This window comes from Quercus robur, chromosome 1 (assembly GCF_932294415.1).
Source record: "Quercus robur chromosome 1, dhQueRobu3.1, whole genome shotgun sequence".
Taxonomy (NCBI): Eukaryota; Viridiplantae; Streptophyta; class Magnoliopsida; order Fagales; family Fagaceae; genus Quercus; species Quercus robur.
The window spans coordinates 49,394,573-49,505,768 of record NC_065534.1 but is presented as its reverse complement, the minus strand read 5'-3'; the positions used below and the strand labels follow the sequence as shown (position 1 = coordinate 49,505,768).

Here is a 111,196-nt window from a genome sequence, read left to right as displayed (position 1 = left end):
TTGCGGCCCCTACCCAAGCCCATTTGGGAGGTACGTCCTGCTGGGATAACAAACCACCTAAAAGAGGTAAGTTTGAGGGGGGAGCCATTGGGTGCATGCCTTGAGGGAAAGTGAGAGAAAGCATTAATACCGTGGCAGGAAAGAAGTGCTACGGTAGACTGAGGAACGAAACAAACCTGCCTTTGTCTAGCAAGGGTGAATGTCGCACAGACTTGGTGGTCGGCAAGTACGCCTGACTAGACAAAGGCGGTTAAGGGGCAAAGTGGTAAAACATTGGTCACTGCAGGCACTATAAAAGGGCCCTTGCCGTGCCCTGAAAAGGGGACCGAAAAATAGAGCATTCACGAAGTAAAAAAGAAAAATAGAGTAAAAAGAAAAGAAAAAAGATAAGAAAGAAAACAGAGAAGAAAAGAGAGGAAATTGAGGAAAAAAAAGAGATAGTTCAGTGGGCATGCACCAGTAGGTCAGTTTCCCTCTCTCCTCCTTCAAATCCTGCTCTCTTTCCAAAACGTAACAAGGACTCCTTTTTGAGCAATAACTATTCAGGTCCGACTCCCTCAAAGCCATTAATCCCCACGGCAGGATCTTTTCCTGGGAGATTATTTGCATTGAGAAGAGGCGTTCTCCCCTCTTTGACTTTGCTTCAGCATACTAAATTTAAAACTTGATTTATGCCCATTCTTGATTAGTTCATATTATTTTCTTTCTCCTTTACTTTCTCTGTGAATGACATTATCACAACTGTAATCATGCTTTATTAGTAGGGATTACATAGCCATTTATTTAAATAGTCAGAATACTCTGTTTTGGTTATTATTATTATTATATCTGCCTGTTGTAACTCATCTGAAACAGTTCTGCTTGCCATAAGCCTACTCCTGGCAGACAAGGCATAAATTTGTGCACAAACCAGCCCAAGTTGAGTTACAATTGGACCGGCCCCAACTCCCTTACTCAGAAAACATTCAGGCCCATTACCGTAGGAGGCAGCCCAGCCCAATACGCACAAAAGGCCCCTACAAGGACTAAGCTTCTTAATCCATGCCGAAACCTCTAAAGGAGTGAATTATGCCTTGTGAGGACCTTGCAGGGTGTTTCCTAGGTTTAGAATACAATTTGTGAAGGTTTGGAGGCCTCTTATAGCTATATTATACTAAGGAGAGTCAACTAGGGTTTCTCTGCTTGCTAGCATGTGTGCGCATGGTTAAAGGTGCACACGCATGGTCAAAATCTATGTGCATATGCGCACACAAGCAAGAATACAGATTTGAATCCCTTTTCCTATTTGGAGTGTGGTTCCTCCACCAAGGCTTCCCTCATGATTCCTACAACCTAAAGGATTTACTCAAGGCATGCTCAAGCTCAGATTTTCAAGCATCAATAAAAAGGGAAAAGCAAGACAAAATAAAAAATTCCAACAAGTTGTAAAATAAGTACATGTCCTAAATAAAAGCAGAAATGTAAAGATGTTCTTAAAATACTAGCTCAGATTCGAATCCCTTTTCCTATTTGGAGTGTGGTTCCTCCACCAAGGCTTCCCTCATGATTCCTACGACCTAAAGGATTTACTCAAGGCATACACAAGCTCAGATTTTCAAGCATCAATAAAAAGGGAAAAGCAAGACAAAATAAAAAATTCCAACGAGTTGTAAAATAAGTACATGTCCTAAATAAAAGCAAAAATGTAAAGATGTTCTTAAAATACTACCCAGTGTCTTAAAAAAAAATCGAAAGTGCAAAGATACATGCTAATAAAAAGGAAATAAAACAGAAAATATGTTGTGTGTCTGTGTTCATCGATTATGCCTCTTCCTTGGCCGATAGCTCAAAGTTGTCTCAGGGTCATCACCATCATCATCATTATCACCCCTCAGGTGGGCAAACCCTCTAGGACCATAGATTTGCTTGGAATAGTCGGTCACTTCCAACTTGAGGTTCCTAGTAAGCTAAGCAAGCTCCTTATGATCCTCCATAGTGGGCTAGATTACAAAATGTTAGAACAAGTTTTGAGAGATGCAAGAAAAGAAAATACAAGACAAGGATGAAAGAGAGCTCACTGCTCGTGTACCCTCTAGAAAGGGATAACCCATGACATTCAGGTTACATCCCATGGGAAGCTCTCGAGTAAAGCCATCAGGGCCATTAGCATAGACCGACCAAGGTAAACGAGGAGGGGCAACATGACCACTAGTAGCAGGACTAGCTATATCATGACATAATCATCACAATTGAGTATCACCATGTGCAAGAAAATGCAAGAAGAGAAGGAAAGTGAAAACGAAAGAATACATACTTTTACAAAGAGGGAAGGCATGAGATGAGTCTCGCTGAACTCAGCGTAGTCCAGATCATCCATAAGTCGCTCAGCATAGGGAATACTGCTCCTCTACAACTGGTACTTAGCATCGGTCATGGAAAGTGGGGCAAGCATGAACTATGGAGGATCCATTGGAACCCACAGTGCATCTGGGCCCACTAGTTGGCAACAAACCCTCTTAGCCAGGTAGAGGACCCTTAAATCAGCACCCTTTAAAAGCTGGGTGATCCTAAAAGCAATGATGGTAGCCTCTTCCAAATTATTGTCCATAATAGGAGGAACACTTGCCCAAGGGCTCCATATAACCTATGACAACACATAGGGTTAAAAGGAGAACCCTAGTAAACATGAAAAAGAAAGTAATGAGAAAAAGTAGGATCTCTACTCACCTCTTCAAAAGAAAGCTCATTGAAATAAGCCCTGATTGAAGAAAAGCTCCTCAAGTCCACCCCTGCTTCACGAGTATAAAGACTGAATTTCACGGCCCAACGCTGAAAAGAGAAGGCACAATTTGTAAGATGACAATTTGCAAGAAAGTAGATGACAATTTGCAAGATAGACAAGGTATAACTTTCAAGATGATAGTTTGCAAGATACATATACAATGGTAAGATTGTTTGTAAGATAAAGATATGGACACAGCTTGCAAAAGTATGAGATGCAGTTTTGTAAACCTAGATGACATATGGATGAACATTAGTTTGCAAAGGTACGAAGTACATGTTTGTAAGAAGCTATAAAAGAAAATGAGGAGAGAACTGACCTTAAGGAGCTTCCAAGGCCCCACCAACTGGTGGAGAGTCCCTCGGCTAAGTGTGTCCAAGGATGAGTACAAGTAAACAAGACAAGCCTGGCCCCAATTAGCCTCCCAAGCTTTTCCAAAGTCGCAAAAGAGAGCCAGCCACCTCAAGAACACTGTTTGCCCACCGCTGGTGAAGAGGTATGCCCCTAGTATATACAGTAAAAATGCCCTAGCCATCCAGGCATAATCCTCAAGCAAATCCTGAGGAAGAGGTCTGTGTTCCATCACAAGATCGAAGTAACGAACTGTCTATCATGTGCCTCCACCCCAGTAGCTCTATGCTCAACTCAGTACCTGACTCACCCTTCAAATTAATGATAGGACTGTCGAACCTAAGACCGGTCATTAGGTGAAAGTCATAGGGAAACATTGTCATCCCCCTCTCAGCAATGTGAAAGATGTGGGTAGTGTCCCACCACCTTTCAGCTAGTGTCTGCTCTAGGACGGCATTGGCGGAACTCTCTAGAAGTAGACGGACGATGGGCTCAAAGTCGACTGCATGCACCAAGGCCTTTATGTCATCGGTCAAGGCCATGTACCATGAAGAGACGTGGCTAGTACTACCCCTACATTAGAAAGGGGGCAAGACCTATAAAAAGATGAAAGGAGAATATGAGAAATGCAGTTGGATAAAAAAAAAAGGTGAAAAGGAGTCAAAATAATGAAAATTGAGGTTTTTGCGTACTAGTATGTGCATGCAAGCCCACATATGCGTGCGTAGGGTCTCTGCATGCGTACGCATGTTCGATCATGCGTCTATATGGACTGATGAACACGGACACGTATGAATGAATGTAGCATGTGCACACCTAAATGTAGGCTACGCAAACATGCTTGATGCATGCACACGCATGAACACAGATAGAGAAAGCCTCTTAATATTCCGGCCATTTTTTTATTATCAAAACTCATCCTAAACATTTTCCTACCCTTCCTAAGGCATCAGGTTTTCATCTAAACCCATCCCACAACAAAACCCAAGTGTTTACAAGTCTAAAAATGGATTAAAATTGAAGATCAAAGCAAAACTTGAAAATGAGAAAAGTTTGAAAAACTTACTAACCCGGCCCTTGCACCCTCTGAGAGATGATTTTGTGGCTTGTATGTTAATGGGGGAGACTCAGTTAGCCTTGTAGCCCCATTCCAATGTGTGAGATTGAAGATGTCACCGGAAATCAAGTAGGAGGTTTTCTTGGTTTTGGACTTGGGTGCCATCGGAGAGGATGAGAGAGTTTGAAGGAGAAAAAGATGATCAGATTGTGAGAGATAAAGAAATGAGAGAGAGGCAGAAGGTTTTTGTAGAGTGAAGATGGAAGTTAGAGAGTTAGAGAGAATATGAAGAGTTGAAAAAGATGAAGAAGAATAAAAAGAAAAAGAAATGGTTGGTAACCATTGGAGAAAAATGAAGAGGCAGGGGAAGGTCTGATGACTAAACTACATGTAGTTTAGGCCTCCCACTAAACTACATGTGACACCATCGAAAAATTCAAGAATGCAACCGAAGATGACAAAAACACCCTCAATTGGGTGGAAGACACAAGGGCTCTCAAAGCATCTCCAATGGTGTGAAAGGATCAAGAACATCCCTCCGAGGACTGAAAATCACTACGGAAACTCCCTTGTGAGTTAAGACCATCAACCAAATCCCCAGTAAGTTACAAAATAAACAATTTTTTCCAAGTATCATGGAAGACTCCCCCACGGGTCCAAGGCACAAGGACAACTCCCTCAAGGGTTGTGAAGAAAAGAATTCCCCCAAAGAGTTAAGGAAACTCCCTCGTGAGTAGAATCAACACAAGTTCCCCAGTGAGTTATGAAGGAGAAGAAACAAGTTCTCCCCAGTGGACTACACATCATCAAAGACTTCCTCGTAGGTCAAAATTACCAAAAAGGCTCCCTTATGGGCCACCAACACACTCCTTAACGAGTTATTCTCCCCAGTGGATCTTACACCAAGGACTTCCTTGTAAATCAAAACTATGAAGGCCACTTATGCAAATATCCTGCGGGAATTGAATATGCAAGCACAAGTAATGGTGTTCACCAAAACGCCAAAACCATATAAACCATACCAAAACCACCCGTAAAATGGCATAACCACACCGCACCACATGTAACAATGCACTGCACCATACCGCATTGCAAGGTGCAGTGCAGTTTGTGGTTTTATAATAAGAAAACCACATAAACCACACCGCACCGCACCCTCTATATATATTAATATATTTGTTTTTTTAATATTAAATATATTATTAATAGTTTAATATCCCTAGTTTTCAAAAAATAAAAAAGTTTAATAATCCTAGCAAGTGTTGATTAGGAAATCCAACTTAAAATAAAGAAAAACTAGCTCAATAGTTTAAAACTTGACCCAAAACAAAAGGAAAATCAGTTTTTGGCTAAACAGGAAAAGCCCAAAATTTGAAAAATATACTGGTTTCAAACCGTTCAAATTGCATCTTATACACTGCACCGCACAAGTGACCAAAAAAATAAGGTACAGTGCGGTTATGGTTTTTCCTAAACTCTAAATCGCACCACACATGTGATCGCAAAAATGAGGTGCGGTGTGATTATGGTTTTGGCTAAACCACACCACAAAGTGCGGTGCTAAAAATGTCCCAAAATCACACCGCATCACACCACGAACACCCCTAAACACAAGCCCTATACAAGTCAGAAAAGAAGAGTACAAACTTGTGCACATATCTCGAGGGAATTGAATATGCGGACACAATAAAAGAGATAAAGATAGAGAAAAAAGATGGGATTTCAAATATATGAATCCCACAAAACTCTGCAAAGCTACGCCTCGCCGAATGTATGCGTGCTATTTGTAGTATGCGTAGGTTGGGCTTAAGCCATACTTCGAAAAAAAATGTTTTGTCTCTTATTCTTTTGAAACTGTTAGCAGAGCTCACAAATCAAAAGAGGGGCATCTATAGACATTGCATTTTGTGTCCCATACAACTCAGGCCCCCGTTCCCTAATGATGTTGGAATTCTAAGGCCCAAGGTTGGTTTAGGACCCAACCAGATTGAAATTGACTTGAGGAAAGTGTTTTCAAAAAATATAACTCTTTTATGAATCTAAATAAGCTATTTTTGGAAAAGAAATGCCATAGAAACCCTAGGGCATGCGTATGCATACACACGTATACGCACGCATGCTTAAGCTCTACGTGCGCATGCTATTTGCATGCGTACGCATACACTGGCATACGTGCACATGCTAGGGTTCCAGAAACTATGAAAGGAAAATTTTCTGCATTTAAAACTTGGTTTGGAACGAAAATCCCACATTGTTTGGGAGCCATTCCAAACCCCAATTTTCTGACTATAAAAAGTTGTACATGGTTTTCAAAAGACAGAAAATTCGAAGGGAGATTTTCACAGAACATCCTCAAGTTAATATTTTTCTGATTGAGACCTTTTCTAATCTTAATCTTTGAGTTTTAAGGTTTAACTAACTTATTTTAGTTTGGTTATGACTAAATTGACTGAGGGGAACGGTCAAAATCAAGCCAAGGAGCCTTTGTTTTGGAGGTAAAGGTTCTAGCTCTTCTTGCGTCCCTTTCTTTGATTAAATTTATTTTTCTCTTGTTTCTTTCGTTTTATATATGTTTAACATGTTTGTTTAGCATAGGTCTGCTTTGTCTTGTTGTTTTAAGCATGTTAGGTTGCTAGATTTAGTTTATGTGCCGCTATGTTCTTATTTTCTGGATTAGGGTTTAGAGTGTGTATGTGCACGCATGCTTTCTACATGCACACGCATACTCAAAGTATGCATACACATACAACTAGGCTGTGTACGCAGGCCCTATGTATGTGCACGCATACTCGTGCCTAGAAACCCTAATTCGAATCCTTTTGGCTCCCGTTTCTTTGTTTTATTTGTTTAATATGTCTCTATTTTGTCCTAGTTTTCTGTATGAATATGTCTCTGCCTCCATGTTTTGTTTGTTGTTTGTGCTTTACATGCTAGATTAGGTTTTATCTTTAATCTTGTTGATATGCCATGAACATGCATATAACATGATTATGCATTGATGCATAGGTGATGTGTTGCAATGAGAGGTATGTTATGTATTCATATGAACATGCATTTGTTTAGGACATGATTTTGTCTAGGGTTGATGAACATGAATATGTTAGTTTGGATGCCATGCCTTTGATATCTAAAATGCAATAACATGTTTGTTTGATTCTGCTATAATTTGTTTCTGCCCTTGGATATGATACGATGCTATGTGTGATAGATGTATGTTAGGGTTTAGGATGAAAAATGTCATGTTGATTGCTTAGATGCTAGCATGTGTGTGAGTCTAGAATGATAAATGTTGAATATAACTTTAATGAGATTAAGATGTAAGACACAATGAATGGAAGCTGACCCATGGTTTGGGTGGGGTTGGGTGCCTAACACCTTCCCATCCCTATACCTAAACTCCAGACACATGCTTTGGTAGTAGATCAGTCCTTCCATGAAGGACGTTATATTTATGGCTCCTAGACCTAATCTAAGTGACGACTCCATTTTCTTCTCCGCTGCGGTCCACTTGGCCGAGGCGTACTCCCCCTCATTGCACCCACAGACCCAGTGACACCATCAAGCACGGCCAAGCTGATGGTGACACCATCGAGCACAGCCAAACCCATGAATCTAACCACCACAAAGTTTAAACCCATACCAAAACCAACAAAAACCCATAAATCCTGCGTTGATGCCCAAAAATCCAAGACATTGCTAAAAGCTAAGTACAACGTTGTTTCAAGAACCCAGCAACCACCTTAGAGCAAAAAAAGAACCTAGCAACCATCGGAGGAAAATGAAACGTTGTTTTGAGAAAAATGAAAATTTCAAGGTCCACAACCACAAGAACCTAGCAACCAGCCTCAATCACTGGAGGAAAAAAAAAAAACCCCGCAATCAACCAACCACAACCAAACCAAAACCCACCCACAAGATCAACTTAGCTAGCCCAACCAACACCCAGCCACAACCCACCCATGAGATTAACGCACCAAAACCCATACAGGCGGCCCAACCGCCAATGAGGGACGAATGCCGGTGGAGTAGTGGCGGTGGGGAAGTCACTAGGGAAGAGAAGAAAGATTAGAGTTTTGGAGAGAGTTATGAGAAAGAGGCCCATGAGAGAGAGATAGAAGAGAGAACTGAGAGATGAGAGAGAAGAGACTTGAGCAAGAGGCATGTGATAGAGAGAGAGAAAATTAATAAAAAAAAGGTAAAAATTTGCTACGGTGTGTTGTTACTAGTAACAACTTACTGTAGCAAGTTGCTAAAAAAATTTAAGTTTGGCACCTTTAATGTAGGGGCTTTTTTAGTGTTTGTGTTGCTAAAATAGCTTTGAAGCTATTTTAACAACCTTATTGTGAATGCTCTTATTCACTAAAATCTTATCTCTTTCCAACAAACAGTAGTAAATAACAGTTATCTTTTTAGTCTTTTACTCTTTTAGTTTGACCGAATAACAAATGGAGATCCAAGAGTCTTCTTTCCCTTCTATACTTTATTCTAATTTGCTAATGCATCAATTATGAAGGTATGTTTAGATTCAAATCTACTTTCAAACGACCTTTTCATATTAGATTCGAGTATTTCCAACAAATCCCAAAAATCCATTCTGGTCTGGAACATGTATTTCAGTTGGAATGTCGAAATTTTGGCTAGAACATTGGTTCAGGCTGGTACATAGAGAAAAAGTTGTGTCTATAATCAACATATTTCTCAAATTTTTTTTTTTAAAAAAAAAGAAGGGAAAAACACTTTTTTGGTCCCTATATTTTAATCATATTTTCAATTTCATCCATAAGTTTTCATTTTAATTCTAATATTTTTAAAACTGCTATGATTTTGGTCATTGTGATCATTTCACTTACGAAAATGCCTATGTGGTTAAATAATATATAAATTTTTATTAGATGTTATTTTGTAAGTAGGATGACAATATGGATCAAAATAGCAACAAATATGAAAATATAGACTAAAATGAAAGTTGTGAATACTTGAGAATCAAATTGAAAATATGAATGAAATAAAGAAACAAAAAAAGTGTGTATTCTAAGTAGTAAAGTCTTTTATCGGTAAATAAGAGATTAGAGTATTTATATTAAAAAATCAATTGGTATCTTGACATGACGTTAAAAGAACGATAATTGGACATATAGATTGAAATTCTTGTATTTAGAGCAATAAATGAAACGAAATTGGGCCGCACCTAAAACTAAACCTGACGAAGTCCACCGAGCTCTTTCATAAACCCAAACCCATCAAATCAAACCCCTATAGACCAAAACACACGGATACGGATACGGCACACACGGGGTCTCTCTCTCTCTATATGCCCATACTATATATATCTGTAATCCATTGATTCTCTACCAATCTCTCTATCTCTACCCCCAATCCCAAATCAAAAACCTAGGGTTTCATATCTCTCTCTCTCTCTCTCTCTCTCTTAAACCATGACAGGAAAAGCGAAGCCAAAGAAGCACACAGCGAAGGAGATCGCAGCAAAAGTTGACGCCGCAACCACAAACAGAGGAGGAGGAAAAGCTGGTCGGGCTGATAGGTCAGGATCTGAGAAAGGCGGCCATGCGAAGCTTGAGTGTCCTCACTGCAAGATCACAGCTCCGGATCTCAAGTCCATGCAGATCCACCATGATGCTAAGCACCCTAAGCTTCCTTTTGACGATTCCAAGCTCGTCAATCTCCACGCTTCCCATGTTGTTGAGTCCAGTAAACCACGCCCTGGCGTCCGTGGCAGCCACAAGAAGTAAAAATTCCTAAACGAGGAGTCCTAGACTCTCTTTTTCTTCTTGGGTTTGGAGTGTGTGTATATTAATTGTTATTGTTATTCTCTATTTCTATCGTGATGATGATGATGCCACTGTTGATGTTTCATGTTTTAATGTTAAGTTATCTGCTTTTTGCTAGTAGTTGGGTTGTGTTTTTATGGGTATTTGATAAATCAATAATGGGATTTGAACCTCCCTGGATGTCTCAGTTGGAAATACCAGGAAGTGCCTGTTGAGCTACAAGGCTCTTGGTTGGTTTGTGGGTTTTTTTTTTTTTTTTTTTTTTTTTTTTTTTTTTATAAGACCAGCTATGCGTTATCATACTGAATTTTATTAGGCTGTTAAGAAACTACATGTTCATAAAAAAATCATTGGTTAGTTGTATGCTGTATTTACTAAGTGGGAGTGGGTAATTTGCCTATGGTTATAAGGTGGCTTTTTTTATATAAATTGTTTGTGGCTCCTAGAAGCAAATGATGGAATGTTATTGGTTAGTTGTATGCTACGGTTAGTAAGTTGGGTTATGGATTATAGTGACTATTTGAGAATATGCAATTTTTTTTATAAAGATAATTTTTAAGATTTGAACTCTTATTGTGTTATACTGATCATGTTGCTTGAATGATTTTTTTTTTTTTTTTTTAAATTAATGTGTGCAGGTTTTGGTTTAAGGTTTTGGGAGTTATATGCTTGAGTTAATGATTTTTAATTTGTCCAGAGTTTTTTATTTTTATTTTAATGGTTAGTCCATTTCATTAATGTTTAATGGCTTAGGATATGAATGACCTATATTCGCTAGGTAATTATAGTTTCTGGCTGCTTCTAATTTTCTTCTTTATTGCTTTAACACCCTGGTTCGGTCGGGATTCATAAAGTCTTATGTCTACATAGCTCCTCAATGTTTACTGATGTTGAGAATTTTGTAGTCTGTTTAGTAAGTGTGTTTCTTTTGATATTTCCTAGATTGTGAAGTAAGTGTATTTCTTTTGATATTTCCTCCAATCTATGCAGTTGAAGAGCTTATTGGCATCTAAATAAAGTTAGGATCTTGATGCAGACAACAAATCAGACCTATCAATATGATTGATTTTGTTGGACTTGATTGATGGTGATTGATGCCGATTGCCACTGATTGATGCTGAGAGATTTGACTGTTATTTGAATGTTATTTCCATATATTATGTAGTCTCGTTATGGTTTTATTTTCTGTCCATAAAAGATGTAATTTCGGGACTATTTAAAGGGTCTCAAGTTTGCTATTGTAACTGGTTAATTATGGATTTATAAAATTTGGGGGTTTTATTCTAATGCTTGGGGCTCTGATTCCAAGCATGCACAAGTGCTGATTCTTGGGTTCCTTTTATGCTTGGTGTTGACTCCCAACTTCCAAGCAGCTCTCTGTGCTAATGCTGAGGAGGTTATCTATTTTTCTATGTCATCTGCTTGATGTTGGTCAAGCAAGCCCTAGGTGCTAATTCCTAAGTCCCATCCCTTTTCTTTGTTTCCCAAATAAAGGCCCCCTCCTAGAGTCTTTTGTCCTGCAGCTTGTCCTACATCAACTCTGGCTAAGTACTTGTGTTCTTAATTGTTTGAGATACCTTTTGTTTGTTGGAGTTAGTAAAATCTCTAGGCTTTGTTGTACATTACCTGGATTGAGTGTTGGATAATACTGTTTGGTGCTTGAAAACAATGCCTATTAATGGAATCATGCCCACATCTCATTTTATTTTGTTGGGATGCCCCCTTGAAAGAGAAGAGGAATCCAGAATTTAATTCTGTGTTATATACCTACGAATTAAATGCAAGGGGAGGAGGTGGTAGTAGAGCTAGAGTTCATTGGAAAATTATATTGTTTCTCACAATCAAACATTCTCCCTTTTAGTTTATTAGAATAGTATTCACAACATTCCCTATTAGTTGAGCCCCAAACATAGTTTGCTTATGCTGAGGATGGTATTTTCCTGCATCAGTATTCTAGCTCGCATTCATATCCTAAATTGAATGTTGCAAGTAGTTTAGTAGATGAATCAGGTGACACCTAGAAATCTAGCGAGATATTTTGTTTCATGTTTGGAAGCATCTGGTTGTTTTTGGTAATGGTCATCTAGAAAGATTTTGTAAACATTTTTTTAATGTTTATATTGTTGTGTGGAAGAGATTGTTAACGAGTGGTTATGATATTCAAAACAGAAGATAGTGATTCTTGTATTGGTTCATCATTCTTTTTCATGAATACCCTGACCTTGTTTAAGGTGAAATGAATTGTGAGGATAATCATGTATTTTTAAATAATGACAATGTATCTAACATATGCAAATTGTACATATCCTGAATTTATGCTTTGAAGTTTGTTATTGATTTGGCTAGTCAAGATGGTACTGAACTTGTGAAATAATAAAAGGCTAAATTATTAGGAATTTTACACTTTTGATTTTGATTCTATTCAAGCGGCATGGTAAAAAAAAAAGAAAAAAAAAGGTTAGGAATGAACTCTATTCATGTCCTATTCATAAAAAAATAAAAATAAAAAAATAAAAATAACTCTAATGTGTCGTAACAATTCACAGGGTTCACCATGCAATAAATATTTCACAATTAAGGTGTGGTACTGTCTGTTGTTGCAATCTAATCATGGTATATGAAATTACCAATATTCTTCTTGAATATATTGTGTACATATTCAGCAATATAATAGAGAGGCAAAGAACATAAACATGGGTAATGAAATGCTTTAAGACATCTTTTGAGCATGATCAGCTTTAAAGGTTTCGTCTATGTGCAATGCTCTGCTATTTCACCAACTCAAGATTATTTCTGTTGCTTGCTCATGTATCTTTCTTGCACTTGCATTGTATGAGTGAAGAGTCATCAGACCTACGAAACAGAGTGCATGAATGTTCTAGCTTCTTCCCCCTATTTCTTGATGAAGCAGCCTTGCTTCTATACTATTGTACATGTGTAACTTGATTGCAGTATCAGACCCTTGTCTCTTCTTTCTTTCTCTCTTTCTTTCTTTCTTTTTTTTTTCCTTATTTTTTTGGGAGTGAAATTGGCTTTTGGGTTTATGCTGCTGGTATTTTGCATTAATATTATCAACCTCGTATGGTTTGGAGGTATCTGTAATTGTCCCTTTTTGTGTTTTGCATTGATATTTGCAAACAAGAATTGATACTTTTGGAAGATTAACAACAGAATAGAAACCCTGATTCTCTTAACTTCTTATATTGGGCACATATTAGCTGTACTATATGCCAATATTTACCGTTATAAACTCGTCTAGTCTACCTTGCAAATGAAGATTGTCTAGTTTACCTTTCAAAGATGGTGGGATTTTGTCCAGAGCTTTGTAACTCAATTGGTTGAGCAATTCCTGGTGTTTACAAACGAGATATTTATGGCCCATTCGGATTGAGGGAGTCTATGTTGGGATTTGGAATGATGGGGGTATTAGTTACATCTCTTGCTCTTCATCTAGAAGTACAGGGATTGAAGTGATTTTAAGGTTATAAATCTATTTTGTTATGTTAGTTGTAGCAAGCCTTCCCCCCTCTCAATTCTGAAAGATTGTGGATGTTTTTATTAATTGCTTAAACCTCTTCAAATTAAATGCGATAGGACTCACGGATGATTTGTTTTGATAAAATAAAAAAAATAAAAAGCACAGAAATATGCAGTTGATTGCTAGTATCTTTTGTGGTAAGAATGTGTTGACTGATTTCAATGATTCAGTGAATCTCATAGAAAAATATTTGATAAAGATTATGGGTAATGTGGACTTATTCGAAGGATGTTAGTCGTATTTTACGTTTGCTTCTTCTTTACTGGGCAGATGTCTCTAGACCTAGACAGGGCAAAAGGGGAAGAATAAAGTGAATTTGAAGTACTTTAATTTTATTTATTTTTTGCTTGAAAGTGAATTTGAAATACAAAAACAAAAGAATTTCAAAGTTTCAAAAGTGGAGAAAAGAATCAAGGATTGTGTGACTAACCTTGTTGGGCTCGGTGACTGATGAGCTTGCAAGGGTTGCTCTCAGTCTTTTATAAAAAGCCCTAGCCTTTTGTCAATACATTCTGTACCTGGTGACAGTGTTACGATGAAATTTTGTGCTGGCAATGGGAGCTAAGGTGTTAAAACCAAAAATATTGACATTTAGGATTACATAGCCAGAGCTAATATTTTTAATATTTTACTTAGGTGCTTTGTGTTCATTTAAAAATAGAAGGAGATCTATAAAACTTATGGATGCATGATCTAGGTTGTGTGGAGAATCACTTGGGGAGTAGTCTATAAAGAGACAGATTGAGCCGTTCGGTTCGATGTAGACTTAATGCGTTCCACGCACTTTAGCAAAAATGAGAAGCAAAATGCAAAACTAAGGATCAGTTTGGGTTTTTTTTTTTTTTTTTTTTTTTGGTGTGTGTGTCTTAAGAAATTGTTCTTAGAAACAGTTTCCAAGTATTTTCACACCCCAAAAATTCATTTGACGTTGGTTTTCTATTTCTCATTAAAATAAAATAAAATAAAATAAGAAAAAAGAAGCCAAAAACCCTATTAAAAAGTTATTTAACCCGTTCATAGGTGGTGCACAATCTAAACTCATTCAACCTAGCATAAAATAAATCCTACCATTTAAATCCAAATCACAACTGCAAATAGAAAATCCAAAAACCTAAAAAACAAAATCAAAACCCATAAAATCCAACAGTATTGGGTTGGGCGACAATGTGAGTGAGTTGAGGACGATATATTGGCTTCTCAGTTGCGTTGGTGTCGGTTCTCCCAGCCACAGAGAGAGAGAGAGAGAGAGAGAGAGAGAGAGTATTAAAAGCACATCATCTAAATTGCAAAAGAAAGTGATGGTGCAAACAAAATAATAATGGAAATAACATAAGAGAAACTGAATAATACTTCTGAATATTATTTATTTAAGATTAGAAAATACACAACACTATTTAAACTGAGGCGCAACACTCGCTCTCTTTAAGGATATTCAAGCCATTGGTTGGCTAATCTATGTAGCTGGTGCAGGCCTTCTTTGAATTGTCTCCCCTAGGATATGATAGCCCAACAAATGTCGTATGATTAAAATAATCTCTACACAAAGTGTTCAAGCCTAAAGCTCCACCAGAAAGAATACCCTTCTTTGCTAACTCTATTTTTTTTCAGTGTATAAGAATGCTTGCAATTGTTGGATTTTTTGGTGTACATTGGAATAAGTCTATTTGTAGGCTCAATGGGCCTCATGAAATTATTACCCAAATTAATCCGATTAATTAGGTCCATAAATCTAATGTAGTGGGTGTTACAAGATTAATTGCTAGACATCAATCTAATGGGCTGGAGTTACACAATTAATGGATGAGATGAGTTTTTGAATAATGAAAAGGCCTAAACGGCTAGTCCATTAAGTGGGTTAATGACTCTTCATTTTTCATAATAAAAACAGAGTATTAATTCGGGTCATTAACTCACCAACGGATATGGTAATTATTCTAAATGTGCTATCAAGTAGGAGGATCCAAGAGGTTGATTCATTTCCATTTTTGACACCTCTTCCCTTCTTGTGCACGTATTTAGTCCAATATCTGAATCAATACAAATTAACCCATTAATCACCACAATTAAAAAGAATAAAAAAGTCTCTCTCCTTTTCAATGTGGGATTAAACATTCCATTAACTCTCACATCTTTACATTTATGTTGTCATATAAATCTATTTAAACATTTTAATATTAAAATGCTCCAACAATCCCCCACAAATTTTAATATTAAATTTTATTAGTTAAAGAGAGATTACCAGGCAAAGACGGGTTACTATGCATCACGAAGGTGTGCTCTGCATTGAACCTTCACTTAGTAAAACAACGATCTCAATTGCAGAGTCGTAGTGGTCATTGACTTGAACTAGGACTGCTTTGGGGAAATTAAGCGTCACTGCTTACAGATAACAACTTAGGTGTTGACATGAGCTTTTATAGCTAGCACTTTACGGCCATGTGTTGATCCTAGTTTCATGAGTGTATTTGAGATTAAGTCCAAATCTCATAAGGAGCGGCCCCACCCCTACACTCACATAGGTGAAATTTTGTCAATGGTGCTCCTGTAATTTTGACACCCTACTCATACGAGCTAAAATTTCATTAAGAGTTTTTTTACTCAACCTCTCCACATTACAGAATAAATGCACTTACATCATAGAGATGAACAATTAAAAAAATTATTTACAGAACAAAATAATTAAAGAAATAAATAGTGCATTTCTTACGACCATCATAGGTTCATTTTTCCCATTGAACCTAATTCTTAGGATCTCTGGTCTTTGGGTTGGGTATCCTCATACATGGCTCATGAATCCATGGACATTAGTCTCATCCCCCTCGATATATTCTAGAACCTATCTTTTGCCAAGGCCTTGGTAAATGGATTTGCAAGATTATTATTAGAGTTAAAATAATCCACAATTATAATACCACTACTCAAATAAAATCGCACAGTACTGTTCTTTCTTCTTATAGGTTTGGATTTACCGTTGTAATAATGATTTTTAACTTTACAAATTGTGGCAGTATTATTACAATAAATTAATATAGGTGGAATTGGCTTTTTCCAAAGTGGAATTTCATATAATAAATGTCTAAGCCAATTTGCCTCTTCACTAGCTGAAGTTAATGCTATTAATTCAGCTTCCATTGTTGAATTAGCAATTATTGTTTGCTTTTTAGATTTTCAACAAATATCACCACTACCTTAGGTAAAAATTTAACTAGTGGTAGAGAGAGAATTACCTGACAAAGTATTCCAATCGGCATCACTAAAAGTTTCAATCACAGTAGCGTACTTTTTATAAAATAAGTCATAGCTTTCAGTAACAATTAAATATCTCATGACTTGCTCAATAGCTAGCCAATGATCTCTACTAAGCTTGTTAGTAAATCTGCTAAGCACTCCTACTGCATATACAATGTCAGGTCTAGTACAATTAGTAGCATAACACAAACTACCAATGATGCATAATCCCTTAAATTAAAAATCTCGTCATCACTACTTACAGGAAATAAATGAAAACTAGAATCAAAAGGAGTAGCTACACTTTTGTGATCATGAAAATTATATTTTCTCAACATAATGTGATTGATCAAGAAATATTTCATCACATGTTTTTGTAATTTTCATGCCCAAAAAAAAAATTAGCCTCACCAAGATCTTTCATATCTAAATGGCTTTTAAGCATATTTTTTCCTTATTTATAGCATGCACATCTGAGCAAAAAATCAACATATCATCCACATAGAGGCTAATAATAACATGTAAATTATTCCAAGATTTAGAATAAATACATTTATCGCATTCATTTGATTTATAATCATTCTCAATCATGCAGGAATCAAACTTTTCATGCCACTATTTAGGTGCCTGTTTTAAGCCATATAGGGATTTATTTAGTTTACATACCTTACTTTCTTGTCCAGGCTCTACAAAGCCCTTGGGTTGATCTATATAAATCTCTTTCTCTAGGTCCCTATTTAGAAAAGCAATTTTTACATCCATTTGATGAATTTTCAAATAAAAATTGCAGCAATAGCAATTAAGAATTTAGTAGATGTAATTCTTGTTACCAGAAAAAATGTACCAAAGAAATCAAGATCAGCTTTTTGTTTAAAGCCTTTTGCAACAAGTCTAGCTTTAAACTTATCTATTGATGCATATAGTTTCAACTTTTTTCTAAGGACCCATTTACAACCTATGGTCTTACAACCCAGTGGAAGATCTACTAATTATCAAGTTTTATTAGAAATTAGAGATTTTCTTCAATGTTAAAAACATAATAATCAAGACCAAAATCCTTTTCAACTTTAGCTCTTTTACTTCTTCTAGGTTCCATTTCAAAATTTTCTTGATTTTGTAAAAGAGAAATAGAAGAACTAGGTTGTGATAAAATATTTTCTTCACCCCCACTATTTTCCAATATAAAAGGAAATCTTTCTTCATGAAAAATTATATCACCAGATTCAAAATTTTTTTTTTCAAGATTAAAAAATCTATAGGCTGCACTATTAATCACATAACCAAGAAAAGCACAGGTAGTAGCTCTTATACCTAATTTTGGTATTTTAGGGTTAGTGAGCCTTACATAAGCAAGACAACCCCATACTCTCAAATATTCTAAATTTGGCTTATGTCCTTTCCACATCTCAAATGTGTGGTATGTGACTTTTTATGTGGCATCCTATTCGAAACATGACATGCAATTAAAGTGGCTGCACCCGAAAAATGTAAAGGTGCACTAGATTCAATTAACATGGCATTTGTTAACACAATTAGAGTTCTATTTTTTCTTTCAACCACACCATTAGAAGCAGGTGAATATGGTGCAGTCATGGATGATTTTCAAAAAATGAACAAATGAGTTTAATGCACTTGATTCACACTCATGGCCTCTATCACTTCTTATTCTTTTTATTTTTCTACCGAATTGATTTTCAACTTCTTTTAAAAAATCTTGAAATTTTTCAAAAGCATCAATTTTATTTTTTGACAAATAAACAGTTGTATATTTTGAAAAATCATCAATAAAAGTGATAATATATTGATTTCCTCCGTGAGTTAAAATTCTCTCAAATTCACATAAATCAAAGTGAATTAACTCAAGCAATTCCTTATTTCTTACAACAATTTTATTAGGCCTTTTTGTAATCATAGCTTGACTACAAGTTTCACATTTTTCAAAATCTTTTCACAGTCTTGGAATTAATCCTAAACTACTCATGATTCCTATATATCTACTATTTATATGAAACAAACAAGCATGCTAAAAATTAATAGAAGAAAGCATATAAACTGAACTGGTGGATGCTTTTTTGTTCTCAACATTTAATTTAAATATTACATCACAAGTATAACCCTTGCCCACAAATAATCCCTTTTTAGTGATTACATAATTATCAAATTCCATAGTCTGCTCGAAGCCAGCCTTGTTAAGCAAAAAGCTTGACATCAAATTCTTTTTCATGGACGGAGTGTAAAGCACATCTTTCAATGTTAGCACACATCTAGAAGTGAATTTCAAATCGTCCTCACCACTCTCAAGAACCTTGGTTTTGCTAGAGTCACCAAACATAATTGTTTTTTCTTCTTCAAATGGAGTGTACAACTTGAGCCAATCTTTGTCATAGAAGACGTGCCTATTAGTACTAGAATTTGCCCACCACCCTTCAACATATTGCACCATATTGATGTCTGTAATTATAGCCACTAAAGGCTCTTCAGTTACGTTAACCTTCGGGATATATTCACGTTTCCGAAATGTGCAAAATCGAGCAATATTCTCACTCTTGCCATAGACAAAACAAGATCTATTAAATTGATCTTGTGAAGGGGGTCCTTGGTTCTTATTGTTATTTTTATTTGGGTTTCCCCTTTCTCGAGGTCTATTATAATTTTTGAAAACTTACTTTTTATGCTTCAATTGACCATTTATAGGAAAATGATTTTTAAGCATATTATTCTTGGCAAAAATAAGGTTTACCTTTGTGGTGGAATTACCATTGCTCTCTTGTATTATGAGTGCATCTTGTCCTCTAGCCCACACGGATGCATGTGATCAAAGTCTCCAAGGATGTCTCAATTTGTTTGTGCCACAAAGTTTTTTGGAACTCACTCCAAGATTGTGGTAGTTTATCAACTATGCCAGCTACCACTAGATTATATCCAATCTTTATGCCTTTGGATCTCAATTCCGCCACAATCATCTGGAAGTCTTGTGCTTGATCCACCACTGATTTTCCACCCACCATTTGGTAACGGAAAAATCTACTAGTAGCATACTTCTTTGCATCAGCCTCCTCGGTATCGTACTTGCTTTGTAAAGCTTTCCTAATTTTCTTGGCAGAATTATAAGTTGTATCATAATAATCATAGAAATGATTGGTAAGACAGTTCAAAAGATAAAAGTGAAAATTGTATTCTTCTTTTGTATACTTATCTATTCTTTCTTGATGGAGACGAAGCTCTTCATCACTCATCTCATCAGTAGAAACCTTGAAAGGATTCTTGCTAGTGAGGATGTAGGCAACTTTGAGAAGACTCAAATAGAATAGGACTTTTCCGTTCCACCTCTTGAAGTGGGCTCCCTTAAAGCGAAAGGGCTTGTTGAGATCTCCAACGTTCTCAATCGGTTTCTCTTGTGTAGGCTCCATGTGTTGAATCTCCTTAAAATTGATAGTGTAAACACAATAATAATGGAAATAACACAAAGAGATACTGAATAATACTTCTGAATATTATTTATTTGAGATTAGAAAATGCACAACACTATTTGGACCGAGGCATGACACTCACTCTCATTAAGGAGATTCAAACCCTTGGTTGGCTAATCTATGTAAACAGTGCCGACCTTCTTTGACTTGTATCCCCCAAGATACAATAGTTCAACAAATGTTGTATGGCTAGAACAACCTCTGCACTAAATGTTCAAGCCCAAAACTCCACCGGAAAAACACTCTTCTTTGCCAAGAACCTTTCTATTTTTTTAGTGTATAAGAATGCTTGCAATTATTGGATTTTTTGGTGTACATTGGAATGAGTCTAAATGAGTCTATTTATAAGCTCAATGGGCTTCACGAAATTATTACTTAAATTAATCTGATTCATTAGGTCCATAAATTTGATGTAGTGGGTGTTACAAGATTAATTGCAAACATAAATCTAATGGGTTGGAGTTACACAATTAATGGATGTGATAATAAGATTTTGAAGAATGAAAAGGCTCAAACGGCTAGTCCATTAAGTGGGTTAATGGCTCTTCATTTTCCATTATAAAAATGGAGTATTAATTCGGGTCATTTACTTACCAACGGATATGGTAATTATTTTGGATGGGTTGTCAAGTAGGAGGATCTAAGAGGCTGATTCATTCCCATTTTTGACACCTCCTCCCTTCACTTTCCCCTTGCGCATGTATTTAGCCTAATATCGGAATTAAACATATTAGCCCATTAATCACCATACTTAAAAAGAATAAAAGAGGCTCTCTCCTTTTTAATGTGGGATTAAATAGCCCACTGCTGAATTCAAAAGATTCAACAAATGCAACTCTTGTTGATGGACTTTTAATAGTGTTTAGGTGTTGGAACTACACTTATTTGATTGCTTGATACACAAGGAAGCCTTAGATAGAAAACATGAAGGACTAGGACTACGTAAAGTAGACAAAATAAACATAAGGTATTAAAAGCTCATTACCAAAATGACAAAAAAAAAAAAAAAAGTTATACAAATGTTGAATTCAAAAGAGTCAACAAAAGAACCTCTTCTTCCTTATCTCATGTTGTTAGTTTCTTCACAATTTGAATGTAAAAGAAAACCTATACAAATAGCACATGTAAGATACTTCAAGAAAAATCACCATTTAAATGTTAAAGTTGGTGATGAATCTTACAGAAATAAGAGATTAATAGGGGAAAAAGGGAATTTTACCTCTTTGGGTTACTTTTTGTTTTTTCTTCAAATTTAAGAAAGTATTTGAATAAATTTTTTATATGAGGGGGAAAATTTAGATTTTCAAGGTAAATCCACACCCATCCCCAATTCCATCAAACCAAAAGTTTAGCTCAAACCCATATGAATAATGAATTTGTCACACTTGCCTCTATAAAAGTAAACCAATTCTTTTATACCAAAATATATTTTTAGAAAAGAATAAACCATACATTTTGCATTCCATCTCAAGCTTAGGAAGTGCATTGTCGATACTATATTTTGTCCAGCTCCGATTAACATGCCAAAACAGTTATTTAAATCTCAAAAAGGATGAAATCCATAAGTTTGAAAACCAAAAGTTTGGGAATAGTATGAAAAAAATCCTATTAAATCCTATTTACCCTAATCAAATGACGGAACAAAAAAATCCAAAACCAAACTTGCCATTTATGGTAAATTTTGACCAAAACTCTAAATAAAAAATGGTCAAAATGTAGACTTTTTGATCCGACTGTCCGATCGAGGTAAAATTTAGACCATCTTAAAGATTATGAAATTCCCTTCTAATGACAGTTCACAGGCCAAAATTAAAGTGGATGGGATATCAAGAAAAATACCAAAATCCTAGTTAAATGTATTATTATTTTCAGGTAAAGAGAACTGTTTTTGGGGCATTTTCACACAATAAACTTTACCAATTTAGAAAAAATTAGAGCAATCTGCTTGAATTAGATTTAATTATGATGTGTCATCTACTTTCAATAAAAAGGCTCGGCAATATCTACCATGGATTGGGAGAAATTAATTTTTTAAAAATAGTGCTATTAAATTTTCTACACTGCATCACCTCCCTTCCAAACGCAATATCTTGATGACCATAACTCCAAATCATGCAAGGTTAGAACTATGGAAACTAGACATCCAGACCTTTTCAAAAACACTAAGTTTGAGGAAATCCAAGCTTGGGAAGGCCTCTTGTGAGGACCAGCACTCAAAAAAAGATGGCATTGGTGGCTCTTTGGGGATTTATAGAGTCTCCACTTATTTTATACAAAAAATAAGAAAACTATATAAAAGAGTACATAATGCCTGAATAATAAGAATTTTCTTTAATTTGAATGATTACAATTTGATAAAAAGAACTATACATAGCTTTGTTTCCTAGTTTACAATCTAGTAAAGAAAAGATACAAGACTTTGTTTCCTAGTTACAATCTATCAAGAAAAGATAAAACATTGACCTAGAACCAAGGCCTATGGTTCAAGAGTTAGGTTACAAAATGGAAAGGTGTTAGACACCCATTCTACCTATACAAAATCTGGTCTTCTAGACTCTAAATGATCAACTAAGTACCCATATGCAACATATTAATGAGAGGCAAAAAAGTACCATGTTAATGTTCCTAGATCTAGGGCTAAAAATTATTCTAAAATCCTAGATCTACAACCTTATTTAGTGCAAAAAATGCTTAATGAAGATCAAGATTAAAAGTTTAGTTCCAAATTTTTTTTTTATTATTTATGATGAGAAAGAATGAATTTTTTAGTGAAAATACAGATCTAGTTTTTTAGATATATGAAAGAATGGTTTTTTCCAATGAAAATACAGATCTAGTTTTTTGGAGATGTGCAAGAATAGATTTTTCAATGAAAATACAAATCTTTTTTTTTTTTTTTGGAGATAAGAAAGAATGAAATTCTAAATGAAAATACATACTTGGTTTTTTGGAGATTAAGAGAGAATGATTTTTTTTTTTTTTATAATGAGAATACAAATATGGTTTTTTTAAAGATATGGGAAGAATGATTTTTTCAATTGCAATAAAAATACAGACTTGATTTTTATGATATAAAATAATAGAAACACTTACACACAAAATTTCAGATCTATTTTTGTATGAAAAATAAAAGAGTGTTTTTATGATGAGATTTCTTGCAGATCTAAGATTTCAAGCAATGATTTAACCCTAGATCTACGCATGTTAATTGGTTAACAAATAAAACCCTAGACTAATCATATGAATTTAGATCTTGAAAGAAAGCATGCAATAAAGAAATTATAGACATGATCATACAAGAGACAAGAGAAAGAAATACATGTTTATGCAAACAAATATAAAAAATACTTGCATGAATGGATTCTACAAGGGGGAATTACTTTAGAAATCAGAGAGAATGAATCTCTCAAACATCTAAAGAATTTTTGCTTAATAGAAAAGAATTCCTAAGGTGAAACTTCTAGAGTTTCTTTTACGTTAAAGGGAGAGGGGTGCTGAATTTTGGGCTTTCTCCTCTATTTATAAAGGTGTATCTGCTTAAAAAATAAGCTAAGGTTGCTTTGGAAGTCAACAGACATGAGTTGGGTCAGATTTTATACCAGAAAAATTGGACTTGATGAGTTTTGGCCTGAATAAAACGTATTTGGGCTCATTGGCACTTTCAGCAGTTTCATCCAACTTTCATTTTTTTTACATATTTTGGACTCCTTTTGGGCCTTATTTTTTAGTTGAGAATTGTACTTGAACGTGTTCTAGACTTATGTTCCAGATAATTTTCATTTTAATTTGATAATTAAAATTTTAAAATAATTATTTTAGAGATAATTACCCTAAAAACTTAGTTATCAATCCAATTTTAACATTATCAGCTTATTTCCTTTATTCCCATGCAACCAATCTTATTTTAACAAAAATAAACTACCAATCATAGAAATTCATTTAATTAGCTTTAATTGTCAACCAATCAAAGTTAATTTCAATCAATTACATGTGATCAATTCCACCCAAATGAATGTATGTAGACCGTTAAAACTTGATCTTATGATATGTTTCGATCTGACCATCCGATTTGAAAACCGAATGTATCGTTGGGATCGTTAGAATCTCAAGATCATTTTCATGATGTGTAATGAATGACTTAATGCCTAATATACAACCATGATTTTTGGGTATTTAGAATGATTATTTGGTAATCTCCTAAAGTTAAATTATGGGTGCAGAATTGAGTGTTTATAAAATGCCTGTCATTGACAGAGATTGAAAAGCGAATGTCAATGTTAGAAAAAGACACTAATTTTAGAAACCATGATTTAATTAAGGTTGATTTTTCAAAGCTTTCCTAGCCTTGGAATCTAGAATCTTGGGACATAGTATTAGTGTTTTATTATCTTAAAAAAAAAAGAGAAATGTTGACATCTAGTCTGCTTGATGAGTGGTGAACTTATGTAAAGCTTGAATGCTGATAAACCGGTTTACAATTTTAGTGATGTTGAGTTGATGCGTAAGTCCGAATAGTGATGATTGGCACGTAGGTTCGTATGGTGATGATCGACATGTAAGTCCGTACGATGGTGATGATCAGCACGTAGGTCCATATGATGCTTAATCATTCTTTCAAGTCTGGAACCTTTGCAACAGACGAGAAATGGTGACTGGATTCTGGAGAAATGGTGATTGGATTCTGGATTTTAATCATTCTTTCAAATCTAGAACCTCTACAATAGATGAGAGATGGTGATTGGATTCTGTATGCTTAATCATTCTTTCAAGTTTGGAACCTCTGCAACAAACAAGAAATGGTGATTGGATTCTGGATGCTTAATCATTCTTTCAAGTCTGGAACCTCTACAACAGACGAGAAATGGTGATTGGATTCCATATGCTTAATCTTCTTTCAAGTTTGAAATCTCTACAACAGAGGAGAAATGGTGATTGGATTCTATATGCTTAATCATTCTTTCAAGTCTGGAATCTCTATAACAGATGAGAAATAGTCATTGGATTTTGTATGCTTAATCATTCATTCTGGTTTGGAATCTTTGCACAGACAAGAAGTGTTAATTAATCTTTCAGGTCTAGAATCTCTGCACAGACAAGAAAGGATGATTGGATTTTTAGTTCTGGAATCTCTGCACAGATGAGAAATATTTCAAATTAGATTTTTGGTAGATTGAACCAAATGTGATTTTTTATGAAGATGATTAATTTTGGCGAGGCGAAGCATTTCTTTTCCCCTTTTTTACCAAGTAAATCAATTTTGTCATTGTGGGAAATTTTTTCACTTTTTCTTCTTCTTTTTTTTGAAAAATTTGGAAACAACCTTTTTTTTTTTTTTTTTAACATGATCAATTTCTGTCAAATTTTTCTATGTCAATAAACTTGAAGCCATTAATTTTGAATAGTTTTTGAAAAATTTTGGAAACAATTTTCCTTTTTTTAATTTTTCTTTCTTTTTTTTCCTTGGGTGAGTTAACTCAAGTTTGACTAAGTCAACTCAAAGAAACTTAGAGCTAACTCATCATTTAGAGTAGAGAGGGAGGGGAGGCCGGAATTTTGGTCTCCCTCCCTTCTTCATCTTTTTTTTTTTTTTTTTTTTGGTTATTTTCTCTCTTCTCTTCATCCATTATCACTATTCACAAGCTTTATCTCTCTTGTTTCTCCACACCATTTCTTGCTTGAAAAATCACTTCTCTAGACTTCCATACTTGATTTTTGCCTTCATCTTGAAAATCTCTTCAGATCTTTGAGTTTTTTGGGTGTCTTTGGAAAACTCATGTTTGAAAATCTTCACTCTTGGACTTTAATGGCACTTCCTCCTGAAGTTCCTCGTAAATTTCTCACATTTCATGGGAAAAGATATGAACCATTAGCTATATGGAATGATGACGAGGGACTTCTCCAAGACCCACTTAAGAATGTTCCACATTCTTCTACCAAGGACCTCAAACTGAGTTCATCTTTTGTTCTTGTTGATTATTTTGTTAATTTTTAATTTGGTGTTTGGGAAATTTGTGATGGATATTGTCATCTTGCTATCATTTGTTTATTTTTGAATTTTTGGAATTTTTTTGGAAAGCTTGTCTTTGAATTTTGGACATTGTATGATTTAGGTGACAATTATTTTGTAAGGAAATGTTGATTTTTTAGTGCATTTTTGAATTGTTGAATTGTTTGAGATTGTCGAGTTTGGACAATGTTGATGATTTTTGAATTTTTAGTTTATTCTTTGAGCATTGTTGGATGAAATTCAATTTCTCATAGGTATTGAATTATTTTTGCTTGAATTGATGTTTGCGGCATTTTTGGATGATTTTTAATTTCTCATTATTATGGAATTCTTGCTTTGAAATATCGAATTGTTGATTGTCAAATTTGGGCAATGCTGATTTTTGACTTGTGGGATCATTTTATTGGCACAATGATATTTGTCATGGGTAATTTTTTAATCTCTTTTTGTGATGGGAAATTTTTTTGGTTGACAACATTTTTTTTGAAATGATCATCCTTGAGGAATTGGACATTCTTTTGTAGATATTATGATGATTGGAAAATTTTGTGGTTGGATATATATAAATAAATAAATATATATATATATATATATATATATATATATAAATACATATATTTATATTTATATTGTTTTATATGGGACATTTGTATTTGGTGTAGAATCTCAAAGGTCGTGGTAATTTTCCATTGGTCAAGAATAGTTGGATCATTTTATCACCTAACATTAGAGTAGTTATCAATGCTGTGGGTTTTGAGACATTTTTTCAAGCTCTTTGGGAATATGATACCGCTGAGTATAAGGATCTTCAACTAATTGTGGCTTTATTTGAACGTTTCTAGGATAGCACTTGTTCCTTCCATTTTTCGGGTATTAGTGAAGTGATGCTAGCACCTTATGATTTCTTTGTTATTACGGGTTTGAAATTGGGTGGTAAGAGAATTGAAGGTTATGATGCAATTTCACCTACTGAGGTCAAAGATCATTTAGGTGTGAATCCACCTAGAGTCAATGGTGATAATGTGTCTCTGACATGGCATTTCATCAACATTGAAAAGTACAGGCGTGTGGACACTGATACCAGGATGTTCATGTTCATGCTTCTTTTGATTTGGAATCTTTTATGTCCAAATTTGGGAAGTACTATGAGTCTTCGCTATTTATGGAGTTTGAGGGATGTTGATCGCATCGGGATTATGATTGGGGTGGCATGGCTTATGCTAGGGCTATCCAAACCCATCCAAAGACCTAACCCACCCAAAGAAACTGACTGGATCCGATCTAACCCCGGCCTACCCGATATCTTCGGCAGTCAATGGCAGGCCTTTACCACTAGAAACTCACTTCGGCAGGTTGGTTTCGATTCCCTCCCCCAAAATATGAAAAACCTAAACCAACTAATGTACTAAGAATTTCCAGTGGAAAATTTCTAGATTCAAGTGAAAAATACCCAGATTTTGGCAAAAAATTTCTAGATCCTGACTAAAAAACCCCAAATTTTGGTGAGATATTAGGTAGATTCGGTGAGATTTCAATCGGATTTGGTGAAATATCATCTAATCCGATGAGATTTCCGCTAGATCTGGCAAAATCTCACCATTTTCTCGTCGTTTTCTACCGTTTTCTCAAAACTCTGACTCTGATCAACTAGCCCGCCACTCGTTGAAGGTCTGATTCGCCCAATCCAACTAGTCTTTCAGTCAACGGCGGGTCAATAGCTGCTTCACCTGACTAGGTCGGGTCAAATGCGGGTTGAGCCCAAACCCAATCCGACCTAACTTGTGGATAGCCCTAGCTTATGCTACTCTACTACACTATATGAACCAAATTTCTTGGCGTAGTCTTTCAAGTATAGGAGGTGCATTGTTTGTATGGCTGGTAAGATTTAATTTTTGATTTTGTGCATTTTTGCAAAAGGTTATTTGTGTTGTTGTTGTTGGTTGCCTTTTTGTAGGTTTGGATGTATGAATATTTTGGGGTTGGGCCAAAGCTTGTGGAGAATATTGCAGAGGATTTTCCAAGGTTACTTCGTTGGGTGGGTAAGAATCACTAGTCAACACCCCCAAAACACTCATTAAGAGCTTAGAGGTTGGTCATTGATGACTTAACCATTGAAGATGTGAGTTTCATTTTCATTTAGTCTTGTTGGTGAAAATTTCCTTTGGTTTATTGCATGTGGGATGTCTTTTAAATTTTTGAAATCTTTGTGAATTGTAGATGAACTTGGATCCTTGGGAACGATGTAAGGGTCGTCCTGAGTGTGCAGTTTCCTTCCAATTGAATGAACGTCAGATCTTGTTTGAAGGTGGCCATGGGAGGTATTGGTATCTTGGAAACAGAGTTGTTCCATAGGTTTATCATGCATATCCTCCTGAAGTGATTCCTATCAATCTTTGTCCTTTAGTGTAGACACCGCATTGTACCTCTTATGACTCGGGCCCTCGTTCCCCAATGATGCTGAATTCTAAGACCCAAGGTTGGTTTAGGGCTCAATCAGATGTTAAATTGACTTGAGAAATGTTAAAATGAAAAATATAACTTTTAATGAACAAATACTTTTTTTTGAAAAGTAAAGCCAAGGAAACCCTCCCTATGCACACGCAAGAATCAGCTTGCGCACGCTACTTCTGCATACACACGCAGGCACGATCTTGCGCACGCATAGCAAATTCTAGATACTAAACAAGGCAAGTTTTCTGCATTAATGTCAAGGTTTGGAATGAATCCCACATCATCTAAGAGTCATTCCAAACCCCTATTTTCACACTATAAGTAGCCTTGCATGGTATATTTTCAAAACACACAGAAATCCCACAGGAAAACACTAAGATTTACTAGAAATAGTGAATCAAAGTGGGAGTTTTTCACAAAACATCCTTAAAGTCATTTTTTTTATTATTAGGGCCTTTTTTGGCCTTAAACTTTTGAGTTTAAGATTACTAATCACTCTTTTATTGAATTATGAATAGATTTGATTGACAAAAACAGTCAAAAATCAAGCTTGAAGAGCTTTTGTTTGAGGTATCTAGTCTAAACTTTTCTTTTCCTTTTTTGCTTTAATCTTTCTGTTCGCTTTATTTTCTTTGTTTTAATATGTTTATATAGCATAGGTTTATGTAATTGTATGTTTTAAAAGCATGTTAGGTTGTTTAAATTCTCTTTTTGAAGATCTGTTATATCTGCTGCATTTTTAGGGTTTTTGGGACCCACGTGCACATAATATTTCCTACACACGTAGGCTTGATTATGCGTATGAAGGATTGTTCATGCATGCGCATGAACTAGCCTAGAAACCCTAATTTTGTTTTGTCCATTTTTGCTTCTGCTTTCACATGTATACCTTTGTTTTAGATCCTTTTTCCTATATTTATGGTTCTAAGTCCCTGTTTCACATCTTTGTTTGCTTGTTTGCTTTTTACATGTTAGAATTAGGGTTTATCTTGTGTTTTCCTTGTTTGATGCCATGAGTATGCATTCACATGCTCATGCATAATGCCATAGGTGCTAAGTTGTTGCAAGGTAAGTGAGGTAAGTCATGCATTGGTATGAACATGCATTTTAATGATGTAATGTGTTTGTTTGATCTTTGATTTCATGTCTAAAAGCTTGGAATACATGTGATGATCTATGTTTGCTTGCCATGCCTATGTTTTCGCCTTGATGGGATATGGTGATAGTAACATGCTAGGGTTTATGCCACGCCATGCTAGATGGATGCTAGGTTGGTTGACATGTATGGTAGATGTATGTTAGGAGATGCCATGCTAGATGCATGTTAGGGTCTATGAGTTGATGAGATGCTTGATTAGATGAATGCTAGGCTTTGGTTGATTGCCATGATAGATGTATGATTAGTTCTTTTGGGATGGTTGATGCCATGTTGATTTTTTAGGAGTATGTTAGTGTATGTGTGTGAGTTAGATAACAATATTAAGTGAGCCTTTCATAGGGTTAAGACATAAGGCATAATGAGAGAAAGCCAACCATCGGGTTGGGTGGTTTTGGGTGCCTAACACCTTCCCAAGACCATACCTTAACTCCAAACTCATATCTTTGGTAGTAAGATCAATGGTCCTTTCTCGAGAGGACACTATATATATGGTTCCTAGACCATTGCAAAAACTAGGTGGCAACTCCCATTTCTGTTGTTTCTACATTCAGTTTGGTTGGCTAGCCTTTTAATTGATAATGAAGTAGCCAACGCATGAGTTGGCCATATGAATCTTGGGATGCCTGGAGACTATTTTGAATTTGTCCAAAATCATTTGTAAGGTTGTTTTACCAATAATTCTGGAGCATCAGTGAGCTTTTTGTTTTCTTGAATCAGTTTGTATCATTTTTCGAATTCTTGCCATTTCTGAAAATATCTTAATGTTATTTATTTGTAAACTTCAACCCATGGAGTGGAGGGCTCTTTTCAGGGTAGGACTAATTCTCCTCCACCTAGCAATGTTGATGGTCCTTATGCTTCTTTATGGAGAGATATCCTAACTTTTCAGCATGGCAATATGAAACAATGAATCCTAATGCGTCTTTCAGTGTTGTGAACTTGGATCGGCCTAAATATGCCTAGAATGTTACTTAGGGTGGCCTAGTATATCTTGAACTTCTTGCTTCATGTATCGAACTTCTCATTTTCTTGCTTGCTTATGAACTTTGCTTTCATGTCTTATATTAGTGTTAACCTTGTGGAGGAGAGTATGAGAATGATCGAAGGTTTGCAACAGGTTGCACACATCCAATCTTCTCAATACATGACGAATGAAGTGCAATGGGTAGGAAGTAATCCTTTCATTCAATTGTCTTTTGAATTTCTGAAATATTGTAGACCAGTTAGCTAGCTAATGCCTATGCTAATGTAAGGGTTTTGGAAGAAAGGATCAAGAATTTTAAATTTCATGATAGGCAGCCTGGGCCTCAAACTCATGCAGATCAGGAACCACAAGGCCATACAGAAGGTCATTCTTCTAGGAGTGGCCCAAGGAGATCTTCTCGTCGATGAACTCAGGGTCCAAATGATGCTTGATTTTATCTTTTTATTTTCCTACAAATGACAAAACATTCCTTAGTTAGTTAACTTTGTAGACACTCAATTTTGCACCTATGATTTAATCAAGGAAGATGACTGGAATGACAATTCATGTACCCAAAAAATCACGATTGCATTACATGCATTAATTCATTCATTGCATGTCATAAAAATGATCTTCACAACAGTGTGTTCGGTTTCCAAATAGGACCGTCGGATTGAAAGATAACACATGATCAAGTTTGCACGGTCAGCATGCATTGTGTCTAGGTAGAGTCAACCACGCAAGATTGATTTAAATTAATTTTGATTGGTTAAACAATTAAAATTAATTAAATAACCTTGTGATTGGTTGACAATTAGTGTCTAAAATAGGGTTCCTTGCATAGGAATAAAAGGGATAATTGGATAACAATAAAATTGTGGATAATCTAAACTTTATCAAAATTTATTTTAGGATATTTATCTACAAGATAATTTTCCCTGAAAAGACCTGAATTATCTAGAAAAGAGATAAAAATCTTAGAATACAGATAGAAAACACGTCTAAGTGCAAGGACTAGCTCAAGGAAACCTAAAAAAGGAGTCCAAAACGCACCCGAACATGGAAGTGCGATCAGCACCCAAGATTACCATTCGGCACTTTTAGAGTGTCGATCAGCACTTTTAAAAGTTCCGAATTGCCCTCTTTTGGGATTTGGCCCAATTCTCCTCGAGTGCTGATAAGGCACACCCTTTTCGACTTTTCGCAAAAAGAACGTCTCGATTTGCATTCTACCCATGGTTGCTTATTTTTTAAGCATTCCAGTCTCTATAAATAGGGATTGGATCCCAAAATTCAGCACATTCTTTTACGCTCTAGGAGAGACATCTTTTCACACTCTCAAATTTCTCACCCCTCTTTTCTGGTATTCTCTCTTAAACTAGGGTTTTTAGGTTTCAAAGATAATTGAACAAATTTCTTTGAACCCTAAAACATCCTCTCAAGAAGAAGAAGTGCTCCATGCAAGAGGTTGTTTCTGATTACATTTTTCTTTTCTTAATGCTTCTCTTATTGTGACGATGCATGCCTTTTTTTTTTTTTTTTTAGTTTAGTTGACTCAAGTATCCATAACATGAATTGCTGATTTATTTTGCCAAAGCATGTTCTTAATTCTTTTATTATTGTTGTGATCTCTTTCTTATTTTCAAAAATCTACATGTCAACATATCTTTTTCTTCAAAACAAAAATGGATCTACATCTTCCTTAGATGTAGATCTGAATTTTTCTTAAAACAAAAATGGATCTACATCTTCCTTAGATATAGATCTGAATTTTTCTTAAAACAAAAACGGATCTACATCTTCCTTAGATGTAGATCTGAAATTTTCTTAAAACAAAAACTGATCTACATCTTCCTTAGATGTAGATCTGAATTTTTCTCAAAACATAACCGGATCTACATCTTCCTTAAAGGTAGATCTAAATTTTCCTCAAATTAAAAACTGATCTGCATCTTCGTTAGATGCAAATTTGAATATTTTTTTTTTTTTTTTTTTAAATACAAACTGATTTGTATCTTTATCAAATACAAATCTGATGTTTTTGGACATATGCGGATTTTGAAATAAAGAAAAAATTCATGCATGATTGTGTTTGTTGTGTTTGTTTTATCTAATACATTTAGCATGAATTTATTTCATGAATGAAATTCTCTTCTCAAAAAAAAAATAAATCATTTTCATATTTTTTGAACATACAAAAACAGATTTAATTTTTTTATATACGCAATTTTTTTTTTTTTCACAAAAACAAATATGATCTTTTATAAAACCAAAACCATTTTTTCTAAGATTTTTTATAAACCAAATTCAATTTTTTTTTCTACTCACAACAACAAATCTGAATTTTTTAAAAAAACAAAGAAGAGGATGCATTCATAAATAAATTTGTGTGATTTAGTTTGTTTCACATGTACAACATATCATTCATCTCATGTATAAATGGGATACATAGGTCACAAGAGATTAGAAGACCAGACTTTCTCTCGACGGAATGGGTGCCTAACACCTTCCCATTCTGTTACCTAGCCTTCGAATTTAGTGTCTTTGAATAGGTAGACCTAGGTCTTATCTTTGCTTTTTCATTTTGGGTGGATTGTAACTAGAACAAAAAGCCATGTATTTTTGGTAGATTGTAAATAGGACCCAAAGCCATGTAGTTTTCAATTTTTCAAACATGTATTTTTTTTTATTCAATCAATGAAAGGAAACAATTCAGTCATTTTTTTTTATATATTTTTTTTTCTTAATTTTTTTGTATAAAAAATAAGTGACGACTCCACACCACTTACCCAAAAAGCGAGGTGCCTAAAAAGCACTCAGAAAATCTCTTTTTTTTAGAGGCACCTTTGGCGGCCTCTCACAGTGGCAACTCCACTGGGGATGTCGAGGGCTAAGCTTCGTGTTTGTTTGTTTATTTATGTTTGTTGAAATGATGTATGATACTTTGTTGTATGATATGTTATTGTATGTATTGTTTGTTAAAAGCTTTACCTAACTGTCATAGTGTGTGCTATCCAAACAAAAATATATATGCACCCCTTTCTACAACTTGTGGTGGCAGTAACCATGGATCACCAGTCTTCATTAGATTTGGGTACCCAATGGTGAACTCACCAACTCATAGCCTAAAGTCACTGGATCATTTCTTGTTGATTGTAAAGGACAAACCATGTCGTTAGGACTAACGCAATGTTCATTACATTACAAGTTGGGAGGTTTATCGTCCTAGCTATGGGAAACAATGAAACAACAAACCCACCCTACAACTTAATGACTTAGAACCTACCCTTAGGTCGGTCCCCGTTAAAATTGCATTGCATGTTGTGTGTGTTTGTTTTGGTTGATTGATTGATGTGGATGGGGACCTAGCTTTGATTAATCCGACCAAGCCTGTCATTAGGGGAGAATTTGGTCAAGATCCGAAGGCTGCAAAGAGAACCTAAGGCCAACACTCAAGCCAGTAGCTCCAGTTCCAAGCCCATCATTCCCATTACGATTTTGAAGCCCGTAAGCATTGAAGATACTCCACTATTACAACATCACAATCCCATATTCGACCTGAAAGTTCAAAAACGTGTACAAAAACACTTTTGAACGTTTAGACCCCCAAAAACCAACTTAACCAACCCAAGCAATATGTCAAACAACTAGTGTGCGGAAACTTAACATATGCTATAATATGGAATTGATTAAACAACTATCTAAGCCACAACAAAATAAACCACAGCAGATAATGTAAAGGCAGAGATAGAGAGGAAGGAAGATGCAAACACAGAGATAACACCAGATATGTTATCGAAGAGGAAACCGAAGACCTCGGCGAAAAACCTCTCCGCCGCCCTCCAAGCGGTAATCAATCCACTAGAAAATACAGTTGGGATACAGGGACAGCAATAGACCCTCCAAGCCTAATCTACCCAATGCACCTAAGCCCTCCAAGCTTCTTGCTCCAACGAGGTTGCGCCGAACCTTTTTCTTTTCTAGCTTTCCGGATTCCGCTACTACACCGTAGCATCAACCAATGAATATTGGCTCCTTCCTAACTGCTTCCCAGAACTCCAAACGACTGTCTCACAGAGATGATAATGGTGAGAACCAGGTTTGGTATAAAGCCTCTCAAGGATTTGACAATGGAGAGGAAGAGAGTGAGGGATTTTGATGAGACTCTAAGGTAGAGATTGTGGGTAAAACAATCTGGTTTTTCTTTAGGGTTTCTCTCTCAAAATTCTCTCTGGAAGCTCTCTTTCAATCGTGGGTTAAAAGGGTATTTATACTGGAGTGAAGAGGAATGCGAAACGTCAGGTTTTTCCAAAACAGGGGTGGCTCGCGGCTTGACCTCGCGGCTTGACTAAGTCGCGAGTTCCAGTCGCGAGTTAACCGTATGGCCAGTTGTCCTGTTTTGTCCTGTAGTGCTCCAGCTAGCATGACTGTTCATCTTCCAGCATGCTTGGCACGTGTGCATCTTCTGGCGGGTTGAAGCCACGAGTCCACCCGCGAGTCCCAGCCGCGACACTCTGTTTTCTTGCACACTCTTGAGCAATCTTCACACTATCTCACTCACTACCCTTACAACAATCCCACCTAAATACAGGGTTACTAAATGCTGAATTACAAGCAAATTTGGCACGGAATAAAGCCAATTAGATGGTTGAATAAATTCAACCTTACACGACCTACAAGACACTTTAAACCCCAATCAAATCACCCAACATCCACAAATGGGGGGAGACACTTCAAACCCCCACATTTGGAGACTGACAAGCCAATAGATATGGAGATTGATGATGAAGGCATGGACTACATGGATGAAGATTCCACAGTACTAATGCTGAGGGAAGAAGGAACTTACTGGGAGTCGCTTACCATCACTGAAGCCACAACTAAGTTGAAGAACTGGGCATGGGAGGGAGCCACCCACCCCATGGAAGACTCCATGAAGAAGATCAAGATCATCAAGTCAGTCACACTTGCTAAGAAGATCAAGACCGCCAAGCCAGCCACCCTTGCCAAGAACATTGTTTCTGTCCCTATTGAGTCTATTTCTGCTAGTATTTTTATTCCTGTTAAGTCTATTTGTGATAGTTTTCTAGTTCAGTCTGATTTAGTTAAGTCTATTGAGAACTCTTTTCCTTATAATATGATTTCTGATTTCGCTTATTTGTTGGCTTTAAATGTTTTTATTTCTAAAATTGGTAAAGAAACTCTTAATAATAAGGAATTAAAACATGGACACCTAGAACCCATAAAAGAAGAAACTCAAAACATTAACCTAGGAACTAATGATGAACCTAAAATGATACAAGTGGACAATACCCTAACCACTTTAGAGAAAGATGCATTAGTGGCACTCCTGATAGAATTCAAAGAGTTCTTTACATGGTCATACGAAAACGTGCCTGGGATTGATACAGATATAGTACAGCACTGCATTCCAACTAATCCAACTATGAAGCCGATCAAGCAGAAGTTGAGAAGGATGAAGCCAGAGTGGACTCTCAAGATCAAGGAAGTAGTTGAGAAACAGTACAATGTAGGATTCCTGTGGGTGGTCAACTATCTAGAGTGGTTAGCTAATGTGGTTCCAGTACCAAAGAAGAATGGGAAGGTCAGGATGTGTGTAGACTTTCGATATCTGAATAAGGCCATCCAAAAAGACAACTTTCCTTTGCCTTACATTAATGTCCTGGTTGACAATACAGCAGGTCATGCTTTGCTATTGTTTATGGATGGATTTTCAGGGTACAATTAGATTAAGATGGCTTTAGAAGATATGGAGAAAACCTCATTTATGACACCATGGCGGACATATTGCTACAAGGTCATGCCATTTGGCCTTAAAAATGCTGGTGCTACTTACCAACGTGTAGCCACTACTTTACTGCATGATTTGATCCACAAAGAAGTAGAAGTTTATGTCGATGACATGATATTCAAGTCCAAAAAGCGTGAAGGGCACATACTGGCTTTGAGGAAGTTCTTTAAAAGAATCCGGTTCTACAAGTTATGATTGAATCCAAAGAAGTGCACTTCTGGAGTAACATCCGGAAATCTATTGGGGTTTATTGTAAGCCAAAGGGGAATAGAATTTGATCATAACAAAATCAAGGCAATTGTAGAAATGAAGCCTCCAAGAACTAAAAAGGATATTTGAGGATTTTTGGGGAGGATATAGTACATCAGCAAGTTCATAGCTCAACTCACCATGACATGTGAACCAATCTTCTAATTGCTCAAGAAGGAGGTTCCTACAGTGTGGAATGAACAATGCCAAGAAGCCTTTGAAAAGATCAAAAATTATCTGATGAAACCACTAATACTCGTCCCACCGATACCTAAAAAGCCATTATTGTTGTATCTCACCACTACAGATATAGCAATGGGGGCTCTACTTGCTCAATACCTAGACGAGACTAGAAAAGAGAATGCAATCTACTACATCAGCAAGAAGATGTTGCCTTATGAAGAAAAATATTCACCACTTGAAAAGACATGCATAGCACTTTTATGGGCAACCCGCAAACTCAGACATTATATGCTTGCTTATAAGGTCTTGTTGATTGCAAGAATGGATCCTTTGAAGTACTTAATGGAAAAACCTGTGCAAGATAGGAAGATAGCTAAATGGGTTTTGCTTTTGTCAAAATTTGATATTAAATATGTAATTCAGAAATCTTTGAAGGGGAGGGAAATTGCTGATCATTTAGCCCATTGTTCACCAGAAAAAGCCGAAGAAATCCAAGGAGACTTTTCGGATGAAGATATCATGGGGATTGAGGTAGAATCATGGAAGATGTGCTTTGATGGAGCAACAAATCAAAATGGAAGTGGTATTGGAGTTCTCTTAATTTCTCCAAAAAGGACACATATCCCAATTTCTGGAAAGCTCAATTTTCCTACCACCAATAATGCCACTGAATATGAAGCTTGCATCATGGGGTTACGAGCAGCCCTAGGCCAAGGAGTGAAAGAGGTGGAGGTGTATGGTGACTCAGCTTTGATAATCTCCCAGATTCAAAATAAATGGAAGATCAAGGAAGAGAGGCTGATGCCCTATCATGAATGTCTTTAGAGGTGGGCCTCGAAATTCAGCAAGATCCAATATCAATATGTGCCAAGGATGCAAAATCAAATTTCCAATGCTTTAGCAACCATGACATCCATGATGATGAGCCAAAAGAAGATGAAGCTAGACCAATAGTGGTGGAACAGAAGGAAGAACCAGCCTATTGTATGGCAATAGAAGAGGATGAGGAAAAGAATGGAGAAGGTGAATGGTATTCAAACATCCTACAATACCTCAAGGATGGGACATACCCGAAGTTAGCAAACAAGAATGACCAACTGATCATCAGGAGGCTATTTACTAATTACATTATTTATGGTGAAAGGCTTTACAGAAGATCATATGATGGAATTCATCTCCTTTGTGTGACCGCTAAGGAAGTATAGCAGATAATTGAAGAGGTTCATGAGTCAAGCTATAGGCCACATATGAATGCACACATGCTATCACAGAAGATAATGAGGCAAGGTTATTACTGGACTACTATAGAAGCCGATTGTGCAGCACATGTTCGGAAGTGCCATCAATGTCAAGTCCATGGAGATCTGAAGCACATGCCACCTATGCCACTACATACTATGACATCACCCTGGCTGTTCTCTACCTAGGGGATAGAAATTATTGGGAAGATTCACCCAAGGACATCTAATGGCTATGAATTCATACTTGTTGCTATTGACTATTTCACCAAATGGGTAGAAGCTACCTCATACAAGGTTTTGAATTCAAAGAAAGTTGCTCAATTCATTTAGTACAACATCATTTGCAGATATGGGATACCACATGCAATTATCTCTGACAATGGGATGCATTTCAAGGGAGAAACAAAGAAGCTGCTATGACAGTTCAACATTTAGCACCACAAGTCTTTACCTTGCCGTCCTCAGACTAATGGAGCAATTGAGGCTACTAATAAAAACATAGGTAGAATCTTGAAGAAGAGCATCAATTTGATCTTTCACAGGAGCCACTCCTTATTCATTAGTGTATGGGATGGAAGCAGTTCTTCCCATTGAAATGGGTGTCCGTTCACTAAGAACAGTATTGGAAAGTGAAATCCCTGAAGCAAATTGGTTGCAAAGCAGGTATGACCAGTTATGCATGCTAGATGAAAAGAGACTCAAAGCCTTGTATCGTATTCAAGGTTACCAAAGGAGGTGTAAGAAAGCTTTTGACAAGAAAGTAAGAACCAAAGACTTAAAGTTGGGGGATTTAGTGTTGAAAGAGATTGAGACCTGGTTCAAGATGCAAACAGGAAGTTCAAGCAAAATTGGGCAGATCCATACATTATCAAGCAAATATATTCCGAAGGGAGTAGTAAGGTTGATGGATTTAGATGCAAGCCCTTTCACTGTGCCAACCAACATGGATCAATTGAAGAAATATCACATCTAAGGTGGCAATCTCAAAGCACCATGTCTGAAATGGTTGTAAATTATGTCATTTCCCTTCCTAGGCTTGATTAAAAAAAAAAAAGAGGTAGGTTGAAAACTCGAAAGGGCAACCTATGCAAAAGGAGAGTGAAAAAAAAAAAAGAGTGAGAGAGTTTGCTAGGTTGAAAACCCAAAGGGGTGGCTTAGGCAAAAGTTAAGGCAAATAAAATAAAATCAATGAACTACGTGATGACCTGATCCTTCCACAAAAGGGGGTATGTAGGCAACCATGCATTGGTCCAGTCACAATTTCCCCAAGCCCACCATTTGCCCATTAAGCAAAATTCTTTTCCAAAATTTCAACCATTCCATTAAACCATGTCATTACACAAAATTCATAAAATCAAACCCTAAAACCCAAACCCTGAACCAAACCATAAAAAAACCAAACCCCAAGAACCTGAACCTTAAACAGAATCCTTAACCTACAAGTCCTAAATAATTCCTAAACATAAGAGTTTCACATCAACTTTTAAAATAAAAATGTTCAATGCCAAGAATAAGAAGATCACTTTGTCTTCAGTCTTTTCTATTTTGGTTGATCATTGATTTCTTCTGTGCTAGGCACCTTGTCATCTTTGTCCCTTCTTTTAAATTCATAGTTGTCATCGTCGTGTCTTTCCTGATTGTCCCTAAGAAATTGTTTTCTCATAGCAACCATGTTAGCTTCCTTGTCAGCAATCTTGCCACCAACCAGTTAGAGTATTCTATGGTTATCTTGTGAAAGTGAACCTTGACAAAAGACTAATCCACTCCGTCAGCCATCTCCAAGCCTAACAACATGTTTCCTATAGAAGTAGTATTTGTGTCCACAGGAGTGAAAGGTCTTCTTCTTTTTCCATTGGGCATTCCATGCTCATATTGGAACTGCCTTAAGAGTTTATCCGCCTTATAGAAAGTGGCCCTCTGCAATCCAACTATGAAGATGTGATCTGATCCTAGAGACCACAGTAGAGGGGGTGGGCACTTCCACCAATAACAATTCCATCGAATTAAGGCACTGGACTTCTTGTTCAAGAACTTCACCCAATCACTCTCAATTTGGCACTCAATTTTGATGACAGTCCTGCTAAGAAAACTACTAGGACCATAATTACCAGTCGTAGGCCTAGCAATCATATCCAGTCGTTCCATCAGTCATATCTGCAAAGTTAAGGGACTTCCCAGAAATTTTTGAGACTCTCCACCAGGAAATACAGAATCCAGTCCTAGAAGAGTTTCCACCAAGATCGGAGAAACAAGATTATCACCATCCTTAATTTGACTCACAACACTTATGGCTTGAGCATTTGTAAAACTGTGCCTTCTAGAGTAAAGCAAAAATTCTCCCACAAAGCATAGGGCTAAGCCAAATTTTTTTTGCATATTATCTGTCACTCCATAAATGCATTTGTTAATCAGCCTTGAAAGAATCGAATGAAGATTCATCATTTGTCCTTCAATCATACTACTAGTAATGGAAGTAGGAAGACCTAGAGCATTAGACAAAGATTCAATATGCTTGGGATCACAGGAAACTGCTACGGATTTCCTGCTTGGATCATAGCCCAGAATAGCGAAAAATTCTTCAATTGTGGGGCAGAGTTCAACAGTTTTAAACCGAAACATGTGATCTTCAATATCCCAGAACTTCACAGCAGCACGAAGGAAGTCCCATTTGATTTTGATGTTCCTCAAAGCTTTAATTCCTTCTAGTTTATAGGCCGTAAAATTGGTCTTGGTGCTGAAATCAAAGCTACGAACCCATCTGTTGATATCATGAATTGTTGAATGAGAAAGTTTTTGTTTGTTTGCCATAGATAACTCTTGCCTGTGATTATTGTCTTGCTAACCTTTATGCAGAGAGTTGTTGCAGGAGAAATCACTAATGTAAGTTACATCAGATCTTAATTAGGTTTAAATACATGAAGAAAATATTTTTCAAAAAATATGAAAACACAAAACATGCATCAAAAAGGTGTGAGAAGTCAGCCCACCATGGTCTAAGCCTAGTGGTGTGACAAAGTGCTGAACGGAACTTCTCAAGTACCGAACATCACTCAGCCCCACTGATGCTCATTTGCATTGTTTTGCGTTTTCAAGAACTTTTTAGGTCCATTTTTTACCTTGTTAAACACTCGAAAAGATTTTTTTGGTTAAACTGGGGCATTCAGACATGCCTAACTTATTTATGTTCAAAAATTGATCAAATCAAGATTTTTTCCAAACTCATGAACACATGTCTCAAACTAGGGGCATTAGCCCATGGCCCATTCATTTTCAAAAAAATACCACCATCATTATATTTTCCACCCAAAAAAAAAAAAAAAAAAAAAAAAAAAAATTCAAACTATCAAGATTCTAAGATTTCCAAAAAATCATGCATTCTTTTTTAAACTAGGGTCATTCGGATCTGCCTCATTCAAGTAAGTGCAGATTCCATCAGAGCCAATCAAGATAAGTTTAAATTGGTACTATAAGATCTCATCAGGTGAATTCTAAACTTGTCTCATTTAAAGTTTCTACATGATCAAGGGCAATTCCAAGGACAAAGAGCTAAGCATGCAAGTTAATACAAGATTGTCTGAGGAACACTTCCTTTTGTTTTGCAAGAAAAATTAAAAATAGAAATCAAACATCATTGGGACTCCGAGTCCGCCTACGAGAAAAACTCCTTGGCCCACCTCTAGAGGAGCTGCCTTCATTATTTCCTTCTTGACTTGCATAAAATCAAGGATCATACTGACGGTTCTCAAGTTCAAGGTTTCTGATCCTTTGCTCCAAAGTCCTTCTGGCGGAATCAGCAGCTTCCATTCGATTCACCTAAAAAGTCAACAAAGTCAAGTGTTATGTCCATCATCAAAGAGAGTCCAAGCAAAAGACACTCAGAAAGCATCACTGCATACCCAGCTCGCCTCATTAATCACATATCGAGAAGACTGGGTACGAGCCAATAGTTGCAAACCTCCAATCATTTGCATACTTTCCTCCACAAGATCAACATCAACCTGAAGCACAAATCTACCAGATCAGGAGCCATTCAGTAAGACAAGAAGAGATAAAGACAAGGAACTAAAAAATGCAAGAACATACAGGATCAGGCCAAGGAACGTTTGGTGTGTGCTCTGGCCTATTCAAAGGCATGGAACTATACATTCCATTAGGATTCATTACATCATATTGCCACGTCGGAAAATGGGGATAAGTCTCCATGAAGGAATTAGAAAGAGTTACCAACATGGTGAAGAGAGAGAATCTCTTCCTCTTCCTCTCCCTCTTCTTCTCCTTCAAAAGATGAAGACTAAAAATCCAACATGCAAATTTTGTTACAGAGCAAAAATATGGAAAAAGAATTTGAAAGATGAAAATTTGACTTTAGAAGGGAGGAGAAGTACCGTTATGCTAGCCAAGCAACCTTGCAGATGAACTTGAATGAATTCAAAATAATTCCCCTCTCTTGCAACGATATAGCCATCACGGGCTCGAGCCCGAGCAATCTCTTCATCAGTCAGAAAGTCAGCTAGCCAGACGGAGGGATAAGGAGGAATTGGAATTGTTGTAGGAGGATACTCATGTTGAACTTGGGGCAACACCCGATCACCAAGATACCAATACCTTCCATGCCCACATTCAAACAATACTTGACGGCCATTTAGCTCCAAAGCCTACTCATACTCTACATACCCCTTACATCCAGCCCAAGGATTTAAAGACATTTGAAAAATCACAAAGGAACCCAGAGTGAGAAAAGACCAAGCCATAACCAAGTACCAAAGATTCAAAAAAAAAAAAAAAAGAAGGGGGGGGGGGGGAGGGGGGAAAGGACTCACATCATTAGTAGTCAAATTGTCAATCACCAAGCACCAAATTTCCAAAGAATGCCTGGAGGGCGTCGACAAATAGTGCTTGGGAAACCAACGGAGAAATCTAGGAAAAATACCAGCAACCTCCTCCCAGATTTCAGGACCAACTCCAAAGTATTCATACATCCAAAACTGAAAAATTCACAACACCATTACCACACATAGCCAAGATAACCTTCCATTACAATCTAGCCAAAACAAATTTCCAAAACCTACGCATAGCCAAAAATTTCAAACCTCACCTACCATACAAATGGAGCCCCACCCAAGCTTGAAAGGCTCCGCCTAGAAATTTGAGTCATGAAATGCAACCAAGTAGCATTAGCCATACCGCCCCAGTCATAATTCTGGATTTGCTCAATTTTTCTCAAACTCCACAAGTAATGCAGATTCACTGTACTGCCTAAATCCAGACACAAGAAAGTCCCAATAAAATGAAGCATGGACATGCAAGCACCCTTTGCCAAAATATCACATTGGGGAATATTCTCACACAGCCAAGACATAGGAATATTTTTACTCTTCATTCTAGAAGGCACTACACCTAGAAGTTTCTTGATTTCAGTTGAAGTAAGGAAGTCATTGACACGGATTCTCTCACCACCCAACCTTAGACCAGTGATAATAGAAAAGTCGTAAGATGTCAACATTACCTCACCAATGCCTAGAAAATGGAAGGTACATGTAGTGTCCCAGAAGCAATCTGCTAAGGCAAGGAGTAACTGAAGATCCTTGTATTCATGTGTCTCTTGATTTAAGAGATCTGCAAAGTAAGTACCAAAGCCCACTTCATTGATGATGTTTTTGATGTTAGGAGACAATGCTTCCCACGGGTTCTTCAACATTTGGAGACTACCTCGACTCTTGAGGCTCTATAACACAAAAGTTTAGCTCATCATTCCATGACAAATCACATGCCAAAAAAAATTTCCATGCCAAAAAAATCAATGCCCCACCAAAAATTTCACCGCAATCAAAATTTTTCACTTGTCCATACAAAATTACCGAATTTTTTTCATAACCATGCACAATCAAAATTCCTCGACTAAGATAGACAACAAAAATTTCCTACATGTCCATGCACAACAAGTAAATTCTCACATATCCAAAATCATAGCCACAAAAAAAATTTCCATGATCAAACATCACATACTCAACAAAATTCTCCATAGCCAAAATTTCATGCCCATTAAAATTTAATTCATGTCCACAAATTTTCCATACCTACAAATTTACCCACAAAATTTTATCATGTTCATGAAATAAAATTTACACGCAACAACAAAATTTCTCACATGCATCATGAACATATTCATACAAGCCCACAACATAAATTTTTCATAATGCCAATACTCCCAAAATCCAAGTCAAAACTCATCCAATAACATCACAATCTACCAACATTGTCAAAATTCCATAAGCCACCAACATTGTCCAAATTTACACCATGACCAAAAAAAAATACAACACTTCAAAAATGCTCCAAAGCCAACATTACAACATGATCAATCATACAATGCCCCAAACTCCAACAATCACACAACAAAATGACAGTGGCTCACCATCAAACTTTCAGTGAAGCATGAAACAACATTTTTCCAAGCAAAGAAACCAAAGAAAAACTCACCTTAATATCCATGTGAGAATATGGAACATGGGTCTTGGGGTCTTGAAGGAGCCCCACCTCATCATGCCAATCAAATGTTGGATCATATTTCTTACCATGAAAAGGAAGAAAAGAGGATCTATTGGAAGAAGTAGACATTTTGATGCAAAGAAAAATGGGTTTGAAAATGGGTTCCACCAAAAATTGGTGTGTGGCAAAAGTGCTAAAAAACACAAGGATCTAAAGAAATATCGAAGGAGATGGATGAAGGAAGGTTGAGAAGCTTAGAAAGGTTTTTTTTTTTTTTTTGAGAAGAAATGGTGAGATGAAGAAGAAAAATCAAGTGGAAGAAGAAGGTGAATAGTGTTAATGGAGGAAGAGAAGGTGATGAAGGAAGAAACAAAAAAGAAGAAAAGAGAGACAAGATGAATGGGGAGCCAAAATTCGACCCCCACATTAAAGTTACAGCTGAGTTGCTGAGTCAAAAAAAAAAATAAAAAATAAAAAATTATTTTCTTCTTATTTCCTTTTTCTTTTCCATTCCTAGAAAAAAAAAAAAAATCAAGATCACATCATGGAAAGAGAAAAAAAAATCAAATTTTCAAAAGAAGAAAGGATGAAAATTTTTTGGAATGAATTAAGGATAAAACTTCAAATTCAAATTTTCAAGTTTTTTAAAACTCCAAATCCCAAATTTTCAATTCAAAATTTTCATTCCCAAGTTTAAAAATTTCACATTCTAAATGCCCAATTTTTAAATTCAAAATCCCCAAAATTTCAAGTTACAAAAATTTCAAACCTCAGATTTCATGTTCAAAATTTCAAATCACAGATTCCCAAAATTCCAAGTTTCAATTTTTCAAAATTTCAAGTTTCAAAGCCCAAGCCTTAAGTCTCAAAATTTTAAATTTCAAAATTTTCAACATCTCAACTTTAAATTCTCAAAATCTCAAGGTTTCAAATTCCAAATCTTAAGTCTCCAAAATTTCAAATTTTAATTTCAAAAATTCTAGTGTCCAATTCCAAGTATCAAAAATCAAATCTTTTTCAAAGAACAATCAAGAAACAATCAAAGTTTTCTTGATGAAAATGAAAAAAGTTCAAATCAAGAAGAGACAAATGAAAATCACACATTTCAAAAAAGCAAGGGAACAACAAAACACTCATCAGTTAAAGACTAATTCCAAATTTTGACTTTTACAGGCAACAACTAGGTTTCAAGGATGAGAAGCCCTTGATTTCCTTAGTCAAGATCAAGATCATGGCTGCAAACATTTCCTTAGTCAAGATCAAGATCCTTTGGTCACAGACATTTCCTTAGTCAAAGATCAAGATCATGGTCGCAGACATTTCCTTAGTTGAGATCAAGATCGTGGTCGCAGACATTTCCTTAGTCAAGATCAAGATCTTTTGATCGCAAACATTTCCTTAGTCAAGATCAAGATCCTTTAGTCATAGTCATTTCCTTAGTCAAGATCAAGACTGTGGCCGCAGACATTTCCTTAGTCAAGATCAAGATCCTTTGGTCGCAGATATTTCCTTAGTCAAGATCAAGATCGTGGTTGCAGACATTTCCTTAGTCAAGATCAAGATCGTGGTCACAAAACTTTCCTTAGTCAAGATTAAGATCCTTTGGTCGTAGACATTTCCTTAGTCAAGATTAAGATCCTTTGGTCGCAGAAATTTCCTTTCATCAAGATCAAGTCCTTTGGCTGCAGACATTTCTTTCGTCAAGATCGAGGTCACAGACAGTTTCTTCGTTAAGATCGCGGTCACAGATAGTTCCTTCATCAAGATCGAGGTTGAAAAGCCCCTTGGTCGCAAACAACTCCATTATTAAGATTTGGATGGGAAAGCCTCTTGGTCACATCAATTGTCAAGAATCATTTCCAAAATTCATCAGCTATCAGTTAGGTCAAGTATTTTCATTTTTTTCAAAAGGTAAGGGCACTAGTTCTATATTCCAAAGTTTTAGGTTCAAAGGCTGGGAAATCTTTGAAAATTCAACCTCAATTAAATCATGGCTGCTAAAATCAGTGTCTTTGTTTTACATTGACATTCGCTTTCCAAGCTCTGTCAATGAGGGGCAATCTATAGACACTCAATTTTGCACCTATTATTTAATCAAGGAAGATGACTGGAATGACCATCCATGTACCCAAAAAATCATGATTGCATTACATGCATTAATTCATTCTTGTATAAAAAATAAGTGGTGACTCCACACCACATACCCAAAAAGAGAGGTGCCCTAAAAAGCACTCAAAAAATCTCTTCTTTTTTTGAGAGGCACCTTTGGCAACCTCTCACAAACTTGTATTAGCTTTAAACATTAACTCCCTGATCTTTGATGACTTTGATCTTGTAAGGACTTGATTAAGACAAGTTTAGAGTTTACTTGATGAAAACCTTATTGTACTAAGATTTGAATTTACTTGACAAATCTTGACATAGGTAATCTCACCTAAATTAGGCATAGCCGAATGCCCCTATTTTAGAAATTTATGCATGATTTTGGAAATCTTGATTGATATTTTTTTTAAGAAAAAAAGATGATTGATTTTATTTTTTGAAAGTGAATGAGGCATGGCCAAATGCCCCTAGTTTGTAAATTGATGCATGATTTTGAAAATCTTGAATTTTTTTTTTTGAAAAAATGATTTTTTTTTTTTTTTTTTTTGGCTAATAAATGAGGCATAGCCGAATGCCAATAGTTTGCAAATTGGTGCATGATTTTGAAAATCTTGAATTTAATCTGAAAAATTAACTGATTTAATCTTTTTGAAAATGAATGAGGGATGGCCGAATGCCCCTAGTCTAGCAATCAATATGAATTTTGAAAAATAATTTCATGTAAGAACATTCAATGGAACAAAATTTGAGCAAACTAGGGTCAAAATCAAATTGGGCAAAACAGGGATTGCTGGAACATTGCTGTTGATGCCCATTTTTGCAAATCCATATCCAAAAGCCTAGGAGGAAGAAAGCCCAATGAAAAGCAAGGCCCAAAGGCCCACCAAGAAGACCAAAGAGCAAGAGAGGTCCAAAGAAAGAAATGCAAGGGAAAGCAATCTATAACAAAATGCAAATCTGCCGCATAATACAGTTCCCTGGCAGAATGGCTTCGGCAGACAAATACAAATTGGGCCTAAGACCCTTTTGATCCAGTCAACATTATCTGGCCCACAAAGGCCCAAATTCTTTTGTATAAAAGGATATGCGTGAAAACTGATATGAAGAAGCACGATGAAGAGAAATAAGGAACGACAGGAAGTGTCAGCAGCAAGAATCACGTGAAGGAAAGAAAAGCCAAACCAAAGGAAAATGACAAACATAGCAGGAAACGCGTGAAGAAATAAGACAAAACAAGCAGCAGACCAAAACAAAGCTAATTTGCTACGGCAGAAACGGCATGGGAGACAAACACAGAAAACAGTGGAGCAAGCACAGAAGGGCCGGGGCACCACCAACCTGTACCCAACCAATACAAGGGAGGTGGGCCCACGGTCAAGGGGATTCAAAGGGCGTGGTTTGGTGGTAGGGGGAAAAGGGGGTCTATATTTGGTTTCCTACCGTGACTTCTTTTGGAGAATATATCTTGCTGGGATGGTATCTTACCCAAAAGAAGTAATAAATGGTTAGGACCATCTGATGCATGCCATAGAGCTAGGTAGTGAGGTAGCCCAATCCTTATTTAGTCACCTAGAGGTAGAGCTATACAGCAAGAAAAAACAAAAGGGAATTTCGTCGTGAAATGAGTAGCGGTGCAACAAACATGTACTGAGCAATGGCAGGGGCAACCAATGGGTGAGTGAGTAATCTTGAAAAACAGAGGACCGAATGGAAGAGGAAAAAACAGGGGAAGAGGAAAAAAACAGGGGAAGAGAGAAAAACACTAAAAGAGGGAGACCCAATGGAGGAAAGCACTTAAGGGGGGAAAACCCATGGTAAGAGAGTAGTAAGCACCCAGAGAGAGGTACCCAGGAAAAGGAAAGACCAAAAAGGGGGAACAACCCACGGCAGGAGAGTAGCAAGAAACCAAAAATAAAAAAGAACAGAGAGAAAGAAAGAAAGTGGTAAAACAAAGAAAGAAAATATGGCAAGAATAGGGGCATGCATCAATAGACCATCTTTTCCCTCCCTCTTAGCAAACCCACTCTTTGATGTCCCCAAAAGTAATAACTAATAGCCATTTAGGCCTATTCTCCAAAATGCACAACTTTGATGGCAAAAGCCTATGACAAGGTTGTTCAAGTTGGGGTTTGGGTTCTTTCTTGGTTTACTTATCCTATGGGAAGATTCAATACTTGATTTTGATTGCAAATATATTTGATTTCTCTCATTATAAATTATATCTGCTGTATTTAGTCATTCTGCCGTAACACGTTTCTTATCACGTCTGCTGCATCAGTTGTCCTGCTATGGTATCTTTACTTTTTGTACTAATTATCCTGCAGTAGCACCTTTTCATTATATTTACCGTGTTAGCTATTATACTAGCTAAACCTTTTCTACGGAAGCTTTCTTCTTTATTTGTTATTACATGTTTTACTTTTGACACAAACTAATCATTATCCTGTCATAAGTATATATATACAGATATCTTGTTTCTCACGTTCTGCAAAATATATTTTATATATGTATATGTGAATACATATAAGTATATATACTCATATATGTATGTATATATTTGAGAATATGCTAACCCATTTAAACTAACATTTGTTTTATGGGTATTTTCTTTGGGTTTTAGATTTTTTTATGTGCAGGAAGTAGAAAAGTATTTCTGTAGTAAAAACGAAGAGTAGTCATTCACATTGCAAAAGGCTTTACTACATGGCAAACAGCTTTAAAGCACTGCAAACAGCTTTAATGCACAGCAGACAACTTTATTGCACAGCAGAAGGCTTTATGGCAAAAAGCTTTAGTGCACGGTAGAAGGCTTTAATGCACAGCAAACAACTTCAATGTACAGCAGAAAGCTTTACTGTATAGCAGGAAGCTTTAGCGTGCTCCTGGCAAACGAGACATAGTTTGTGCACAAGCCGAACAAAATTGAGTTGCAGTTGGACCGGTCTCAACTCCCTTACTCAGAATACTCAGGCCCAATACCGCAAGAGGCAGCCCAACCCACTTTAACCGAAAAAGGCCCACCACAATTGCCAATCGGTATTGTTAAAGTGCCGATTAGCACTCTTGAACTGACGATCGGCACTTATCAAATGCCGATTGGCACACATGAGTTTTATCCAACTTTCGTGCCTTTGACGCATTCTCAGCTGTATTTCAAAGGTATTTCCACTCGTTTTTCACTATAAAACCCTTTCCTAGTTGAATTCAAACTCTTGGCTACCTAAAATCGTATTTAAACATGATTATAGATTAAAGATCTTATTTTAGCACAAAGAAAAGAAATCTTAGCGTAAATTCTGCACGAAGAAGAGCTGAGAAACATATTATACACAACATTCATCCACGGCATACAATCAAAATCATTTTTCATTTAATTGCACAAGACATAAACAATTGCATTTCTAGCTTTTATTTTGCTACCAAGACCAATTTTTCTGGCTTCAAGTTAGAAGGAATCAAGTCTTCAGGGGGTATCAAGATTCGTTGGGAGTTTCTCTATGCTGCAGTAAAGTTCTGGGATACTGAAGATCACGTTTTCCAGTTTGGTACTTGAAGCACTTGAAGTGCCTTTTTGTGTCAAATTGACCAAATGCCCCTGGTCAACCCTGGGTTGACCAAAAGTCAAAGACGGTCATAATCACCCCAAAACAACAGTTTTCATGCTTTTACACCAAACCTGAGCTCTTTGGAGGTTTTCATCAAGTTTGACTTAAGGTTGACCTCTAAGGGCACCAAAAATCCTAATTTTGATTTGACCATCAGAACAAGTTGGGGTTAGTGTCATTGCAAAGATTATTGAATTTCCTTTCCAATGACTATTCATTGGTCGAAATCGAAGTTAAAACAGTTGAGATATCTTGAAAATCGTGTTGGATATGTCAGCTCACTTCGCGAGACCATAACTTTTGATCAGACCGTCATAATTTCAATTTCTTTAATGTTCTGGAAACTAGACATCTAGAAATATCCAAGAACACAAAGAACAACTTAATCGGCGTCTGGAAAGACCTTCAAATATGCAATCAAAGGCAGAATTGGAAAAAGTCAAGACTATTGATATTAGCAGCCAGCCCGACGCACCCCAAAGGGCCGCTTAAGCTGGCTGGCAGCCACTAAATGGCCGATGGAAGCTGAAGGGTCAAGAAAAGCCTATAAATACCCCCAGACCCCCCTATACCAAAAACAAAAAAAACAAAAAACATTTTGGAGCACTTTTTTGGGCAGATTCTCTCTCTTTTCCTCTCTAAATTCTCTCCCAAACACATAAAAAATAAAAATAAAAATAAAAACCTTTGGTTCCTCTGTTTTCCTAACAATCAAGAGGTAGTGTTCTTGCATTCTTTTTCCTCTCCTTGGTCTTAGGACCTTGGATTTGAGGTTTATGGGTGTAAATGTAGCTTTTTAGCTACTATCTACACCATTTATTTTCCTAACATCTTGTCTAGATTTTTCTTGCTCTATAACATACTTTATTGCTTTCCATAGTATATTTCTTGTTTTATCTTGCTTCCTAGCATGTTTATAGTTTTCATAGCATGTCCACTTGCTTTCCAACATATTTTATCGCTTTAATGATGTTGGTCTGGCCTTTTAGGGCTAGGATATGGATAAATTCACTGTTTGTGCTTAGATCTACATGCTTAGGTGCTTTACACCATGTTTCCATGCTTTATGCCATGCTTATGCTTATATCTATATGCCTTTGTGCTCCTTGCCATGTTTAGGTGTGTAGATCTACATGTTGGATGCTATGTCTAGTGTTTGGCTTTGCCTTTTTGTCTCTTGTTATGCCTTTTTCTTGTACTTTGACCCTTATGTAGGATGTAGATGTTGATCTTGTGGTCCAGGCCTAGATCCATGTACCTAGGCCTATAACAAAGGGTTTGGATCCTTTCCTTTATGCATGTGTATGCTTGCTTGCTTTTATCCTTTTGATCCATGTTTTTCTGACTAGATCTAGGCTTGCCATGCTTTGTGCCCTCCGTGGGTTTGTGCTTGTTGGTCTTTAGGACCACTTGCTTGTTTGGTTGCACCCGTCCTCCCTATGGCTTGTTTGGATGTAGTAATTTGTGAGAACATATCTCCGTGATGTGGGTTTGCTTGATGCATACCTTTCTCCGCTCCATGTGATGATATGCTTGCCTTGCTTGTTTTGTGCCATCCCATTTGACTCTCTCTATTTCTTTGCATCTTGGCACATTTGCCTATATGCTCATACATGTGTCCTTGTGTGTGCTTGTTTATGTCATCAAGCCTAGTTCCTACAATCTTGTGCAAGCTCATACCTGTCCTTTATACATAAGATCCCAAGTCCCTTTTAGGAACTTTGCTTGATGGCACATGTGTCATCCGTACTCCAATCTCATGGAACTACAGACACTTGATCCAAATCACATTTGTCCTCCCAGGACACCTTTTTTTGTTTGATAATATGCTTGTTTGCCCGCGTTTGGCTCTCTTTGTTTGTTCGTCCTTACATATGCTTTTTTACTAGTTGTTTCTTTTCTTGTCTGCTGGTTTTGTGTTTCTTTGTCATTGCATGTACACACTTGGAGCAAGGATGCAACTTCCTAGGCGCGATCAAAAAAGGGCAGGAATGCAAGCAAGAAGGTGCAAGCCTAAAAGGGAAATTTTCAGTAGATTAGAAGGCCTAGCCTCTCCGAGTGGTCTTCTCTCTCTCTCTCTCTCTCTCTCTCTCTCTCTCTCTCTCTCTCTCTCTCTCTCATTTAGCCTTCTTTAGAACCATGAACTAGGTTTTCCTTTCCTTGTATCTTGATTGGGCCACATTCCTAAGGTATGGCAATGTCTGTTTTACATTTCTTATACCTTTCTAGGCCATACCCTTGGGATGTTGGCGATGTCTACTTTACTTTCCCGCTTTGCATGTTAGCATTGTACATGTTGTATGTATATGTGTGTGTGTATATATATATATATATGCCTGTTTGTAGATGATCATGCACTTTGTAAGATGGATCCTCATGGTTAGGAGAGCAATCCTTTCATAATCATGAATGCTTTTGACCTTGTGGTATAGGTATGCGCTCATGGCCACTCCTAGAGATGCATATTCATACTACATTGTGTGCACAATCATCATAGTGTGATTGTCTCGATCTATGATAGCTAGTGACATTGGTTTCCCCATGTATGTGACATGCATCAACATGCTTGATGCTTTGGGGGGCTCTGGCTCGTCTTACCATGAGCATGTTGGCACACACCATATACACAAGCATGAAACCTTGCCAGTGCGCTATAGTGCACAAAACGCAAAACTCAACCGGATTTTTGAATGAAAATGGGGCACCTTCATTGCCGTATTCTCACAGGGAAAGCTTGGTGAGAATAGTGTTTTGTGTGCTATAATGCACCTGAGGCAAAGCATTGCTGGATGTCCACCACAAAAATAAGGAGAAATACTGTCGGATTTTCATCATGGAAATTTGGCAACGATTCCAAAACATGCTAGTGAAGCGTCAATCAGGACCACACCTTCTCCAAATCCAAACCTCAAAGCTCAATTCCGTTAAAGCCCCGAAAGCTAATGCCAATAGCTCGTTTTTACTGCCGATGTATGAAAATTAAGATTTTACCTAAACAAAGGACTATCTATAGATAGGCGTTGTGGGTTGCCTAACACCTTCCCCATACGTAACCAGACTTCTGAGCTCAAAAATCAAGATTTTTTACCCGTCCATATTAGATTAGGAAAAGCGATCTTTTTCTTAGCCTTGGATTGGTAATAAAATCAAATAGATTCAGGCAACTTCACTTACCTTTGGGTAATTCAATTAAAATTGACCCGATTCTGTCACACACACTAGAGGTCTTGACCCTTCACACAAGCACCCAAGCTCTTGGGCCCGCATACACGCCTGTGTACGCAATCAAAAGGGTGCGGGGGCACCGCCACGATGGGTGGTCGACCGCCGTGAGGCATCGACAAACTAGCAACTCCACTGGGGATACATAGAGAGTTTAGCCTTTAGAGCTTTTGATGGAATCTTAATCTTTGAACATTGGCTTTCAAAAATGTTGAAATTGGCATTAGCTTCCAGGGAAAAATGCTTTTTCTATATCCTTAGTAAAAACTATTTTCAAAACTCAAAAATCTTTTTCAAAAATGTTTCTAAATGGTTTTCAAAAAAACTAGCTTTGAGGTATTTTCGTATGTGTAAAGCTTCCAGTTTTCCTAAGCATGCTTTACAACTTTCCTTTACATGTGCAAACCTAGGGTAATAGATTTAATTTCTGCTACACCTTTATTAGTTCATATCTTTTGTTCTTGGAAAGTCTTTCCACTTTCATTTCAAAATGCATGACATCACCCCTCATATTGGGTCAAACCCAGACTCAGCATTGAAGGCGATTGTTGGATGCATATACCTTAGATAGTTACTAGGCCCCGACTTAAAGGCACTTCTGGGTACATGGGTGGATAGAAGTAGCTGAAAAGGCCCCCTTTATCCGCTCTATCCCATAACTTCTATGAAGGGAAGGATTAGATGATCGTGGTCCCCCCTAAGATTAGGACCAACTTACCAGTTAAGCCGTGTCTCATATAGTTGGCCTAGTGTAAGTCAAATTCCCGTGAGGACTAGAAAGAGCCAAAGATGAGTGAACAATGAAGCCTAGGGTAGGATATCCTTTATTAGGATTGTTTTCAAAATGAGTCAAGGGGAAAGTGTCTAGTTTCCATTTGCAGGTTTGTTCTTTTTGCTTGCGTTGAAAAGTTGTGCTTTACTCCAGGTTCTATCCATCCTGGTTGCACAGCATTTGTAATTAACCCTTTAGGAAAAAGCAACCTTGTTGCTTTCACATTAGATCATACCCAAACCCTAAGGGTTTCCAACCCTCCAAGGGCATGCATGCATACACAAATGGCTCTGTCATGTAAATGTGTATAGATAAAATTTGTGGTAAGTAGCCGAAACTCCACATCAAGGAGGACATTGCTAAGAGTTCAAGATCTTTTCTAAAAAGGCGAGACCCATCCAGAATAAAGCCTCTACAATTTGTAAATTTGAACTTCTTCGTATTGTGAAAGGCCTAGTGTTGGAGCCATTGTATATAGCCCAGTTTTAGGGGCATTGCAAAAAGCCAAAGTTTTGTAAAAGCGTTGCTTTCTTTGCAATAAAAACAAAAGGGTTGATCTCAAAATTTCAAGCATGATATGGAAGTTCAGGTTACTTGCCAAGCTTGTAAATTAATTCTACATCACTATAGAAAATCACCATTATAAAAACCTAACCAAGGGTTCAAGCCAATTTTTGAAAATGATAGGTTCATTTTAAATAAGCAAGGACCTAAACTAACTTCGTGTTTGTTTTGTGTTTCCACATTGTCAAATTTTCAACTATACCCCCATTTCTTTCCCATCCCATTCTTTTTCCTTTCTAGGCCTATAAAGAGAAAAGATTGCTTAAAGGAAACAGTGCAAGTTATGTTGACACCTTCCGTCGTCATCGACGTCGTGTGCCTTCATTCGACCACCCGCCGTGGCGACACTCCCGCGCAAGCGGGGCCCGTTGGAGGCCCCTCTCGATGATTTTGGTGTTGCGTGTGCACATGTGAGGTGTGTGGTGTGGTTTGCGCAAGGCTTTGGGGGTGTGACAAACATCTTGGCCAAATTTTAAGGGAATTACCAAAGGTAAGTGAACTTAGGGATGTGCAAAAAACTGATGAACCGAAAAAACCGGCCGAAACTGACCGAATTGAGTTCAATTTTTCGGTTCGGTTTCGGTTTGAATTTTAGAAAACCAAAATATTTCAGTTCGGTTTCAGTGCTGGATTTTTTCACCCCGAAACCGACCGAACCAACCGATATATATATATATATATATATATATATGTATATGTATATATTTATGTAACTTTTAAAACATAATTGATCAATGGCTTAGTGGTATGCTCCCTGCGTTTTGGCTAATTGATCCCCACTTTGAGCCTTCACATGGGTTTTTGCTATTTAATTTTTTAAAACCCTAGTCATAGCATGATATAAATACCCCCCCCCCCCCTATTCTTTTCTTTTTTTTTTCTTCAGCAGTCCCCTTCTCCAATTTTCTGTGTCTCTCTCTACCTTTCTCGCTTTAGCGCCTCCTCTTTTTTCTTCTTCTTATTTTTTCTTTCTTTCTCCGCTGTTTGGATGATAACAACTTATTCAAGACTTGATTTTTACTTCCAGGGCTGGAAGATGTCACAGTTAGAGGCCAAATCAAAGGAGACCACTCGCCCATCAAAGTGGCTGCAAGCTGACACTTCTCTTGAATCCTACTAATCCCTTCATTATCATCTGAATCCTCAATCTCGGCCATCAAAAACCAATGCACCTTCAAAGCAATCTTCAAGGACTTGGAGCATATATCGATCACAAACTTATCCAAAAAGGGGCTAGGCTTGTGCACCATGTGGTACCAAACATGAAACAAATAGCTCTTGATACCGACTCCTGCTATGGTGCAGCAATAGTAATGTTCTGTCTGAACCCTTTTGCTAATTCAAAACATTTTCAATTTTATGTTGGAATCTGTGTGTAAATTGTTGAACAAATATTGTTGGAAGTTTTTCTTTCTCTATCATTCTGATTTGTCCAACAACTCTCTCTCTCTCCGTTGCTCTATTGCTTTGTTTTTTATATGTGATTAAAGTTAGGGACTTAGGGTTTTGAAAATCTCAATAGCCCTCTCTTTGGAAAACCGAAAACCGACCGAACCAACTGAAACTGAAATACATCAAAACTGATTGATTTCCAGCCATTTCGGTCTGTTTCGGTTGAGAATTTCACAAACCGAAATATTCGGTTTTGGTTTGCCATACCCATTAAAACCGACCAAAACCGAACCAAGCACACCCTTTAGTGAAGTTTCCAACAATCATTGGGTTTTTCCTAAGGTGTGATTGGTCACCTATCTCAAGTTGATTTTATTACCAATCCTAGGTTGAGAAAAAGGGCATTTTTCCTAATCTAATGTGGATAGTAAAAAATCTTGATTCTTAGATCCGGAAGTTTGGTTACGCGTGGGGAAGGTGTTAGGCACCCCACAACACCTGTCAAAGGACAATCCTTTGTTTTGATAAAACCTTAATTTTTGGAAATTGGCAGTAAAAACATGATTTTGTCATTGGCTTTCAGGGCTTTGCATGCATGGGGGCTTTAAGGTTTGGCTTTTGAATGAGTGTGGTCCCAATCTATGCTTTCCTAAGGCATTCGGGCAAAGAACTAAATTTCCACAGCGAAAATCCGACAACATGTCACCTTACTTTCGAGACAGAAATTAGGCATCGCTTTGCCTTTGGTGACATGGGTTGTGACAATCCTGCACAATGCAGGAAAGTAAATGCCTACATCCCTAAAGCATGGCCCAAAATATAAGTGCAAGAAAATAAATTCTAGAGATGAGGACAAACGGTACATGGTATGATATACCTAATACAAACCATCTAAGAGAGAAAGGGAGGAGGAAGGAAAGGGTTTAAAAGAGTACATAACCAAAGGCAAAGACAAGAAACTAGCAAACAAGCAATGGAAGGAAAAGATGCAAAGATCATATGAAAAAGGAATAAAGCAGATAAGCATGATAGACATGGCAAGCAAAGAAACAAGAAAGCAAGCAAACAAGCTAGAAAGCTAACAAGCAAGAAAGCAAACAAAAGGTGGTGTCCACAAGGGACAAATGTAGGTTTGGATCGAATGTCCATAACTTCATTGTGTTGAAGCATAGACGACACACTAGCAAGCAAGACTCACGCATGAACATATAATCAAGCGTGTGAAGATGCATAGAAAGCCAACGGGTGGCACAAACAAGCATGGTAAGCATATCATTGCATGGAGCGGAAAAGGGGAAAGGTACGCACAAAGCAACCGGCATCATGGTGATGCACACCAAATGGTTACATCCAAACAAGGCCTCATGGGCGTCGGATGTAACCGCACAACCACAAACCCGCTAAGGGTGCCAAGCGTGGCAAAGACTTGAACTAGAGAGGCTAACACAAGCATAAAGCATAGAAGCAAGCAAGCATAGACATGCAAATAGGGGTGATCCAAACCCTTTGATGTGGGCCAAGGTGTACGGACGATGATAAAAACCATAGGGTCTAGATCGGGTACCAACCATTAGGCCAAAACACAATAAAGAAAGACAAAGCGACAAAAGGGCTACAGTAGCACATGGCATGACAAACATAGCCTAGGTCTAGGCACACAAACATGGCATGGAGTGCACAAGCACATGGAATATAGCATAATGCACGTAGAGAATATAGATACAAGCACATAGACATGTGAGAACATAGATCTAGACATATAGGCATAGAAACGTACATGTAAACATGTAGAAACTTAGCACATAAACATGGAAGAACATGAATCCAAGCATATAAGCATGTGAAGACTCGGATCTAACCATATAGCATGGAAAGAAACACATAGACACATAAATCCAAGCAAGGCATAGCCCAACAACATCATACAAGCATGTGAGCATATAACCCTAACATCAACATAGAACAAAAAGAAGCACAAAATATAGGAAAACATGGCATAGAGCCTAAAGCATATAGATCTAAACATATAAGCATTTAAGGATGTAGATCTAAGCATAAAACATGGCATAAGAAATAAAAAGCAAGCAGATTTAAGCTAGAAGCACAAATAAAGAAAGCAACATGCTAGGAAAGCAATAAATCATGTTATTCAAGCAAAAAAAATGCTAGAAAAAGATTTAGAAGGTTAGGGATGTGGATAGTTTCTAGAAAGCTACATCCACGCTCCTAAACCCCAAATCCAAGATGTAGAACCAAGGAGAAGAAGATTGGGTATAAGAACAATTCCATGTATTTTTTGTGAAGAGAAAAGAATCAAGAGGCTTTGATGTGTTTTTTGTGTTTGGAAGAGAGGAAAAAAAGCTTAGAAATCATCCAGACAGAGAGCAAAAGCCCAGAAAAGTGGTCTCCTCCTCTGGTCTGAAGGTGCCTGGGGCCTTTTATAGCCCTGGCGCATATTTCAAGGTAGCGGCCCTTCAAGGGCCGCCTCCTTCAAAAGGCCTCAGATTGGATTGATCTTGACACCACTGGAAAGATCCTGATTTTCAGTTTCTAAAAAGGTATGGAACTCAAAAATCCAACAGTTGAATCAAAAGTTATGGCTCCGGGAAGTTAGCGATGCATCAATCAGTGCGTTAACCCGGTTTTCATGATATCTCGGCCGTTCTAACTCCAATTTCTACCCATGAGTAGTAGTTGGAATGAGAATTTGATAATCTTAGTAGTCTGGCACGCAAATCGAGAGCGGACAAAATACAATATCAATAGCTGCCCCTTCTTTATCTGACATCTCAAGTGTAATGAGAGGTGTCGGATAAAGAACGTGATTTGGGATTTTGTCGCCCCCAAATTGCGTGCAAAGGCTACTCATGAATCAAGACCAATTTTACCTGGTTGGAACGACCTACTACAGCTGCTTCTAAAATATTTTTTGGACTTGTCTGCTTCTTGATACTGGCAAAACTTCATTCTTTTTCTGCAAATATGTTAGTAGCAATGCAACTAGTAAAGCATGCTAGATTTTTTTTTTTTTTTTGGGCTAGGTAGAAAAACATGCAAACGCTGGATGCTATGGATGCAAAAAATAAAATGCTAGGCAAAGTAAGGGGACTTACCTGGTGATTGGGAACTTAGGATTCTTTAGGAACTTGGTGATTATGGGATGGTGAGACGTACAGCACCGCCACTAGTTAGCCTCAAAATAAGATTAGTCGAAGATAAAGGATATCTGAATAGCACGCCTAATGAATGTTTCCTACACCGTGGAAGTGTGGAAAAGGTCCTATACAATGGAAGCATGGAAGATTGTGTTGATCCGTTGTTGGGTATCAAGCACCATAATAGACTCTTAGAACAAGAGAGGAGAAGTTCCTACACCATGGAAATGTGGAAAAGGTCCTACACCGTGGAAGCATAGAAGATTATGTTGATCCGTTGTTAGGTATCAAGCACCATAATGACTCCTAGAACAAGAGAGGAGAAGTTCCTACACCGTGGAAGTGTGGAAAGGGTCCTACATCATGGAAGCATAGAAGATTGTGCTGATCCATTGTTGGGTATCAAGCACCATAATGATTCCTATGCCGTGGAAGCGTGGAGAAGTTCCTACATCGTGGAATGGAAAGGGTCCTACACCATGGTAGCATAGAAGATTGCATTGATCCATTGTTGGGTATCAAGCACCATAATGGATTCCTACGCCATGGTAGCGTGGAGAAGTTCCTACATTGTGGATGTGTGGAAAGGGTCCTATACCATGGAAGCATAGAAGATCGTGCTTATCTGTTGTTGGGTTTCGAGCACCGTAATGATTCCTACCCCGTGGTAGCGTGGAGAAGTTCCTACATAGTGGAAGTGTGGAAAAGGTCTTGTATAATTTTAGAAATTTCCTTTAAGAGGGCTGATTAGATTCCTACGCCATGGTAGCATGGAGAAGTTCCTACACCGTGGAAGTGTGGAAAGGGTCCTGTATAATTTTGGAAACTACCTTTGAGAAGGTTGATTAGATTCCTACACTGTGGTAGAGTGGAGAAGTTCCTACACCGTGGAAGTGTGGAAAGGGTCTTATATAATTTTGGAAACTGCCTTTGAGAGGGCTGATGTATGACTTAAGGAAAAGTTCCTTTAAGAGGGCTACTATATGACTTTAGGAAAAGTGCCTTTAAGAGGGCTGCTGATATATGATTCTGGAAATTGCCTTTGAGAGGACTGATGTATGACTTTAGGAAAAGTGCCTTTGAGAGGGCTGCTGATTTATGTGAAAAACAATGCCTCTGATTAGGACTTACATGCATAGTTCTAGGAAATCGCCTTTGAAAGGGCTGCTGATGTATATGAAAGACAATGCCTCTGGTTAGGAATTATATGTATTATTCTATAAATTGTATTTCAAAGGGCTACTGCTGTATGCAAGAAACAATGCCTCTAAGTAGGACTTACATGTATAATTCTGAAAATCATCTTTCAAAGGGCTACTGCTGTATGCAAGAAACAATGCCTCTAGGTAAGACTTACATGTATAATTTTGGAAATTGCTTTTCAAAGGGTTGCTGCTGTATGCAAGAAACAATGTGTAACGACCCAAGGAAAAGCGCTAGTCACATCTGCACTATACCTCAAAAGAACTAGTCACAATTGAAACTCCTTGTAGTTGTTCATAAAGCCCAGTTCAACCCAGTAAATATCCAATGTGAGACTAGCGCTTTTCCTTGGATCGTTACACATGTATAAATTCTTGAAATTGCCTTTCGAAGGGTTGCTACTGTATGCAAGAAACAATGCCTCTAGATAGGACTTACATGTATAATTCTAGAAATCGCCTTTTCAAGGGCTACTGCTGTATGTGTGACACAATGCCTCTAAGTAAGACTTATATGGATAATTCTGGAAATCGCCTTTCAAAGGGTTGCTGCTGTATGCAAGAAACAACGCCTTTAGGTAGGACTTACATATATAATTCTAGAAATCACCTTTCAAAGGACTGCTGCTGTATGCAAGAAATAATGCCTCTAGGTAGAACTTACATGTATAATTCTGGAAATTGCCTTTCAAAGGGTTGCTGCTATATGCAAGAAACAATGCCTCTAGGTAGAACTTACATGTATAATTCTAGAAATCACCTTTCAAAAGGATGCGGCTGTATACAAGAAACAATGCCTCTAGGTAGGACTTACATGTATAATTCTGGATGTTGCCTTTCAAAAGGCTACTACATGTGTGATATTGGTAGCACTTGCATCTCACCGTATCTTCACGGTTTTACTAATTCAATCTGATAGTGATCAATCCACTGAGGGAGATGGAAAAGGGAGAGACCGTCCAAAATAAAAACTGCCCCAAAGTAGGTTTTGTGCAATTCTTGACATGACAGGAAAAGTTCCTAGTGGGATGGACCCATTCTTGCATACTGATTAGCACAAAGTGAATGGAACCACACAAAATAAACTACCCTAGTGTAGGATTCTACGGGGTTTCAGATCGGCAAACCGAATTGACATGGGTTTGAGCTTGTTCTAGACGATTATACCATAATGGGTTCCTTGGTTTGTTGAATTCTGGATTCAAAGTTTTGGGCAAGATCCGCTCTTGGAAATGCTGACACTCTTAGTCATAGCTACACAAAAACTGCTTGGATGCTGAGTTCTATGTGGTCTTGATGTATTGTGCATCCTGGGCACCTATTCAGGCTCTCATGAGGAGATATTCCTCCTCCTAGTGGATATCTTAAATTTCACTAGATAAAGGGAGTATTGTCCATGGTTTGAAAATATTAGAAATAAAACTACCCCAGTATTAGGATTGAGACTGGGGCCAACCCTTGGGCATTGGGAGTCATGTCTGAAGCAATGACTCAGGCATCCTCTATTGGGATGAGTTCGAGAGGCTTGAAAAGTGTTTTAGGGGAGTGATGCTCACATGGTATTTAAAACCTAGGGTTGAGCATTTGAATCTTCTGGGTTCAGGTCTTTTTTTAAGATGCCTGGTAATGATGAAGGGAGGCTTGCATAAGCTGTTGCAATCTTAAAACCTCATTTTTCTGGATATTCCTTGTGAAGAAATGAATAACCCTCAAGGACTTGTTTTTAGACTTGAAAATTTTGGAGGATTTGATATCTTTGAAGGTCAAACCTCAACATTTATGTAGAAAAACTTGTCTTTCATAGTTTCTAGAACCGTAGCTGCGTGCGTAGGTCAATGCCTGTGTATGCAAGTACGCAGATCTTTGCCTGCATGCATAGGCTGAGGATTTCCTTGGCTTTTATTTTCCAAAAATAGATTTACTTGCTCATAAAAAAGTTATATTTTCCATTTTAACATTTCTCAAGTCAATTCGTAATCTGATCGGGCCCTAAACCAACCTTAGACTTTAGAATTTTAGCATTATTAGGGAACGGGAGCCTGAGTCATAAAGGGTACAAAATGCAGTGTCTACAACATTTTATTGTATTTTTATGGAAAATTCATTCGATTATGTCAGAGCAATTGCACAAGTGATTGTAAAATACAAAGCGTTATCTATTTTATACATTTTTGCTCAAAAATTACCCATATCAGTGGGTCTATAACACCGTTCATATACAAAATTTCTACAGTACCCATGTATATTTACATGATTACTGTAGCTTTGTATCTTATTTGTTTATTATTATTTTTCTCTTGCATCTGTTCTCTTGTCTGAGATCCCTATACTCTCTTCACCGTGAATACTCTCTTCACCGTGAAGAAGAAGAGAAGATTCAACCTTCACAATGAAGAAGAAGAAAAAATAAAAAAGAGCCAATGTCAAAATCCAACCCACCACCACCACCATAGAAACCTAGCACCACCCAACTACCTCCACCACAACCCATTTCAATAGTTCATTTTCCAAACACAAAATCAACAAAATTAAACCCAAAACAACTTAAAATCAACCCAAACCCCACTGGAAAACTCATCACAAACCCAACTCAAAATCAACCCAATCCAAAATCAATTCAAAATCAAACCCATACGAAAACCCATAAGAAAACCCAATGCAAAACCCACTAGAGATGCCATTGTAAGACCTCGCCACTGTCACCAAAACCACTACTGATGTCGTCAAAGCTATCGATTTCTTAGGAGCTGATGATATGACCTTGTCCTGCGTGTGTGTGTGGGGGGGGGGGGGGGGTGTGTTGGGATGATAAAGGCAGAGAGCAAAAAGTGAGTAGGAGAAACGTGTTTGAGAGAGAGAGAGAGAGAGATATAAGATAATAATAAAAATGATTATTTAAATAAAATGAAGTGTATAATAGATAAACTGATGTAGGTGTTTTTTAAATGTAGATGTATAAAATATGTTCTTTTTTGTAAAATAGACAAATTTTTAGAACTGATGTAAATGCTTTAAAGAAAGTTATTTTCTAATAGAATCTGAATTTGGTAAGGATAGGGTGTAAACCCCATGTTTTATATCATTCAATAAGAGATTGTCACATCAGCAATGTACTTAAAATTCAATACATCCAAATTGTTGGATTTATATGTGTATTAGAATTGAGTGGATGTGGTTGTACTTATTCTTAAATATATAATAAGATAATATAACATGTTGGAATTTTACACCACATTCTTACAAAATTTAATCTCTTTCTAATATATATAATCGAAGTCGTTTGACTTTTTGGTTAGACCTCTTAATATTATGCCATATAAACTTTTGAGACCTCATAATTTTACATGTCATTATTCTAATATTTAAAAATAATAAATTCATATTTTATTCTGTATTTAAATCCTTGATAGAATCTTGGTAAATCATATTTTCTTTAAATAGTAGATTTTAAAACTCCATATAAAAACATAGTCATAATAAATAAATGCCTAATGATAGAATATGTACTTTTAGATATAAACACAATTATTATAAATGACTATTAATAGTCATTTATAATAATTATCAAATTTCATATTTAGACCCAAAAAAAAAGATAAACAAAATACATTATATAATTTTTATTATGAATTACATTATATAAAGTATTAACGGTCCTTCCAAGGGAGTATAATTCATTCGTACTGCACTGGCTCCCAACACTAATGGTCTGTTTGGATTGAGAAGGAGGGAGAGAGAGTAAAGTAAAGTTGGCCAGAAATTAGTCTAATTTTCAGCCAACTCTACACTACTCCCTAGGGCTGTAATCGGTCAATTTTCAGTCGATGTGAGGCTCCATGTTGCCCCGAACCGATACCCTCGGTTTTGCCAAATTCAAAACCGATACCGACCGAGACAAAAACGAAACTACAAGACACTAAACCATGAAAACAACGGTCGATGCAGTTAGTTTTTTTGGTTTCCTTATCTCATCTATTTTCTAAGAAAGCAAACAAAGAAAAAAAAATAAAGAAATTAACCTAGAGAAAAGAAACAAAGAACAAACTCAAAATATAAACCCAACAAACTAAATGCAAGCAAAAAGAGGGGTAGCACTTCTTCTAATCTCCAACGACGTCTCATCTAAAAGATGAAGATGGTGGCTAAAGAAATAGGTAAGGGATGAGTGAAAAGGGAGAGAGAGAGAGAGGGGAAAGGGCGGCTAAGAAGAGAGGATGAGTGAAGAGGAGAGAAGGAAGCTTGATTTTCGGCCAACTCTACACTACTCTCTAGGGCTGTAATCGGTCGATTTTCAGTCGGTGTGAGGCTCCACGTTGCCCCAAACCGATACCCTTGGTTTTGCCAAATTCGAAACCGATATCGACTAAGACAAAAATGAAACTGCAAGACACCGAACCATGAAAACAATGGTCAATGTGGTTGGTTTTTTCGGTTTCCTTATCTCATATATTTTCTAAGAATGCAAACAAAGAAAAAATAAAGAAATTGATCCAAACAAAGAAAAAAAATTAAAAATTAAAAAATTAAATTAAATTTAAAAAAAAACCAACAAACTAAATCCAAGCAAAAAGAGTGGAAGCACTTCTTCTGATCTCCAATGGCGTCTCATCTAAAAGATAAAGATGGTGGCTAAAGAAATAGATAAGGGATGAGTGAAGAGTGAGAGAGAAAGGAGAAGGGGCAGCTGAGAAGAGAGAATGAGTGAAGAGGAGAGAAGGAAAAGTGGAAAACGATTAAAGGAGAAATGGGGATGGGCGGTTGAACGAGAAAGAGATGTTAGGGTTTTAGAAGTTTAGTTTTAAATAAAACCCAAAACAACATCATTTTGAAAATAAATAAATAAATAAATGAGGCTGTTTTGAAGATTAGAAAATGGGACTAGAACTTGAAAGACATGCGCCTTAACCACTAAGGTAAGATACATTTCCTATATGTATTTTACCTATAATATTATATATCGGTTAGTTTCGGTTTGGTTTGGTATAATTTTCACTAAAGCCAAGACACAACCGATAAATTTCAGTTTTTAAAAATTTAAACCGAAGCTGAATTGAACTGAAAAAAAAATAAATAAATAAAATAAATTCGGTCCATTCAGTTTTTCGCACACCCCTACTACTCCCCATTGATCCCCCTACCTTGCTAATTTTCAACCAACTCTACACTAGCCCTTGATCCCCCTACCTCCCCCTTTAATCTAAACAAGCTTGGAACTTATCACTTAATCTGTGACGAGTAAAAAGTAAAAACAATACAACTATTTCCAAGACACTACCCAATTTCCTCCCCTCCCATAAGGAGAATTTGGGCTGAAAATCAAAATCCTTTTGCATCATCCAAACTCATTCCCGCATTGGGATTAATATCTCTCTTACCACCCTAGGTAGTAGCTCAATGCTTTAACACTGAAATGGCATGAAATGTTATCAAAAATTCATAATGCAAAAAATGAAAGTGAATAAGTCCCCTTTAAACATGTAAAAAGTAAAATGGGGGATGGGGGTTAATTGAATCCAAAACATTTCTGGTACTGGTTAAAGCACCTATCACAGATGTCATATCCAGAGCTTCTTGAATAATGCACAAACAACTAATTCCAAACATGGAGGGGCGAGAAATATCTGTTCTAGTAAAAAATTTTAAAATAAATTAAATAATTCATTCAACAATAATTCACTCTCAACTCTAGCCAAATCTCATTTCACACAAAAAATTCTACCAAAATGAAACAATGCCGCATCTCATAATCTTACCAACTGCACCCACTTTCTAATTGCCGTTTGGTCCATCGATTAGCATACTTGATGGCCAAGCTCTAAGGTTCAATTACAAAAAGAGGCTGAAACGTGACAAAAAGAAGTCAATAGAACCTGAAACTAAATTCACGATACAGTACTTGCAAATTATAAGTTGAGCTGGCCAAAAGAAGACTTACCATGTCAATGCTAACAGGCTTGCCATCTTCTACAAGGACCTCAACTATGGTTCCTGATTGATCAGCCTGAAAAAATAAAATAAATTAAATAGAGAGAGAGAGAGAGATAGATTTATTTCTGGTGCAATTTAATCAATGAAAGACATTTTGGACTCAACTAGTTGCATGTAGACAAATAAATGGTGACAGATTCCAGAAGATTATAATGCATACAGAGTACAGAAGCACTTTATTCTCAAAATATATTCAGAAAAAGGGGGAAAGAAAGAGAAGGAATTTTTTAAAAAAAATGTACAGAATCTAATCATTCATCATTTTCTGAATGGTACCTTTTAAAAAAAAATAATAATAATAATGTAGGGATCTCTTCTAAAGAAGAGCCGTTTGGACTTGCTTCTGGCCAAAAAAACCTACAGGACAACTTACCCCATCTGTCAAAACTAGTTGACAGGTAATCAAGGAACATTCACCCCTGACAAGCTAAGCAGTTTAGGCTCATGCCTAGGAGCATTTTCAGAATGATACTTCCAACATGGTTAATTGGAGTATTCAATCAAAAAAGCTTACTTCAAAGCCATTGGTAGAATTTAGCTAGTCAAATTGCCTTTTTTCTTTCTTTCCTGGCAAGATTCAAATCTAGTACAAATGCATTTTGGCCAAATTTTCTAGTACTAAGGCTATGAAAGTTGCATTAAGAGATTTTTCCACAACTTCCCAACAATGGTGAAAGAAAGCCAAAGAGAAACCATCAGGACCTGGGGCTTTATCTCCTTCCAACTCTTTGACAACTCGAAGAACCTCCTCCTATTCAAATCTCCGTTCAAGCCAGTCCCTCTCCAACCCCTATATCTGATCAAACTCCAAACCTTCCACAAAAGGCCTCCACTCCTCTGTCTCCTAGTACAAGTTTTTATAAAACTGTACATCTTGGTCTGCCATCTCGGATTCATCCTCATAGATAACCCCGTTCACCTCCAACATGCTAATATAATTATATCTTCTCCGAGAATTGGCCATCTTGTGAGAGAATTTGGTATTATTATCTCCTTCCTTAATGCAAAGCATCCTCGATTTCTATCTCCACGAGACTTCTTCCAATGAGAGAAGGTTCTGTATTTGAGATCTCAACACAGCCCTCTAACCTAACTCCACTTCAAAAAGGCCATGCTCCCCTTCCTTAACATCCAATAATTTCAAAGCCTCCAACAATTCTTTTTTCTGACGCTCTACATTTCCAAACTCACTCTGGTTCCACTGAATAATTTCTTCCTTCAATGCCTTCAGCTTCTTAGCAAGTACGAAACTAGGAGTACCTGAGAAGGAATATCGATTCCACCAAGAATGAACCCAATCTTTGAACCCATTCGTCTTTAGCCACATGTTCTCGAACCTAAAAGGACTTTCCCCCCTCAATATCCCTCTTGCCTTCACTAATATGGAGAAGTGGTCTGAAATAGAACGAGGTAAAACCCATTGGATCTCATCCAAATAGTGATCCTCCCAATCATGAGAAACCAGAACCCTGTCTATCCTAGACATCAAAGGCTAATCCGAACCACTCGACCATGTATAACTCCCTCCTTCCAATGGCAGATCTATCAAGCTAAGCACCTCAATGAACTCAGAAAAATTCTCCATAGCCAGGGTAAGACGTGATCCCCCCAACCGTTCACTTGGGAAACAAACAATGTTGAAATCCCCTATGTAACACCATGGAACTTCCCAAAGTTGCTGAATTTCCATCGGCTCATCCCACATCTGCCCCCTCAAGTTATTATCATTCGGGTTATAAACCCCAGAACATGCCCAAATAAAACCATCCCGCAGACCCTACCATCGAACTAATACGGAAAATTGACCCACCAATACCTCCAACTTTTCTAAAGCCCTCCTATCACACATCATCAAAACCCCACCAGTTGTCTAATCCACATCCAAAGCTACCCAGTCTACATAAGGACAAATCCACAAGCTGCAAATAAGCTGTCTATCCATGCCCACAAGCTTAGTTTCTTTAAGGCAAACGACATCACAATTCCATTCCCGTAATAAATTTCTAACTACCAAACGTTTCCGCGAATCATTCAAACCTCGAACATTCCAAGACACCATTCTTAACTTCATTGAAACTGTAAACACCCTACCACAACCTCAGTAATACAATCAAAGAAAAGAAAACTATCTCCCATCATAATTAACCGAAAAAATCAAATTCCTCAACTCCCTCTTCCCTTTATCTTTGGAGACAACTTTTCAGTGGGCAGCATTCCTGTGCACTAGATTGGCTGCCTCAGTCTCCGTCTCAAGTCTTTGTAATAGCATAATACACCTTCTCATGTTGACCCAAAGAAAGCCCCATCATCTTACTAAAACCAGGGAGTCTACGTTTTGCCCAATTTGAAACATTCAATGTGTTATCAAACCTCATCACCTCAGCATTACTATTCAATTCAGCCGTCACAACCAACCCTAGAGGATTAATAGTCATCAAGGGGGAAGAACTATCCACATCACCCAAGCCCTCATCTGCATAAGCTATTTCGACCTCAGTCAATGCCAACACCGGCTGGTTAGCCTGATGGGATGTGTCTATCCCCTGAATATCACTTGCACCCTTAACCCAACCACCTTCATCTCCACCCGGAACACCCAATTCCTCAATCCTAACTCTCGATGCACTCAGAACGTAATTGGAGAACACAAGACCTTTTAATGCCCTGTCACCATCAGTTTCTGCCTTACCCAGTGTGATTGGAGGCCCATCAACGCGATACCCAACAAAAATAAGGCACTCAACCTCCGCCGATGTCTCCGCAAGGCTACCCATAAGCCAACCACTAGGTTGCGCCAATGTTCTGAATTTAGTTCCATTCCGGCCGGAATGGCCAGAAAATCTCGTACCAGTATGTAAATTGGAATGATAAGCCTCTTGTTCCACCTCGGACAAAATTTCAGGTAGTTCCGGTGAGTTTCAGCTAATACCAGCCGAAATGGAAGATTTGGCCAGAATGAAGTTCTAAGTATTCTTCTCCTTAAACTTAAAACAACACAGGATTTTAGAGTATAAGGAAAAGATGAACATTACATGCTTTACTTTGTTGATGTTTATAGAAGGAAAAAAGTGGATCAAATCTACTGTGGGGAAAAGGGCAAAAAAAAAAGAGGAGAAAGATGAGATCAGAGAGTCACTAAGAAGACTCTGTGAGAGAAAAAAATAGAAAGAAGATGAAGATGACAATAATTTTTTTACTAAGAAGTGGACTCAGGTTATTAAGGAGTGGTAAAAGTAAAACTAATCAATGCTCCTTGGGAAAGATGATTTTCACATGGGCTAAGGATACTTTTGCAAGTAAAGTGGGAAGCTTCTTTCATCTTTAATGTGGTTTTGGTTTAGTTTTTTTTTTTTCAAACGTTGTATTTGCAGATTTGCTTAACAATTTGAATATTTAGATTAATAATCATAAAAATAAATAAAAATTCTTCTTCTTCTTTTTTAAAAATCCCGAAACACCCTAAAACAGTAAGCCAAAATAGGCCGGTACTGAAATATTCTGTTCTACTAGACAAACCAAAACAGGGTCCGAAATAGTATTCATAACATTGGACTGCACCCTAATGGGTAGTTATCCCATATTAACTTCATCTTCATACAAATTCAAGTTAACAAACCACAAAGATAAGGGAGAATGATAAGAAGCACTAACTGAAATATTAAGAAGTCATTTTATGGAGAAGAGAAATAGAATAGCAAATTTTCTCATATAAAGTTTGGATGGTTCATTTTTTGACAAGAACTATGGTGTGGGGAGATGACCCTAAGCTTTTCAGCATTGTTTCATATTGCCCTAAACAAAGAGGCTTTGGTGGCAGACTATCTGAGTTGTCATAATGGAATCCTACACAGGGATTTCTTGTTTACTAGGGCTATCCATGATTGGGAGATGTCTTTACAAACATTCATTCTTTTTTCTCTAGTCCATCAAAATTAGTAGGAATGGTGAAGATTGGATGTGTTGGCTTCCGGCTAGGAGTGCAGCTTTGAGGTTGAGTCCTATTATCAGATCTACTCAACCAGCCCTAGTATTCCTGTGGAGAATTATTAATTAAGGTCTCTACTAAGGTTGCTTTTTCAAATGGACAGCAGCTTGAGGGAAAATCCCCACCAAGGATAATCTCTAGAAGTGTTAATTTGTTTTGTTGATTGGTGTTGTATATGCAAGAACAGTGGGAAGATTACAGACCATTTACTACTTCACTGTCCTTATGTGTATAATCTATGGTCTATGGTGTTTTGTCTATTTGGGTGTTATGCCTGAGAGATTAGTGGATTCAATGGCTGCTGGACAGGGGTTTTGGGAGAGATTGCTCATGTATGGAGGGTCATTCATCTCTGTGTCATGTGGAACATCCGGAGAGAAAGGAAGAAGCACACTTTTAAAGGGTTGGGCATTCATATTTTGTAGATATAGAAACTGTTCTTACTTCTTACTTCTTACTTCATTCTCTTTTTAATTGGATGGCTACTTCAAGTAGTCACTCATTTTACTCTCTGGAGGAGTTTTTATATTAATGTAAATTGCAATGATCTTTATAGCTTCCCTAGTATACTGCTTGTGTACATGCAGAGTTACTCTTTTGTTTTCAATCAATTTTTTATTACCTATAAAAAATAATAATAACAAAGATTGAATGAAGAAACTTACTTCTATCTCATTCATCAATTTCATGGCCTCAATGATGCCTACTACCTGTCCCTTCTGTACCTTGTCTCCAACCTAAAATAACCCTCTTCTCGTGTAAGAAAATTAACCCAAAAATAAAAATGGAAAAAAGAAAGATGCAGCATCAAACTTTTTCCAACAATCACTAAGCATCATCATCCCAATCTAAGTAAGTCACTAAGTAGAAAAAATTCACCTTCACAAATGGCGGTTCACCAGGGGCTGGACATCGGTAGAATGTCCCTGCCATGGGGCATTTAAGAGGTGGAAATGACGACTTTGCTGACTTGACAGCAGGAGAAGCAGATGGAGTAGGGGCTCTAGGAGCTGGGGCAGGTGCGGGTGCGGGTGCAGGTGCAGGATGGACTGTTTGGGTTAGTGTTGGAGTTTGTGAATACATCATGCTAACTGGCGCAGGAGGTGGTGGTTGAGGTAAGGCCTCCTTTTTACGGATTATAACTTCACAGTCAAGCTGTTTCAACTGCAACTCCACTATATCTCTTGAATCAACAAGCCTAAGGAAGATAAAACACGATTTATCATCTTGGAAATGGATGATAAAAGTAGAAAAGAAACAAAAGATCCAGCATGCTCACTTAACAAGACTTGAAACTTGAGCAATGAACTCAGAGATTGATTCCTCTCTAGCCAAAGCTCCAAAAGAATGGTCATTTGATGGCTTAGCATCCTTTGCTTCTGATGTCACTGCCTCCAACTTGGCTGGGGGAGTAGAGGAAGCATTGGAGGATCCACCAACGCCAACCTTGAAGGCAAAAGGTGATTCCAAAAGCATATCCAGGAAGGAATGAATATTTGAAAACAGATCCTCTAAAGGAAACCATTGAAAGAACCTTACCTCATTCAATTGGGCCTTTACCACAGTGGAACAATTCCGACTAGGTTGTAAACCCTACAATATGGCCATCAGTTTCAGACTTTCATTGCATATAGATACAACACTTCAAGAGCCTTGGTCACACAAACACACTAGCAAATTCCCAGTTCAATTGAGAGTGGGGGGAGGGAAAAAAAATGATATCTTCCAACATGGTAAAGGCCATTTCACTAACATGTTGCAGGCATATCAATTCCTTAAAGAATGATGAGACCAGAAACAGGAACTTCGAAAATAAAATTGGAAAATTAAGTTCTCCATCAGATACCTAAATTTCAAATTCAGAAACTATCTAGTCCATTTCATTTCCTAAACTGCATGCAACCAACAGAATCTGACAACAGGATTGTTGGACTTGGTCTCCCTATATTTATAATCCTTCTATCTACGTCCATTCATTAATGTCATAAGTCATTGGGATCTTAAAAAAAAAATAAGACTTATTTCTTGGCCAAAAGGAGGCTTTTTATTCCTAAGATCTTTACAGAACACATTGCTATGCTTTTTGCACTACAGAATTTTTTTTCCTTTCGTATTACTGAATTTTGTACCCTGTTCCACATTTTAATACAGATGAAATCATACATGTTTCTTATAAACACACAAGCGCTATTGTCCATTTACAACGGCCCCAAAAGGGTTATACAAATTAAACCAAAAAGCGAAAAATTCCTCAACAGACATAGAAAGAATTCTATGACAATGCAAAACTTATATCTACAGCATGTCAAGGTGCCCTACTTAAATTTGCCAATACTGTATGCTTCTACCTGTATTTCTATTTTACATACAACACCGATCAACAATAGTTGAACACTAAGAAAATATATATATATATACTAATTGATTTGCCCAAATAAAGAAAAAAATGCAAAAGCCAAATTAAAATTTTCAATTTTCATTCATTTCCCACATTTTCTCGTCATCCAAACAAACAATCCTTCAGCTGAATGAGCTAAAAAACGCTATTGGGTTAGGATCCAATTGGATTATTAAAATAAAAGAAAAATTAAAAACCCAATACATAAATATCAAAGTTTCCATTCATTTTCCCACATTTTCTAAGAACCCAAAAAAGGCATAACTCAGAGAGAGGAAGAGAAATTACCTTGGTGAAAATTCTGAGCTTGGGTTTTGGAGAAACACGAAATGAAAAATGAGAGAGAGAGTGATATCTATTGCTGAGAGGACGCAAAGTGGCTGAGGCTTTGCCCACAGCTGAGGCTGAGGCCGTAGTCAGAGACGAAGCCATTGCTCAGAGAAAGAGAGCCAGTGATTCACGTTGAAAAAATAAAAGAAACAGAGTTGAGAGAAAGAGAGCGAGTGATTGGTTTAATCTGAGCTGTTTTTTTTTTTTTTTTTTTTGATGAGTAATCTGAGCTGTTAACTGTTAAGGAACAAGGCAGATGCGACAAGACTTAAGGGTCTGACTCTCTCATTTCAGACTTAAGAGTCGATGAATCCAAAGAGAGTGATACCAAATCAGCGTCTGTTTTGATGTTTTTACACCAATAAATGATTGACACTTATCCGAAAAGTCACCTCATTCCTCCACCAACACACCTAAAAAGACAATCTTATCCCTGAAATTTTTTTAAAGCCTGCCACTTACTCTCTTTCCTCTTATGGTCCTTTCTCTTTCAAGTTTCAATTTTAATTCCCAAAATGAAACCCTAAAACATTTTCAAATCCCTACTAGACTCTCTCTCCTTCTTCCTCTTTCAAATCTAATTCCCAAAATCATATAAGTTACTCCCCACTCCTTTCTCTCACCCAAACTTCATTCTACCTGCAACTGCCTCTTCCATTTCCTCTTTGCTGCATTGCTCTCCCCCCACCTCCAACTTGGGTTCTCACACCCACTACTAAGCATCATCAATCCAACAAGATCGCCCTTAATATCCTCTGAAAACCACCAAGCCAGAGGTGGGGGGAAAGCAATGCAACAAATGAGAAAATAGAAAAGGCAGTTGTGGGTTTAAGGGAGTTTGGGTGAGAGAGAGAACTGAGGAGTAATCTATTTGATTTTGGGAATTAGATTTGAAAAAGGAAGAAGGGGAGAGAGCCTAGCATGGACTTGAAAATATTTTTGGGTTTCATTTTGGGAATTAAATTTGAAACTTGAAAGAGGAAGAAGCACCGTGGGAGGAAAGAGAGTAAGTGGCGGGCTTTGAAAAAATTTCAAGGGTAAGATTGTCTTTTTATGTGTGTTGGTGGAGTAATGAGGTGGCTTTTTTTGGACAAGTATCAATTATTTATTGGTGAAGAAACACAAAAATAGATGTTGACTTGGTATTATTGAAACATGGTATACTTTCTCCTGAAAAAGAGTGTGTCTTTAGAAATGTGAGTGTGTACTTTGATTTACTCACTCTGGGTTTTTGCCATGTGTTCCAATTAGGTTTTTTAGCGGCAAACTACACTATTGGTGTCTAAAGTTTATCCTGTGTGCGCAATTAGTTCCTTAAGTTTCAAGTGAGTGTTATTAGTCACTCAAGTTTAAAAAATGACTAACGTTAGTCCTTTTATGAATTGTCATTAGTTCTATTGCTAACGTTGCAAATGAACAATGACGTGGCATCTTGTTAATTGATGTGACATTTTTAAGTATAATTTCACATGATGAATTTCACACAATTTACACATCATTAACTCATTAATTATTATCTAATAGAAAATAAAATAAAATTATTTGTTGTTCCCATCCTTAATCCCTCTCTCCTTTCCGGTCTTTGCCTCTGGTCTTTGCCCAATCTACAGTGGTCGGCTCTCAATATATCATCGCTATCAAGAAAACAATCTAGGTGGGATACACTCTAAAAAATCAAGCTCAAGGAATTTTTTTTCCAAATAACATTAAATATCAAAAAATTTAGTTAGTTGTCATGTTTCAAAACAATGTTGTAAATTAGCATCTCGAGTGTCTAAAATTCAAGTTCCAAGGTAAAACTCGAGTTTTTAAGTCTCGATTTGTAAGTGGTGGAAGCTGATGTGGAAGAAAATTGACGTGGAACTCAAGTTTGTAAGACTCGAGTTTCACTTTTAAGAATCAAGTTTTAAAGACTTGAGTTTTGCTTCTTCTTCCTCACATTCATTCTGAACCAGCATTCTTCTTCCTGCAAATCAGACTCAGATCGTCCAATCGTTCTTCCTCTATTCTTCGTCGTCGTGTAGATCAGACTCAGATCGTTCCTTTCTTCGTGCAAATCAGACTCAAATCGTTCCTTTCTTCGTGCAGATTCGACTCAGATCGTCCAATCGCCCACTCAAATTTGTTCTTCGCCTCCGTTCTTCGTCATCGTGCAGATCAGACTCAGATCGTTCCTTTCTTCGTGCAGGTCGTCGTCGTGCAAATCATCTGCATCCCCCATCTTTTTTAGATCTAGTTTTCTCCAGGTCGTTGTCTTCTTCTTTTGATCCGAATCTTCTTTTCCTTCTCTTCTCCACCTTTTCTCCTTCTCCATCTTTAAATCTGCTTCTATAGAACTCGAGTCTCTCAAACTTGAGTTCCATGTGGCCATATTCCTCCACGGCTACAGTGGAACTCGAGTTTGAGAGCCTTGATTTTTATCATTGATCTCAAGTTTTAAAAACTCGAGATGCTAGTTTCCAAAATCCTTACAAACATGCGTTAACTTATTATATTCTTTCTCCCTACTGCGCTAGCCTGCAAATTCCCCCTAAGCTCAAGTGGTCCATCTACCAAAACTACCAAAAGTGTCAATGTTAAAGCCAACCGTGGTTGGCTGTGAAAAATTCAAGTTTCACTATTGTTGTTGTAGTGTAAGGGAGAAAGTGGGAATAGGATGGGTTTAGTTTAGATTATTTTTTAACTTGTTCTTTCCTCCATAACTACACAATTATACCTATTGAGGAACTTCCAACAAATATAAAGATACCCAAGAACTCACCAAATTCCTTCCCATCAAAGTACAATTTTACTCCCCCAATGATTTCTCAAATCACAATTGTAACTCTAAAATGGACTTGTTTGTCTTCCATGGCATCTTCTTCTTAGAAATTCAAAATTCTATTATCACAATTTCATCACAATTCACAAACCTGGCAATTACTTTCTCTCAAATACAATTCTATATAACTAATAAATGATGTCAGCTTATCATTATCTACAGCAAATACAATTGTGTAGCCACAGGAGATTGAGATTTGAAACCCACTAATGAAATCAAAATAAAATAGGACATTTAGATTAGAATAAGATTTGAAAGGAACTAATTTAAAGCCGAAAGTTTTAGGAAAATTGTAGGCTTATAACTCAATAATTTGCAATAAACTACTCCCAAACACACCGGTAGTGTTCGATTCGGTGTTGACCCATAAGGAATTCCATGGTTATGGCTTTTTCTCAATTGTTTATGGTTGAATGCCTCTGCACCGAACCTAAAAAGAAGGAGGGAGAGTTTTGTTGGGCTTTGACGACTTAAGAGGAATGGAGGCTTAGACGTCGAAGAAGCAGATATTCAAGCTTGATACCAACGGTAAAGGAGATGAACAGTCTCATGAGATTTTTTATTATTTAGTTTTGGTTTCCTCTATTTGGTATCAACAATTAAGTGATCTAAAATACCCCTAAATCATATTTTTAAGCTAAGAAAAAACTTATGGTCAATCCGGTAAAAATACATTTTTAACTCACACCTAAAAATGCCTACAAATGGGACCACTTTCCCACTAACCACACGTTTTATACATTTTATTTAAAAAATTAAAAAAAAAAAAAAAAAAAAAAAAAACTCTCACCTTTTCTTACATTCCTGTTGTTTTGTTCAAAATTCAAATATGAGTTCTATTTGAATTCAAAATTTTAGTTAAATGCTGACTTAGAGTTTAGGGGAAAAAAAAAATTCTTTTAACTCCCACGTAAAATATTGCCTACAAAATAAGACCACACTCACATGGGTTTTCAAACTCAACTTCAAATATATTTTGTTTACTTCTTCCTCAGTTGTTTCAATTTCTGTCATTCTTCTCTACACCATCATCATCACACTTTTCTATTTGCTCTTGCTCAACACTATGTCAATGTACATGGCTCTTTTCTCTCTCTCTCTCTCTATCTCTCTCTCTCTCTCTCTCTCTCTCTCTCTCTCTCTCTCTATATATATATATATATATATATATATATAAAAAAATCAAATCGAATGCAATTGGTTTTTGTTGAATTTGGGCACGTTTATTTTTGTTATTAGTTTCTTTTTGGTTTTTATTTGGTTTGGATCCCGTGCAAACTCTTCACTATTTTGCTTATTCTAATTATTTGGACTCTTGCTTTTCCTCATTATCCTTTTCTTTAATTGTATAGGTTGCTTTTCATGATAGAACTTGGTTTTAAAATAAAACGTTAAAGAAAACGTTACAAGTTTTTTATTTAAACACAAACTGTGCAAATTCCAACTTTGCCTCCCATTTAAAGTTTGATGTTTTCCTCTATTTGGTTTTATTTTGTTTGGATCCCATGCAAAATTTTCACTATTTTGCTTATTCTTATTTTATGGACTCTGGTTCTTTTTCATTTCCATATTTTCTTATCATTATCTTTTCCATATCATTATTCTTTTTTTTTTCCTTTCTTTGATAAAAGCTTATGTATTGCCTAATATTTGTATAGATATACGTTTGTTTTTATTTGGTTACAATATTATGGTAGAATTTGGTTAAAAAAAAGGGTATAAGTTTTTTTATTAAAACACAAAACTGTGCAAATACCATCTCTACCTCCCATTCGGATTCAATTTACAGCTTTTCAATTAATCGAAACTCTTACAATTTATCCTTATTTCTATCAACCTCATCTCTTCCGAATGAAATTAAAGCTGTCAATTGTTGGATGCATTTTACAATTATCCCTAACAATTGTTGTGACTTTCACTAGAATTTTTTTTTTTTTTTTGAAGAATATATATTTTTTAAATTAAAGGATTTATTGGTGATTAATAGCAGTTGCTAACGTTGAAAGAAAATTATTAACCTTTACCAAAAAAGAAGAAGAAGAAGAAGAAAATAAGAGCCTTTGAGCATGCACGTAAGTGCGTGCTCAGAGGCTAGTACTATCTATAAGAGAATTTCCCTTTTTGGACTAGACAAGTCAAAATTACCCTCATCTATTATCCAATAACTTCTCTTGCAAGTATTTAAAAAATAAGGTCAATAACGTCACATCAATTTCCCTTCTTTTTTTCACACGTTCAGACTTTTTTTTTTTTTTCAAAAACAGAAATTGATGAAGCCAAATTCATCAGTTGATAGATTCGTCCAGATGGAGTATGGCAAGAATGATCTTAATTCCTACAAAAGAATAACAATAGTGTTTCTCTCCCAAAAGGTCACTAGCGTGGTGTTAGCCAATGAGCCACTGATGATAAAGTCAGATAGTGGTTAAGGGAGATAATAATATTTAAGAATGAATTGTGAGGTATATGTGTACCTTTGCTTAGGTTCTGAGATGATTTATATAAGTATTTGCTTTTCTAGCCATTAGAGGCTTTCAATGGTGGCTTTAATGCCTTTTTGTAACGCTTCTAGTTGCTTAGTGAGGTGATTTGAAGATCGTTCCAACAGTCATGTCTTATGCATTCATTTGTGTGTAACGATCCATGCATTAAATGTTCTTTTATGGTGTTTTGTTCATCCAAAGGCTTCTTTGGACGATGGGAATTTATTGGTTAATCATTTGCCCCCTATTTTGTGATCATCATTACTTGTACTAACAATCTTAGGAATATGAAAGGTCATATTGTGCTGGCTGTGGCTTTTGAGATCCCGTTTCTTTCGCATTTAATGTGACGTGACGACACTGCACGCGACGTGGCCATGCGGCGTGCATTGGTAGGCTGGACGTGGGCACATCTCTCAATGAGGCCTTTGGTTTTCCCGCACCTCAGTTTTTTGGAGGAATTTATAAGCTCCTTTTTCCTTTTCTTCTTCTTCCTCGCATTATTTCTTCTACAACTTTCTTCCTCTTTGAGCTAGAGCTTACTAGGCCCCCTTTTCTTCAAGTATGCTCTTCTTTATACCCACATTTATTTACTTTTTAATGTGTTAATGGTAGATTTCTCTGAAGTTAGGACCCTTTTTCCTTCAGTTTCTTTCTTTTTCACTCATCTAGGAGCTTTTCTTGAATCTTCAAGTGGTCATCACCCCCACGTTGGTCTTTTCATTTCTAGGGATAGTGCATTTAGACCAACTTTGAATGATTTGTACCCCTTATTGCACCGATCCCTTAACTGGTATCGTTTATTGTGTGAGATGTCAATGGAAGAGAGAGAGGGTTCTGTTGTCAAGTCAAGTGAACTGGAAATGGGGTTATCATCCAGTGATAAACCCGTGGAAATGGAGGTAGATACTGCTGCTTCAAAGCCATCTTCTTCAAAACCCTCATCTTCCAAACACCCATCTTCCTCTAAAGCTAGGACCTTCCATACCCTTAAAGAGTCGTGTGATCTGGATGAAGAAACCCTTTTGTAGGTTTAGGGATAGGTTTCAATTTCTAGATGAAACTAGGATTCGTCTCCCTCGTAAGAACGAAAAAGCTTGTGCCTTCACACATGGCAAGGTTTACTTTTATGAGGCTGTGCTTTTTAGCGGCCATAGATTCCCCGTCCACCCTATCATAATGGAGCTCCTCCATCATCTCAATATAGCTCTAGGGCAGTTTATGCGGAACTCATGGCAAACCGTCATTAGTTTTATGGAAATTTTCTTGATCTTCAATGACAGAGATATATTCAGGATGGACGAGTTTGTACATTTATATCATTTAAAAGAATCTAAGCAATTTGGGTACTATGAGCTGGTACCGTAGGATAGTAAAGATAGTCTTATATTTGATTTCCCTTTGTCATTTCGATATTAGAAATCTAGGTATTTCTTCGTCTCTAGTAGTGGTTGGGAGACTCCGTTTGATGACCTTTGAGGTGATGTCCTTATGTTGCTGCGTAGGTAGGAGACCCTAAAACTTGGTGCGTTGTCTCTACGAAAACTCTTAATTTTATCTTATTATCATTCAACCTAGTTCTGACCTTCTTCTGTGTATTTGTTTTTCAGTTATAGTCCATCCAAAGTTGAAGAGCAAATGCAAAGGGCAAGTTCAAGTAGCTTTCAATTACACAAAAACCACTGACGACTTCAACGATCATATTGATCCTCGCACTCTATATCATCATTTCCTGGGATTTGAGCCTTTTCCTTTCGTCTTGAGGGCTTTGTTGAAAGAAGAACAGAGTATGCTTCGTCTTGAAACTTTATGTTATGCATAGTTTATCTAAGCTTTTTATGCTAATTATACCTTATGTTGTTGCTTTAGAATGGCGACCAAGTTCAGCCAAGATATATATGCTCGAATGAAGGCCAAGAAAAAAGGCCTCTATCTAGCATTAGCCAAAAGAGGCCAAGAGTGGCTGAAAATGAGGTCATCGAGAAGACTTTGTCCAAATCTATCCCTCAAAAGCCTAGGGTCGCTTCCCCGACGGTCTCCATTGAGGAGCTTACTCCTCATCCAAAGAGGCGTAACAACCTTAAGGATCTTTCTATGATTCCTTCCTATGAGCTAATGAATTGTCATATTCATAAGCTCATCCAGGTATCCTTCATCAATATTGCTTTATGCATTTTTCTTTTCTTAGAATGATTTCCTTTTTCTCTTACCTTTATGTGTGCCAAGTGTTGGGGGAGACGATCCATATTACCATCGAGTATCTTACCAATGAAGAGAAAGTGGTTATGGCCGACTCTAAGGTTGAGGTGCTTGAGGCCAAGAGTTCCAAACTAAGGAAAGACCTCATATTGGTAATGGACGAGGGGAACACTGCGAAGGAGAAGGTCAAGACTTTGTCCAAAGTGCTAAGGGTGGAGAAGTTAATGACAGTGTAGAAGGATGAGCAACTTCAATTCGCCGTAAAAAAGATTAAGTTTGTAGGGGCCAAAGCTGTGCGAGCCTTCTAACTTATTGACGAGTACAACAACGCTCTTTTTAGTTGGTACTTTAAAGGCTTCGAGCTCTTAAGGAGTTATCTGACAAAGCACAATCCTGGGGTCAATCTGGAAGACTTGGACTTTGAGGTGATTGACAAGGAGATCATGGCTGACGAGGCTACTGCTACTATTACTGGATGCAGTACACTAGGTGTTGAAAGAGATGCCCCTTTAGATGACAAGGCTGCAACGATAATTGGAGATGATGCCCCCCTCGTATGACACTTTATGGTTTTTTTTTTTTGGGTGCCTTGCTTATTTAGGGCTTTTATTTTCGAACATTTGTCCTGCATTACTTTTGGGCCTCATTTTGAACAATATTTCCATATGCTGAAATTGACTTCTTCTTAATTTCTTGCTTATTTGCTTGTTGTATGCTTGCTTTTGTGATTCTTGTTTCATGCTTATCGACACCTCATGGCTGCTCGACCACCCATTGCGGCGACGCTCGTGCGCCTTCTCTATCTTGGTGTGAGAATATGGAGGTGTGTTGTACCTCAAGTGTGTGACTGGAATATGAGTCGATTTTAAGGAAATTACCAAGGGTAAGTGAAATTGCCACCAATCATTAGGTTTTTCTAAGGTGTGATTGGTCACCTGACTCTATTTGATTTTATTACTGATCCTAGGCTAAGAAAAATGTCGTTTTTCCTAATCTAATACGAATGGGTAAAAAATCTTGATTCTTGAGTTTGGAAGTCTGGTTACGTATGAGGAAGGTGTTAGGCACCCCATAACGCTTGTCTGTAGTCCTTTGTTTTGGTAAAATCATAATTGAAGGACATTGGCAATTAAAAACAAGCTATTGGCATTAGCTTTCGAGGCTTTAAACGTATTGGGCTTTGAGGTTTGATTTTGGAATGGATGTGGTCTCGTTCGATGCTTTCCAAGTGTGTTTGGAATCGTTGCCTAATTTCCACAGTGAAAATTTGGCAACATTTCACTTTATTTTCATGGCGAAAATCCGACAGCGCTTCGCCTCAGATGCGTCATAGCACATCAAATGCTATTCTCACCAAGCTTTCGACGTGAGAATACAGCAATGAGGATGCCCCATTTTCACGGCAAAAATCCTGCAGAGTTTCGCGTTTGGTACGCTATGGCACACCAGCAGGGTTTCACATCTATGTATACAGAGCGTATCGACATGCTCATACTAAGACAAGTCGAAGCCCCTAAAGTATCAAGTGTGTTGATACGTGTCGCATACATGGGGAAACCAGTGTCACTTGGTGACATGGATCAAAACAATCACACCATGATGATCGTGCACACAATATAATAGTAATATGCACCTACGACAATCGCCTTAAGCACATACCCACACTACAAGGTCAAGATTTGTCATGACTAGAGAGGGTCACTCACATAGCTATAAGAGTCCATCATACAAAGTGCACAATCACCCACACACACACAAGCAGATATATATATATATATATATATATATATACACATACATCATGCACAATGCAACCACACAAAGCAGGAAAGTAAACCAGACCTTGCCAACATTCTAAGGGTATGGTCCAGTAAGGTACAGGAAATGTAAAACAGACATTGTCATACCTAAGGAACGTGGCCCAAGCAAGAAGCAGGAAAATAAAAGGGGGTACATGGAAGGGGACCCTAATACATGCTCTAGAGAAGAGGCTTAAAGAGAGAGAGAAAGAGAAGACCACTCAAAAAGGGCTAGGCCCCCTAATCTACTGAATATTACCCTTTGTGGGCTTGCATCCTCTTGCTTGCATCCTTGCCCTTTTGCTTGCGCCTAGGAGGTCGCACCCTTGCTCCAAGTATTCTCACTTCGTCCGTATACATGAAAAGACAAAAGAAACAAGCCAGTAGACAAGCAAAGAAACAAATGGATGGAAAAGCATGCTAAAAGACAACCTAGGAAAAGATGCCGAACGGGGGCAAAAAAACATATAAAGCATACGAAAGGACAAACAAGCATGTTATCAAACAAAAAGGGGTGTCCTAGGAGGACAAATGTAGGTTTGGATTGAGTGTCCATAGTTCCATTGGATTGGAGTATGGACGACACACAGGCTCATGCATGAACATGTAGGCAAGCGTGCAAAGATGCAAAGAAGCAAAGAAAGCCAAACAGGTGGCACAAAGCAAGCAAGGCAAGCATATCAACATCACACAGAGTGGAGAAAGGTGTGAATCAAGAACACCAACATCACGGGGATGTATCTCGCAAGTGATTACATCCAAACAAACCCTAGGAGGGATAGATGTAACCACACGAGCACAAGCCCACTGAGGGCACAAAGCAAGGCAAAGCCTAGATCTAGAGAGGCTAACTTGAAGATAAAGCATAGAAACAAGCAAGCAAACATAGATGTGCAAAGGAAATGATGCAAACTCTTTAATATAGGCCTAAGTGTATGGATGTAGGCCTAGACCATAGGATCTAGATCTATGCCCTACTAGAAAGGCCAAAACACAAGAAAGAGAGATATAAAGGGACAAAAAGGGATAAAGTAGCACATGACATAGCAACCAACACAGATCTGATCACACAAGCATGACACGAAGCACATAAACACATAGATCTAAGCATAGGCAAGGTAAAGAACACATAGGCATGTAGATCTAAGCATAAACATGGCAAAGAACACATAGACATATATCTAGACATAAACATGGAAAAGAGCCCATAAACATGTAGATCTAGGCTTAAACATGGCAAAGAACCTATAAACATGTAGATCTAAGCATAAAGGTGACAATGAACACATAAACATGTAGGTCTAAGTATAAACATAGTAAAGAACACATAGGCATGTAGATCTAGGCATAAACATGGCAAAGAGCCCATGAGCATGTAGATCTAGGCACAAGCAAAGTATTTAGACATATCCTAGCCGCCCAAAAAGTCTAGGCCAACAACATCAAAGCGATAAATCATAGCAAAAAGCAAGTAGACATGCTAGGAAAGCTATAAAACATGCTAGGAAGCAAAATAAAGCAAGTACATTCTATGTAATGGGTGTGGATTGTAGCTAAAAATCTACATTCACACCCCTAAACCTCAAATCCAAGGTATAGAATCAAGGAGAGAAAGATTAAGAGTAAGAACACTACCTTTTGATTGTTAAGAGAAAGGAGGAATCAAAGGTTTTTTGAAGTGTTTTTAGGAGAGAAATGTAGAGAAAATAGAGAGAAAAATGCCCAAAAACTACTCCAAGACTGCCCAAAAACGTTCCCACTTCAGATCTGGTCTAGAAAAGGATGTTTTGGCTACTTTATAAGCCAAAAAGTGCCTGAGGGCTACCAACTTTAGAGGCCTTTTTGAAGAACTTCCCGAACTCGAATTGAGCTGATCTTGGTATCCCTGGAAATCTCTAGATGTCTAGTTTCTATAAAGCTAAAGAACTTGAAAATCCAACAGTTGGATAAAAAATAATGACCTTGGGAAGCAAGCTGATGCGCCCAACATAGTTTTTAGGATATCTCAATTGTTTTAACTCCAATTTCGACCCATGAGCAGTTGTTGGAAAGGGAATTCGATAATCTTTACAAGGACACTAGCCCTAACCAGTTTTGATGGATGGATAAAAAATTAGGGTTTCTGGTGCCTCCCGGAGGTTAACTTTAGGTCAAACTAGGTCAACATTGGTCAAAGTTAACAAAAATCTCTGAGTGGCTTGGTTTTGATGTAAAAGCATGAAAAAAAAATGTTATTTTGGGAGGATTTTGACCTTGTTTGAGTCTCAGTCAACTCAGGGTTAACTAGGGGTATTTCAGTCAATTTGACCTGAAAAGGCACTTTGAGTGCTCCGATACCCGAACGGGTTGTGCCACATCAATCTAAATGTTTTTGTGGCTCCTTGGAGAATAGTTAATATTTTTGGAATTTTTGAGTTCTGGCACGTAAATCAAGGGCGGACAAAATACAATATCTGCAACACTTATATGTGTTTGTTCGTTTAATCCTCATTCTTCTTTAGAGAGTTTAGATTGCATGGACGTTCATGTGATTTATATTTTGTATACAAGAACCTGTATCACTTTAGTCCATCATATGATTTGCATTCTCCTTAAGAGAACTTATATTATTTGGACGTTTATGTGATTTGTATTCTCCTTAAGAGAATTTGTATCACTTTAGTTCGTCATATGTTTTGTATCCTCACTAAGAGAATTTATATCATTTGGACGTTTATGTGATTTGTATCCGTTTGGATGAGGATTTTATCACTGGCCTCGTCAAGTGATTTATATCCTTTTTGGTAAGGATTTTTATCACTAGCATCGTCATGTGATTTATATCCTTTTTGGTAGTGATTTATATCCTTTTTGGTAAGGATTTTTATCACTTGTTGGTTGATTCCTCTTTTTTTTAACACACTCATAAAGATTGTGAATGAATAATTCGTTTATTGAGTTGCTTTAAAGCATAAGTGAAAAATGTCAATAATTACAAAACTTTACATCTATTGATGATACCTCTTGAGGTGTTCAATGTTCCATGGACGAGGTAATTTATTCCCATCCATGGATTCCAGATGATAGCTTCCTTGTCTTAAGTAGTGGTGATCTTGTAGGGGCCTTCCTAGGTTGGCCCTAGTTTGCCTTGGGTTGGATTTTTGGTTGACGGTGTGACTTTTCGTAGGACAAGGTCTCCTATGTTGAATCTTCTAAGCTTCACTCTCTGGTTGTAGTAACCGGCCATCTTCTACTGATATCTTACCATTCTTTGGGATGCTTCAGTTCTCACTTCATTTAGACAATCCAAGTTCATCTTCAGAGGATCGTCGTGGCCTTCTTCGTTGAAAAATTCCCTTCTCATGCTGGTAACCCATACTTCAACAAGGATTATTGCTTCAGTGCCATAAGTGAGATTGAACGATGTTTCTCCTATTGGGGTTATGGACGTGGTTCGATAAGCCTATAGGACGCTTGGTAGTTTGTTTGGCCATGCACTCTTTGCCCACTTTAGTCAAACTTTGATGATCTTCAGCAGTGTTCGATTAGTCACCTTTGTCTGTCCATTGGCCTGAGGATGGCATGGTGAAGAAAATTGGTTCTTGATACCAAGGCTCGAGCAAAATGACCTGAATCCTTGGCTGTCAAATTGATAACCATTATCTGAGATGATCATCCTCGTATGCCAAACTTGCAAACAATGTTCTTGTATTCAAAGTTTTGTATTCTGGCTTCTGTGATTGTTGCTAGGGCTTCTGCTTCCACCCACTTTGTGAAGTAGTCAATTGCTACAAGTAGGAACTTTACCTACTTTTTACCTTAAGGCAAATGGCCTACTATGTCAATTCCCCATTTTGTAAACGGCCATGGTGTTGTTATGGTTGTCATCTTCTCCCTAGGTACTCTTTAGACGTTTCCATATCTCTAGCACCTATCACATCTTCTAACGAATTCCACGGCCTCTTTCTGCATTGTAGGCCAGAAATATCCAGCCCTGATGATCTTTCCTACTAGAGACCTTGTTCCCAAATGATCTCCGCATATACCTTCATGAACTTCATCCAGGATATACCTAGCTTCATCCTATTCAACGCATCTCAAGTAAGTCAATGAGAAGCCCCTTTTGTAGAGTGCGTCATTTAGGATTGTGAAACTAGTCGCTAGCTTCTTAATCTTTCTTGCCTTTTCTAGATCTAACGGCAACTATTCGTCTTTAAGATATGATAGGATTAGGGTCGTCCAGCTGGCATCACCATGTATTGAAAGGGTATGGAATTCTTCAATGCTAGGGAACTTCTGTATCTATAGCTTCAGATCTGGCAAGCTTGTTTCGTCCTTTGATGACACATATCTAGCCACTTCATCCACTTCTGAGTTTTGACTTCGTGGGACTTGTATGAAATTTACCTGTTCTAACTCCCCAATTATTTGGTTTGTCAGCTTCAAGTACTTTTGCAGCCTGCTTTCTTTTGCTTCATATTCACTATTGATTTGCCCTATCTGTCATGACCCAAACCTGTACTTCAAAATTTAGAGCATGACCGACATGTTAATATCAAGTATACCTCAATACTAACACGAACCAACTAAAGCTAAAGGTTCTTATCAAAATCCATTTCTTGCATTCCCTTTTTTTTCCTTGCATAAAAACATAATCTACAAAATTGATAAAAACTTTAAAACTTCATTTCATTTTGAACTTTTCAAGATTACAACTTTGCTAAAACTTAAGGTATTTGTGTAAATATTTCATAGCTAAACGTTTAGCAAAACTTTTATTTACAAATCTAACCCCAAGACATACAACTGGGGTTCAAAACAAACTAAGATTCTGAAATACATCTGTGCTTAAAAGGATCAAGTACATCTTGATTCTTCCAATACAACAAAAGAGCTAAACTACTATACAACAAAAGAAAACTGTACATACTAACAAACGAGAATCACAGATTCCTTGCCACCTCTAATACTTTCCCTGCTTCCAGGAAAGAACCTGTACACTAAAATATAATAAGGTGAGCTGCGAAGCCCAGTAAGGTTTTAAGCTCCATGAGCATTTAATAAGAATGCATGTAAATCAAATATTTTATGCATACACTCACTTTGATAAATAGTCTTCATATTATTCTTAAAATAACTTATGAACTTTCAGATGAAAATACATCATTTTCCTTTCATATAATAAGAAAATGACATAATAAGGAACTTAAAGTAATTCAATAACCATATCTTTAAATAAAATATAAAATACTTTATCATAAACTTTTCATCAAACTTATAACACATTCAACATACCTTTCTTATCATCATAATTGTCTTATAAATTCCAAATAGCTTAATAGCTCATTCATGATACATATTAGTTAGTCCAATTGCAAGTCTATCACAACTTTGGGAGGCTTCTAGCACATAGTGCCAAGCATCCAACATTCCCCACAATGTTAGGAAATCCCAGGATCATATCAGAAAGTATCACACCCCTTTCGGTGTGATCATATCGTCAACCATAGGGGTTGGTTGGCATCCTCCACAAGTTGGTCGTTCCCAACGAGGGCGGGTACAGCAAAGTCCTCACCACTTATAATGGCTAATCAAAATTTCCATTGAAATGCTAGTACTATAATCCCTACTAGCTAAGTTCAGATCATAACAATGGAATAACTCAAAAACTATATTTTTCTAATAACTATACTTTTACATAAATATTTCATAACAATAGCATATCCGCTTCATTCTTTAAACATTACGTTTGTGATATAAGTAATAGCATCAATATGCTAAAATTATCATATATATAGGATTCAACAATTCACGAACACACATCTTTACTTAAATCATGCTTATATGTAATAGGTCTAATTAAAAGGTTTTGATGCATAATAAATTTTTAAACAATCCCTATACATATCAAACGCACATGTCACATATCCCTTACCTGAAAACAGAAGACGCGAGAGATTTGTATAAAAAGAGCTCAAGTGTCCACGTTCTCGTTCTCGTCACCTAAATGAAAGACCAATAATTATACTAACAAATCCTCCTGAATATATAAATGTATACATGAATCACAACCTAACTCTCAAACTCAAGGAGATCTTAATTTCCATCTCAAAAGGTTCCTCAAATACAAAATACATTCATCAAACACATTATGTACCAAACCATAGAGAAACCAAGGCATACAAAATTTATCTATGATCCAAACATACCAAAAGATGAGCATACTAATTTATAGCTCAAAACATTCACCCTAACTTTAGAATTAAATCCTCAAAGTCAGGTATATCATTTACTGTTCACTGCTTATTTCAGCAGCATATACCTCATTTATAAAATACAAATGGGCTATCTATTCACATCCAATTTTCATGAACTTTTACAGAGCCACTCCTCTAGATGTCTAGTAGATACCATAGCAATTTCGAGTCAAAGAATAAAACCATAATTTACTAAAAATCATATAAAACGACATACTCAAATCTGTCCTAACAGAATTTCATTCAAATTAAAAATTAAACCATTATTTTTATATTGATCTAATTGTTGTGAGGCCACTTCAATTACAACCATGTGTGTCTTAAGATTCATAAGAACTACTCCTAGCATCCTAATTCACATGATATGATTTAATCCATATTTTTTCATGTTGTAAACACTAAATCTGTCACAGTGACAGTTTTAACATATTTTCTCACAAAATCATCAACTAATTGCAATTAACCTTCATTTCGTGTGGGTGTTTTTATACCTATACTATACATGTTAGAATACATTAATAGGCATCCAATTGACCATAATATCTTCAATCTTTCAAATTACTAACACAAAACCACAATTTCAGCTTCTACAATCAAATTAGAGAATAAATAAGGGAAACTGAAGAAAACAATTACACCATCAAAATTCCCAAAACAAGATATAGTTTTATTTACTTACCCACAAACTTTGAAGCTTAAACTTTAGTGTTAAGCTTTTAATTTCTTCTTAGAGAGAGGTATATATGGTTTCGGTGAGAGAAAAGGCACACGTGAGAAAGGGCTGTTGAGGTGTGAGAGAGAGGTATATATATAAAATCTCAATGAGAGAAAGGAGGTTGTTGGTGTGTGAGATGGTGCTGCCCATTCAAGAACCAAGAAAGAGGAACAAAAAGGAGCAAAGAAAGAAGAACAAAGAAAGAGTTCTGGTGCAGCAAAGAAGTCAAGGGAAAATAATCTGGGTGGGGCACGTGCTTGCTAAGGGGAAAAGGGTTGATGAGTCACCCTTTCAACTTTTTAAAATTTACTTTCCACCCCTCCATAACCTTATATTCTAGATAGGCCCAAATAATAAAATAACTTTGTATATAAACCCTTATCTTTATAAACTTCTTTCCATGACATAAAAAAAAATCTATATCTTTTATAACATCAAAATATCAAAGTCTTATGCACTTAAATTAATTAAGATAATAACAAGCATATAAATCCATAAAATTAATTATGCAATTAGGCTAGGATGTTACACTATCACTAGCTTTGAGTTGCTTTTCAAGAGTACTTTTCTTGCTCCCAAAGATCTTGCCATTTTGAGCCTCGTCAGTATCGCCTCGTACTCTACTTCGTTGTTGGTGGCAGGGAATTAGAGCTATACTCCATATTTTAGGATGTCTCCTTCTTGGGAAGTAATACCTAAGCTTTTATCACTATTCGAGGCATGTACTTGATGTCAAATTTGCTTAGTTCAATTACCCACTGCACCATTTGCCCTGCTGCTTCTGGTTTGTTCATTGCCTTCTTGATTGGTTAGTTTGTCATTACCAATATAGGGTTTGCTTGAAAGTATGACACAACTTTCGAGAGGTGACGATCAGAGCAAAGGTGATCTTTTCCACGCATGGGCATCTTGCTTCTACCCCTTGGAAAGCTTGATTGATGTAGTATATTAGGTGCTGAACCTTAGACTCTTCTCGAATCAATGCTGCACTTACAACTGTGGTTGATACTACTAGATATAAGAATAAATCCTTACCTTTCTTGAATGGACTCATGAGTGGTGGGTTACTTAAATAGCGTTTCAATTCCTAGAATGTTGCTTCACAGTCGTCTATCCATGCAAAGGCCTGCTTAAGGGTCTTAAAGAAAGGCAGACACTTGTCCATTACTTTATAGATGAACCTATTAATGGCTACAACCCTTCTTGTCAGTTTTTGCACATCCTTGACGGTTTTAGATGGTGACATCTTGTAGATACTGCATTTTGTACCCCTTATGACTCGGGCCCCTGTTCCCCAATGATGGTAGTACTCTAAAGCCCAAGGTTGGTTTAGGGCATAATCAGATGAAAATTGACTTGAGAAAAGTGTTTGTGGAAAATATAACTTATTTTTGGAAGAATAACATTTTTTTCGAAAAGAAAGTCCACAAGAAACCCTAAGTGTGCACACACATACACGCGTATGCGTACGCACACTCAAGCCATGCGTACACATGTTTACTGCATGCGCATGCAGCTAGGGTTATAGAAACTATGTAAGGAAAGGTTTTCTACATTAAACTTGGTTTGGAATGAATCCCACATAATTTGGGAGCCACCCAAACTTGTATTTTTCGACTATATAAAGCCATAAAAGCCACTTTTTCAAAGGAGGACAAAAAACGTGAAAAAACACATAAGATTCGCTAGAAAATAGTAAATCGAAGAGGGAGTTTCTCACAAAGCATCCTCAAGTCAAATTTTGTTTGATTAGGACCTTTTCTAATCTTGATCTTTGAAATCTAAGTTTACTAACTCATTTCTGAATTGGTTGTGAATAAATTGACTGAGGGCAATAGTCAAAATCAAGCTCTAAAGAGTCCTAGTGTTGAGGTAAAGTTTCTAACTTTGGCTCTTCATTTCTCTTTGCTTTTTCTTTGTTTTTGTTTTTATATACATGGTTAAGTGTTTATAACATGTTTGTTTAGTTTAAGTTTATGTAGTGTCTATGTTTAAAGCATGTTAGGTTGTTAGATTTTTTGTTTTCTATGTTTTTCTATTTTAAGTTTCTGGGTTAGGGTTTCGAGTGTGTATGCCTATGCATACTCGAAGTATGCGTACGCATACAGTTGGGATGCGCACGTATACCCTATGTATACACACACATACGCTTACCCAGAAACCCTAATTCATCTCTGTTTATTTTTCCTTTGTTTTATTTACATGCTTAGCATTTGTTTAACCTAGTTTTAATATCTATAAACATCTGTCTACTCTATCTTGTTTTATCTCTTTTATGCTTATTAAGGTTTTAGTTTGTTTGAATACCATGAACATGCATTGATGCAATAAGGTAAGTCATGCATAATCACATGAACGTGCATTTTTTGTTTAATGAGTATGATATGGTTGATGAACATGATATACTTGGTTGAATCCCATGCGTTTGATGCTTAGATATTATAACATGCTTGTTTGAATCTTCTTTGTGATGTTGCTGCCCTTGGAAATATATGCTTAAATGCCATGATAGATAAATGGTAGGCTTAGGATGATTATGCCATGTTTGCTTGCTTTAGATGCATGTTAGGGTGTGTGTGAGTTAGAATAACATGTTAAGTATGTCTTTAATGAGATTAAGACTTGGAACACAATAAGTGGAAGCTAACCCATGAGTCGGGTGGGGTTGGGTGCCTAACACCTTCCCATTCCCATACCTAAACTTTGGACAATTGCTCTGGTAAAGATCAATCCTTCCACGAAAGGTGCTATATTTATGGTTTCTAGACCTAAACTAGGTGGCGACTATATTTATACCTTCCACCATGGTCCAACCTAGGCCAAGGCGTACTTCCCACGAATTTGGGGAAACCCAAAAGGATCACCACGGGCGCTCACATCCACAAGGGGAGATAAAGGGTTGCTGGGTTAAGATAGATTGACCCCGGTTAATTAATTCAATTACCCAAGTTGATTAATTAGGTCAAATTACATGCAAATCACAGAGGCACTAACAAATCACCAAATAAACTAAATGCAGCAAAAATTAAATTGACATGGAGATTTTTTGACAAATGGGAAAACCTTTCGCCAGGAAAAAAACCCCACCAGGTGAATTTAAGGTCACCACTCCCAAGAATTCTATAATCAATAATCAAACAACTACAAGTATGAAGAATCTTACCATTACACTAGCCTGTCCCAAAATAGCAACCTACAGTTGAACCTTCACTTCAATACCCAATTGAACTTGATATTGTAGTAGCCTTCTTTCCTTTGTTGCATAAATCTCCAATCTGTGACTAACTCCTTTGCACGGATCCCAGTACATGACTAACTCCAGTAACTTGAATGATTGTTGTTAGCTACAAATTTCTTCACTTCATTAATAATGAAGATCAAGAAGCCTTGGTTACAAAACCCTAAGGTGTACAAATGCAGTAGCTTCACACAAAGTATATGAGTCTAGGTCTCTGTTTCTGCGTATGATGACTTTTAAAATAAGACTTATATATAACTAGGGTTGTGAGAAAAGAAACCCTAGTCAACCAAGTCATTGTGGGCCGAATTTCAGATTTGGAAATTCTGAAATCATAGATCTCAATAGATTAAGCTTATATCGAGCTTCTCCATTACACTTCGATAGTAGCATCTGTCAAGCTTCTATTGAGACTTAATGAAACTGTTTTTCTTTACTTGTTTCTTGGATCAACCTTTATGTCTTTAATGATGATAGGCCAAGAATGTATTGACCCCTTAGGTAAATTAACCAATTAATTAGCCAAGTGAATTAATTAAGTCAATTAACATGCAATATGTGTGGTAGCACAAACAAATCACCAAATAACTAAATTTAACAAAATTAAATTTGACACAGGTGATTTGTTTACGAATGGGGAAAACTACTGTGGCAAAACCTCATTCGGTGAATTTAAGGTCACCATTCCCGAGAATCCATTATTATCAAAACAAGTGGTTAAGAGTAAAGAAATCCCAGTACCTTTTACCAACCTATAGTTGAACCCTTACCCCAATACACAATTGAATTTGAAATGTAGTGACAATCTTTCCTTTCAATGCATGGCTCCAAGTATGTGACTAACCAATCGATGCATGGATCCCAGTACGTGACTAACACACCAACTTGAGAAAGATGTTGGCTGCAAAGTTCTCCAGTTCATCCACACGATGAAGATCAAGAAGCTCCTTGGTTACAAAACCCTTGGCACCCATACGCAACAGCTTCTTCAAGAGAAAGATAAACTAGGACAATTTTTGTCTCCGGCCACAATATGAGGGCAACAACAATTGCAACAACCTTTGCATCCAGTGAAACGGCCCTTAAAATAATCCTTATATATGTTTAGGATTGTGAGAAAAGAAACCTTACACAAATAGCTTGGATATGCGTGAAAAGCAGATCTAAAAATCTGAATTTCATAATTCTCGATAGAAATAGGTGATTTTTTTACGAATGAGAAAAACCACCGAGGCAAAACCCCACCAGGTGAATTTAAAGTCACCACTCCCGAGAATTCACTATTATCAAAACAAGTGGCTACAAGTAAAGGAATCCCACTACCTTATATGAACCTACAGTTGAACCCTTACCCTAATACACAATTGGACTTGTAATGTAGTGACAATCTCTCCTTTCAATGCATGGCTCCAAGTATGTGACTAACCAATCGATGCATGGATCCTAATATGTGACTAACACACCAACTTGAGAAAGATGTTGGCTGCAAAGTTCTTCAGTTCATCCACACGATGAAGATCAAGAAGCTTTTTGGTTACAAAACCCTTGGCACATAGATGCAGCAGCTTCTTCAAGAGAAAGATGAACTAGGGTAATTTTTTTCTCCGGTCACAATATAAGTGCAACAACAATTGCAACAACCTTTGCATCCAGTGAAACGGCCCTTAAAATAATCCTTATATATAGGGTTGTAAGAAAAGAAACCCTACACAAATAGCTTGGATATGCGTGAAAAATAGATCTGGAAATTTGAATTTCGTAATTCTTGATAGATACAGCTTCTGTCGAGAGCTATCAAGAATCACATATTAAATCTCGATAGATACATTTGTCGAGCTATCTGTCGAGATTTAATAAACAACACTTCTTCACTTGATTCTTGGACAGATTTGCATGGCTTCAATACTTGGACTTGAACTCTTATTCCTTGAAGTATTAAACACATCCTAAATTTACTCAATTACAAGTAAAGTACGTTTTGTCAAAGGATTACCCAATTCTAAATGACATATGTTCATAACAAGTTCCACATATGTCCTAACAAATGATACCAATTGATATATTTGAACAACATACTTCTTGATATATTAAACCCAACTTAGATCTACCCAATTACAAGTAAAGTGCATTTTGTCAAAGGATTAACCAATTACATAGAAAATATGACCCTAACAAAGGTGACTAGGTTTTAGCTCGTGAATGCTATTAAGTTGTACTAGCCTTAAAGGAGAACCACATGTGGATAATCAAAGAATAAAATTCAGAAGCAGTAGAAGTATTGGAAATAGTTAAGTTAGTAGAAGAGGAGTCGGCGAAGGTAACAAAGGTAGGGATGAGCCTTGATCCCTTGACAAAGGAAGAGATGATCAAGTTCTTGAAGAACAACTTGGACGTCTTTGCCTGGAGCCACTAAGATATGCCCGATATCTCCGGGGATATTATCGAAATTTTTTGAACGTTAACCTTGAAAGAAAACCTAATCTAAACAAACGTATTAAAGCAAACAAAACACATATATAAACACAATATCAAAAGAAATGTAAGGGAAAGCGAAGAGCCAAAATTAGAAACTTTACCTCAACACTAGAACTCTCTAGAGCTTGATTTTAACCGTTCCCCTTAGTCAATCTATTCACAACCAAATCAAAGTTGAGTTAGTAAACTTAGAACTCAAAGATCAAGACACAGAAAAGGTCCCAATCAAACAAAACTTGACATGAGGATGTTTTATGAAAAACTCCCTCTTTGATTCACTATTTTCTAGTGAATCTTATGTGTTTTACCACCGAAATTCGTCCTCCTTGAAAAATTACCATTTATGGCTTTATTTAGTCAAAAAATAGGGGTTTGGGGTGGCTCCTAGACAATGTGGTATCCGTTACAAACCTAGTTTAAATGCATAAAACTTGCCTTACATAGTTTTTGGAACCCTAGCATGCACATGCATGTACACGTATGTGCACGTGTGCCGTAGGGTTTTTGTGGTATTTCTTTTCCAAAAATAGTTTATTTTGTCCAAAAATAAGTTATGTTTTTCATAAACACTTTCCTTAAGTCAATTTTCATCAAGTTGGTCCCTAAACTAACCTTGGGCTTTAGAATTCTAACATCATTGGGGAACAGGGCCCGACTCATAAGGGGTACAAAATGCAGTGTCTACAGATGTCCCTCTTTTGATTCATGAGCTCCACTAATGGAATCAAAAGAAGAAGAGACGAAACATTTTGTTTCGATGTACATGGCAAACAAAATGGGGCGGGATGCAACTTCGTAGAGTTGCGTGGAATTCATATGTACGAAGTCCCGCAAGTGTTACTCAGGAAATGAACAACGATAGGTTCACTATCCAAGAACCTGTTTTGCCAATTGTAGGTAAAAGGCAAGTGACGCACTATCCTAGAGTCGCTAAAAAAGAAAAGCAAAAAAAAATGGCCAACGGCCTCAACCGTCAACCAAACAAACAAGGTGCTCTTATGAGCTAAAAAGGAAACATATATGTGGTGTCCATCTAGGGCTCTTGCCTCAAACTTCTCTGGGTGGCTATTGCCTCTAGGTAGTTTCTGTCTCTATCTCAATCTCTTCTAATCTAGCGTGGCTCCTGCCTTTATGTGATTGCTATCTCCATCTTAATCTCTTCAATTCTAGGTGGCTTATGCCTCAATTCTGGTGTACATGTTCAATTCCAAGAAGGATATGTACTCAAGTTCCATATTCTTCTTTTATCTTCTTGTCTTGGGGATCTGTGCCTACATATTCAATTCCCAAGGGATATGTGCAAAATTATGATGATGATCTTGAATGGAAAGTGCACTCGAGGGGTTTCCAAACATGCATGGGGGTTTACTTGATGATCCCATTGTAGACACCTCATTTTGTACCTGATTAATAAACTTTAGTCCCCAGTCCCAATGATGAGCTTGACATATCTACAAAAGTTAATTGAAGTTATTTGGATAGTTTGGAAGTAATCACAACCCAAAAGTGCTCAAATCACTTTGAAAACGATTCTGAAAAATAACCTTTACTCACTGTTTTAGCCATAACTTTTGATCCACAAAGAATTTTTGAGTAAAGTTTGTCTCATTGGAAAAGTAAACATCCTAGGCTTCAATTTGAATACAATTATTGCCTAATTTGGGCTTAAATTGAGTAAGTTATGACTGTTTGAAGTTAGGCCTACTGGCAGTCCGATTTTCTGGGTTTTAAAACTTCATTTTAAAGGTCCAAAACAAAATTCTTTGATATGGGCCAGCCCATGGACCCTTGAGAATGTCCAATGATCATTAAAAATTATAAAAACCCTAATTTTAACTTATAAATACTCATCTTATGCCTCCAATTAAAACCCTAGCCAGAGAGAACCATTTTTTAGCCTCCATCTTCTCTAAAACCTTAATTCTCTTTTCTAAAACACACATACTGCACCTTTGCACGTTTTGAACAAATTAAAAACCTCTCTTCAGTTAGTTCTAAGGCAGAAACTATTTTCCCAATTTGATTTCTCAAATCCCTTTTCAAAACTAATCTTGTTTTTGAGTTGTGATTACCTATATACTATTGAAATCTTCTTTTACCTTGAAATCTTATTCAATCTTGTTGTGTAGATAGTAGATACTGAGGTGCCAGTTAAATATCAATCAAGTTTGTATTCCATAGCAAGGTAAGTCTCTTTTCATGGCTTTTTCTTGATTTGGTTATTTTATAACTTGTGTTTTTGTTGTTCTTAGTTAATTTATATGTTATTCAAGTTTAGAAATATGTTTTGTTTTGTTTGATTTTATTTTGTTTTGTCTCATCGTGTTTTGATTAGAAAGTTGATATGATTTGATATATTGATGAATATGTTTTGATGTGTTAAGTGTTGCTCTTGTTTGTTGTTAGATCCAATGCATGTTTGGGAATAGATTTTGTTTTGTTTATCTTTGATATCTTTGTTGTTAGTTTAGGTTGTTTAGTTTTATATTAGAAGCATGTTAGGTTTGGTTTGATTGTTATTTTATTGCTTGCTTTAAAACTATGTTTCTGGGTATGTATGCGTCCGCATACTTATGTATGTGTACGCATACAAGAGGCATGCGTACGCATACTCGTGCCTAGAAATGCAGATTTAGGATTCTTGCAATTTTGATTGTTTTGCTTAGTTCTAAATCATCTGTTTAAGTCTCATTAAGTCTAATTTTCACATGTTTAGGCCTAGGGTTAGTAGAATAACATGTTTCACATGCTTTGATTGTTAAATTGATAATTAGGGTTTATATCTTGGCTAAATCACATGAACATGCATTGATATATAGATGCTGTGGTGCTATAAGGTAAGTGAGGTAAGTCATGCATAATTACATGAACATGCATTTGATTGTGATGATGAGCATGATATGGTTTATGAACATGATGAATATGCCTGGCTAATACCATGATGCTATGCTTGGATGTTTGGGATATGCTTGATGTTAATGCCTTGTTGATGCTACCGTATTGTGATATGCTTGCTGCCTTGGATGAGATGAGATAGATGTATACTTTGGTTGTGATATGCCATGATAGATGAGTGATTAGGTTTTGGGATGATTGATGCCATGCTAATTGTTAAATGTATGCAAGCGTGTGTGTGAATATAGATACAATGTTGAATGTGCCCTTAATAGGGTTAAGACGTAAGACACAATGATGGGAGGCCAACCTTAGGGTTAGGTGGTCTTGGGTGCCTAACACCTTCCTAAGAACGTACCTAAACTCTGAACCCATATCTCTGGTAGTAAGATCAATGTTTCTTCCTCGAAAGGATGCTATATACATGGTTCTTAGACCATTGCAAAAACTAGGTGGCACTCCCCCTTGTGTCCACAGTAGTGACTCTGCTAGGGATTGTGAGTTTAATTCCTATGTGTTCTATGTCTTAACCTTAATAAAGACTTATTCAATACTTGTTTGCACACATTCACTTGGTTCTATTGTCCCTTTACCTCGGTTAGTGATAAGTTGGAAGATGGAAGGCTCCATTAGGGCCCAAATCTTCCGAAGTTCACCCCTCCAACTCACAATCGGTGCCATCACCTATAATGAGTTTTGAGTACATTAAAGGTTTGCACCAATCCACTATGGGGTCCACTTAGGCCCTCGGTTGGAATTATGGCCCACCTAGTTGTGAGTGACCTACTTCTCTATCCTTTTAGCTTTAAGGAGCCTACCCACACTTAAAGAGATACTAGATCCTATCAAAAGAGGGTACCTTTTTACATCTCTTGTTTGTTCAACCATATATCTTGTGATCACATAATTCCAAAGGACAAATAAAAGATGTAAAGGCGAAAGGATGACCCAAGAGTTATGGTATACCTTAAGAATGTTGGGATGAAAAAAAAGGAGTTCTCACACATAAAAGGCTTATCCCAAAGTCCAAAGGTATATCTTAACTTGAATGGTTCATAATACCATAGCCTAATTGGTATCATAAGCCCAAATCAAAGGCCTTTTGAAAAAGAGGACATTGGGCCTAAGGTAACAAGTATGCTATGGACATAGTATCCAATATCTTTCAAAGTCCAAAATGAAACTCCCTAATCTTGGGTCTCTTTGTTGCATGCCTAGGCCCAAAATGATGAGAATTTCATGGACTTTGAGAGGAAGGCTACAATATACCCCAGCTAGAGGACTACTTAAAAAAATTCAAAAAAAAAAAAAAAAAAGAAGAAAGTTTTTTTGCAAAGAAGAAAAGTTTTAAAGAAAAAAATCTTTTGTAAATAATTTTTTAAGAAGTGAAATTTTCAAGAAAAAAGAGGGAAAACTTTTTGAAAGAAAATAAAAAATAATTAAAAAAATTTTGAAAAGAAAAATTCAAAAAGAAGATGAAGGATGATCCATAAAGCCATGATATACCCAAAGTTTTAGGCCGAAGATCATGAGTATACCATAGACTTTGGAGGAAGGCATTGTGCCATAAAGTTATAACATACCCTAGCTTTTGGGTCAAAATCCAAAAATCTTTTTCCAAAGCAAGAGAGCCCAAGATCATGAGTATGTTATTGACTTTATTGAAAAGTTGCGAACCAATCCATGCTTTGGGAAAGTTTTGAAACCCTAAAGCCCAAAGACATGTGTAGGCTCACCAAGAGCCCAGTAAGGATTAAAAACGGAAATCTTTTTGAACCAATTGACCAAACTCTTCAAACTAGGGGCAAGGCCCATTTGAGAATGAAAGATAAAAGTGGATCAAACTTTTGAAAATAAGGGCAAGGCCCTCATGAGGGGAGAGAGTGAACATTCAAGATCGGCTTTTGTAATGGGACAAGTAAAAGATTTTGATGTGTTAAGATAAAGCTTGGTCACTTTTTTTTCTCTAAAAACAAAAAAAAAGAAAAAGAAAAGAAAAGGTGTGGACTTCTAAATGTCATGGCTCATTTTAAATACAAGTTCAAACAAGTTTTTCATAAGAAAAGAAATTTTCTAATGCATGATGAGCTTGCATTATAAATGGGGCATATATTTTTTTGTTTGAATTCATTGATGAGACCATTTTTATAAGGTCAAATAGAGCACAAGATGTGGACTAACCTTGCAAAATTCATGAACAATCTATGCTTAAGCCCAAATTAGGATGGGAGGGCGAGATGAGTGACTTGTAATTGGATTCAAAGCCCAAAGAAAAAAACAAAGAAAAAGAAAAAGAAAGAAAGAATGTTGGGCTTGGATTCAAATGAGGAAAGATGAGAGAGTGAGATGTGTAAATGATGTAATTGGGCTTTAAGCATGGGGGAAAGCATGAATTTTGAAAGATTGATGTAGCTCATTTTTTTTTTAAATCCAAGCTAATGAAATGATGCAAGACTTAGAATACAAATGAGGCATACATATAGTCCTCAAGTTGATGCAAGCAAGAAAAGTTAATTAAGATGTTGGGTCCAAAACTTTAAGAAATTGGGAGCAAATGTTTATTTAATCAAATTCATTTTTAGGGATACTTAAGATAATCTCAAAGCACATCCCTAATCAAGATCTACTCGCTAAGGAAGATACCAAGAAGCAATGAAGAGCACGAATGAAAGTATCGACATCATGAACAAGACACTTGTTTGCATAGAGAAGCTAATGAACGATGTAAGCACTCAACTACATGGCCCACAAGTCAAGGATGTTTTTGGCAAGCCGAAAGAAAGAAAGAAAGCTATTGCCAATGACACCCACAAAATGAAAAAGGAATTTCATGACATTCACATATCATTGTCAAAGGCCCTTGAAATCCTATCTAAGAAGGGTTACCTTAAGCCGCTTGAACCTACTCTTCTTCCAATTCCAATCCCAAACACTTGGAACATGAATGAGTATTGTGCTTTCACCAAAAGCTAGGACACAAGATAGATTATTGCTTTAGGTTGAAGCATGAGATTCAAGATTTGATTGATGAGGGAGTGATTGCCAAGCCAAGACGCTAGAGATGAAGCAAGATCAAATGAAGGGAAGGGCCTAAGAGATTTGATCTATGCGAACACCTTTGCTAAAGGATGATCCATTTCAATTTTGTTGAGACTTTTTCAATTATCGTGTCTCCAATTTGTTGAGTTTATTTAAGTCTTTCCCTTGTTTTGTTGTTGAGTCTTTCCCTTGTTGTGTTGTTAAGGCTTTCCTCTTATCATGTTGAGTCGTATTCTTTTGAATTTTCAAGTGAATGTTGTTTCTCTTTCAATAAAGATGGCCATTCAAATATGATGTGTATCATATGATCTCTTTTTGCTATCTTTGAAATGAATGAACCCTTAAACCTAACACATTGGTTAATCCAAATAAGGAATCAAAAGATTGTCTTAGTTCATTCAATCATAAAGAGTAAGCATGAAAATGAGAAAGAGGGTGAGAAATAGAGAAGAAAAAAAGACTTCGATCAGGTGAGAGAGTACATAAGAATGATAAGGATGAATGATGAGAGATTCCTTGAAGCACAAGACATTAGTGAGTTCAAAGATGGGAAAGAGAAATTGAATGAATGACTTGCTATTTCACATGGATGACACTACAAAGATGAGAGCTTAATGAGACGAAAAGGATAACCTAGGTTTGGAAAGGCTAAGTAATCAAGGTTGAAGGGATGAGAGGCCATTTTTTTGCTACGCTTTTTACAATGGGAGATTATTTCCACTTGCTAATCCCGATGAGCCTAGATAAATTCCTCCTTTATACCCATGCCAACAAATTACCCCCTACACTAGGGGCATATTCTTAAGAGATGGTGATTTGAAAGGCTTACCCTAAACACTAGGGGCATACTCTAATATTGGAAAGAATCAACCCTATACTAGGGGCAAATTTTATGGATGAATGATGGAGGCAGGTGAGGATGATTTATAAGTGAAAAGATACCCATTTTCCTAATAAGGGGCTTGGAAAAAGAAAAAAGAGAAAAGCAAAGAAAAAAAAAGAAAAGGAAAGGAAGAGATAGAAGAAAACAAGAGAAGAAATGGAAATGAAAGTGAGAATCAAAATGGACAAGGAAAAATTGATGAAAAAGAAGAAAACAATGCAAGCACGAGATGAGTAGTAATCATTGGCAATTAGGATACCCAAAGAATAAAATTGAATTTGAGCCTCGAATACCATTCCTTTCTTAATCCTTAGAATCCTAGCTTCATTATGGTTCATAAACAAGTCATCTCTGATCAATTGAGATTGTTTAGCCCTACAAAATTTGGAAAGCCTAGCCTTAATTGTGAAAAGAAAAAAAAAAAAAGAAGAAGAAAGGTCCGCTAGGTTGAAAACCTAAAAAGGCAGTTTAGGCAAAAGTTAGGGCACCTTGAAAAGAAGTGAAGAGGAGCAACAAGGAAAATGGTGAACGTACTCCAAGCTAGGGGTAAATCATGAATGGGAATGACAAAGGAATGAACATACAAGGGAAGAAGAGACTAGCTCCAAGCTAAAAATAGCCATGATGAAGGGAAAAGTAACCATACATGAAAGATGAGTTGATTTAGGAGAATGCAAGAAGAAAGATGTGAGAGAAATGAAGTGTGCATGTTAAAATAAGGACAATGATCGAGTTGACTAGAGAAGATCAAATTTTAAATTCGTATTGGGACTAATCAATGAAGATGGTAGGTGATTCATGCAAAACTAGTTCAAAGAGAATACATATTGGTGTGCAAAGTCATTCGGATATATGATCCCTTGTTTTTACCTTCTTTCTTCAATTCCTCCAAATTTTCTTCAAGGTCCTCTCTATATTCAAATCATGTTGTGCTTTACTATCTCTAAACTCTTGCTGTATTCAAAACATATTTGGTCTAGAGTCTCTTCCAACTTGTGTGTTCATAAATATTCATTGGTCTCAAAACTTGTATCATGTTTAGAACTTCTTTGATCCAGAGTCTCTTTTAACTATCTTTGATCTTTGTCCAGAAGTGTTAGGAATTCTAGGAAATTGATGGTCATCCAAAGGCAAAAGGTGCATAAAAATAACAATGAAGTGAAGGAATGATGTGTTGAGTAAATATGTGCCCCTATAAAAAGAAAAGAATGCAATAAACCCATGACCTAATTTACTCTTCTTTGCTAATGCTATAAAGAGAAAATTCTTTTCTTAGAAGTCCAAAAAAAAAAAGGGAAAGAAAATTTATAAAAAAAAAAAAATGTGAGATGTTGAAAATAAAGAAAAAAAGAAAAGAATGAAAGATGAAGATTCACAAAGAAAATGAGGAATTGGAAAATGAGAGAAGAAAAAGAAAGGATGGAGATGAAGATGAGAAGAGAGAGAATAAAAGAAAAGAAGATGGAAGAGAGAGAAAAACAAAGGAAAAAAAAGATGAGTAGCAAGAAAGAAAAGATGAGAAGAGAAAAATAAATGATGCAAAGAAAAAAACAATGAAAAAAATGAAAAGAAGATTAAGAGGAATGATGTGACTTGTTGTGATTGGTTTTGTCCTAATGTGTTTGGACCAAACCTGATGTAACTCATTGTGATTGGTTCTATCCTGATGTGTTTGGATCAAATTTGATGTGAAGTGTTGTGATTGAATCTGTCCTAATGCGTTTGGATCAAACCTGGTGTAACCTGTTGTGCCTTGGTTCTATCCTGATGTGTTTGGACTAAACCTGATGTGACCTAATAGTTGTGAAAAATCTAAAAGATTCAAAAAATCTCAAAGTTCCAAAGAGGAGTTCAAAACTTCAAGAAGGATGTCACTTAAGAAAAAAACTCATAGTTTGAAAGAGACTTTCAAAAAAATTCAAGTGAGAGATTGGCACTTAAGAAGAAAGTCATGAATTTCTTAAGTTTAAGAAGAATTTAAAAAGAAAGATTTCAAGTTTCAAAAATCCAAGAAAGATTTCAAAAATGGAAGGAAGTTTACAAAGATGAATGGATTTGAATGATGGATTTCTTAAATGATTTTGATTTCCTTAAATAATGAATTTTTTTGGAGATAAATGATGCGTGTCTTGTATGATGATTTCCTTGATGTGTGATGATGAGTCTTTTAAGCTTTTTATGATGATATGATGTTGCGTAGGTGTGCTTATAATGTTGTGTTGATATGTTTATGATGTTGTGATGATAACATGATTTGTGATGTGTGTTCTTTGGCTTAGGATAGTAGTCATTGATGTTGTGTTGATGGTGTGTTTATGTGTTTTTTGGCTTAGGATAATGGTCATTCTTGTTGTGTTCATGATGTCATGTTGGTGTTGTGTTGATATGTTTTTGGCTTAGGATAGTGGTCATTCTTGTTGTGAACATGATATGTTATTGATGTAATGATAACATGTTATGATGATGTGATGAGTTTTCATTTTGGCTTGAGATAGTAGTCGCTTTTGTTTGTTTTCCCCTTTACCTAAGGTTCTAGATAATGAACCAAGGAGAATAGGGACCCGCAGAATCTAGCGATTCGATTTTGTACTCACACTCCATGTTTGCTTGCTTGCTTGCATGTTTGTGTGTTTTTGTTGTGTGTGTGTGTGGACTTAAAGTTTATAAACCTACAAAATGGTTCATCTCTTCAGGCTTTTGACTATACTTACAGAGTAAGTCTAGCCAAAAAAGGGGCATCTATGGACACCGTATTTTGTACCCCATTAATAAACTTTACTCTCGATCCCAATGATGATCTAGACATGTCTACAAAAAGTAATTGAAGTTATTTTGATAGTTTGGAAGTAATCACAACTCAAAAGTGCTCAAATCGCTTTCAAAACGATGCTGAAAAATGACCTTTACTCATTGTTTTGGCCATAACTGTTGATCCACAAAGAAATTTTGAGTAAGACTTGTCTCATAGAAAGTAGACATCCTGGGCTTCAGTTTGAATACAAATTTTGCCTAATTTGGGCTTAAATTGAGTGAGTTATGACTGTTTGAAGTTGGGCTAACTGGGCAGTCCGATTTTCTGGGTTTTAAAACTTCATTTTAAAGGCTGAAAACATAATGCTTTGATGTGGGCCAGCCCATGGACCCTTAAGAACGTCCAAAGTTAATTAAAAATTTTGAAAACCCTAATTTTAACTTATAAATACTCATCTTATGCCTCCAATCAAAACCCTAGCCAGAGGGAGCCATTTTTTAGCCTCCATATTCTCTAAAACACTAATTCTCTTTTCTAAAACACACACATAACACCTTGGCACGTTTTTTACAAATTAAAAACCTCTCTTCAGTTAGTTCTAAGGCAGAAACTATTTTCCCAATTTGATTTCTCAAAACCAATTTTGTTTTTGAGTTGTGATTACCTATAAACTATTGAAATCTTCTTTTACCTTGATATCTCATTGAATCTTGTTGTGTAGGCATTGAGGGGCGGATTAAATATCAATCAAGTTTGTAGTCCATAGTAATTAGAGTCTCTCTTCATGGCTTTTCCTTGATTTGGTTCTTTTACAATTTGTGTTTTTGTTGTTCTTAATTAATTTATATGTTATTCATGCTTAGAAATATGTTTTGTTTTGTTTGATTTTATTTTGTTTTGTCTCATCATGTTTTGATTGGAAAGTTGATATGATTTGATATATTGATGAATATGTTTTGATTTGTTAAGCGTTGCTCTTATTTGTTGTTAGATCCAATGCATGCTTGGGAATAGATTTTGTTTTGTTTATCTTTGATATCTTTGTTGTTAGCTTAGGTTGTTTAGTTTTATATTAGAAGCATGTTAGGTTTGGTTTGATTGTTATTTTGTTGCTTGTTTTAAAACTATGTTTCTAGGCATATATGCATACACATACTAGAGACATGCGTATGCATACTCGTGCCCAGAAATGCAAATTTAAGGTTCTTCAATTTTGATTATTTTACTTAGTTCTCAATCCTCTGTTTAAGTCTCGTTGAGTCTAATTTTCACATGTTTAGGCCTAGGGTTAGGAGAATAACATGTTTCCCATGCTTTGATTGTTGAATTGATAATTAGGGTTTATATTTTGGTTGAATCACATGAACGTGCATATGAACATGAACATGCATTGATGCATAGGTGCTATGGTGCTATGAGGTAAGTGAAGTAAGTCATGCATAATTACATGAACGTGCATTTGATTGTGATGAGCATGATATGGTTTATGGACATAATGAATATGTTTGGCTAATACCATGATGCTATGCTTGGATTTTTGGGATATGCTTGATGTTAATGCCCTATTGATGCTACTGTATTATGATACACTTGCTGCCTTGGATGAGATGAGATAGATGTATGCTTGGGTTATGATATGCCATGATAGATGAATGATTAGGATTTGGGATGATTGATGTCATGTTGATTGTTAGATGTATGCTAGCGTGTGTGTGAATATAGATGCAATGATGAATGTGTCCTTAATAGGGTTAAGACATAAGACACAATGATGGAAGGCCAACCTTAGGGTTAGGTGGTCTTGGGTGCTTAACACCTTTCTAAGAACGTACCTAAACTCCGAACCCATATTTCTGGTAGTAAGATCAATAATCCTTCCTTGAGAGGATGCTATATACATAGTTCCTAGACCATTGCAAAAACTAGGTGGCGACTCCCTTGTGTCGACACCTGTAGTTTAGTGGGAGGCCTAAACTACATGCAGTTTAGTGGGAGGCCTAAAGACATGTAGTTTAGTCATCAGATGCCTTCCCACCTCTTCATTTTACTCCAAAGGTTCTCTACAAAAACCTCTGCCCTTTCTTCATTTCTTCATCTCTCACAATCTAAAACTCTCATTTTCTCCCAAACTCTCTCTCTTCTACAATGACACACAAGACCATGACCAAGAAAACCTCCTACGAGATTTTCGGTGAAGTCTTCAATCTCACTCACAAGGATGGAGCTTTAAGGCTAATAGAGTCTCCTCCACTAACGTTTAGGCCACAAAACCACCTTTTAGAAGGTGCACGAACCAGATCGGTAAGTTTTTTAACTTTTCTCATTTTCAAGTTTTGCTTCTGATCTTCTGTTTTAATCCATTTTTGGACTTATGAATGCTTGGGTTTTGTTGTGGGATCGGTCTAGATGAAATCCTAATGTCCTAGGAAGGGTAGGAACATGTTTAGGATGATTTTGATTCAAAGCATTCTGAAACTGTCGAGGGAACCATTTTGCATATGTTTATGTGTTTGCATGCATCATGCACACATGCGCAGGTAGTCTTCATGTGTATGCATCTATGTTCATCAATTCATTACAGATGCATGCAGGTCCCTGCATACGCATGTTGGAACTCAAAAACCTCATTTTTTGCCTAGTTTGGTTTTTTTTTTTTTTCCCGCTTATTTTCTTTATCCAATCATGATTCTTATACTCCTTTTCATCCTCTTTTGCAAGTCTTACACCCTTTCATGGGTAGGGGTTGTACTAGACGTATTTCTTCATGGTACAGGGCCTTGACCAAGGATATAAAGGCCTTCATACACACAATCGGCTTCAAACTTGTCATTCTTCTGCTTCTGGAGGGTTTTGCTAGTGGCATTCTGGTGTAGACACTAGCTGAGAGGTGGTGGGATACCACCCATACCTTTCACATCATTGAGTGGGAGTTGATGATGACTCCCCATGACTTTCATCGAATGATGAGTCTAAGATTCGATGGGCCTTTCATTGATCTGGAGGGTGAGTTAGGCATTTAGCTAGGCATAGACCTACTAGGGAAAGGTACTTGAGTGATAGCATTCGCTACTTTGATCCAAAGGCGAACTACAGGCCTTGTTCTCAGGTGATGCTTGACGATTGTGCCTGGATGGCTAGGGCATTGTTGTTGTATCTGCTAAGGGTGTATCTCTTCGTCAATGGAGGGCAGACAATATCCTTGAGGTGGCAGCTCTCTTCTGTGACTTTGAGCATGCTCAAAAGGCAAACTAGGGCCAAGCTTGCCTTGCCTACCTCTATTCGATCCTGGATACCTTAAGTCGAGGTACCCTACGTCAGTTGGCGAGACTTTGGAAGCTCCTTGAGGTTAAACCCTTTTCTTTTCCTCATGTAGTTCCACAAATTTTCTTCGTACTCTTGCAAACTGTATCTGTTCATATGTCATTTAGGTTTACAAAGTCGCATTTCTTGCTCTTTGCAAATTGTATCCATGCTCTATCTTGTAAACTATCATCTTGCAAACTATAATATTTATCTTGCAAACTATATCTCTATCTTGCAAACTATCATCTTGCAAACTGTCATTTTGCAAACTGTCATCTTGCTCTTTTCTTTGCAGCATTGGGCCTTGAACTATGGCCTCATTGCCCGTGGTGCAGTTGTGGACCTAAAGAACTTCCCCTTAGTCTGAGCTTATCTCAACAAACTTTCCTCTGAAGATGTGAGTAAAATTCTTCTTTCCTAGCTGTCATTGAATGTTTCAAAGGTTTTCTCTCTAACCATGAATGCTTTTCTTAGGTGGGTGTTCCTCCCATTATTGACCCTGGTTTGGAGGCGATTGCCATTATCTCTTGGAAGGTGCTGGTCCAAGGGTTCTTTACTTGGCTGAGAGAGCTTCTTGTTTGCTGGTAGGTGTGGACATGCCTTAGGTTCTGATGGATCCTCCTCCATTCATGCTAGCCCCACTCTCGATGACTAAAGCTGAGTATCAACTATGGAGGAATAGCATCCCCTATGCTGAGCTGCTCGTGAGCGATCTTGACTATGAGGAGTTCAACGAGACTCGCCTCATGCCCTTCTTTTCTATCTTAGCATGTATCCTCTCTCTTTCATCTTTCTTTTCTCATTATCTTGCATATGTTGCATATGATGATGCTCAAATGTGGTGATTATGCCGAGGTTTGGTTGGCTTGCTGCGAGTCAATCTACACTTATGGTCCAAATGGATTTACTCGGGAGTGTCCTGTGGGACGTAACTCGAATGTCATGGGTTATCCCTTCCCTCCAAGTACACGAGCAGTGAATTCTCTTTATCATTGTCCTCCATCCCATTCTTTCTTTCCTTCTCTCTCTCTCTCTCTCTCTCTCTCTCTCTCTCTCTCTCTCTCTCTCTCTTCCCCTTTTTTTGCATCCTTCAGGCTTGTCTTAACACTGTCTTCTTTTCAAATCTAGCCCACTATGCCAAAGCATGAGGAGCTCATTTGGCTTACTGGGAATCTCAAGTTGGAGGTGACCGAGTATTCTAGGCAAATCTATGGGCCTAGAGGGTATACCCACTTGGGTGATGATGATGATGATGGTGATGTCCCTAAGATGACTCCGAGCTATCAACTGAGGAAGAGGCACTATCGATGATGACTTTGCATTTCACACGTATAGACACAGACATACACAGCATAGCATATTTCTAGTTTTCTTTTCTTTTCTTTTCTTTTCTTTTTAGCATATATATATATATATCTTCCACACTTTTGATTTTATTTGAGACATTGGGTTATATTTTAAGAACACCTTTATGTTTCCTACTTTTATTTTAGGTCATTTACTTATTTTACAACTCATGGGAACTATGGATATGTATGTATTTTATTCCATCTTGCTATTCCTTTTCTTTTTCTCTTTGATGCGTGAAAATCTAAGCATGAATCTACCTTGAGTAATCCCTTAGGCCATAGGAGTCATCAGAGAAGCCTTGGTAAGGAAATCACACTCCAAATAGGAAAGGTAATCTGAAACCCTAATAAGCCTGCACATGCATACGCACGCATAAGTACGTAGGCGTTGACCATGCGTACGCATCTAAGACCATGCGCATGCATGCCGCCAAACAAAAAAACCTTAGCCAACTTCTTTCACTATAAAACAGTCGTGGGAGGCTTCCAAACCTTCATAAAATGTGGTTTAATCCTAGGAAACATTCTGTAAGACTCCCAATGGTAGAATTCACTCCTTTGGATGTCTTGATGTGGATTAACAAGCTTAATCTCAACTTCAAAGACACTTTCATCCTTCTCGATTTTTCTTGTATTTCTGTCTTCCATCAAATCAAAGTGAATGAGCCTCGTATGTGTGCTGCCACTGAATTTTGGATCCCTACCGAGCATTTCTTTCAATTCAATGGTGTGGAATTATGCCCCACTCTTGAAGAATTTGGTGCAATCATGGGTGAGCACGACTTCGGTGCTATCATTCTTCCTACTCTCGAAGAAGATCATTCTAACTTAGCTCATTAACTCTTAAGGGTTCCTCTAGCCATGGCCAAGAGATGATGCAAATCCAACAAATTGAATGCCTTCATGGTTTTCAAGTATTTCTCTAGATGGATGTCCCTTTGACCAAAGCAAAGTGTTCTCATCATCTCAACATTTTTTGCCTTTGTATTCTTGCAAGGTTCTTCTTGATGCTTGAAACACCTCGTCTGGATCCTGGAATTCTTCATGTGGTCCAGAATATAGGGAGCAGGAGTCCAATAGCCATCTTCTTGGCTGAAACCCTCAATGGTTTGGATGCTGTTCGTAGGGAGGAAGCAACATTATTTGTACGGAGTCCCTTTCTTCTTTAGGTATGACCCTAATTTTTGCCTAGGTCCTTAACCTAGCAAGATTCCTCTAATTTTTGCATGGATTGCCTTTTGATTTTCAACCCATCGAGGCTCCTTATATCATCTTTGAATATTGCTCTCTCTCTTTCTTTTTCTCTCTCCTTTTTCCACTCAACACTTATGTTTTGTTTTTCTCTCCCTCAGATATGGCTATAAGAGAAGCTTAAATTGCTTTATCCTCCCATTGTTTCTCTTAGTCGGTATCAACCAAAGCACTACCGTGATCGCAAGCTCAAAGACAAAGAGATGGATCCCACCAAGCTTACTGAACTCTTGAAGTGTCTTACTTCCTTAGATGTCTAATAGGTGGTAGAATGGTGGCGCATCGAGGCTATG

At 36.9% G+C, this 111,196-nt stretch overlaps 2 protein-coding genes across 3 annotated transcripts; one reads left to right on the top strand and one right to left on the bottom strand.

The window, feature by feature from the left end:
• Nucleotides 1-9,497: 9,497 nt before the first annotated feature.
• On the top strand, nucleotides 9,498-80,407 carry LOC126691140 (protein METHYLENE BLUE SENSITIVITY 1). Of its 2 annotated transcripts, none has more exons than XM_050386212.1 (2): nucleotides 9,498-9,915; nucleotides 10,949-11,276. In XM_050386212.1, exons 1-2 carry the CDS (start codon nucleotides 9,605-9,607, stop codon nucleotides 10,950-10,952), a joined length of 315 nt encoding a protein of 104 aa, XP_050242169.1. In that variant the 5' UTR covers nucleotides 9,498-9,604; the 3' UTR covers nucleotides 10,953-11,276. The 2 variants fall into 2 exon arrangements, 1 of the variants encoding a protein (XP_050242169.1); XR_007644790.1 differs by lacking the exon at nucleotides 10,949-11,276 and adding an exon at nucleotides 80,397-80,407 and having other exon boundaries at nucleotides 9,698-9,915.
• LOC126691130 (biotin carboxyl carrier protein of acetyl-CoA carboxylase, chloroplastic) lies at nucleotides 66,214-73,759 on the bottom strand. The gene is made up of 7 exons (XM_050386206.1): nucleotides 73,424-73,759; nucleotides 72,277-72,330; nucleotides 72,017-72,183; nucleotides 71,617-71,935; nucleotides 71,403-71,474; nucleotides 66,700-66,765; nucleotides 66,214-66,603 (listed from the first exon to the last, which is right to left on the bottom strand). The coding sequence occupies exons 1-7, from the start codon at nucleotides 73,565-73,567 to the stop codon at nucleotides 66,580-66,582; spliced, it is 846 nt and encodes a 281-aa protein (XP_050242163.1). The 5' UTR covers nucleotides 73,568-73,759; the 3' UTR covers nucleotides 66,214-66,579.
• Nucleotides 80,408-111,196: the final 30,789 nt, after the last annotated feature.

Coding starts and splice junctions, on each gene's coding strand:
- LOC126691140 (XM_050386212.1), top strand. CDS start 9,605: ATGACAGGAAAAGCGAAGCCAAAGAAGCACACAGCGAAGGAGATCGCA.
- LOC126691130 (XM_050386206.1), bottom strand. CDS start 73,567: ATGGCTTCGTCTCTGACTACGGCCTCAGCCTCAGCTGTGGGCAAAGCC. Junction 71,936..72,016: donor CAAGTTTCAAGTCTTGTTAA/GTGAGCATGCTG, acceptor TATCTTCCTTAG/GCTTGTTGATTCAAGAGATA. Junction 66,604..66,699: donor AGCCTGTTAGCATTGACATG/GTAAGTCTTCTT, acceptor GTCACGTTTCAG/CCTCTTTTTGTAATTGAACC.